The 144179-nt window shown below is 34.7% G+C and overlaps 6 protein-coding genes across 7 annotated transcripts; 2 read left to right on the top strand and 4 right to left on the bottom strand.

Moving 5' to 3' along the window:
* Window positions 1–36514: 36514 nt before the first annotated feature.
* On the top strand, window positions 36515–44746 carry LOC149943783 (innexin inx2-like). The gene is made up of 4 exons (XM_090175070.1): window positions 36515–36819; window positions 40475–40868; window positions 42383–42673; window positions 43681–44746. The coding sequence occupies exons 2-4, from the start codon at window positions 40489–40491 to the stop codon at window positions 44093–44095; spliced, it is 1086 nt and encodes a 361-aa protein (XP_090031196.1). The 5' UTR covers window positions 36515–36819; window positions 40475–40488; the 3' UTR covers window positions 44096–44746.
* Window positions 44747–52595: 7849 nt separating this feature from the next.
* On the bottom strand, window positions 52596–57052 carry LOC149943782 (uncharacterized). Its single transcript, XM_090175955.1, has 2 exons — window positions 56924–57052; window positions 52596–53090 (listed from the first exon to the last, which is right to left on the bottom strand). The coding sequence occupies exons 1-2, from the start codon at window positions 57037–57039 to the stop codon at window positions 52625–52627; spliced, it is 582 nt and encodes a 193-aa protein (XP_090032081.1). The 5' UTR covers window positions 57040–57052; the 3' UTR covers window positions 52596–52624.
* Window positions 57053–75917: 18865 nt separating this feature from the next.
* Window positions 75918–77129, top strand: LOC149943781 (uncharacterized). Its single transcript, XM_090176196.1, has 5 exons — window positions 75918–76261; window positions 76337–76477; window positions 76550–76649; window positions 76711–76760; window positions 76819–77129. Exons 1-5 carry the CDS (start codon window positions 76165–76167, stop codon window positions 77127–77129), a joined length of 699 nt encoding a protein of 232 aa, XP_090032322.1. The 5' UTR covers window positions 75918–76164.
* Window positions 77126–78158, bottom strand: LOC149943780 (uncharacterized). Its single transcript, XM_090176195.1, has 2 exons — window positions 77622–78158; window positions 77126–77542 (listed from the first exon to the last, which is right to left on the bottom strand). The coding sequence occupies exons 1-2, from the start codon at window positions 77874–77876 to the stop codon at window positions 77126–77128; spliced, it is 672 nt and encodes a 223-aa protein (XP_090032321.1). The 5' UTR covers window positions 77877–78158.
* Window positions 78159–93121: 14963 nt separating this feature from the next.
* Window positions 93122–101763, bottom strand: LOC149943779 (innexin inx2-like). Of its 2 annotated transcripts, none has more exons than XM_090174397.1 (3): window positions 101578–101763; window positions 100786–101489; window positions 93122–94490 (listed from the first exon to the last, which is right to left on the bottom strand). In XM_090174397.1, the coding sequence occupies exons 2-3, from the start codon at window positions 101454–101456 to the stop codon at window positions 94076–94078; spliced, it is 1086 nt and encodes a 361-aa protein (XP_090030523.1). In that variant the 5' UTR covers window positions 101457–101489; window positions 101578–101763; the 3' UTR covers window positions 93122–94075. The 2 variants fall into 2 exon arrangements, with proteins under 2 accessions (XP_090030523.1, XP_090030524.1); XM_090174398.1 differs by having other exon boundaries at window positions 100786–101468.
* A 9371-nt stretch (window positions 101764–111134) lies between these two features.
* Window positions 111135–116744, bottom strand: LOC149943778 (innexin inx2-like). The gene is made up of 2 exons (XM_090175192.1): window positions 115233–116744; window positions 111135–112960 (listed from the first exon to the last, which is right to left on the bottom strand). Exons 1-2 carry the CDS (start codon window positions 116153–116155, stop codon window positions 112747–112749), a joined length of 1137 nt encoding a protein of 378 aa, XP_090031318.1. The 5' UTR covers window positions 116156–116744; the 3' UTR covers window positions 111135–112746.
* Between the last annotated feature and the right edge of the window lie 27435 nt (window positions 116745–144179).

Here is a 144179-nt window from a genome sequence, read left to right as displayed (position 1 = left end):
AACAGTATTAATTTTTAATTATTTAACAATATTAATTTTTATTTATTAAACAATATTATTTTTTAATTATTTAACAATATTAATTTTTATTTATTTCAAAATATTAATTTTTATTTATTTAACAATATATTTTTTTATTTATTTAACAGTATTAATTTTTATTTATTTAACAGTATTAATTTTTATTTATTAAACAATATTAATTTTTATTTACTTAACAATATTAATTTTTATTTATTTAAAAATATTAATTTTTATTTATTTAACAATATATTTTTTTATTTATTTAACAATATTAATTTTTATTCATTTAACAATATTAATTTTTATTTTTTAAACAATATTAATTTTTATTTATTTAACAACATTAATTTTTATTTATTTAACAATATTAATTTTTATTTATTGAAAAATATTAATTTTTATTTATTTGAAAATATTAATTTTTATTTATTTAAAAATATCAATTTTTATTCATTTAACAATATTAATTTTTATTTAGTTAGCAATATTAATTTTTATTTAGTTAGCAATATTAATTTTTATTTAGTTAGCAATATTAATTTTTATTTATTTAACAATATTATTTTTTATTTATTGAAAAATATTAATTCTTATTTATTTAAAAATATCAATTTTTATTTATTGAACAATATTAATTTTTATTTATTTAACAATATTAATTTTTATTTATTTAACAATATTAATTTTTATTTATTTAAAAATATTAATTTTTATTTATTTAAAAATATTAATTTTTATTTAGTTAGCAATATTAATTTTTATTTTTTTTAAAATATTAATTTTTATTTAGTTAGCAATATTAATTTTTATTTATTTAAAAATATCAATTTTTGTTTATTGAAAAATATTAATTTTTATTTATTTGAAAATATTAATTTTTATTTATTTAAAAATATCAATTTTTATTCATTTAACAATATTAATTTTTATTTAGTTAGCAATATTAATTTTTATTTAGTTAGCAATATTAATTTTTATTTAGTTAGCAATATTAATTTTTATTTATTTAACAATATTATTTTTTATTTATTGAAAAATATTAATTCTTATTTATTTAAAAATATCAATTTTTATTTATTGAACAATATTAATTTTTATTTATTTAACAATATTAATTTTTATTTATTTAACAATATTAATTTTTATTTATTTAAAAATATCAATTTTTATTTATTTAAAAATATCAATTTTTATTTATTTAACAATATTAATTTTTATTTATTTAAAAATATTAATTTTTATTTATTTAAAAATATTAATTTTTATTTAGTTAGCAATATTAATTTTTATTTTTTTAAAAATATTAATTTTTATTTAGTTAGCAATATTAATTTTTATTTATTTAAAAATATCAATTTTTGTTTATTTAAAAATATCAATTTTTATTTATTTAACAATATTAATTTTTATTTAGTAAACAATATTAATTTTTATTTATTTAACAATATTATTTTTTTATTTATTTAACAATATTAATTTTTATTTATTTAGCCATATTAATTTTTATTCATTTAATAATATTAATTTTTATTTATTTAACAATATTAATTTTTATTTATTTAAAAATATTAATTTTTATTTATTTAAAAATATCAATTTTTATTTATTGAACAATATTAATTTTTATTTATTTAACAATATTAATTTTTATTTATTTAACAATATTAATTTTTATTTATTTAAAAATATCAATTTTTATTTATTTAAAAATATCAATTTTTATTTATTTAACAATAGTAATTTTAATTTATTTAAAAATATTAATTTTTATTTATTTAGAAATATTAATTTTTATTTATTAAACAATATTAATTTTTATTTATTTAACAATATTATTTTTTATTTATTTAACAATATTAATTTTTATTTATTTAAAAATATCAATTTTTATTTATTTAAAAATATCAATTTTTATTTCTTTAACAATATTAATTTTTATTTATTTAAAAATATTAATTTTTATTTATTTAAAAATATTAATTTTTATTTATTGAAAAATATCAATTTTTATTTATTTAAAAATATCAATTTTTATTTATTTAACAATATTAATTTTTATTTAGTAAACAATATTAATTTTTATTTATTTAACAATATTATTTTTTTATTTATTTAACAATATTAATTTTTATTTATTTAGCCATATTAATTTTTAGTCATTTAACAATATTAATTTTTATTTATTTAACAATATTAATTTTTATTTATTTAAAAATATTAATTTTTATTTATTTAAAAATATCAATTTTTATTTATTGAACAATATTAATTTTTATTTATTTAACAATATTAATTTTTATTTATTTAACAATATTAATTTTTATTTATTTAAAAATATCAATTTTTATTTATTTAAAAATATCAATTTTTATTTATTTAACAATATTAATTTTAATTTATTTAAAAATATTAATTTTTATTTATTTAGAAATATTAATTTTTATTTATTAAACAATATTAATTTTTATTTATTTAACAATATTATTTTTTATTTATTTAACAATATTAATTTTTATTTATTTAGCCATATTAATTTTTATTCATTTAACAATATTAATTTTTATTTATTTAACAATATTAATTTTTATTCATTTAACAATATTAATTTTTATTCATTCAACAATATTAATTTTTATTTATTTAGCAATATTAATTTTTATTCATTTAACAATAATAATTTTTATTCATTCAACAATATTAATTTTTATTCATTTAACAATATTAATTTTTATTTATTTAACAATATTAATTTTTATTTATTTAAAAATATTAATTTTTATTTATTTAAAAATATCAATTTTTATTTATTTAACAATATTAATTTTAATTTATTTAAAAATATTAATTTTTATTTATTTAGAAATATTAATTTTTATTTATTAAACAATATTAATTTTTATTTATTTAACAATATTATTTTTTATTTATTTAACAATATTAATTTTTATTTATTTAGCCATATTAATTTTTATTCATTTAACAATATTAATTTTTATTTATTTAACAATATTAATTTTTATTCATTTAACAATATTAATTTTTATTCATTCAACAATATTAATTTTTATTTATTTAGCAATATTAATTTTTATTCATTTAACAATAATAATTTTTATTCATTCAACAATATTAATTTTTATTCATTTAACAATATTAATTTTTATTTATTTAACAATATTAATTTTTATTTATTTAAAAATATTAATTTTTATTTATTTAAAAATATCAATTTTTATTTATTTAAAAATATTAATTTTATTTATTTAGCAATATTAATTTTTTTTTTTTTCGGTTTAAGCTTACCTGAAAACAAGCAGGTAAGCATTTATTTCAACAACAAGCCTGATTACAAAAGCTATTCCAAAAAGTTATTGCAAATCCAGGTGCATTATAATTTTGTCACCTTGCAAACAACAGATTCCCGTGTTAACAAATTCATTGAATATCAATGTTTCATCTTTCTTGAAAAATTCAAGTTCAGTGAGTACGCAAAGGTAAAGTTTGTTATTAAAATATGTTTTTAACATTTGTAATGGTTCTAAATTTTTTTCGTTCATACAAACGTGATAAGTATAATACAGGGCTTATTTACATATATTAATTAAAATTGAAGTTACTTTAAAAAATGGGATTTTGTCTGTTTTGTACAACCAATACATTTTGTTTTTGAATTTAAAATCTGGATTAAAAGTTTGTATACATTTTTCTATTTCTTGTAAAAACACTTGAGTTGTAGTACAATTAAAAAATATATGGAGTAAATCACCAGTGGAGCTTTCGCAAAGGGGGCACTCTTTACTAACACCAAATAATTTTTCAGCTAGGACAGGTGTGGTTATATTGCCCATCACAATACGCCATAACACATTATTTTCTCTAGAGAAAAAGCATGAATACCAAATAGGAGTTAAACGGTAGGTTAGGTTTTCTGTTGAATAAAAGTTTTTTTGGATTCTGTTTTTTAAATTATCAGGGCTAGGTAAGATAATTGATTTAACAAATTCTTTGGTGCACTTTTCAATAGAGACTACATTTTCATTTACTTTTAGTTCCATTTCAAAATTTACAGTACCTGTTTGTTTATCACTCTCGTTGCTCAATTTTAAATGTTCATTAATTAGTTCCACTAATTTTTTAAATTGATTGGTTAAGGACCGTTCTGTAGGGGCCCTTAAGCCTTTATTTAAGAATGGGTTTTGAAAAGTCATTTGCTCTTTATTAAAAATATCGGCGATAAATCGGTATCCCAGTGTTTTCCACTTGGGATGGTAAAATTGTAGGTCATAAAATGGATTGTAAAGAATGGGCAGTTTTAAAATTATATCGATTTCCGTTGGTTTTTTTAAACGTATAGGGCAAGTGTGCCAAAAGGTAAAGAGGTCGTAGTAGTATTTTGACAAAGTTTTCGAATTTTAGCTCTATGTTTTTCATTCCGAGTACTTCGTAACTGAAATTGTAAATGTTCGTTTGCTTAAGATAATGATTTACAAAATCAGATTCAACTGGGTGACACTTCCCGTCAAGTAGCCGTTGAAGTTTAGAGTAAGCGTAGGCTTTCCACTGGTTTGATAACGTTTGTAACCCGAATCCACCTAAAGATGGCGGGTACGTAGTGCTTTCCGAGTTAAGCCAATGTTTTTCATTTAACCAAATTAAGTTTATGCAGTTCGCGAAAACCATTTCAGATAGTTGTAAAGGCAAATGTAAAATCGGTAAAATGTAATAAAACTTAGTTAAAATAATATTGCACAGCTGAGCCCTGGACTTGTACGATAGATTTCGCGCTACATTTGACGCGTTGGTTAAAGACCCAACGACCTCTTCTCTTACCGTTTCTGCATGGTCAGCTAGAAAATCATTGTTGGTTTTGAATCGAATACCCAGAATTTTTATTTCTTCATGACTTCAAATGACATCGATGGGGTTGTCGTTCCTATTCCGCCATCCTCCGAGCCACAGACCGTTGCTTTTTTGTAAATTGAAACGCGCGTTGCTTACGGCGCTGTATCTCGAGCATTCATCGGTTAAAACTTGAAATCCTATTTCTTCGGTGATAAACGGATTTACGTCATCCGCGAACGAGATGACTGTTAAGGGACGATGGATAAAGGGTAGGTTTATAGAATATTCCGCTAGGTTTTTCCTCAGATGACATAAGAAAGGTTCTATAGAAAGATTAAAAAGGAAGCTCGAGAGCGGATCGCCCTGACGGATTCCTTTGGCCACCCGAAATTTTGCTGATAATGTGTTTTGAATTTTTATTCTAGCTTCAGCGGTAGAATATACCGCGATGACGTAATTGGTAATAATTTTTCCAAGCCCGACGTGATTTAAAATGCTGAACAGGTAGGTATGCTTGACTCGGTCGAAAGCCTTAGCTTGGTCTAGAGAAATTATGGCTAAATTTTCGCTGGAATTGAAAGAGTAATGGTTGATTGTGTCTCTTATAATATTCAAGTTGGAATGAATGCTGCGTCCAGGGACGCTCGAAGTTTGGTCGCAGAGAACAATTTTCCCAATTTTGGTACGTATTCTATTGGCGATTACTTTGCTTAAAATTTTAAAATCCGTGTTTAAAAGCGATATCGGTCTCCAATTTGCTAGAAGCTTTGGGTCGCCGTGTTTGTATATAAGAGTAATAATCGCGACGCTAAACGAACTCGGTAGATTGTGTAAATTTAAAATAGAAATAAAAACGTAAAAAAGCACATCTCCAATAAGAGACCAAAAGTGGGAGTAGAATTCATTGGTAAGACCGTCCTTCCCTGGCGACTTTTTCCTTGGAAGACTCGGAATTACTTGGTTTACTTCGAGTTTCGTTAGCGAGCTACTACATTCCTTCGTATCCTCCTCACTGAGCTTGGGAAGTATATTTAAATATTCCTGACAATCAGTAGTCTCTTCGTCAGCGAAAAAATTGGAATAGTAGTCTACTATTTCTTTAAAAAGTTCTCCCTTGCTAGACGTTTCACTTCCGTCTGCTTTTTTTATACTTGAAATACTGTTTACAGCTTTATTCATTTCCTCTCTCAATAATTCTTTAGATGGGTATTTCATCGCGACCGCGTTGTCAATCTTGATCCTGGTAATAATACCATCTACTTTTTTATTTTCTAATTCCTCGAGCTTTTTTAATAATTCAGTTTTTTCCTTTTCAGCTAAATTGGGTTCGTTTATTAATTTTTTCGAAATTTGCTTGGTCTCGTTTAATATATTTGTTCTTGAGTGGTAAGTATACTCTTTGGTAATACACTTAATTTTGTATTTTGTTTTCTCCCACCAGGTAGATGGGTCTCGCTCGAGTTGCCTAGAATCCGCCAAATTGTTATTCCAAAAACGGTTGAAGATATTGTTAAACTTAGTGTCCTTTAACAGAGAGTTGTTAAAGCACCAAGTGTCACTAATGTTTCTGTAGTCGCTGCCAGATTTTATTTTTAGTTCGAGGATTATTGGTAAATGATCAGATATATAATTGCCGAGGACCACTTCGTAGTTCACCACCAACGGCCAAAGCGTGGGAGTGACGTAGAAACGGTCTAGGCGAGCTTTTTTACTTGGATCAGACTCTCGTTGCCAAGTCATGTCTGTGGCGTCGGGGTTTAATGTCCGATACACATCCATAAACTTATACTTGTTAATTATTTGTATTAATTTGGTTTTGACTGGGAATCGCTTCTCCCCAGTATTCAACCTATCCAATTTAAAATCAACGGTGCAATTAAAATCTCCCAATAGAATTATATTTACAGCATTATTTATTTCCACCTGATCAATTATTTTCTCTAAAACTTGTAAAGCTGCGGAATTAGATTGTGGGATGTAAATATTGTAAATAAAGATTTTAAAATTTATGTTTGTATAAGTTAAAAAGGTACATTGTAGAAAGCCCTTGACGATATCTTGGGTTTCGATTCTTACATTATTTTGTAATACGTATTTATTTTGGTGTAATGCGGCGACTCCTCCCTGGTGGTTCGTGAGACCACTAAAATTGTAGGTATATTTATTTTCCAAAGCTCCAGGAGCCGGGTTGTTGAATAGCAGCGTTTCTTGCCAGAAGACTAACGTTGCGGATATCTGGATAATTATATTACATTCTTTTATAAATTTATTGGTTTTATTTAAGCCTCTGGTATTATGGCTCATTATTTTAACTCCCATTTTAAAGCTTACTTTCTTTAATTTACTTTTGGTTTTAATTTTTTTGTAAATTTTCTATTAGCGTTTTTAACCTTGTTTTTTCCGCTTGATCTTTTTCGGTGGAAAGTTTCTTTTTTATTTGGTCAAACTAATTCCTTAAAATTTGTCGTATATTTTGCTGCAAATTGTTTTGGGACTTTTTTGAATTTTACTCCTTCTAGGAATTCCTGAAATTTCTTTGGCGATAATTTACTTTGGTTAGCATTTATTGATGTTGGTTGTGTTCTTTGTTTTTTAAGCGTGTTGTCCACAAGATTTATTGTTCCTGGTGGTGTTTGGTTTTCGGGTGCTGGGCGTTTATTATTTGTTTGTGATGTCTTCGTTGGTTCTGTACTAGTAGGAGTATTTAGATTCAGTTGGTCTATTAAATTACCTTGGCCTCTATTTGGAACAGGGGTGTCTGCCCAATTTATACTGTTGTTTCCCAAATTGGTGTTTTTAGGAGTAGATGTATGGTTCTCGAGAACGGGGAAAGCTTCTGTATAATTTACATGAGACGGAGACTTAATTTTTTCCTGTGATGTGTTAATTTCTGGGTCTGTAACAGCTGCGTAGGTATTAGTTTCGGAAATCTGATTTTCTACATTTTTTGGTCTAGTTTCTTCAATCCCCCTTTCTTCTGAGTCTATTTTTTCGTTGGCTATTTTTTCATTGTCTACGGCCTTTTTTTTGTAACAATTTTCGATATTATGTCCCCGTTTATCGCAATAGGTGCAGTGTTTTGTAGTGGCTTTTTCGAAATAAATAGTATGAGATTGGCCTTGAAATTTAAAATTGGTGCTTGCTGGTAGATCTTTTTCTAATAGTAAATAGACCTGCCTTTTTAACGTAAAAAGAGGTCCTCCTAGTCTTGGTTCCTTTTCTGTGGTAGGTTGTATGTAAATGTCTGTTATGTCTGACGTAACTTTGGAAAATCTAGTTAATTGAGACTTGAGATACTCGTTGGGGATTTCGGGCATGACATTGGATATTATTATTTTTTCAGATGACTTCGTTAAACGCTCGACATTTACTTGGGTGTTATTAATTTCAAAACCCGTCATGGCTACTTGCTCAGCCATTTCGGGGGTTCTAAGATAAGCTAGGGCACGTCCTCGAGAGATACGGCCGAAGTAAATTGTATTTGACTTACCGATTACGTCATTGATAGCTATGGCGTAATCGATGGAGGATATTTCTGGTTCGGAGTTGAAGACAACTGCATGTTCACGAGTCATAGCAGGGGCCTTCGGTCTTATATATTGTTGCCTTGGCTTGTTCGGCGGGTCCTTTCCTTGGCGGACGTCACCATTCTCTTTGATGGATTGCGACATAGTCGCATCCAAGGGTTAAAATTCAATAAGAAATTGTATAGAAAGTTAAAACTTACTGTGTAGAACGAAAACTGGCACGAAAAAAGATTAAAAACCTTTATGCGGCAGATAAAAACTCGGGAAACACGGAGAGAAAAAAAGGCACGTCTTATTTTAACAATATTAATTTTAATTTATTTAAAAATATTAATTTTTATTTATTTAGAAATATTAATTTTTATTTATTAAACAATATTAATTTTTATTTATTTAACAATATTATATTTTATTTATTTAACAATATTAATTTTTATTTATTTAACAATATTAATTTTTATTCATTTAACAATATTAATTTTTATTCATTCAACAATATTAATTTTTATTTATTGAACAATATTAATTTTTATTTATTTAACAATATTAATTTTTATTCATTTAACAATATTAATTTTTATTTATTTAACAATATTAATTTTTATTTATTTAAAAATATTAATTTTTATTTATTTAAAAATATCAATTTTTATTTATTTAAAAATATTAATTTTATTTATTTAGCAATATTAATTTTTATTTATTTAAAAATATTAATTTTTATTTATTTAAAAATATTAATTTTTATTTATTTAAAAATCGACCCTTCCTCTAGATTTAAATTTCCCCTGTCTCTAATAAAGACAGCCCCCTTAAAACATCTCTTGTACTAATTTCCATCTTGACATAACACTTTGGTCTATTCCATTCAATATCATGATAATTTTTTTAATGTGCATTCCTAAACCATTGTTTTCATCTAATTATTATATAAGTATTTCATCTGGTTTTTACACAATCTACAGTTTGTGGTTTATTTTTTATTAACTTTGTTTTAAAAGTTTTTATAATTTTAGTAACTAAATTAATATTTAATTTTTTTAAATGACATGTTCTGGTTTCTCTTTTTTTATATATTATTTTTATGAGAGAATTGAAAATGTAAATAACTGGCGTGGGTAGGCTTTTGGTACATTAAACAGGTTATGATCTGGTCTTTATATTGTAGAAGAACATCCAAAAACGATAATCATGCATCTTTATCCCTTTCAAAGGTAAATTGTATATTTTTATTGATATTATTAACTGTCTTCTACCTCTAACGAATTTTTTTTATTAAAAAGATGTCATCCATGAATCTACTCCAAAATTGTATTTGTTCTTTAATATTTGTTTTCAATAAAATACTATTTTCAATATATATTTAATAACTAGATTAGTAATCGGAGTAATACGAGATGCTTACAACGTATGACCTGAAGAAAAATAAGTGTGACACTTATTGGAGGCCGTTCTAATATGACCCAAAGTAACAAATAAGTGTGACACTTATCGGAGTAATACGCGATGCTTACAACGTATGACCTGAAGTAACCAATAAGAGGGACACTCAACGTGTGACTATAAGTAACAAATAAATGTGATACTCAACGTCTGAGCAGAATTAACAAATAAGTGTGACCACAGAAGTAACAAATAAGTACAAGTGCAAATAAGTATGGCCGTGGATATATATTGGTTATGTCACTGGCGTTGCAGGTTTCTGTAAATAGCTCAAACAAGCTTAACACATCAGGGGGATTGTGTGTATTCCGACCGTCGTACGTCTTGTTATTTTTAATATTTGTTCTGGGAGTGGCACTGCGAATGTATATTTCGCAAACTTTACTCCTTGCGTGTTCTATTCAAAGAGAATACAGAGGGTTTGAAATGGTTAGGCAAAAATTGTAAATGAGTTGTAGGGGTGAGTTGAGAAGTATGCCGGTTTTTTTTCTCATTTTCCTACGATGATTTAAATTGCGCTAGAGAGCTTCAAAGTCTGGTCTACTAGCCCGTGGAAGTAGGCTGCAACAATCACAAAACCAACTGTACATTGCGGGCAGCCCATGGTCGACCTACTTCGTTCTTGTTCTGAGCGCTTCGAGATCATTTGAAACCGATTGGTCGTGATATCCACAAACTCAAATCAACGAATAGTTTTAGTAGCGCCGATGACATTAATTCCCCTTACGCTTTGTAAAAACCTTTGTTTCCCCTTCCATAAAAACTTGTCTAGGTTAACGGTAATAGTTAGTGTAGGGAGCTGTTGGCTCGATCTCGTGGCATGCAGGGCTTGCCACCACCCTCCTACGCATTGTAACCCGGCCACCTGATTTAAGGGCTTCAAAAGTCGCATGATGACTTAGGCCTAAGGTGGTGCCTTGGGTATTAGCCTAGCTAATTATTATTATTATTATTATTATTAAGATTTATTACAGTTTTCTTTAAGCTAGCTCAAACAAATGTTGATTGTAGGCATAGTAATGGGTATCGGCGTATTGCCAACAGTGGCGTCGGAACCGGGGGGCAGGGGGGGGGCGATCGGCCCCTCGACTATGAAATCCGAGAGGCAGCGCTTCATGACTTGAGTCTCCTCCAGGAACTTTCCGCCGACATAGGCCTAGAGCTGAACCCATCGAAATGCGAGCTTCTAACTTCTATGTTCGACGCGGCGGCCCCTGGGGTTAAAATCATCGCTCGTCCCGGCTTCACGCTTTTGGGTGCGCCACTCTCAGAAGAGGCCATTGCGGACAGCCTCTCAAGTAATTAATGGCTTCAAAAGTCGCTTGATGACTTAGGCCTAAGGTGGTGCCTTGGGTATTAGCCTAGCTGATTAAAAAAAGGAAGCTTTGGGAATCATGAAAAAGAACCTCCAACAAATTTCTGGTCATCACGGTTTTTTCTTGCTGAAAAATTCCATGGCAATTCCAAAGCTTTCGTACCTTCTTCGCTGCACCCCAATCTACAAATGCGAGGCTGATCTCCAGGCATTCGACAACACTCTCCGTTTGGCGCTTCAGGACGTCACTAACACGCTGATGGAAGAGGAACCATGGGCTCAGTCATCTCTCCCCGTGTCCGGAGGTGGGCTGGGAATTCGCCACGCGTCGAGGCTTGCTCTCCCAGCTTTCTTGTAATCTTTTTCCAGCGTTGAAGCTCTGGTGCGTGACCTCCTCCCCCAGTGGCATCTTTGCACGGGGCCCACGGCTCCGTCTACTGACCTTTGGCGCTACCAAAGTGCGTGGGAGAATCCTATGACCGACCAAATTATCTCGCGTTTGTCCGACCGCGCCACGTCTAACCGCAACAAGGTCCGGCTGCTGTCGGTAAAATCCAAGGAGTCCGGCGCTTGGTTAAACGCTCTTCCGTCGCCATGTCTCGGTACCCATTTGGACAACGACTCGCTTCGTATCGCCGTCGGTATTCGGCTAGGTGCACAAATATGTGTCCCACACACGTGCGAATGCGGGTATGACGTTGATTCTTACGGCACTCATGGGTTGAGCTGCAAAAAGAGCTCGCGACGGCTCTCCCGTCACAGTGCGGTAAATGACATTTTAAAACGTGCCCTTGTGTCCGCGGGCGTTTCTACCATTTCGAGCCTTCTGGTTTGTCGCGTGATGACGGAAAGCGGCCCGACGGTATGTCGCTCGTCCCTTGGTCCGGTGGGAAATCCCTCGTTTGGGATTTTACTTGTACAGACCCCTTAGCGCCATCTTATTTTGCTTCTTCTTCCACCGCCCCTCTCTGGGCAGCAACCCAGGCTGAAACGAAGAAGAATGCCAAATATACTGGGTTGGAGGGCCGTTTTATGTTCAAAGCCGTGGCTATCGAGACTCTCGGCTCTTTTGGGAAAGACGGCCGTGCCTTGGTCCTCGCGATGGGGCGAAGAATTCGCGAAGCGTCTGGCGAGCCGCGCGCAACTGAGTACCTCACCCAACGGATCTCAATTGCAGTGCAACGCGGTAACGCAGCTTCCGTTTTAAACACTTTTCGGCCGGGTGCCTCGTTAGAGGACGTTTTTTATCGTCTACCTTCATTTTTTGTCCAATTTTGTATCTTGTGATTATATAGTAAATAAAATTTGATATTTGAAATAAACCTAACAACGAAATGTCTAGTTTTGAAAGTCAAATAAATTTCTTTATTATGTAAACATATTCTCCAAACAGCTCATTTTGAATGTTTTTAAAATGATTTTGAGATGTTCAAATCTGTAACATCTGGATATCCGGAATATATCATGGAACTGTAAACTATTTATATTTCGTCATCTTGGAGATATAATGAATATCCAATGTTTTGTCCTGGAGACGTTTGCAGAATGTATTTGTGTTTGCTGGGTAATAATCCTTGTGAAGAGTTAGAAATTTTGAATTGCAAAAAAACCGCATTTTACGACGAATTATCCGCCGAACTCTCTACAAGATTGTTTGACGTCGACACACGTAACTTTCTATTATACATATAGTAGAAACTGTTGCTGATAGAAAACCAATATGAAAGTATCGTGAACTAAAAATGTGCCATCTTACGGAATACTTTAAGACAGTAATAAAAAGTGGGTTGAAGGAAACCCTTTGCTAGCGAAACCGTTTTAAGCACAGGAACACTGGAAAAGTTAATAAATGCCTAAACGTTACGATAATTAAAATCTTTTAAATAAAATAAACAAACGAAAAGTACGATACATAAAAATTTCGAAATATGTTTTAAGTGACTTAAGTTCAAATAAGGCAACATTTTACATTTTTGGATAACGTAGGATAATTGCGTGAACGCACGCACACCGCGAAGCGAGAGAAGCGAGGGAGGCCGATATGTGCATATTTCAACGTCCTTGCTCCCCCCCCCCCAGGTCGAAAAACGTACCGACGCCACTGATTGCCAAGATTAAAAAATCGGTGTGGGGTAACTTAGTAGCGCCTCTCTTCGAAGAATTTGTAGAGTGGAGTATTATTTTAGTATCGGCTGTTGCGGGTTGGGAGAGCTAATTGTCTTTGAGAAAATGTATATATATCTCCACCGGACTGAAACAGTGGGTCTATACAGGTAGGTGATGCGGTCTTGAAGTGAAGGAAATGGTCTTGAAGTTGAGGAAACGGTCTTGAAGTTAGGTGATGGTAATTGGTGATTGGTAACGTGTTAGTAGGTTAAATAATGCGTTGGAATTAGAAAATATGAAAACTGCATTTATTTACACGAAAAAATCAAAGTTTAAATTTTGGAAGGAGACCTTCTCTGGTTAGCGGGCTTAAGAGATCTGGCCAGTGTAGGACCCTGGGAACCGTCGAAAGCTTTGTTCCGCCCCCCTTTTTACACCCCAGGTAGATCCCCCTTATAACCATCCTTTGGCACGCGGCCTCCCAAAGAAGTCAAATTGCTTGAGAATTGTTTTTTTACGACTCTCGGGGATGGCGGCGATGGGACGGTGGACAATCAGACAGACTTACCCTCTCTCGCAAATTGGCGAGTTTCTTGGAAATTCGACCGTTCCCCTGTCCTACACTTTATTGGCAATGGATCATCGGTAAAGGCTCCCAAAGGTTGACAGTTTATTTCAGGAGGAAAGTTGGGAGAAATACCTTTAAAAGCTTGGAATACAATAATACAATACAATGATATAGAAAGTACACTGGTTATTTTTGGCGCGAAAACAGGTAGTTATATTTTTTAGAGTTAAGCTATACATTATTTAAGGTATAAAATGAAAATTACAAGAAGTTTAAATTTATGTTTAATATTAAATAGATTTTAACGGAAAGCGCTTTATTTGTAATACGCTTTCGCAACATCGGCTTAGAGAGCTTTGTAAATTTTTTAGTTTTTACACACGGAATTTGTCTGTATTAGTTTCACTGTTGGTAGTCGTTGTCGTACGGGGCCTAACCCTTCAACCGTTAAGGTTATAAATCTAAATGATACGACCAATTAAAGAGAATTACCTTACCTTGATAACCTAATATTTCATTTTCCGATCGGGCGCTTAGAACTTTAGTATCGGCCATATTTATGATTTTGAAATTTTTCTTCTGAACTTTTCACCCGATGGATTTATAAAAGTAAATAATGCATCGATCGATAGAAAATGCCTCCACCTTCCAGAAAGTTAGATAATTTTGGCTATTCGGGCCCAAAACTCGAGCAATGTCCATTTTTAATTTCGTTCATGGATTATTTTTGGTTTTCTTTTATTTTACATAACTTTTCAACCTATATTATAGCTAGAAAGATGAATGTAGAATTAATCGGTAAATAAAGCCAAATCATCTCTGCCAAAGCAATTTCAAAATCGGGGGCAGCGAGGGCAACTCCAGTTTTGTGATTTACCAATCTTAAATCTCTGAAGCCATTTCATTAATGTTTCCCGCGTATTGGAGATTCGAGGGTATTTTCTCTGTAGGCGGGTAGAGGGTGAAATCGAATAGCTTTAATGAGGTGTTATTTTTAGTAGACTTCTGTTTCTTTATAGGGAGGTTTATTAAAAAACTCCTCTTAGGTAATTTCGCTTAACAAGTGAATGTACAGGGTTACTGAAATATTGTTCCCATTTTAATGGACTAGGTGATTTATTAATTGTCGTCAGAAGTAAATGAACAGAGGTTATCGAAATAGCGCTCAGAATAGGAAGGCGTTAACCTTGTGCAAATGATGAGAAAATCAAGTCAAATAAAAGCTTAATGCTATCCCCGTCTTTTGACGCGATAAATTGCGCTAGAGAATTGTGGGTTTAGCTATTTCTATTTATAAAAAATGGTTTCACAAAAACAAAAACTTTCTTAGGTCTACAAGCGCGCAGAAATTCATTTAGTCAGGTGCTATTTGGGCCGAATTAAAAGTTGAGTTACTTGTTCGAAGGTGCCTCAACCATGATGAAACACTTCACCCAGATTTGAATGATCAAATGTTTCATAAGAAGTAGGTTTGAACTATATCATTTAAATTTCCCCAACTCTAAAGTAATTAACTTTTACACCGACATAAAAATCCGTAAAATAACGAAGAATATTAATGTTAATGTGAAAAGTGAATGCATTAGAAAAATACTAAATTTATATTGTTCAAATGCTAATAGTTATTTTCATTTTAACAGTTTGGAGCTATGTTAGAATAATACAATATTTACTTTTTATCAGAATATTAAACTTTATTTTGAGTTTCTTACTAGTAATATATATATATCTAAATACAACTTATTAGCTCTAAGATACACGTGAACCTGTGAATAAAAGTATATAAGCAGACGATATTTACAAAAATATAGTTATTGGAAAGATAGAAGGCGCCACAGCCGAATGATAAAGTCAGTGAAGAATTTGTACCCCGAAACCCCGATTCCTGAAGCCGTATATACAGTAGAGACGAGTCGGGCCAACTTTTTTTCTGGCCCGACCCGACCCGAAAAACGTAAAAATAAATTTTGCCCGATCCGACCCGACCCGTATAATTTTACAAAATTAAATTTTGCCCGACCCGACCCGACCCGACCCGTAAAAAATGAAAATAATTTTTGCCCGACCCGACCCGACCCGATAAATTAACAAGACGTACGACGGTCAGAATACACACAATCCTTCTAATGTGTTAAGTTTGTTTGAGCTATTCACAGCAACCTGCAACGCCGGTATCGCAACCAAAATATATCCACGGTCACATATATATACATTATAACAAAAACAGTTCTTCGAACTGAAAAAAACAGTTTAGAGCTCGTTAAATGTGCAGCCTTAAAGGGACATATATAATTTTTATTGTTGATTAATATGTCAAATTCATTTAAAGTATTAAAAAATATTCCTGTGAACAACAGAATGACGTCATTCCGCCTTTCAAATCACAGTCCACTGCTCCTCCAATTTTAACACAAAATCTTTGATCCAATTTTGCCCACAAAGGTATCCATATTTATATTTATTTTCTTCCCTACACATTTAACATAAAAAATTTAAAATTTATTATTATTTATTTATTGCAATAATCTGCAACAAAAATGAAATAATAATAAGAATAAATTTTAAAACTTTTTATGTTAAATGTGTAGGGAAGAAAATAAATATAAATATGGATACCTTTGTGGGCAAAATTGGATCAAAGATTTTGTGTTAAAATTGGAGGAGCAGTGGACTGTGATTTGAAAGGCGGAATGACGTCATTCTGTTGTTCACAGGAATATTTTTTAATACTTTAAATGAATTTGACATATTAATCAACAATAAAAATAATATATGTCCCTTTAAGGCTGCACATTTAACGAGCTCTAAACTGTTTTTTTCAGTTCGAAGAACTGTTTTTGTTATAATATATGCCCATTTATGAGACGTAGTGCTTTACAAGAATTACACCAAAATTTTATAATTTGTTAAAATATTAGTGCTTTCTAAAATTAAAAATTAAGTGTTTGTAATGTCTCTAATAAAAGTGCCCAACTAAGGCCTGCATAGAAAAATAATTTAAAACTCAAAAAATATTGTTATATTAGTTCAACAACATAAAACTTATTACCTTTGCTGCGCAAATACTCAGCCCGTCGTTTTGCCTCTTTGGCATTTCAAATTTTAAAGCTCGAAAATTATTAGTTGTCAAACTTAACAGCCGTGAAAAAATTAAACATTTAAAAATACTGATAGTTTAGTTCAACCAAAGATAATACGTATCCTGTATTCGATATCACGGTGCTTTTACATTGACTATAAGCCATGAAGCTGATACCGAATTCCAAGCGAAATTCCGAAAAGTCGGGCTTCTAAATTATGCCAGTGATAATACCCAATGCCCAAAATTTTAACCTAACTTTTATTTAAATCGATTTAGAATTACGAAATACCGTAAAGTGACAAAACTTAGGTTGAAATAAAAGCCAACTATATTATTTACCTTTTATCATCGAAGATTTGTTCGTTTTAAATCATAATATATGTTTAAACATGTTAGAATATGAAAATTAACATTTCACGCGGGCACGCGGAATTAAAGCCGCCATCAAAGTTGGCAACTTTTTTCAGACTTGCACCCGTTCCCGTTGCGCGTGCGCGCCAATCTGAAACTTAAGAGGGAAAATGGATGCCTCGAAACCGTAATTTCCTGGCTTCGAAAACTTATATTTTCTCGGCGTTATTGATTAAATTATAAATCGTGAAAAGACGGGCCTATGAAGTGAAACACGCTGATTTTAAATCCGTTTACAGAATTAAAATACGACGAGTGGTTGAGGTTAGAGCGCTACCCAAAAAAGGCCTAAAAGTATCTCAAGCTGAGTTGACGTCTTCCACGACCAAACCGGTAAATTGCCAATATACGCGCAGCAGATGTGGAAATGGGGGAAAAATATGAGCTCTAAATATACTCCGCGTGCCAATTAATTCCTTCGTCTGCGAGCCATCGTGATACTTGATCGTTGTTGTTTGTAGAGACTATGAATTTGATGAATGTTTTCATCTCTCGATCGGCTCCTGTAAAGTTGGTTCCACAGTCGCTGTAAATGTCGGCGCATTTTCCTCGTCGAGCAACAAAGCGTTTCAATGCTGCCAGAAATGCTTCGGTGGTCATGTCACTGACAAGTTCAAGATTAATTGATCTTGTGGTAAAGCAAGCGAAGACGGCAATGTATCCCTTAAACCTGAGGTGACTTCGTCCCTTCATTAGTTTAAGGGTAAATGGTCCTGCGTAGTCGACTCCACACTTCAAAAATGGCCGAGCAGGATTTACTCTCGCTGGTGGTAAATCGCCCATAAGTTGCTTTACAGTGACTGCCTGCTGTCGTACACATGAAACACATCTTCTGATATGGAAACGTATGGCATCACGAAGACCGACGATCCAATAACGTTTCTGTAAGACAGAAGTTAGTAGTTGAGCACCTCCGTGAAAATGTTTTTCGTGCTCGTGTTGTATTAGAAGTTCTGTTAATTTGCTCTGTCTCGGTAACAGTGCCGGATGCCTTTGTTCGTATGGTAAGTTGGAGTGGCAAAGTCTGCCACCAACTCTAAGAATCCCATCTTGATCGATGTACGGACGCATCGAAAGGATTTTACTTTTCCGTGGTAATTCCTTGTTTTGTTTAAGGCAAGCTATCTCTTCGTTAAAACTGTTGCTTTGGACGACCCGAATCCAATGGGATAGCGCCTTTTCGTTCTCTTCCTTCGATAAAGGTCCAGTAATCCTCAATTCTGTCGCATTTCGCGAATTGAAGACAAAACGTAGAATGTAGGCGGTGATATGAATGAGTTTTTTAAGCGCTGAAAATTTGGAAAGGAGCGTGAAATCCATTTGATGATGTGTTACTAACGAAATAATTCGTCTTTCCTCGGATAAACATTCATTTGGCTCTGAGAGTTCATGTAGTTCTTGCGTTGTTGCGGCGAAAATAAGGCACTGCGGTCCATGCCACCAGAGACCATGATTTCCCAGTTCGCTAGCGGATATTCCTCGAGAAGCGCAATCTGCAGGGTTGCTATCTCCTGAAATGTGATGCCATTGCGCTCTCGGTAGTTTCTCGTGGATTTCTGACACTCGATTGGCTACGAACGTTTTCCAACGTTGCGGTGGAGCTTTCAACCAAGCTAGGACGATTGTTGAGTCCGACCAGCAATGAACATCAGCTATATCCAATCTCAATGACTCCCTGATCAGTTGAATCAGAGAAGCCAAAAGTAATGCACCAGATAATTCCAGTCTCGGAAGTGTGATTTGTTTGAGCGGAGCGACTCTTGTTTTCGCAGCGATCAGTTGTATTTTGATTTGTCCGTTGTTATTCACCGTCTTCAGGTATACGGCAGCTGCGTACGCTTTCTCCGATGCGTCACAAAATCCATGCAGGCTAATGTCTGTAGCATTAGCTTGCGAAATGTGCCGTTGAACCGTAATGTTTTCAATTTCTGGTAAATCGGTTCGAAACGACCTCCATTTAGCTTGAAGTGGTTGGGGAAGTTGCTCATCCCAATTCAATTTTAGCTGCCACATTTCCTGTAACATCAGTTTCGCTCGAACGGTTACTGGTGCCAACAGTCCCAGAGGATCGAATATCCTTGCTGTATCCGAAAGAATTGTACGTTTAGTGATTGAACTTCTTGACGCTGGAGAAGTAACCATAAACGAGAAATTATCAGCCGAAGGAGTCCAATATAGGCCGAGAGTCTTGACTGATTCGTCGTTCTCGATGCATAGTGACTTTTGTAAATCCTTCATGTTGGCTGGTAGTGTATCCAATAATGCAGCTTCATTCGACGCCCATTTCCTTATTTCAAATCCTGCTTGAGATGTAGCTTGAATGATTTCTGACTGAAGTCTTAAAACGTTCTCAATCGTTTCGTCTCCTGTCATTAGATCGTCCATGTAGAAGTCATTTTGTAAAGCCGAAGATGCCAACGGAAGTGTCTCCTTCACGTCATGGCCGAGTTGCTTCAAGACTTCAGTTGCTAGGTATGGCGCTGATGCGGTTCCATCTGTAACCGTTAGCAAACGGTATTCGAGCAAGGGTCCGTGTGAGTTGTTTCGCCAAACAATTCTTTGAAGATCGGAGTCGTCTGGATGTACTCTAATTTGACGAAACATTTTGGCAAGGTCTGCTTTCATTACAATGCGATGTTGACGAAAGCGAATAAGGAGGTTGACCAAATCATCTTGAAGTTTTGGCCCCACTAGCAGATGATCGTTTAGGGAAACTCCAGTTGTAGATTTGGCAGAGGCGTCGAACACCACACGAACTCTCGTGGTGGTACTGTCTTCTTTGAATACCGCATGATGAGGCACGTAGTAAGATGGATTGGTTTCGATTTTTATTTCATTCGAGGGAATGAGTTCCATATGTCCAAGGGCAATGTATTCCCCCATGAACTCCTCATAGAGATTCGGGTTAACACGTAGACGTCGTTCTAAGTGAGAGAATCGACGGATTGCCATTTGTTTAGAATCTCCAAGTTTTGGTGCATCGTTTATCTTTGGTAATCGTACAGTGAATCTTCCTGTAGAGTCACGTGTATGTGATTCTTCAAAGTTCTTTTCACATTGAATTTCTGTTGGAGATAGTATTCTTCGAGGCTGGATGTCTTCTAGCTCCCAAAGATGTTTCAAATCTGCTTCCAATGTACAATGGTGGACCTTTATTTTCGAACTTCTTCCGGACATCAGCAATGGACCGGAAACTGCCCATCCGAAAAGAGTATTAAAGGCACCTGGAAGACCTTCTTTCCCCTTGCAAATGCCATCTTGTAAGCACCTAGTAAAATATCCACTTGTCCAGGGCTATGAAAAGTTGGATCAGCAAGTGTTAAGCCTTTCAAGTGTAGACAATTTCCAGGATCGAACGGACTGTTAGGTAAATAATCCGTGACCTTTTTCAGGACGATTGCCTCGACGATGACCTCCGACGTGTTAATGATATTTGACTGAATATTCACCATGACACTGCCTTGAGAGGTGTTCATTCCGGTTGCTCCAATTCCGTCAACTGAGACGTTGAAACGTGTTCGCTTCAATCGTAGTTTCCTCGTGAATTGTTCCGTGATGAAACTGGCTTGAGAACCCGAGTCCAGAAGCGCTCGGGCTGGATAAAGTTGCTCGTCAAGTCCCTTGACTTGGACCATTGCGGTTGCCAAGATAACTTGGGTTGATCCAATTATTTCACGAGATGGGCATGAAACTACACCGGAGGTTGCCTTCGTCTTCGTTAATTCCTTCTCTTGATGTAGAAGTGTGTTATGTCGTGCGTTGCATTTCCTACAATGACCAGATTTGCAGTCATTGCTTTGATGACCGGTTCGTAAGCAATTGAAACACATGGCACTCCTCTTGACCATGTTCCAACGCTCGTCCGAAGATGCATTCAGAAAATTGGTACATTTGTATACAGAGTGTGTTTCGTTGCAAAAGTGACACGTCTCGCTCAGAGCACCATGATGAGCCTTTGTACTCGGTCTCTGATGTAATGGAGGCTTCGACTTGATTGCAGTAGTTGTAGGCGGAGCTGCTGCTAAGGCTCTGGCCCGTTGTTCAAGAAATGTAACGAGATCCTCGAAAATTGGTCTTTCGGTCCCCCTCAGGGAAAGTTCCCATTGTCGGCGAGATTCTGAATCCAGTTTTTCCTTTACAAGATGAAGTAGTATGGAGTCCCAATGTTGTACTGGTTCTTTGAGAACCTTGAGCGCCCTTATGCATTCGGCGGTGGTATCGATGAGCGTTCGTAAAGCGGATGAAGATTCTTGGATGACGTTAGTTTGACTGAAGAGACGTTTTACGTGTGCATCGATGATTTCCCGGGTATTGTTGAACCGATTGTTTAAGATATCCCAAGCTTCCAGATAATTAGCGTCAGTTACCGGAATAGATTGAACTAGGAGCGCTGCTTCGTTTCGTAATGATGACTTCAAATACTGAAACTTCTGAGCTCCGGTGAGCGATTCGTTGCTGTGTACGGTGGCCGTGAAGAGATCATGAAATGGAAGCCAATCGACGTAACCACCGCTGAATGATGGAAGTTCCAGCTTAGGTAAACGTACATCACTAGCTGGTCTGACTTGTCTCACTGGAATGTTTGCTGCTCTTTCATTTGATTCAGTGACGAGTAGGATTGTCAGATCTTCGAGTCGAGCGACTAGAGGGTTGTATTCATCTTCGTGATCCGCGAAGTCGTCGTCGTCGGGATCGATATTTGCAACTACGGCATCGTGAACCTCATCCAAGTCTTTCGATAGTTTTTCCACCTTGTCTACATAAAGCTTCAAGCCAACGTCAGATAGATTCGTTGCTGTTTGACCCACCGCATTTTCAATCCTGGTGATCTGTCCCTTGATAGCTGCTCTTCTTCTCACCAGTACATCCATGATGACTTATGTTGATTCGTTTACGATCGGGATATGATCGATGGTTTAAACGGTTTCCAACGGAGAATCCACGCTAATTTTCACTGTCTCTCACGGAAAGATAGCCGATTCGATGATTAGTTGAGGAACATAATCAAGTTGACGAATGTATCCGGCTCGACGGACCAAAAAATGTCGTGAACAGCGAAATAAAAGACGCGAACTTTTCCGACATAAAAACAGGTAAACCTTTTTCCTCTTATTTCAAAACAGAACTGGCCGTTAATTTATTTTTACACGCGCAAAAAATAACACCTTTTTTAACAGCAACCAAAAACTCACTTTCACGCGCGCGTGCGCTATATAAACATTTGAAAACGAATATAGGTACCTGTACTATACAAAATTACGATGTGTACAACCGAACAAGACCCGAAAACCAGATAATTGCCGATAAGACCCGTAGAACCGCCGCAACCCATAGCGTGAAGCTTTTTTTCATTTTATTATATAGTGTAGATGTAGATATTCAATACAAAATATAACCAGAGGCATTCATTTATTTAAACAATTTTTGCGAAAGAGTTGAACCTTTTAAATTCGTTCTTCGAGGACCAAGTGTCAGTGGCGTGCTGGAAAATACACGTTCGTCACTCGTTTGTGACGCGGGAACATCTAGAATTCTTTTAGCTATATTGTTTCAAAGTACGCCGAGACACGCGACTTGCAAATAGGCCTTTCTATAAAGTAACATTGGCCTTCTTGTTTAGATGTATCGGGCGCGTCACTCGTGACGTAGAAGAGACGTTCAACTATCATAGCCAATTAGCCTTTTCAGTTTACATAGAGCCACGTAGTGGCAAATGTGAGAAGCTCATGAACTGCTGGATTTTCAATAAAGCGCTTAGCAGACGAAAATCCAGCAGTTCATGAGCTTCTCGCATTTGCCACTACGTGGCTCTATGTAAACTGAAAAGGCTAATTGACGCTAGCATAAACTCTATTTATGTCTTATTCAACTTGTTAAAAAGTTCCACGTGCGTCTTGATAATTTAGCGTAAACGGGCTCGCGCGCTTCCTAATATTTCCGTGTAGAGGGTCTCGTGCGTTTTCGCGCGAGCTCAACAAAAACCAAAATATGTGCGCGCTCTCTAAATTTAACTGCACCATGAATCTAACGTCATCACCTGACCTCTCGTATTTTATATGAAGATCTATTAAAATTCGACGAGTCGCCCTTTTTATAAAGATCTAGCTTTCAAAACTGAACTGAACTCCTACGTATCTCGTGACGAGGCGATACATTAATACAAGTTCGACTTTATAGAAAGGCTTATTCGTAATTTAACGCCGTGAAATCAAAAGTAAAACCAAAGCGAAACGTAAGAGAAGTTTAGACGAATCGGACGACTGAGACGACCTTGAAAGGATAGTCAATAGACGCTAGTCGCGCTGCTCGCAGAACTCATTACGTCTATCTCTCTCCCACCCCTCTTTCTTCCTCTATCTATCTTCGTACAACACCCGAAGGGCCGAAACATTTCACACGACCAACGCAGTACGCAGACGCGGGTAAGGGTCAGGTCGGGTCGGGCCGGGCCGGGCCTTTTAATTTAAAAATAAAAAAAACCCGGCCCGACCCGGCCCGATTGAAAATTAGCCCGGCCCGGCCCAACCCGAAATTTTCAAAAAATAAATTTGCCCGACCCGTAAATATTAAAATTTATTTCTGCCCGACCCGGCCCGAAGCGGGGTCGGGCATAAAAAGCCCGACTCAATCGGGGGCCCGACTCGTCTCTAATATACAGGGTGTTTCAGAAAAGTATGGCACAAATTTACAGCCGTATTCTTTGTGTAACAAGGAGTTAAAAATTTCCTAAAAAAACGTTTTCCGAAATTGAGCTGTATCCGAGTGATTGGCCGTTGTAAATCGGCCTCGAAACGTCGAAAAACGCTCAAATGTGCAGTTTCTATTATTCCTTGGACCGAATTGTTTCCTTTCACTTAGCATTGGCTCCTTATCTTTTTCGATAAAAAACAAAACTAGTGTCAAAAGTGCGTTTTTAAACTGAAAGAAGTAAGCTACGTGTAGAAATACAATAACAATAACTAACGACGTAAGTGACTACGCCTATTGAAAAAAGGGAATTATTTAATTTAATTTTTTTAATCTTCTAATGCCATAAGTAAGTACAAATTTAACACCTTGTGAGGCGATTTGAAACGTATCTAGCCCATTTCCGTGTGTTTTTCCCGAATGCTAGTAACCTGAATGTAGTTGGCTTGTGTAATTAATAGTCTCATTAAATAGTGACCAAGAAAAAAATGTTTTTAGTCTACTGGTTTAATCTACAAAACATGTTCTAAAAGTTTTTTGGACGTGTGCGATGCTCGAATTTGCAATAAATTGAGGGGCCTCAAAAATTATATTCGCATTTCGTGTCTCAGACCTGCTATGCTATGGCATACTTCACGAATGCAGAATATGCCGATATGCATCTTATGTGGGGACTCGCTCAGGAAAATGCAGTGGAAGCGCGGCGCTTGTATCAGGAGGACTTTTCTCAAAGACAAACCTTCAGGGCAGTTAACAAACGCTTTAGGGTCAGTCCATGTCAAATCGAGAGGTTGGGAGGCACTACCTCACTGATTTGTGCATCAAATTTTGGTGCGTAAGTAGCCTTGAAATAATGACCATTTCCAAAATTTTGGCCCTCTATCGATAAAATTGGCCATTTTATGAACAATTGAAATTTTCCCACACCAAAGGCTCCGCCGACCCAAAAATCAACATTTTTGGCCATATCTTCCAGCTAAATACCTTTAAACAATCACAAATTTGATTTCTAGGCGTATTTTGGACAAGGAATCGTATTATTGCTTCAAAAATTACCTGTAGATATTGGTTTGGAAGAAATTAAAGTTTTCGGGGGGTCTAAGAAACCCCCAAAAAACGGAAATGACGTCACCTTCGATTTTTTTCATTTTTTTACATTTTTTGGCTATTGACCCTAGAAGCATACATTTAATGTTTCAACAATGAGAAATGTTTGGTTAAAAATTTATAAGAAAAATTCTAGTTCGAATTGAATTTTTTAATCTGTTGATAATAGATATAATTTGTGAATGACCTTGAAAAAGGTGTTCAAGGTCATCAAAATTTACTTTATCGCTGGGCCATTTAAATGGTTAATGTGCCCTGAAAGTTTGAATTATATGGTACTTTTAGTTTCAGACTTATTATACCTGAAATGTATGGTCATAGACATTATTCATTTAGAGTTAATATAATTTCGAAATAAACTCTTTACATTGAACATTGTTCAGTTTATGTTAAACAGACATGGTCCAAGAAGACGCACTTAAGGGTCAATAATTCTAAAGCTAATAATGTCAAGTAAATGAAACTTTTAGGGCACGTTAACCATTTAAAAGCCTCAGCGATAAAGTAAATTCTGATGACCTTGAACACCTTTTTCAAGGTCATTCACGAATTATCTCTATTATCAACAGAATCAAAAATTCAATTCGAACTAGAATTTTTCTTATAAATTTTTAACCAAACATATCTCATTGTTGAAACATTAAATGTATGCTTCTTGGGTCAATAGCTAAAACATAAAAAAATGAAAAAAATCGAAGGTGACGTCATTTCCGTTTTTTGGGGGTTTCTTAGACCCCCCGAAAACGTTAATATCTTCCAAACCAATATCTACAGGTAATATTTGAAGCAAGAATACGATTCCTTGTCCAAAATACGCCTAGAAAACAAATTTGCGATTGTTTAAAGGTATTTAGCTGGAAGATATGGCCAAAAATGTAGATTTTTGGGTCCGCGGAGCCTTTGGTATGGGAAAATTTAAATTGTTCAGAAAATGGCCAATTTTATCGATAGAGGGCCAAAATTTTGGAAATGGTCATTATTTCAAGGCTACTTACGCACCAAAATTTGATGTACAAATCGGTGAGGTAGTGCCTCCCAACCTCTCGATTTGACATGGACTGACCCTTAAGATAAACTGGAAAAATACAACCCACGTTTCCTGCTACTGGAGGACCAAGTACTTACTATCTCCGAGGATTATCTTACGACAAGATCGAGGCAAGCTGGACCAGTACCACCCATTCCATTTACAAAAGGCTCAATCTTTAAATAAGGCCAATTATCCAAGACGAGTCAAATTGGTCAGTGATTTAAGGAGCAGAATAACGACGTTAGAAAGTAGATTAGTCCATAATTAAAAGGGATAATATAGCTAAATCGTAAACAAATTTGAAGAAATTTAAAAACTTACTAATAACTCGTACCAATAGGTCTTCGAGCAAACAAAAAACGCGAAACTCGGATCAAATAGATCTTCGAGTAATAAACTAAATTAAAAAAAAAATAGCCAGAAATTATCATCCTTCTCACAGTCCATAGATGGTTTCTTCTAACTTAACTTATCGTATATACTATTCTCCACCACTCTCCCCCCTTTTCGGCTTTCCGTTGCCATATGCAACGCGTTTTGAAATTTTTAATGTTTAGGCTTAGTTTCTCTTTTAGATTTAACAGTCGCCAGCCAGATTTCCCGCACGTTACTGATGAGTTCCAAATAGAACGAAACCGGTCTACCATTGGAATTTCTGGCTATTTTATTTATTTTTAATTTAGTTTATTACTCGAAGATCTATTTGATCCGAGTTTCGCGTTTTTTGTTTGCTCGAAGACCTATTGGTACGAGTTATTAGTAAGTTTTTAAATTTCTTCAAATTTGTTTAGGATTTAGCTATTTTATCCCTTTTAATTATGGACTAATCTACTTCTTCGCGTATTTTATCATCCTTCTCACAGTCCATAGGTGGTTTCTTCTAACTTAACTTAACGACGTTAGAACTCATTTTGATGTCGAGTTTTCTCAGAGGTGGATAGGTCGAGGCGGACCTGTTGCATGGCCGCCAGATCTCCTGTTTTGAACCCATGTGATTTCTATCTTTGAGGTCATATCAAGGATTTCGTATACAAGACTGAAGTTCGACACGATGAAGACCTACGTCAACGCATAATTGAAACCTGCGATACAATCCGAAACACGGCAGAAATCTTTGGTCGTGTTCCAGAATCTTTCCGAAGATGCATCCAAGCTTGCCTACACGCCAGTGGGGCCATTTCGTACAGCTTTTGTAAGTATAATGATCAATGTAATGTTGTAACGTCTGAGAAACCATATAAGGGGTCTAATTACGTCAAGCGTCTGCTTAAAGGAAAAGTCCAGGTTGGGTAAAACTTGGATCTATTTGAAAGATCATGTTTAAATATACTAAAAAATATCAGTCGCAAAATTGTATATTTTTTTAATGACGAGAAATTAATTTTTAAACGAGCGAAATTTACCGCCAAGCGAGCTGCCATTTTCTTTTGGCTTCCCTCCGCAGACCGCACGCGGAGCAAGCGCGCGTAGGGAACTGAGCGCTGTTAAAGCCTGTTATAGCGCGAACAGCGCGTGATTAAAGTCCTAAAACGTCACAGCGAAACAAAAAATGGCAGATCGTTTGGCGGTAAATTTCGCTCGTTTAAAAATTAATTTCTCGTCATTATAAAAAGATACAATTTTGCGACTGATATTTTTTAGTATATTTAAACATGATCTTTCAAATAGATCCAAGTTTTACTCAACCTGGACTTTTCCTTTAAGTTTCTAACTTTCTAGCTTCCACATATTTGAACTACGACGAGTAGTTCCAACCGCCGCCGTTAGGGAGCGCAACCCTAGTTTTCGGTCGTGAATTCGTAACACGCTTCGAATCTTCGAAAGGGTTCAAGAATGATTTGGGTGTGCCCCACTTGATCATTTTGCACATTTTTTGTAATTCAGTTAAATTTTTACTTATGGCATTTGAAGAAAAAAACCGAAATTCAATAAGTAACTTTCTTTCAATTGACGTGGTCACTATGAAACACCTTGTTATTGTTAATTTCTACACGTAGAGAACTTATTTCAATTAATAATGAACTTTTGGTACTAGTGATCGTTTTCTTATCTTTTTCGATAAAAAACCAAATTCTTATTGAAAAACTGTAAAATTAAACAATTGGGTCATAGGAATAATAGAAACTGCACGTTTGGAGGCCAATTTTTGGCGGTCAATTACTCGGATACGGTTCAATTTAGGAAAATCTTTCTCGGGACCTTTTTCACTCCTTGTTACCCAAAGAACACGGCTGTAAGTTTGTGCCAGACGTTTCTGAAACACCCTGTATATCTCTAGTTATACAGGGTGTTACGGATAAGAGTACCGAAACTTTCTATATGCATTATATGGGTCTCTATGAGTACAAAATGTCTAATAAACATGGGTCCTAAAGTGCTTCGTTTCAGAGATATGGGCTCAGCCTTAAATCTGGCAAACAATATTCTTCCTTGAACCAAATTGTTTTCATTAAACTTTCAATTGTTTTTTATCCATGAGGTCAGAAACTTTAATAACAAGTGGCAAAAGTTCATTAATGTACTTTTAGAAGTAAAATGAGTTTGGAGACAAATACAAGCCATTTTAATTTATTGATACGATTTTAATTATTAAATTTATGACGCTGAGTTTTTTAATAATCGTTGGTTCAAATGACAACAGTTTTTATACAAAATATTAATATTTCTTATTTCTGGCAACAAACAAATGGTTACAATTGCCATTAAAAATCATTACTTTGTCGTCCTGCCTGCCTGTCTACCTGTTCATATCTTCGTCTATCGGCAAGTCTATCTGTCTTCTGACTGCCTATCTTAACTCAGACTCTCCCAAGCGACGGAACAGACAAGGCTTTGACGTAGCGGGAGGGCTGGGTGGTCGCCCAGGGCTGCGAAAAAATAGGGATGTTTATACCGGAGGGTCACTGCACTCACAATTTTTCAGTTTCGCCCAAATGCCGCGAAAGCTCTAAGCCCGGCCCTGAGGTTCCGATATTTCATTTTGGATGTATACGACTTAACAGTATCTTGCTTCTCGTGAATTCTTTGTGAAGTATTTCTACCTCAAATAAAATTAGGTTCCCATACGTAGTTAGTTCAACTTATTTAATTTAATCCTCCGGTATATCCTTGGCGATAGCGACACTTTCTTTTGATTTGGATATATTTACTTGCTGAAGACGTACATTTGGTTGTTGGTTTTATTTATAAACTGATAAGGTTATGTTGATTCTTTCAGGGCCGGACTGGCTAATAGGGCGAACACGCAAACGATCCCTGCGCCCTAGCCTAAGCGGTATGGCATCTTAATTCTGAGTCACCAGATCATTTCGCTGTTAAGTACCCAGCCCGGCACTGTGTTCTTGGTTTGTTGTGTTGGTTTAATTTCTCGCCTAAAGAGATACTGTTGGTTCTTTCTGTCTTTGGTGTCATTTGTCTGCTGAAGAGCCTAAGAGATATGGTAGAAATGTTTTAATAAAATTGCGATGGTACCACTAGCCTGTTGCTAGTGGCCCACGAGGGGGGCGGAGTGTGCAATAACTGGCGGCTTTACCGGGGAGTCGGGGTCCGGCTCTTGTAACCCATCACGGGCGGTGGAGCGCTGGGAGATGTTAGCTCCATCCAAATGGTCCTATCTCCACCTCCGACTTCGGTCCGGTGTGGGCTGGTAACTGGGCTTCGGCCCAGGCTAACGGAGAGGGTCCAGGCAACCCGGCCGCCTCGGTGGATTGGGTAGCCTGCTGTGGGGCTGCGAGCCTCCGTATGAGGGCACGGCGGTCCTGTTTCTCGGCCTTTTGGGTTACTTGGACTGCTGTGTGCTCGCCGTTCCCCTTTAGGAGCTCTTTCCAATGGGTTTGGCTCTCTACCTTCGTAGGTAGGGTGTCGGTCGGAGTTACCAGAGCATCCGCTCTCATTCCCACTGCTGTGTGCGAAGTGGCGCGCTGGTCGGCAAATTGCTGCACCTTCTGCTGGGTTGAGCGGCTTGCATCAAGGGTGCGACCATCAGTAGGGGGGTTCTGCTACCCATGCTGGTTTTGTCACCTGTCCGGGTTCGTGGACGCTGGCGTAGGGCATTATGATGACAGACCTCCGGTGGTGTGGTTTGAATCTTACCGGTACACCGGGCTATAAATCTGATGCATGTCCAGCCATTTGCTAGTAAGAATGTAAAAAATGTTGAGAACAAACATATGTTTGCCATTGGTTTGTATATGTAATAATAATAATTATAAAACTATTAATAATAAAATGCTTCTTTATTAGAATACCTTTTAAGAAAATCTTATTTACAAAACGATCCTGTTCAATAAATTATTTAAAATAATTAGAATAATAAATTAATATTTAAAATTTCACTCTTTTTATTCAAATACGCAGTAGCCTGACGTTCGAAGAGATTGAGAGTACTAATTGATTTAAGTTCATTTGATAAGTTTATTTCACGTTCTACAGCGTTGAATCTCATACTTTTATGTAGTATTGTTAATTTTCCGGAAAAATAAATGTAGAAACATTTCCAGAACATTTTCCGGAATAGGTCTTTCAATAAACGTTACGTCCCCTTTCCATCCCGCCCGCCGTGTCAAACCGGAAATATGTTATTTAATTTCTGTTACACGGCTTCCAGATTTTATCGGGTAGTGGTACAACCAACCCTCTTTGAAACAGCCAACTTCAATCCAAGATTTCGCTTTAAACTGTAAGCCTCGGCACACGCGTTAGCGGCGTTACCGCTCTCTGTGGTCGTTCGTTAAGATATTTAACGTTGGGTAAGTTAAAATTTTAATGAAATGAAATAAATCTAATGTAAATAACTTAATAATTTCTAGTTTTCAGTTAAATAGAGAAGATATGGAGCCACTAGACGGTAATAAAACCCCAAAACCAGCAAAAGTACAGTTAATGCTCAAATCTCCAAATATATTGAAGGAAAATTCAAAATGAGAAAAACTGATCCCACTAGAACTCAACGTATTACTTTCACCTAGGAGCAACAAACACAACACCCCACACAAGGAGAACGCAACCCGTCAAAAGTCGTGGATTTTCTTGTGTACGTTTTTCATTGGCTAGACGCTTTAGCGCCTGCTGCCGTCGGAAGGGGAAAATTCGGAAATTGTCTCCCCCCCCCCCACCCGTAAAACGTTCAGCGTAAAGGCTCGTGACGCTCGTCGAATGAAATTCGTACACAACCCTTCGTTAGCGTGTTTAAAGGCTCAGCTGCGTTCTCCTTGTGTTTGTTGCTCCTAGCTTTCACAATCCGGAATGCAACAAGTGTTTCCTTTAACCAACGTAGCTTTTTTAGGAATTTTAGAATAATGAAATCCCGACTTATTATCTATAGCTATGATGCCGAATTCCAACTTAGGCCTAACGTTTACCGCGTTAAAAATATTTCCTTATTTCAGGCGCCAGGCGACCAGAAGTGACAAAGACTATACAAAAAGGATACTGTTAGTCCAGGCGCTTAATGTTAATACTCCTTGGCGAGTGCTGAACATAAATTACTTTTTAAGGGTTTTTAATGTTTTTAACTTTTTATCGACATACTACAAAACATTAATAGTGTTACATTGTTAATGAGTTTAAACTAGTCTAGAGGTTAAGTTTTACTCTTAGATTCGAAAAAATGAGGCGAAAATGCCGCATTATTTAAATTTACAAACAAAAGATCGATTTACAATTTTTAAGGGGCAAAGACGACTTTAAAGGAGTAATATTCATACGAGGTAACGTGGTGATGGCGTTATTTGTTAGTAGATGGCACTCTGATAGCAGCATGACGTCATAATTTTGATTTTCAACGATTGGTTGAAAGTTTTCAGTTTTTAGTGGAGAACGGTTTTGTAGAGATTTAAAATACCAAATTATCTTCCCTGATTGGATAGTTTAAAATCGCACACTATCCGCCATCTATGGCGGAGAGTGTTAACTACTGTTAAAATTAATTGTTAATTTAAATTACAAAAATTATATATTTTTAATAAGAATTTAAAGTTCTATAATTTAGTAATTAATTAATAACTTTTTAAAAAGTTTTTTTTTCATAAACTTTATAGTGTCGCCATCTATCTCAAACATTATTAAATAGGAAGGTACCTCGGGTGGATTTCGCCCCTTTTTGCATATTTCCCTGTAGGCAATATGTGAATGCGTCTATATATTAGACTAATCGTGGAATGAAAACTTTTTTATTTTTTTCGGAAAAATACGGAAAATTTCCCGGAAAAAAAGGCCGCAGTCATCTTCCGGAAAATTTTCCGACTTACAACACTACTTTTATGCCAAAATTTTTCATATTTTTATGGCCTCTTGTAATTGGGCTCTTATCATAAGTAACAGATCAAACTTAAGTATTCCCAGACTAATTTTTATAATGATACTCTGTTTCGCTAATGGCAGCGTAAATCATAGCCTTAGTGAAAAATGAAGCGCCTTTAAAAATAATAATAATGCTTACTTAGGCAAAATTATGATTAATTATTGAATCTGAACATAAAATTGGCTGAATTATTAACACGTCTTGCTTAAAGTTATATGCAGTATTCAAGAGACGTTTAGACATTTGTTTAGACGACGGCTAACGATTTCGCTTCCTCCAAAGGATTTTCTAGTCTTCTATAATGTTTCCTATATGAAATTTAGAAATTACGTTGAGCCTCTTAAAATTATTCATGTCTACTATTTCGATAATTCCATAATTAGATTGTCAGTAGACGACGGGTCAGAGGTTTCAAAGTTCTCGCGTCAGTGAAGTCACGGAATAGCTTAAATAAATTGATTGAATTTCAAATAGTTGTAAATCTCAAACAAATTGTAGGCCCAAAGAAATTTTAGAGTTGATCTCCCAAAAAGGATCCCAGCGTTTGCTGTTCACACTGCTTAATTTGCTGCTAATTATTTGAACCAATTCAGTGGTCAAACTAATTGACCTTTGTAAGTTGTCTAGACTGAACTGAACGCCCCTTTAGTTCTAATTTAAAAGTGATAATGAAATATTTTGAAACCATTATATATGTCTTAAGTACGATAAGTATAGAACAGGTTTTGAGGAGATTTCCTACGTCGAATTAAAATAAGATTTGTTTTAAAGCATAATTATTAAAGCTTTTTCTTTATTTGCATATTTTCGAGGTACCATAGTTTCTTTTACAAAGTTCATGTAAATTTGGAATATTTTGGCAAATCCATTATAGGTGGTGCCAAATTCGCTGAATTGGCGGGTTTTTTTTTGTTTCTGTTCCGAGAAGGAAACACCCCGAAAGTCCTTGAACTTCAACTTTTATAGATTTGGATAAAATTTGTTATCATTAACTGGAATTCTTTGGTGTCAGACTTTTTGAAACTATTTAAAAACACTTAACCCCTTAGGAAGGCCTACATGTCAAAAATGTTTCAGAATGAGAAGCAAACGTCATTAGACAGGAAATGGCTTTCAGACAAATGAGACAATACAACTTCTAAAGATCAATAAGCGAGATTCAATAACCACACCGCCATCTATCGGCTTTCAAGCCTAAGCTGGCGTCATAGGTCACCGAGGTCAGGGATGGACATAAGGATATTTTTTTAAGTAGTCAGCCTGACTATATAGTGAGCCTCCTATCTTAATTTATTTTAGTAGTCACTGACTAGTGGGGATAAAAATGGGGGTTTTGCTTCACTCGTCAGAATTAAAATAGGAGTTTATTATCACTTGAGTTACATCGAGGGGCTGATCACTCCGCGTAATCGGTGTACAGAGCCGTACCTTTGACTGTACTAATGGGATTACGTGTAATCTTTGAAGTCCCTGCCTTTGGCAGTGCTAATCTATGCGTAATCCGGTGTACAGACTTTCTAAGAGTGGTTAGCCCCTCGCGTCGGATTTCTGGATTGCTTGCCGGATTTTAAGATTTCCCGTCGGATTTCTGGAGTTCTTACCGGTTTTCGAGATTTCCCGTTGGATTTCTGGAGTTCTTACCGGTTTTCGAGATTTCCCGTTGGATTTCTGGAGTTCTTACCGGTTTTCGAGATTTCCCGTTGGATTTCTGGAGTTCTTACCGGTTTTCGAGATTTCCCGTTGGATTTCTGGAGTTCTTACCGGTTTTTGAGATTTCCCGTTGGATTTCTGGAGTTCTTACCGGATTTCGAGATTTCCCGTTGGATTTCTGGAGTTCTTACCGGTTTTCGAGATTTCCCGTTGGATTTCTGGAGTTCTTACCGGTTTTCGAGATTTCCCGTTGGATTTCTGGAGTTCTTACCGGTTTTCGAGATTTCCCGTTGGATTTCTGGAGTTCTTACCGGTTTTCGAGATTTCCCGTTGGATTTCTGGAGTTCTTACGGGATTTCTGGATTTCTTGCCGGATTTCGAGATTTTCCGTCCGATTTCTTGCTGGATATCGAGATTTTCTTTGAAGCCCCTGCCTTTGGCAGTGCTAATCTATGCGTAATCCGGTGTACAGACTTTCTAAGAGTGGTTAGCCCCTCGAGTTACATGACGTGATTTTTTTTTAATAAAATGGGATTGATGAATGATGAATTTATGATACGCCATATTCACCATTATTTATAAATATTTTGGTAAATTTTTCAGTAGTCAAAGCCCCCAACTTTCGATTAATTTTAGTAGTCAGAGCATTTATTTCAGTAGTCAAATGCCGTGACTAGTGCTTTATGTCCAACCCTGACCGAGGTCGCACTGAGGCATGACGTCCAAGTACGACTCTCTTCTGTGTTTACTCTAACTGCACATGTGTTAGATATTATCATAACTTCTGATATTATTGAAACTCGCATATTAGTTTGACCACTGAATTTGTCCAATTAATTATCAGCAGATTAAGCAGTGTGAACTGAAAACGTTGGTACACGTTTTGGTGAACAAACACGCAACGTTTTTCGGTTAAGTGACAGATTTTTGGTTGTTCATTTGGTTTGAGATATACAACTATTTGAATTTCAACCAATGAAATCAAGCTATTCCTATACGCGAGGGTCGTACATTTAAAGAAATCCCGTAAGCGTTCCAAGAAATTCGAAATCCAGCCTAGATTTCTTCTAAATCACGAAATCCGGCAAGAAATCCAGAAATCCAACGGAAAATCACGAAATCCAGCAGGCTATCTAGAAATTCAACCGGAAATCTCAAAATCCGATGGAAAATCTCGATATCCGGCAAGAAATCCGACGGAAAATCTTGAAATCCGGCAAGAAATCCAGAAATCCAACGGAAAATCACGAAATCCAGCAGGCTATCTAGAAATTCAACCGGAAATCTCAAAATCCGACGGAAAATCTCGATATCCGGCAAGAAATCCGACGGAAAATCTTGAAATCCGGCAAGAAATCAGACGGAAAATCTCGAAATCCGGCAAGAAATCGGACGGAAAATCTCGAAATCCGGCAAGAAATCGGACGGAAAATCTCGATATCCGGCAAGAAATCGGACGGAAAATCTCGATATCCAGCAAGAAATCGGACGGAAAATCTCGATATCCAGCAAGAAATCGGACGGAAAATCTCGATATCCAGCAAGAAATCGACGGAAAATCTCGAAATCCGGCAAGAAATCCAGAAATCCGACGGGAAATCTAGAAATCCCGTAAGAACTCAAGAAATCCGTCGGAAAATCTAGAAATCCGGTAAGAACTCCAGAAATCCAACGGGAAATCTCGAAAACCGGTAAGAACTCCAGAAATCAGACGGGAAATCTTAAAATCCGACCATAAATCCTGTAATCCAACGAGATATCTCGAAATCCGGACAAAAGTTAAGAAATCCGAAATCAAACAAGAAATCTTGAAATCCACCGTAAATCCCGTACACATTCCCCCCTAACCGGAAATAGTTTTCCCACGCTTCATATATTTGCAATTTATTAAAATAAAGTCATTTCCGGTCAAGCCAGTGAAATGATTTTTCCATTAACAGATCGAGTATAGTTTAAACACGAAGTTCGAACGTCTAGTAGAAACCAAAGACGGTTCGTTCTTAAGTTGTCAATTTTCCAAAGAAATTCTTACACGTCACGTCGGCATTTTTTAACGCAAAAACCAGCTCGTCGCCATCAAAAATTTCAAATATAAAAAAGTTTTGTCGACGCTCCCCAAATTGTACGATGATTATACGGCCAGCGTTTCTCGGCTCTAAAATTCGTGGTAATCCTAGTAAGTTCGTCACACAGGGGCAGCTTCGAAAGAGAGTGTAGAAACCGTAGACCATTCTCACTTTGGAAATATCGAGGGGTGTGTCGCTGTCTCTCTTTCGACCGCCAAAAAAAATCCGAGGGAAATCCAAGCGAGACGATGGGAGGGGGTAAAAGGAGAGAATTTGGACGGGGAGGGTAGCCTGGAGTTTGCCCCTGCTTTTGGTCTACGTCCTTTTGCGCGGCCCTAGACCGTAGTTTCGCGTCTTGTCTAGTTCGGTTAAGCCTAAAAGCGGGGAAGAATTTTCGGTGGGAACCACGCGTTCTGTAATGCCCCCCTGGGCAGTTGGACGCGAATGGGGAGTATTTTGGTATCGCTCAGAATCCACGGACGAGGATAGTCGAACAGGCAACGATCGAGGGAGCGTCTTTGGATGCTGAAGATACCAACTCATGTGTAGTTAGGCCTAGTGATTGCTCTAATTTCGTTCGTTTTGATCTGTCATGTCATAACGTAATTTGATTGTGCTTTCCAACATTATTTCGTTTTTATTCGTTTTGGATTTTACATAGTAAGTTGACGAATTTTTTTACAGAAATTATTATTGATTCCCGCTGAAGTTTAAATAGCTTAATTTAATACAAATAATTGTTATTTAAATTAAAATAGACCGCATTTATTTTCAAATTAAAAATTATTTTTAGACAATTGAAGTTGTAGTTTATAGTTAAATAGACTCCCCATTTTTTATATTAAAATTATTTAGCTGAAGTTTAAAATAAAATAGACGCCATTTGTTTTCAAATGAACCATTTTTTTATTAAATTTCAGCTTTAGCTTAAAATGAAATACTTATTTCTCAAAATACCAATTAAATTTTGTTACAGCTGACGATTTAAAAAAATAGGCACAATTTTTCACAAATTAGCAATTACTTGTATTAAGTGTTACCTGAAGTTTAAAATAGAACCAAACTTCTATTTCATATTTCATATATTAATCTAAACTTTTTATTGGTAAAAATTAATCTTAATTGAATTTTACACATTAAATATAATTTAGGTTAATATCTTTAAGTATCAGTCATAATTTTATAGAATTCATGCAATCCCATTGCTATAAAACAAAATTTTATATTATTATTATTATTTTATTATCTTAATTTCTATTGGTCAGTAAGTAAGTAGCTTCTATTAAGTTGTATCAAAGTTCTTGGTGTAAACATAAAAATCGACTGTAGTAAACACTGCATGTTTTACGCACTAGGGATGAAGTTAAAAAAATTTAAAGATCACACGTTATCGATTTACAAAGCTCAAGCATTCAATGAATCATTTTTTTAAAGTTGGGGTATTTCATTACTTGTAAGCAGATTTGGAAATAAACTTGGGTTGCAGCTAAACACACTAGCAGCTTACAGGGCCGCAGAAAACTGGCCCGGGCCCCGGTAAAACAGTAAGGGACCGTTTACAAATTACGTAAAGCAAAAGGAATCATCGAATTCTACGAAACAAATATAATGGATTTTCGGTGCTTCACAAGTGACGCAACACAGGCGTGGTATGCGAGCGGTAAGACAGTCTCAGATAATCTGTACACCGAGTTCGTGCATTTAGCACTGTTAAAGGTACATATTTTCAAGAGTTCGCGAGTTCCATTTAGCACTGTCAAAGGTACGGCAGTGTACACCGAGTTCGCAGAATGTCTTACCCCGGGCCCTCGGTGGTATGAGCATTACCGAATGTTACCGGGAGGAGGGTCGATCTAATGCTACGTCACACATCAAAGTTTCATACAGGAACCCTAATTATCGATTATTTTAAGCGAGGGGTCGGACATTTGCCTGTTTTGTGTACGGGATTTTGGATTTTTAAAAAATCCAGGATTTTTTATTGTGGATTTGTCATACAAAGTCTATAGGAGCAAAATTCTTGGATTTTGGATTTGTGGATCTTTTTCCAAATTTTGTACGGGATTTGGCCAAATGTCCGACCCCTCGATTTTAAGTTCCTTTCACCTAGGAGCAACAAATACATGGAGAACCCAACTAGCCTTTAAAAACGCTAACGCATTGTTGTGTACAATTTTCATTGGACGAACATTTACGCCGAAACGTTTACGGAAAGGGGGAAGACAATTTCGGAATTTTCCCCTTCCGACGGCAGTAGGCGCTAAAGCGTCTAACCAATGAAAAATGTACACAAGGAAATGCACGACTTTTGACGAGTTGCGTTCTCCTTGTGTGGGGTGCTGTGTTTGTTGCTCCTAGCTCTCACAAATTAGTACTGGGTTTTCTTATTTACGATTAGTTTTCGAGGTAAAACAAATTAATTTAATTTTGAACGAAATTCAATTATAGGGTTTATAATTGATGGGTATTTAGTATTTGTTACGTAAATTAGCTTGTGTGGTTCTTTCTAATTGCTACGCTCCGTTACGAGGGGGGCGTCGAAATAGTATTATCGCCTTATTTGTTTTGTGAACAACCCCATAGTGGTTTGTTATGGAGCAATCTCTAATATCGAAGAAGTCTTGCATGAACAACGCGTTGGAGCTTCCATTCTTTTCATCGAGGAGAATATGAGTACTCAAATATCCGTGATGTCTTGATTTTTTTTTTAAATTACTCATTACTTACCGACGCTCAAACAATTATAATATCAGAAGAAAATAGGGGAAGTACGTATCTGTAGCTTTGAGCCATAGAAGTCGTCGTGTGACCCACGAAAATGCCTTTTTACGCATAATAAACCAAACTGAAAAAGTAGTTCCACTTTTGTTTTGATTCAACTCGGCTATAAACGACGAAAGCAAATACGCCTTAGCTCAATTAGCAGAGAATGAGAAGGACATTATGTTACAATTGTTCTATTTAAGAAAAATTGATTTTTTAAACGATGTATTCATCCGCGATTTCCCGCCAAACCGTTTTGGCGCGAAAATTCGTGAAAAGTGACGCCTTTCCAAAGCTGACTAGAAGCGTACTTCCCCCTATTTTCTTCTGATAATATGTATTGAGTTATTTATTGCGCAATCAAGGCTTAGGACCGAGCCCCCTAGTGCCTAAGTACTAATAATAACGCCGATAATTTCCTAATCAATTTGGATTCGTGTCCAAGTAGGAGCTGGGCGAGAGCGTCTGTGCCGATAAAAGGTTCGATCAAAACATTAAAACAATATCATACTTCCGTATTATGTTACTTTTGATATTCCTTCAAAGCTATCGCTGTGTCTAGTAAACATTGATTTCGGGAAAATCCAAAATACCCTACCTTTGGGAGTGTTTTATGGTCTGATAACTAGTTCTCTTATAATAGCATAGCATAGCATAGCATTTTCGCTTAAAGGGCCACAATCTTTCAAATATTTGGACAGAATTCCAGGCAGTTACTGCCTTTCCGTCGCCTAGCTTCCCGTTCCTCAAAACACGGATTAAGTAGCCCCACCCTCAAGCTTCAAAAAATTCTGTGGTCCTTTAAATGAAATTAGAGTTAAGGAAATTATAAATTTCCAACATAATCATCTCGTCCATTTGGAAAATTTTTAAAATAAGCTTCCTAAAACTTAATTAAAACCAAATTGACTTTTTACAACGGAGTTTAAATTTATCACATGGCGCCAACTGATGTAGCCATACTTACTTACCACTCATGCGTCTACCCTTGGAGCTTAAAAAATGCGGATATTTAAATTGCTTGAGTGCACACCATCGACGATTTTAAAGTTTTGGTTCATTTTTAGGAGCTTCTGACGCAGTAACCGAGCGTGTCAAATATTCTAGCTCTTCGCTTTTCATTCTATAGTACATCAAAAATGTATTTATTTATGGATAGTAAAAATGACTATATTGAGACGAGTTGCTCCTAAAACAAATCAAATCGGCCCCGCGATTAAAAAATGGCGGACAATTTCGAAGGTTGGGGACTTCCACACAGTTGGAGATAAAGGTACAAAAATGAGGTATTCCATGCTATTTTTCGGAATATAGCTCGTGCACACGCCGGTAACGTTTTTCCTATAAAAATTCAACCATGATGGACCTATTATCTCTAACAATTGTAAGTAGAGATAAGTACATTCTTAACTACATATTTTAAAGCAGCTTTTTTGAAACGCTGCAGCGCTGTTATGGACATCGCGAAGATTTGTATCGTAATTTAACATCTTGTTCAATTCAATTGATGAACACGAGCCTAATCGTCTCTCTTACGTCTCACCAAAAATAGGTTGAGCGATCAAAATGGATAAAGTGTTTGGCTCCTTGAAGGGCCTCCTGAAAATTGAGACTTGCATCATCGATAACAACGTCTTTCGGCTGCACTACAAAGTGACTGTGGTGGTGTTGATCGCCTTCAGCATTCTCGTGACGAGCCGGCAATACATCGGGGACCCCATCGACTGCATCTCGAGAGATGACATCCCTGGGAATCTGCTGGATACTTTCTGTTGGATCCATTCGACCTTCTCGGTCATCGATGCCTGGGAGAAAAAAGTGGGCGAAGAGGTCCCATATCCGGGCGTCGACAAGTACGTCAAGGGCGAGAAGAGGATCTACCACGCCTACTATCAGTGGGTCTGCTTCGTCCTCTTCTTTCAAGCCATTCTATTCTACATTCCCAGGTATGTTGCGGACCTATTTACCTTACGCAGGGTTGTTGTGTGTTTCGAAAAAATCGATTTTAATTCGCGATATTTTATAATTCATCCATAGCCTTTAACTGAACTATTTCGTCCTGCCATTTTGACATAAATCTCCAAGAATTCGGCTTAGAAGGGCCAGGGATATATTAGTCCGTTATGAATGTTGAATATCGGGGCCCACAAGTTGATCATTGGCCCATGTTTTGTGATTTTTTGTGATATAAGACTTAAAATCTACACATTTTTTTTTTTAAATTAGAACCCACTTGGTTGAAAATTGTATTTTTAGTTAGTACTGATCATTTCTGAACAACATTTTCGGTTGTATTAAGTAATTTTAATTTTAAGTGAAATAGAGACTTGGCACTCCGTAGCTTTGGCCATGGCCGCCATTGTGGTCATATTTTTCACCCCACGATAAAAACTATTGAAAAAAAACTGTGACGTAGCACTGCCAAGTCCCTATTTCCGGCGAATTCGCGGGACCCCCTAAGCCGGCGTACGTGCTATTGTGATATTTGAATTTCGTACAAATTGATACAGGCGCCATCTAACTCGTTCGCGCTTCACTGCCTTATTTCAAAAAATTAATTTTCTCTAAAATTTAATTTCCATAAACGTGTTTCCGTTTGCTACCTTAAATCCAAGTTTTTTCTAATTAATTTTCTAATCGCATAATCTTGATTGTTGAAACACCGAAAAGCTTAGTGATCAGGTCCACAATGTTTTTGTTTCGTCGTCATTTTTGGCTCGAACCGTGAAATCCGAAGCCCTTTCTTTATACAAAAGAAATTTAAGCCGTTTTATTTGCGTCATCACATGGATGGAAGGTCTAAATTAAGGCCATTGGAAACCAGTTTAGATTTAGTTTCTTATTCGCATCCTAACCCTCTTAAAATATACGTGTATTTTGCCGTGGCAACGTTAAAATGAAAATAGTCAATACGGTAACTTGGCCATTCCGTATCGATTCACCTGGACATGCCACCATGGATTGCCGATCATAATAAGGGAAATTTTTAAGACAAGTTACCGATTAGATGGGTTAAGCTATTTTCGCCAATGGGAAAGCGGGTGAAAGGTCACGTTTTTCTTTACTCCTAAAAAGAATAGCAAAGGGAAATAACCTTTCGCCCACTTTCTCATTGGTGGAAATAGCATTGACCCTTAGTGCCTAGTGCCGCCATCTAATGGGTGGCTGCTCTTAAATTTACCTAATTCAATTTTCCTTACTGAAATGAAATCAACTTACCCGCTTTTCAAGTATTTTCTTGAATTTTTCCGACAATGGGGAAGATAAGGCCGTGCGTCCCTTTGAGTGGCCACTTTAAAAACATTCTGTATTTTCCGATTATCAAAAGACAACTTTACATGTGTGGTTTCTGGTAAATTCATTTTCAAAATTGCACCAAAAATTTCGTAATTTTATATAATATTAGTTCTTGTTGACCTAGGTACGTTCTTTAGCGTGTTTATTTTTATGTTCCGTCCAGGTATCTGTGGAAGATGTGGGAAGGTAAACGTATTCGAACTCTCGTGATGGATCTGAACTGTCCCATTTTGCCGGAATCTCGTAAACTGGAGTGTCGTCTGATGTTGACCAATTACTTGTCGAGCCAGTTCCATAATCACGGGATGTACGCCTTCTGCTTTTTCGTTTGCGAGATTCTGAACTTCATCAACGTCATCGGACAGATGTACCTGATGGACTCGTTCCTCGGCGGAGAGTTCAGTTCTTACGGCTCTAAAGTGCTCAGGTTCACCGAGTGGGATTGGGCTGTCAGGTAGGACTCGTTTCCTGGTTTTATTCAAAAAAGCAGGGTTCGTACGGAACCTGGATATGTCGGTGATTTCCAAATTGGGGTCAAACGTTGGATTTAAAAGTGGGGGGTAAAAGTCGGGGATAGTTTAAATAGTTAGAAGATTTAGGCCTTGTTGGCAAAATCAACGGTATCTTACCTTTGATTTTGTCTCTATATTTACTGTGGCTCTCCCCAACTTAATATTTTACCCGGGCTATGCGAACAAAAACGTTCTTTATCTTTATTTCTTCGACCGAATTCAAAGTGACTATTGTCTAGTTTTCTCAACACTAATAAAAAAGATGCTTTTAGTTTTAGCGCGGGATAACCTTTGAATAGGGAACACACCACAGCGAACGGCTGTTGAATTTTATTATATAGATAATTAAGTCGAGGGGTAGGTAGGTCACTCCGCGAACTCGGTGTACACTGTCGTACCTCTGACTGTGGTAATAAGAGTTCGTGAACTCTTAAAAATCCGTACCTTTAACAGTACTAAGTACTCGAACTCGGTGTACAAGTCATCCGAGAGTGTCTTACCCCTCGAATAAAGTTTGTGATATTTACAAACCATGTATTTTAAATTTGTTCTTTTATACCTATTAAAAGATTAAAATCACCAGGAATATTTCCAAAAAGGCCAGTGATAACCTGAATAAGTCAGGGATTAGAAATCCAAAATTTCATACGAACCTTGAAATGCTATATAGCTGCTTAATTAGACCAGAATACTAAATATCTTTCATATTTATAACTATTTTGTGATAATTAAAAACCAAATGAAGAATTTGGATGTGAAAATTAAAAACTTAGTCAGGTTTTGAGGTAATTTAGTTCCAAATTAAGATTTTATTTAGAAAATTGGTCCCTATTTGGTTGCTATTTCGAAATTTTTGGTTCCTATTTTAACTGTTTTTAACGTTAAATTTAATTAATTTCCAAATTTCTCTTTAGTTTATATCTCCTTTTAAGAAATGTTTTTTTCACAGGTTCGACCCCATGATCAAAGTGTTCCCCCGTTTGACGAAATGCACATTCCACCGATATGGTCCATCCGGAGATGTGCAACGTCACGACGCCATGTGCATCCTCCCCATCAACATCATCAACGAAAAGATTTACGTCTTCTTGTGGTTCTGGTTCATCTTATTGGCCGTTCTGTCCGGTCTGGTCCTCGTGTACCGCGGAGCCATATTCTTCTGGCCCAAAACCAGGTTGATGATCCTCAAGAGCCGCGCCCGACTCACCAACGGGGACTACTTGGAAGCCATCCTCAACCGCTCCAAAATGAGCGATTGGTTCTTGCTCGATCTGCTCTGTAAAAACATGGACCCGCTCAATTACAGAGACGTGATCGAAGACTTGGCCAAAAGGATGGACGGCAAAATGATGGATATGGCGTGATTGCTTCTCAAATAAACGATTCACGTCGTTGTCACTGGCGTGCGTACAAACTAATTCTTAAGACTAGTGTTCACTAGGGCAAAAACGACGCGACTGCAAGCATCAATGCTAAAACATAGCGTTAAAAAAATTGAATTAGGACTGGCGCGGATATTTTTGCGTCGACGCTCGCAGTCGCACCGTTGTTGCCTTAGTAAAAATCTTCACATTTTTGAACGGCGATATAAAAAAAACCATCGAAACACTTATTCGCAAATTAAAAGGTATATTTTTTCCTCTTACATGTATAATTATCGCAATAATTACATTACTTTTGTTTCAACGAATAAACAAATCCTATTTTATACTTTTAATGGTCCTTGAGATAGTTGGAATGTCAAATTTTCGATGACATTTACACAACGGGAAGAAAAAGGTGTTTTAATATGTCACGGAATATGAAACCTATAAAATAACGGTTGCATGTTTTAAATAATCAAAGAACAATTAACGGTAAACTTTGAATAACCCTTTTAATTAGTCGGTTTTTTATAAGTATGTATTCTTCTGCATATTAATCATTAGTTCTAATGGCTAGGCTCCTAAAATTACTATTATTTCTAAGTCCTTTAATTAGATTATATAAATCAATAACTTTCCTTAAATGCCATGTACTCAATTCAGTACTCCATTATCAAAAACCTTTAAATAATTATGCTTTATATTACGTTTAACATGTACCTATACCGTTATTTTATTAATTTTTATTTCGTCCGCGTTTTAGTAATTTTTCACATTTGACCAACTATTATATTCCAAAAATCTAAACTTCCTAAAATGTTAAATGTGCCAATTACCTTATGATGTTTGCTTATTTTAAATTTTAATCGCGTCGGGTTTAAACATCGCGATAAAATCGATATATTACGATTATATTTTATATTAGTTCATACGGCTATAAAAAGCCCTACATTATATCAATATTGTTTAAATTTTTCAATGTCAAAACGGTCAAGAAGTTTCAGTGATATCTTCCAAAAAAGGGCTTGTTTTAAAAACTTGCCGGGTCCAAACTCGTTTATTTAAACGATTGTTTAGTGTGCTGTAAAATGTAACTACTTCCCCATAGCCGAAATTATCGATCGATACAGGAACGAATCTACTATTTTAATACTTTTTTATATTAAAGATTACCAATAAGTCTCTCTTAGTAAAAATCTGTCATGAATGGAGCAGTGAGTATGTGTAATGGATGCGTGGTTAATAATACGCAAAGTTATTTTGATTTAACGTAATAAACTAGTTTTAATAGTTCCTTAAGAGTTAAATTTGAAAAACTATGTTTTGGACAAAGTTCGGGTGTATATTACAGGAACAGTGGCGAAGTTATAAGTTTATATCTTCAAGAAGTCCATGACCAAACTTAACAGTGCCTTCCTACATGTAATAAATCTTGTAAACATTTGTAATTTTACATATTGTATGAGCGTTGTACCTATTTTTTGGTATCTTTCTATAAAACGTTTTGTACTGACAACGAACCAACAAATTGCTCATATCAGCGATACCTCTTTCAATCGCCATTCTTTGACGAAAATTTAAGCGGAAAACCTTTAGTATGTTTAGTTTGCCATACACGCACAGCGGTATAATTCTGGGGGTGATATCGAAACCAATAAATGAATATTTACACACCTTATTTAAATGCATTCTTAAGAACATCTGTGAAAGCCTTTTGATATAGTTCCACATCTTTGATTTTAGATTTAAACTTGAGATCAGAATTAAAAATTCAAATTAAAAAAAAAGATCGGCTGACGAAGTTATAAATAAAGAGTGGTATAATTCAATTGGATATCTTACTGAATTGTTAACTAATTAAGATTATCCAATTTTTTAAATTATTAAAACTATTGTAAGCACTAGAGAAAGAAACTGGTATATATATCGTGATGGATAAGTTGATCATTTGCAAGTTACAGGCTAAGTTCGCAGAAATTTAAACCGTAATTATCCGTTTTATGTAAGTCAGCCTAAATGGTCTGTTGTAAACGCAATTTAACAAAATTTAGTACTATGTTAACTTATAAAGATTAATGGTATTTAGAAAAATTTCCGGTAATTAGGTAAAAATTGCAAATATCTTGCAAAGTCGAAAGAAAAATTTAAGTTGCTTTGTATTTTAGTCTCGGTCGTTTTATTCCTCGAAAGATTTGTTCACTCTCCGCGAGTGTCGTGAGCAATGAAATGATCTCTATTCGCTCACAATTAGATGACGATACTCAATCTAGTTTGTGAGATATGTAATCCTTTTTATGTGTAAATTTTTGATATATGTTAACATTGTTTTCCAAGAAAAAACATATCATTCGCCTGACGAAATATTTTTTGATCGAAATATTTACCCTCTTTACTTTGGTAATAAAACATTTTTTGTACTCCATGTTTTCTTTATAGCTCGTTTTCCCACGATATCAAATTCTCTGGGTGGTCTTCAGAATCAAGTTCGCAGATTGTATCTTCTGTCGAAAGCCTTTATCTCAAAATATCATATCTGATTTATTTCATTTACGGTCGTCACAAATACAAGTAGTCAAAAGGTTTCGCTAGTGATTCGCGTGATTATTCTTGAAGAATCAAGACAGCAGGGTTTATCCTTGAGATAAAACTTTTTCATAAGGTTTTACTTGGTAAATTCAAAGTGTTTTCTCATGGAAGTCGATATTACCCACAAGCTATGCTCTAAATTAAAATTAAACTATTAAGCAGTTCGAGTAAGTGAAGAGTTGGGTTTATTATAGTGTTAGACACAATCCGTAACTTTAAGACACTAAGAAACAATCTACAAGTTTAAGAAAGAAAATGAACAAAAACGAAAACAGGTTGCCACTAAAACATACGGTGTGGAGAGAGAGAGAGAGAGAGAGACAAACTTTCATGAGAGCTAAACGCAACCATATTTTAATTATAAAAGACCTGATCCGGTGTTATTGTTATTTTGGGAAGATAGTAGTCTATGGTATATTTATAGAAGGAGCTTACTTCTGGAGCATAAGTTCGTGATGTCAACACTTCAAGCAATAGGAATTTATTGAGGTGCTGTTTAAAAGAAGAGCGACCTTCAACGATTTTCAATTTTCTGCCACCAGGTTTATCATAAACTAGGGGTAGCGGCCGTTAGTTAGGTTAAAAGAAGTCGTTGCAGACGATTTTTCGATCTAGTTTCTACTCACTTTAAATCTCAGACCACTTACAATCAACGGGACTCGTAATGCCAGCGGGTAAAATTTGGGTGTGCCAGGCGTGTTCATTAACTTTTAAGGTTCCTTTTTGATTTTTGAGCTCGCGATACACTTTGTTACGTGATAAGAACCTTCAAAGATTACTCGTCATTGAAATGTAAAATAATTACCGGGTTTCTATCGGGAGAATATCTCAATAGAAGGATATAATATCGTTACAAGTCCCATTGGATGTAAGTGGTTTAAGCTTAAACATAGCTAGAACCAAAGTTCCATCTACATTAGCAAGACGATTAGCGAATAAATTAAAAATTAGCAAAAACTATGTCCTAGACATAATAAAAAAATTCTTTTCGCTACACTCTTAGAATTGAAACCCTACTAAATGCGAAATCGGTGCCGTTTGAGGCAAATAATGTATTTATTCTCAAGAAAAATAACTATGTTGAGATTGTCCGCCGAACGAAAGGGGAAAGAAGAACTTAACCGGCTTATGCTTCAATCGCATCGGGAGTCGTCAGAAGTTAAGGAATAGTTCATTACTGAACTCTTATTTAGTGCATTTTTAATTGGATTTAATGGTTAAATTCGTCTCTAATAGCAAAATATTTGATAAATAAAAACGTTTTTAAAAGATAGTTTCGACAGATAGCGTTGTGATATGCATAGGTAGTACTTTTGTTTTCTAAAAACAATCGTCTCGTCTGTTCCTAGCTACGTAAATGCGTTCCTGGTGTAGCGAATCACCGAGTTGCGAGTACGGGATATTATGATGATCGTATACGGACGATTGTGTGTCAGGGTGTTTTCCTGCTGGAGTTCGTAGACAATTTAGATTATGGAGTGAAGGTCGTTAACGACGTGTAGAAGTTGTGAGCGTAAAAGTGTCGTTAGAAACGCATCCGTTGGGTTGGTCGGAGTCCTCTTTTCAACAGTTCCCGAAATTGGGTTATATTTCACAGGGTTCATATAGACCTAGAAATATCACTGAATTAGATTTTTGACAGAAAAATCAGGGAAATTCCCATTTTTTTGGCCAAAATCGGAGAAGTTTATGATGGTTCAGAAAGCTTGCCTTAAATTACAAAAATGTCAATTGTTAAATGAGTAACCATATACCTCTTTCTGGAAAGATTTGTGGAGTTAGCAATGACATGGAGAGTTACACTAGGTAAGGGCCTCCAACATAGTGAGATAATATCTATTTTATTGAGGCTATTTTGCACCTAGAAAAATATCAGAAAAGCGTTTTGCCAATAGCTGCCAACTGTTCCAAGTCATTCGGTTCTTAATTTCAGATATCTTAATATAAGCAGTTAGACCGATCAGATATTATATCTTACTCCCACTTAGAAATTTGATCTCAAATTATATCTGATTTATTATCCAAAATTAAATAATCTGAACTGATCCGTTATAGTTCAGTCACTATAGATTCAGTTAGCTTAGCAGATAAACAGTAATGAAAATTTGGAAAATAATTCAATATGTAAAATCGATAACCGCGAACAATGTGATATTCGCTCTCTTTCTGTATGTCGGTTTAAAATGAATTCATATTATTTTCTGGTTTAAACTATCCAATTTGCATTTTGATTCATATGAACTGATCTGATAATATCTGAATGTAAAAGCGAGCGGTGAATCTGGTATCTGATTTATCATAATTACTTTTTCAGTTCAGATAACGCAACTGTTATATGAGAATCGGCTGGTTACAATTTCGATACAGTGTCTTAAAAATATTTAGTGCTTTGAATTTCCGATTAATTTAGAATTTATTTTAATTTTGGATGTAAATATTACAAAAGCAACATAATAATTTTGGCGTACCAATAGCTATCGTAAATGTACACAGAAGGCTTTGGAATTTTCAAGGTGGGTTTCTAAACAAGACGTAGACGAGTAGTGTGCAATTTGGAAGTACCATAAGCCTATAATTATTATCATAGATATGAAAACTGTCATTTGGTAACACAATTACTACAGCTGTATTTGCACTGGGCCTGCCACAGCCTTCCACAGCGCCTCGCTACAGAACCATTTTCTTCTTTCGATGACGTCACTCTACGAATCGTTGATCTCACTCGGCGAATCAATGATGTCACTCTGCGAATATCTCCCGGTAAAATATGTCCGAATGAGACATGCTTATAGAACAATAGTATGGATTGGAAATAAAGGTTTTAGTAGGTCGATACAAAAATTTAATTGTCTTTACTCATAAATCCAACTATTGGCTTGTTCTGCTGATGGTGATAATTTCTCTATGCGGTAAGCTACCGTGCAAGGGCAGCAGGGATTGGTAGTACACTTTCTACTCCTTTTCCAAATTGGAAGTAAGGGGTCCTCTGTAAGGTCAAAGCGGGGTAGTAGCCACTTCTGTAAATTCTTTACACCGAGTACGGAGTATGTGTACTCTTTTTAGTGCAGTCAAAGACACCGATCTACTCCTCGGGTCAAAGTCGTCTGCTTCAAAGTCGAGTTTGGAACTGCACTCTATTGGTGTGGTACGCGGATAGTTTAAATTTAAGTGGAAGGCGTACACTTAAATTATCCCAGAATAGGCAGAAAGTATTTTAAATCCACCGTGCTATCCTCTAAGTAACATAAAACCCATAAGTATGACACTTATAGTCTGTCACAGAGCGTTGCGTAGTTTCTGAATAGGAAACTCGATATTAACTGCTTCCTTCAGGGCAAAATTACTGCCAGGTTAAATTATTACTTTAAGAAACGAAGCTAGTGTTAATATCGGTTAATATTGGCAAATTTAATGTTTTAATTTAATATTTCATAGTATTTTTGCCATTGTAACCATTATTTTTACTTTTAACAAGATGTCACGGACATTTAAGTACACACAATCCCACTTATGTATTAACTTTATTTTAAATATTAAATTTAAATTTGAACAAATTTCCAATCATTAACTTAATAAACCCAAGAGGAATGTTATCGGAAAAGAATTATTGGAGTTACCTGGTTTTGGAAATAAGGTAGCGAAACGCTAACACGTCCATTTAAATTAATTTGTATAAAAACCAAGCGTTTCGAGTTACCTGGTTTTGGAAATAAGGTAGCGAAACGCTAACACGTCCATTTAAATTAATTTTTATAAAAACCAAGTTTTTCGAGTTACCTGGTTTTGGAAATAAGGTAGCGAAACGCGAACCTGTTATATGGCTCCTGTATCAATTGGCACGAAATTCAAATATGACAATAGTGCCTACGCGGGTGGTGGGGTACATTTAAATTGAAAATCGACCAAAAACACAAAAGTGGGCAAATGCCCCACTTCTCGGGCTCCGATCCCAAAAATTACGAAAATCCCGTCGAGGTTATAATAGTGCCTACCAAGCAATCGTGTGTACGGCAGCTGGTCAAAACAATATTTAGTGGCACAATTATTCTTAACTTCTGGGCATAACAAATATTTAGGGTCACATTTTTTTTTACGCGCCTGTTCATACATTATTTCAGGCAGGCTTTCAATGGAATGCGAATATAGTTTCAGCGCGTAAAGAATTCAGGTGTGACTCGAAATGGCTAATTAACTCACTTAAAATTAACTTTTTTCAACGCGACTGCAACCTAAGCTGGAATGGGCCTAGAAGTAACAAAACTAGTGGTTTTTGATCAAATCTTACTTACCTTCTTCCTGTCGTACGACGTGCGTAAAAAGGGCGTTAAACGTGCGTAAAACGTTGAGTGTTACACTTATTGTTACTTCTGGGCATACGCTGAAAGCTCGGCGCGAACGGCCTTGAAAAATGCGAGAGGGAAACTGGCGTTTAGAACTCAATAGACACGCGGATTTACAATGTCGGAAGTTGCGGGGTCCGTATACGCTGTCTAAAAAACCTTACTTAGAATTAAAATTAAGGAACGTAACTGCAAATCTAGGTTATATGGAAACCTTAACTATTCAAAAATGTAACTCTCATGGAAATCGAACTTAAATTAAGGAACGTTATGTAGACTTTTAGGCGAAAATATAAAACCGCGAAAATTGGGGTCCCGTAAATTAACCCGAAAACTATACTTAAATTTAATATTTACTGATATAACCGAAGTTGTAGTTCAAATGAATCCTAACCTAACCAATAATATTTTTTTAAAGTTATCGGACTTAATTTTAAATAAAATATCTACCACACAAAGCGAAACCACCAAAAATAGTAAATTGGGCATTTGCCCAACTTCTCGGGCTCCGATCCCAAAATTACGAAAATCCCGTCGAGGCTATAAAAGTGCCCATCGATTGAGACACCAATCGCCTTTGTACTACTAACGTAACGCGAGCAATCGTGTGTACGGCAGCGGCGGCGGCTACACAGTAGGTGATCGTAATACACACAAATCCCTAAGGATTGTGTGTAAAAACGATTGTCAGTTCCAAAGACACTAATAACGATTAGCAGGGAGTTGGCATTCCTTAGCCCCATTCTGATTTAGGCGGCTATTGGTGAAAAAGACTAATACTATAAAATTTAGCGATGGGATATTGTGAATTACCATACTTGGAAAAAGATCTGTTCCACCCAAGATAATTTATACCTCATACCCTAGATTCAAAATCACTGCCTTACGTTTGCATCAAAACAAGAAGGCAATGTTACTTTATAGACAGGCCTATTGGAGTAATATAACGTAACTACCTCGGAATCCTACAACAGAAGTTTATAAACCTTTTAATAGTTTTTTTATTAAAATAAGCACACGCTGTACAAGAATATTTTATATAAACAACACCACGATTGGGTAAAAAGCATAAAAAATCGCGAAAAATAAATAAATTTCCTGTGCCTACAGTGTATATCCTGGCCATTATCCGTCCATTTACCTTTGTCATTGTGGAAAATTAAGATATCTTATTTTGTTTAAACAGTCACAGTAGACATTGGTGTTTATGGCCATAACATAATTAGGAACTTTCAGGAAAAGCATTAGATATATTTTAATTTAGTTTCTATCTATAATAGCGAAAACGTTAAACACATTAATATTTTCTGTAGGGCCCGTAATCGCTAGGCTCGCCCGTCGAGCACTTCCAGGCCCAGCCACCAACTTCGTGCATGTCTCGCCACGTCCTAGTTTGTAGTATGCTTTGCGGATGAGATAATAAAAAATGTAACCCTATAACGGTTATATTTGATTTTCAAGGTACTTATAAGGTATTTTCAGACTTTAAACTTTTAAATATAAGTTATAATCCATAATACAAATAGCCAAGACATACACCTATGTAGCTTAGCTTATTTCTTTCGGCACTAGGGTAAAATAATTAGCTCCACCTTTCATAAGTCTAATCGTAAAAATCTGGAACGATTAGTTCGTCTTGCTGTACTTCGAAATCGAGTGGTTCGGATTTGATGGTCCAGGCGGATGAAAACCCTTTTTCATTTCGTTTTAATCCTTTCTCAACGTTGTCACTTTGTCGCGCCTGATGGTTGTGAACATTTCCGGGACACTCTAGGCTTTCTGAGTCCTTTTCTACTTTAACACGAATTGAAGGTTTCGTAGCAGCTGGTTTTTGCAGCAAGCCCTTCGAATTGACCTTAAGGGAACTTTGACCGTTTGAAAGACCACTTTGTTCATTAGTAGTCAGTGCAGCGATCCTTTCACTGGCAGTGACCCTTTGAGTGATGTAATTCCTTCTCGTTTTAGTGCGCAGTTCGGGGCTGAATATTGTGGGTAGATTCTTTTTCAACCCGTCGACGAAGTGGCAGCTACAGATGACCGAATAATTGGTTGGTGGTTTCTTTTCTTTTCTGTAAACGAGAAAAAAACGGTTGGCATATTTTTCCGTTTATTCCCATTCGACCGAAATCCCATTCGACCGAAAGAATTTTAAAATGTAGCCCAATTGGCGGGGTGATTTGGTATTTTATTTATAAGGTATGTACTATCGAAGATAAATGTTTAGGTTAGGTTAGGTTAGGTTACGTTAGGTTAGGTTAGAGTTGGTTAAGTTTACTGTTTCAGTTTTGGTTCAGTTACTCCATTACAAACGACTTCAGTAACTAAATTGAAAACATAGCAAAAGCCAATTTATATAGCAGCGTTCGGTCGAATGGGACACATAAAAGCGTTCGGTCGAATGGGACACATAAAACCGCACGTTTCGGCGGAATTCGGTCGAATGGGACACCTCAAAAACCGCCTTCGGTCGAATGGGACTAAAGCTATTTTTCTATTATACATGGTGTTTTTTTTGCTCGAAAAAGTGATTTTTTTTCAAAAACTATGCTCTCTAGAAAGTTGAAATCTGTACTGTAGCTTAAACGTGCCGGGGGACACTTTCTATCAAAATTGCATCTAAATCGAAAAATATTTTCACGTTTTTTGAAAATTTAAATTTTAACCGCTAGGTGCTATAAGAAAATTGTCAATGAGAATATTGTAGAGCATCACCAAAAACGTACAAATAGCGTTGGCGCGAAAAAAATAGACGTCTTTTTCACTGAATAAAATAGAACTTGAAAAATTGACAAGTTGGGCAAGCTAAAATAACTTTTTTTGAATTTCATTGGGAGAGTAGTGTAACTTTATGAAAGTCCGAAATTTGTTAATCTGGTGTTTAATAATAATAATAAGGTACCACCTTAGGCCTAGATCATTGAGCGGCGTTTAAAGCCTTTATCCAAGTTGGTCAGGTTAAATTGCGTAGGAGGGTGGTGGAAAGCCCTTCATGCCGCGCGAGCCAACAGCGCCCTACAGTAACTATTACAGTTAACCTCTACAAGTTTTTATCTTAATCATGGTTTAATTCTTAGCACTTGGTCCCCAGTGTCTAAATATGCCCAAGACGAAATATACTACAACCACCAAAGATAATAGCATACTATTTAATTCGGTTTCCAGTCCAACTTGCTAGGGTTTCAGTGCCAAAAGTGGTTAGATCAGAAAATGTGCGTTAAAACCATTTTATTTCTTATGAATTTACTACTATTGTAAATAATAGCTAGGACAAATTAACGTTAACAAAGACTCATGAGTCCCGGGAAAAAAACCACGTCATTCCGCCTTTCCTGGTGGAGGCAGCTAGGTTATCTTTCCGTGTATGTGGATAATCACTTCCGGGAACCACGAAAGCAGAGGCCATAGTTGTGGCTTTATACTTTCTGTTAACCTAAATTGATAATATTCATATTAAAGGTATGGCAGATGACGTCGCTAAGGACTATTGAATGCCACCAAAGAAAATCATTAGCTGGATGGAAGCTAATTGCGCCGCTATGGGCAGCTTGATAACCTTTGCGCTACGTCACTAACATTGACAATATGGAAAATGGATACTTCTCTAAGAAATAAGTTATTTACTTGTGCTAACATAGAGTTCAAATATATGGCGTAGTTTATATAAATATTTTTGACAATAATCTTTCGATGATATAACTGTTCTGATTTAAAAAATGGCACTTCAAATTAAGAATCTTGAACATGAAGTTTGAAATTATATTTAACATGTGTTCCATATCGTCACAGATAATAATTACTGGACTGATAACTAAAGTTTAGTGAACTTCAGATTATGTCATTAGGCCTAATTCCTGATCTTTGCTTCGTTGTCATGGTAAGCGGGGGGGGGGGTGCGGATGTTTCTCGCTAGAGGCGCTTATCATTTTGGGTATGACAATCGACTAACCGACACTTATGTAATATAATTAAAGACTTATGGTACTTTAAAGTTTTCACCGTAAGACAAATATACTCAAAAATTATTTTATTACATGTATTTAAATTGCGAGATATTATGGTACCAGAAAATATAAATTACAACACTAGAAGTGTACATAATCTAAATGTAATCAATGAGAAAATGCATAAAAGTATTGGACAAAAACATGTATCCTATCTAGGTCCTAAACTATATAATAGAACGGATATAAATATTAAAAAATGTGAATCGGTTTTAAAATTTAAAAAGTTGATAAGGCCTGGTTAATTGAATTTGGAATTTGTGAGTTATATAATTTTATGGATTTCTGATTACGACCATCTATATTCGGTTTCTTTTCTCTCCACTACTAAAATTTCAAATGTTTATATAAAAAATTTAATAATGTAAAATTGTTATTTTTTTATTCCCCGGCCACGCACGAGCAATATTGCTCATGTGACCAATGGGGAGATGCATAAAGTTTGTCTATAATTGTAATATTATATAAAGCATCAATAAAATAAAATAAAAAAAAAGTCAATATAGATCACGAATCAAAGTCAGCTCGGCTGTAATAAAGCTAAAGCGAACAAAATGCAATGCAGTTCGTTTTACCAGAAGTGTATAATATATATCTTACGAGAGAAGTATCCATCTAGACCATTAAAATGAAACATGTACCTTCGCAGGCTCACACAAATTTCATTGGGAGTGAATTTCCCGCCAAATCTCGGATGTGTATACCGCATCAAGGCCCAAAATTTACTTTAACTAAAGATTTAGAATTTAAAAATTAGGGATATTTACCTATTGATTTATCTATGAAATACACAGTTAGAAAAAAGAGTTCGATTATAAACCCCCAAGGTTCTTAAAAAAATTCCACAAATTCAAACCCTCCAAAACCCTTTAACGGAAATGTTCAAACCCACAAGGCTTCAAAATGAGCACTTTTATGATTATAAATTGAACCATTAGAAACCCATTAAAAACTTCCTGGGGTTTGCAACAAAACCCCCGTATTTATAGATTAAATTAAAATTAATTAATTAACGACTTTATAACAAACTTTGGCGATTGCAACGGGCGCGTTTCGATCCCAAGCTATCTAACACGACAGGCGGGCGTTTTACCACAGAACCACCGAAAGATGTATGATTGCAACGATGTTTGGAGAAACCATTTTGGGGAAAGTCCGTCTTCCTTTACGTTTTATGGAATTATTGTACGGCTTGATATCAAATTTTGGCGTAGATGGCGTGAGGTAGTTTAAAACGTGCAGGGTTTGAAAAGGGTTTTAAAAAGTGATAAATTATTATTTTTTTCTATAGGTTCTTAAATTGGAATCCTAAGGGTTTTCCATTGACCTATAGGGGTTTCCTTAAACCTTTAAACCCTTTTCAAACCATGCAAGTTGCTAAAACAAACCTTAAGGGTTTATATTTTACCTAAACCTTTTTTAAACCCAAAGCAAACCCTAATAAAACCCATGGAAACCCTTTTTTCTAACTGTGTAGTTTTATAAAACCATAATAGTAATTTTTCGTCTGCAACATTTTTTCAAAAATTAGCGGTATCCTGCTAGCGTTTAAACACGCTAATGCAGTGTTGTGTACAAATTTCATTGTACGAACTTTTACACTGAACGTTTGACGGGCGGGGGGGTAGACAATTTCTTTATTTTCCCCTTTCGACGGCAGCAGGCACTAAAGCGTCTAACCTATGAAAACTGTACACAAGAAAATGAACGACTTTTGATGGGTTGCGTTCTCCTTGTGTGGGGTGCTGTGTTTGTAGCTCCTAGATGCTAGGTACACGTTTCAAGAGAATAACAAATCAAATCAAATCAAATCATTAGTTTTATTCTTTGCTCAATAGCAAGATAAGTAGATCGGCGTTTTTTTCTTACTTTCGATACGGAGGATTTCGGTAGTAACTTACTTGCATAATTTAATCCACAACTTCTTTAATTCCGGATCCTTAGAAGGAAAAGCGTAGAAGCGGCAGCGCTCTCGAAGACTGGTGTGATTGCAATACGGAGCCGAACACGACGGCATGTTCACCGTTCCGACCACGTGCCTCGTCTGGTGTCCAATCTCCTTATTATCGACCGAAATCCCGTTGTATTTTGGTATACACTCGCGACTCCGTTGCCATGACTACGATTCGTTCAATATACAAAGGAACTCTGCGCACTGAAGGTTAACCTTACCTCTACCGCGCGCCGCCAAAGATTTCTGCAATTATGGCTCGTAACAATAACAGTTGGAAAATTAAACGAAATCTGCATTTCTAGATACATTCTTCTACGGAAATATTTTATCTTTAGGGCAAAATCATAAGTAACGTTACTGGGGTGCCACCGTGTCATCACTCTATAGAACGGTGATGGCCAAATTTTCAAATTTAAACATATCCATTTTGAAGGTCATGATGACCATTTTCGCAGTCAAAATCGTTTATATTTTTTATAAGAATTTTAGATACGTTTTTTGAAGGTCGAGATCACAATTTTGAAGGTTGAAATTACCAATTCGAAGTTCGTGATCACCATTTTGAAGGTCGAAACGGGTCGAAATGACCATATTGAAGTTCGAGATCACCATTTTGAAGGCCAAGATGATCGTTTTCCAGATCGAGATCACTCTGTTTATATAGTTATTTTTATTACAAGGTTTTTGAACATCTTATAGATAAACATTTTGAAGGTCGAGCTGGTCATTTTCAAGGTCGAAATCACCATTTACTAAACATCTCTAATTTGGACAACCATGCTATGAAAAGTGTGACCTTAATCAAATACACTAGTAATGAACCAGAATCATAAGGAAAAATCATCATTTAATTTCCGTCGGTCGGCAGCGCCCTACCGAGAGAATCGCGAAACATCCCCATCCGAATTCAAAGCAGTTAATTAAAAATGTTACAAGAAGAGCCAAAGATGTTGGGTCAAATTAGGCTTATTGTATTGTCCACTTCTTTCATATTTACAATATAGGACACCGTGACGCTACAAGCGCATCTGCTCGCGAAATATTTTTGGTCAAAAATACTTTGCCTCTCGTAACCCAAAGTAATATCTCAACCAAACCAGAAATTAAGAATCCTACTACTGACGGTCTTACCTTCGATGCAAGCCACTCATCCCGACAAAAGGCGCAGCAATGGGTCGACTTCGCGGACAGCTGTGAGGTAGAGAGTGGATGATATAGCACCTCTAGCTGACACCCTACGTATACGTAGGTAGAGAGCCAAGCCCTTCATAAAAGGCTTCTAAAGGGGAACGATGGCCACACAGCGACTCACGTAAAATCCTCCAAAGCGACCCGGATTCCTGGACCGTCTCAGCTAGCCTGAGCCAAGACTCAGTTTCCAGCCCCTACTTGACCGAAGTCGGAGGTGGATAGGACCATTTGACCACGGCTAACATTTCCCAGTGTGCCACCGCCCTTATGGGTTACAAGAGCAGGACCCCGATTCCCTGGTAAAGCCATCAGATATTTCAAACCGTGACCCATTAAGGGTCACCATGGCAGGACATTAGGTTATTTTTTTAGTAGTGCGCGACTCAGCTATTAGATTTTTAATTAATAATACTAATAATCAGTTTAACGCAGCCACCGAAATTAATGGCATTAAATTAGCTAGATGACTTAGTATTAAGGTGGTGCCTTTGGTATTATCCTAGCTGATTAAGGCTAATACCCAAGGCACTAGCTTGACACTAACCAGTGATCAGTGGCGCTCAAAATAGGAAATTTAAACAAGTTATAGTTGATTAAGACTTTATTTTGGCTTAATCGTAAAAATTATAATTTTTTTCGGCTGCAGTTACAAAAATAGCTATTTCTAACATTGTTGTAGTATTCAGTATAGAATAATTTACTAAAGGCCTTTTCACACGAGCCAACTTTTCAAATCAAAATGCTGAGTCAGCAAAAATGGATCAGTGATCCATTTTTTACTCGCGTACTTTTTTGGTGGATCAACTCATCGAACTTTTATTCACACGAACCAACTAGTTGACTCAACTCAAGTTGACTCATCTAGTTGGGTCAAAAAGTTGGCTCGTGTGAAAAGGCCTTTAGACTTTCTATTTTTTAAAGTAGTGAAATGGCTCTACTCACGCGGTATCTCCTGTCCTGATCCTGAACTTAACCTTACCTATCCTAACCCAACCATAATTAACCAAAACCCCGTGAGAAACCATTTGATTCGCAGAAATAGAAACCGGATGACGTAGTCCTCATCTAATGAAATTGGGAATCGTTACTACGTTTAGTCGCTTCTTCTCAGAGTGTAAATGACTTTCGAAGATAATTCAGACCATACCCGGAAGTAAGCAGTCACCGAATTAAACTTTTTGAGATAATATTTTTATCGCGCTTTTGGAAATCCACCTTTTGTATTTTAAATCAGAAATAACTGTTTTATACCGTTATCAAACTGATATTTATCCCAACTTTGATCGACTTTCTTATTATTTTCCAAGTCTTCTATTAACACATAAGTAACAAAATAACTGTAAGTATAGCATTTCCAATTATCTTACCGAACCATTATTCGATACTGACACCTTCGCAAAACACCGACTATGACCTGCAACCGAATAAAGTAGTACAATATCGTCCTTGGTAATGGTATATATCACCTCGAGCATATTTAGACACTAGGGGGCACTGTTCTGAATTAAAAATTGATTGCGCCATAAATCTGAAAATCAGTTTGGCGATAATTTTGCTAATTGTCATTTTTATCGATATAAGTTACTACAAGTATTCCCCTATCGGTGAAAATCGGTGAACAAATGGATTTGACGGACCAACAATAGACGATGGGGAAAAATTCGCCGATTTTCATCTATGCAAGGACTCTTAATTTTACCTCTCCGAGGGGACTTTTTACCTCTCCGAGGGTACTTTGTACCCTGGAGGGGTATTACAATCACCGTGTCTGTCTGTGGGTCTGTCTGTCAGGCCTGCGAACGCGTTCACATTTTCGAAGCAAAGGGTAATCACTGCGTACGCAGTTTCTTAGAATCAGGGAAAATGTTTTCCAAAAGCGCCCTCTTTTTGTCATTGGGTGTAGTATAATTGTTTAATCAGCCGGGATTCGAACCAGAGCCCTCTTGCGCGACAGGTGAGCGTTCTACCGCAGAACCACGGATACAGTTACGCTTACTGAAAATTAAAAACTCTTCCGAGGAGAGGTATATTTTGGCTTGCCAACTTGTTATAATGTTACTTATGCTACTACGAATGCTAGCTTTATTTAAAGGACTAGGTTTTCCTATCAAAAAGTATATTCCTCCACCGAAACTATACGCGGTTAATAAAATGGAAATGGTTTAGTTCTTAATATGGTAGCTGTTAAAAACTTAAAACAGCGTAACATCTGTAATTTCATCATTTGTTAACAAGTTATGTAATTTTGGAGATTATCAGTTATCATTCAAACTATTATGAATAAAGTACAGGAAACAAAGTATTTGACTAATTTGTGAATCTAATCGAGTAGAAAAATATCGAAATAAAGCTTTTATTTTAATTACTTTAGCAACGCGAATTGCAGCTGCCGTTTAGGTCATAAGAGGCCCGAAGCAACGAAAAACTACCGACTTTGTTACTGTCATTACGATATTAATAAAACCATTTTCTTTACTTCCATCCTGAATAATTGGTAAAGTGCTAAAAATATTATTTATGAAGCACAGAAAAAACGCGATAATTTTCTTCTTTTGGAAGATAAAAGCGGCGAAAATTATAAATGAATCCAAGCCCGCCGACATCCTCGAGGAAAGATCATTTAGGCTGAGGGGAACCGTTTCCCATTTCTATGGAAATATTGATCACTTCGAGCTTCAGTTTTTGTAACGGCCCTTAAGGCCTATTCACACGAGCTTTTTTGGCCAACTTTGTTCGTCAGGAATCTCTTCGACTCTGGTTCGTGAAAAGAGTTGCATTTTTGCTCACACGCTACGTAAAACGTTGTCGAGATTTCGGCCCTTAGCCGGAGAAGATAATTACTCGTAATTATCAAACAATTACGTCTTTCGCTTCAAAATATATCAACTTATATTAAAAAAGGTTTATAATATGAATATTATCATTTACATTTGTATAAACAAAAGTATGTGTACAACATTATTCTATGGAAATATTTGGAGCTTAGCCTCGGTCAGAAACCCCGTACGTTCTTCAAAAACGTGTCCATACAAAGGGGATGTGAAAATATTGTTACGAATTCACACGGAGCAACGCTGTTTGCGGCTCGTGTTCACCAACATGGTTTCGTAAAAATGTTGGCTCGTGTGAATAGGCCTTAAAATTAATCGGGTGGAGCGTAGCCCCCAAAAACGAAAGAAATTATGATTATCGCTTATGACTTACTGGGCATCATTAGGGGTCCCCGTCTGCGTTTTCTTTTCCTAAGAAAAATAATAACCTCCGAGGTCAGACCATCTTAAATTCCTGGAGTCCACCGAGCCTTGCCGCTGGAAACCTACCCTCGAGACGAGGTTCAAATATTTGGTACCAGCTAATATACCCAAAGAAATAGCGTTATGAAAAACAAGAAGTCCAATTTTGTTATGTTTCACAGTTAGACTGCTAATGTGAATGGATAATATCCACTTGAATAATTTCTTCGAAAATCTCAAAATCAGCATAAAAGTCCTGAAATTAACTAGAAAATCAGTTCTAAAATCTCAAAATCAGCATAAATACCTGGAAATAAACAAAAAAAAATATTCAAAAATCTCAAAACCAACATAAAAGTCCGGAAAACAACAAGAAAATCAGTTTTAAAATCCCAAAATAAGCATAAATACCCGGAAATCAACAAGAAAATCAGTTCTAAAATCTCAAAATAGGCATAAATATCCGGAAATCAACATGAAAATCAATTCAAAAGTTTCAAAATCAGCATAAATACCCGGGAATAAAAAGAAAACAAATTCAAAAATCTCAAAATCAACATAAAAGCCCGGAAATCAACAAGAAAATTAGTTCTAAAATCTCAAAATAAGCATAAATATCCAGAAATCAACAAAAAAAATCAATTCAAAAGTTTCCGAATCAATATAAATACCCGGAAATGAACACGAAATTCCGTTCTTAATCTCAAGAGCAACAAAATAATTCCGTTCAAAAATCATTGTTAAGTAAAGACAATTTACAATCAAGCTCGTGCATGGAGTACTACCTGTTATTTTGCATTAAAACATCAACGGTTTTCGTATTAGTTTAGAGTCGTTGCTACTAAAAAAGAGATTGAAAAATTACATTCTTCATCCTAAAAAGATAAATATTTAATAACTTAGACACAGAAATTTGGATTGCAGAAATGAATTTAGAGTTTATCAGTGAAGTAATTGAAAAGGTTTCTTTCTCAACAGGAAATCTAAAACCAAAAGTGTCCTTTACATTTTGCCGGAATTTAGTTAAATGGATTTTAAAAACGAGCAAAATGCCTCTCTCGTTTCTGACTTTCAGTGTCGTAGAAACGCGGTAAATTTACCCACCTTAAAATTGAAAAGGGAGCCAATTTGATTCGTAAGGGGCGCTAAAAGCCTGTTGAACAGCAGGGTGCCAAATTCAATATTCAGGCTGAACCACCTTGATCCAAAACGTTTCTACGCGCCTGTTGACTTTTATAATCTATAATTTGGTTTCCATAGTAATCTTTTCAATTATAGCTACGGCCCTGGCTGTGACAAAAAAAAAACACACTGCAGATTACTAACATACTATTAGACGGAATGATTTTACAACTTGTTGAATAGTAGGTTTCGTTTTTAAATTACCTGTATTACTTGAAATTTTAAATTACCTGTATTACTTGAAATTTTAAATTACCTGTATTACTTGAAATTTTAAATTACCTGTATTACTTGAAATTTTAAATTACCTGTATTACTTGAAATTTTAAATTACCTGTATTACTTGAAATTTTAAATTACCGGTATTACTTTTACATTAGATATAAACGGTATTAGTTTAAATTTGATATTAACATTGAAAGTTACTTTATACTCCTTTTAAATTTAATTTCTTGAAGAAAACCTGCTCCTAATCAAGTACTCGATAACCTGACACGTTAGAAATATTACTCGAAGTTTTTTTGTTACTCGACTCGAATAAGATAAAGTTTCCCCTTAATCAAGTACTCGATTACTCGACTCGAGTACTCGATGAAAAAAAATTGATACTCGATAACCGACTCGATTGCCTAAAACCACTAATCGCACAGCCCTAATCTTTATGCAAAAGATTTGTACCGAATTTTTTCATACTTATGAGAATATTACCTTACTTATGGTGTATGAAATATGTATTTCAAAGAGACGGGACCTCATACGTTTTAACTAAAACAATATTTCTTCTCTCGAGAACTGGGGCGGTTCCTCGGCAGTACATCGTCCCCACATGGGTGGAGGTAAGGAAAGATTCGAAGTTAAAAACGAGCCCAAGTACCACAGAGAGTGGAGCAACATCATTAGCATCATCCATTTCTTCTCCTAGACCCTCCTAGTCTGGGCTCGGAGGGACCGCAAACGCGAAGGGGGCTAGTTTCGATATCCTGGCTCTAATCTTGCAAGTTGGGGAGGACTGGGGTGCAGGAACGCCAGTTGGAAAGATATATATGGCCACGAATTTCTAAAAATAAAATAGCGTTGCGAAGAAACGCACCCCTGGCCGGGCAACATCATTAAGGGATGACCCCGAATGACCCGATGGAGGACGCCATATCTGGACAACGGGTTCTCGACGAAAACACCATATGTATGCTGGTCGTATTTACATTAGGAGCGTAATAATATAAGTTTGACACTTCCTCGAGGTTGCGCATTTTGAGATTTTGAACCTCGAAAGGGATTTCAGAAATCGGAAAACGATTTTGATATTTCAGAGTACAATTTTCGTGTAGATTTCAGGTGTTTTAGGCTGATTTCAAGATTTTTAAACTGATTTTCACCCAGATTTTGAGATTTTCAACTTGATTTCGGGATTATCTATTCCTTCCAATCACGATGGTTCTGTTATTTTGTCTGATAATTCCCAATTATCAATATAGGATTAAATGAATTTCTTAAACCATCTGCAGATAACAATTATCTGCTGGTTCCAGTGCTCTGCAAGTCTGCATAATGAGATAAAAATAAAAAATATTCCATTTCTTTAACCGAATTTATAATTTATTTTTAAACAAAACGTGTATTGTACCTTCTCGGGCTGCCGGTGATTTTTCAAAATTAGTTTTGCCAGAAAATATACTGTTGGGCCAACTTCAAATACTAATATTAGTACATAGTGAAATCGATTTACTAATTAATATACACATAGTTTGCACCTAAGGGAGGAGCCTGATATGAAAAATTAGAATGTTTGGTCTCCCTGTCTAATCCTCTCGAACCATTTTTAACATGGCAGTTAACCAATTTTAAAGTAATTTAAATCCGCAAACAGACGATTGAAACTGTTAACCCTCACGTTTTACTAGGAAATCTCCACCAGCAAAATGGCGGCAAAGAACCGTTCATTCTTGCTCAAATTACATATTTATTCTTGGTGCACATATCTATACTTGTAACTGCGTCATTAATGACGTAGGGATGCAAACTATGTATGTGCTTATGAAGTGTAATTTCTTTCCATTCCCAGTAATTTTATGATATCGAAAATAATCTTGAATTTGTAAGATTTTCCCAATTTTTTTTGTCAAAGCGAGGATTTCCAGTATTACCATGATTTCCCAGATTTCAAATGATTTCTTTTGATTCCAAATAACTTTCATATCTAAAATAATCTTTTTTCTAAGATTTTCCAAGATTGTTTTTGATTACTTATTTAATTTCAAGTATTTATTATTATTTACTACAAATTCTAAAAGATCGATAAATTAATTGTTGATATTGAAGAAATAAAAATATTTTCGAACTTTAAATTCCAATTCAATCTAACACGGTAATAACATACGCTTCTACCATTAAAAAAATTAAATCCCGTTTTAAAATAATATATAAACAAGTAAGTAATAACAATTGAAAGGAAAACGAAAATATTTCTATGTAAATCGACACGTCAATTTTTCTTTTGTTAAGTAGATTTAAAATATTGCCTCTGGTTTCGAGATGTAGCTGCGGCTAAAAATAAAATAAAAATTATCCATTAATTAGGATAGCATATTTTGGCGAATACTAATTCTAATTTTAGGTAACAAAACTCAGATCCCCGTAGTGGCCAACACGATAAATTCATAATTTACTGGATTTTAGTCTGATAATCAGACGCTTTTAGATTCATCGCCAGTTTAGCAGATGGAAATCCAGCTGTTAACGAACTTCTAACCTAGGACACCGCGTGGCTCTTTGTAAACTACAAAGGCTAACCCTTTGCACATTTGGAGCCGAACTTAAATTGAATATAACCTATAAAGCAATCTTTACCCCTTCAATTTTTCAAACTACCCTGTACAGTGGCGCCAAAGATTTCTAAAGCCAAAGGCAAGAGCGGCCAGAGCTGCAAACGTTGGTGTTCCACACCAAATACCTTAGGTTATATTCCCTTTAAAATTGTTTTTAATAGGCTTCTAAAAATTGATCTTTCAGATAAGAAGAACACGAAATACATTTGAGCTTGGAGTATTTATAGGCTCTAATTTAGACTATACAAAGAAATTCATTTTGAAGAAAAAAGGTCTGGCAGGATATTGACCGGAAACCATCCCTTCACGGGTCACAATATTATTGTACCAGTTCAGTTCCCCCAAATGGACCGGAAACACGCCAAAAGAAAAGAAACAATTTTTTTAATTACTATTTTATTTATTTGCTCAATTGAAATCAAAACTAAATAATAATACTAAATCGAATCCAAAAATAATTAAATTACGGAATTAAATCGGAATAAGAATTAATTAAAATTCAAAAATATTAGTAACTCTTCGAGAAAGCTTCGACACCTCTAAAATAAACGGTGGACTACAAACTCCATCTAGTGTCTAATTATTGAATCTGCGTGGATGAGTATTAATAAAAATGACAAATTTATTTATGACATCACAATATAACGCCATTACAGATCCACAATTACTTTAATATCGATGGCCCTCCACCGTACTTTTGTGGGCCCGCAGTTTGCTGAAAAACTTTACTGTTATTTCCATTTAATAGTCCTTTGTTTAGTATATTCGACAACTATATTTCGTTAATCGCGAATTCTACTTTAAAAAAGTTGTTTGAAATAATTCGTCAGTTTTTAATTTTGTGGCTCCCTAGTTTGTTTCAGATTCTAAGGCCAATTAAAAACAGTTGTTGTCCAAATTAAAATAATTTGTTAAGCATGGTCAAAGAAGCATAATTATCCATGAACATTTTGCCAAAGGTCTATTAGTTATTCGCCAAAAGCTTGCAAAAATTCATAACCTGCTCATAGGAGTGTCGGTCATGACAATCAGTCGTGATTATTTGTTGAAGTGTGGTATTGCGTATCGTGTTTAGAGACGTCATTGTGGCTGTTTTAAGGCAGGGCTAAGCTATGACGTATGCCATACACGCTACGACAAGGCACCGAATTGCTTCTGGTTATAAATAGAGCGAAAGTTTAGTGAATTTACGCCCAAATGTTATCGTTAATTTAAATTTTTAAGGCCCCTTTCAAATTTCTAAATCGGCCTGACCAACCCCTGACCTTGCCACTGAACGATGTGAATAGAGTAGTATCACCTCGTAGCTTTGGCTATGGCCGCCATTTTAGGCGCGTTTTTTTCTCTATAGGAAAAAGCATGGGTGACATTGCGTGATGTAGCACTGACACTACTCTATAGGTCTTAAGTTGATTTATATGTCCAACGTAACTCTATATGGTAATCCGATTGCGACCCATAAATGATCTGATCAAATATTGATTTCAAACATCAAAAATACGTTTTTCAGACAAATATAAATCCTCCAAATAATGGAGTCTTTTGGTACGCGGAAGAGATAAAGCGGTGATGAATCGCGTACATCGATAAACGGAGACAGTCTGGCAGTCATGTCGGAGGACTACTTGAATGAGCGCTACCAGACGCGTATCATCGGCAGAAAAATAAACATTTTCGTGAGCCGACAACCGGTAGCCGAAATTGGGGTAAAAATAAATACAGCGACGGGACTAGACAAACGACAGACTCTCGAAATGCGGATATGCTTCGTAAAAGACGTTGTCGTAGCGACTAAGTGTTCGGGAATTGACTAATATCCTGATAGACTCAACGACGTCATGATGACAAATAAACCCCATCTAGCGGCGGCGATATATCAAGCTAGGCCTACACATTCGCAAATAGTAAACAGAGGGACTCATTCATTTCCCTCTTTCACCGCCAGGCGGCAGCAGCGCGCTCTCTCTCCCGTTCCGGGGACCCTGCTACTAGGGATGGGCGAGCACCTCTCAATTTCGAGGGTTTTTGAGCGTCTGAGAGCGAGTTGTAACTATTCGAGTCATAAAGAGAGGTAGATTCACAAATAATTGATATTTTGATGATCATTGTAATTGAGATTTCATTATGTAGTTTGATTATATCAGCAAAGGAGAGGAGTGTCTCTTTCGGTATTAAGGTGACCGGACATAAGAAAAGAGCGCTTAGCTTAGCCAAAAAATGATAAAATGAAGATCATGCCAGTATTATTTTTAAACACTCGACCAAATGAGACGAGTGAATGATAATTAATCAGCTTAAAAACCAACTAGGTTTTCTTCTTAATAAAATTACGCTTCTAAGTTAATTTTTCTGAATTTTATACAATCTATTTCGTTACTGACAAAAGTAATATGATAAAGTTAATGAAAGTTTTCAGTATTTGTAAATAATTGAAAGTTTTCTTTGAATATCAAAATTTTAAATGCAGTACTTTCAAATTTGATTGTTTTTCCTAATTAATTTTAATTTTATCTTATTATTGCCCAAGACACAGGGTCCAATAAGTGTATTTACACTTTGTATTTCCTATGCAATTAACTGATTATGTATGTTTTATTGAGTGTCACCCTTATCTGTAATCAAATCTAAAATGATGGAATGAGCCAGCACGCACTTTCTATAGCCGATTGAGCCGCTTGAGCGAGAAAATTCGATGCTTGCTCGCAGCGTCGTAGGCGTTAGTCGAAGTTAAGGCACTCTTTCAAACGGCCGCCATGACATTATTTATTTTAAAACACCGCACGATCCCGCGAAATTATGACGTGACCACCTGCATCGGTTCTCCTAATGGCATTGCCCATGGCAACGATCACAGGTCACACTCATGAGCATGCTACGAATAGATGAGCCATTAATTTTACACGTTTGATCTGAGTTGATATGAGAGAGAGACAGTATCTGAACCGTTCTTGAGGAGAGTCTAAGATTCCAAATATATTAGGTTAACATGAGAGGTTTGTGAGCTGAGACTGTATTTGGCGAATCCGCCCATCACTGGCTACACCGATCAAGCCAGCAGGGAGAGATACGAAGTTGGTCCGGACTTTCAGGTGTCACGTGCCTTCATCGATCAACTATCCTGGCTCCCTTTTTTGACGATATGGGTCGGGATCTACAGAATTCTTTTCGTTTTGGCTTCACAATAGCGTCGAATTCGTCCGTTCCGCCAAGCAACCCCAAATGCAGAGACGCTAAATAACCCCCCAACCCCCGAATTGACCCCCTCGTTATTTCCTGGAATCCGCGAAAAACAGAAATCAGATCTGTTGGCAGCGGATGCGAGGGTGTGTTGACATCTACCCAACGCTGCCTCCTGGTACCTTCCTCTAGTTATCTGCTTTGGCTGTGGGTCCAGCCTAGCTATCTTGAAAGTGAAAATATGTTCTGGAGCGTCGATTGTGGACTTAGTGGGAACTCTGCAGGGGCTTTTACGTATTTATCCAGATCTCCCGTTTTCTATAAATGCTTTTGAATTGATTTACGGTCTTTCGAGATTTCCAAATGTGGAAATTTTTCAAAATAAGGTCAACTACGTCTTTGACCTCCAATAGGAGGGGCCCTTCTGTACACGGATTCTATGTTCCTTTTGTTAACCTCAAGGTCAGGGGTGTAAATGGTTTCGTGGCATACTTTCTTAATATGGTGAAATATTTACCATGGAAACAAACAAGATTGTCAAGATTCCAGAAGTGAAATAAGTTCTCAAGTTCTAAAAATTCTTGAAACTAGATGATTAAAGGGAGTAGGACGTATTTAGGGCCAGAAATCCCAAGTTTTTGTTAAACATGGTCGCTGAAATGTAAAACTAGTTGATTCACCAAAAAAATTATACTTTATACTCCTAAAATCCAAAAAATATGAAAAACGTTTTTACGTTTTTATGAAAGATTTTGGTTTTAAAATTTGTACGTTTTTATGAAAGATTGAATATTGAAAGTTTTCAAATGTTAAATATCATTGGCATAAATTAAATATGAGGGTTTTTAAAATTAATTAAAATTAAAAATGTGGTAACATCAAAAAACGTGATAACTATCACTTTTTTTATATCAAATAGAAGACTTCATACAAAATATTTTTTTGAAATTTGAAATTTAATAATCATTTTCTTTGTCTTTTGATTAAGATCAAAAAGTAGTATCTTTTCGTAATAAAAATGGATCGATCAATACGATACAAACCCTTGTAACCATAGATTCACTTAAATCCTAGTTAAATCAAAAATAACAAAAATTAATGTCATTTAGCCAAAATTATCATTGAACCATATTTCAAGGGTATAACGCAATCAAGGTTTAGTTCTCAGACCAGAGCCCCCTAGCGTCTAAATATGACCAACGTGAAATATACTTCTCGATGCCAGAAAACTGCCCTTAAACATTAGGAAGTGTCATACTTATTCCTATTACGTTACTTGTGAACTTAATATATTTGTATATAATATGAAGAGTGAATTCATGAGTCCCGGAAGAAAAACCACGCCCCTCGTCCTTTCCTATTGTATACGTTTCTCCATTAAGGGGGGATAAAATTAGCATTAAAACGATGTGTCACACTTAATTTTGTTATGTTACTTATTTTTAAATTAAAACACATTAAAATAGTTTAAATGTTATTACATAAGATACACATTTGTTTTGCATAATAAAAAAATGTTTAAATTTTTAATTAAATATTTCTTGTCCTTATGAAAACCCAACTCTGACATTACCCAAAACATACTTCCAATTTAAAGAAGTTTTCAAAAGAATTTTTGGAAAACCAAATGAGCTGAGGCTGGCTTTTCTGTGTGTTTGTTTTTGAATAGGTTATAAATTATCGGAAGGTAGTATGTTCGTTCGACCAGTATGGACATTTGAATAAGTCGTTTGTCAAGTAAAATATCATACATCTTTCCAGACGTCAAGCTGAGCCAATTTAAATGCACGTAGAAAATATCTTGCAATAAATAACAAGGTTTCGTCAGATTGCTAAACGAATTTATTTTCAGACCTTTGTTAATACAACGTTCTATTGAAGAAAGGAAAATAAATAAATGAATTTTGGATAAGGTGTAAATTGTCACTTTTTCCAATTGCTACGTGGTACTGGTTAAACACCATAGACATAGCGATATAAATGATCTCCGGGAAATTAAGCAAAGTATACATTTAAGAAAATTAAGACCAACTATATCTGAAAAACAAAAGTATTTTATATAATAGGGGTTTTAGTTGAAATGAAATAAATGTTGTCTTATTTTAAATTTTTTAAATTGTATAGTTGATATTTAAAATTTGTGTAGTTCTTACCGAGATTTAATTTAGATATAAAAAGGGCTTATAAGTGAGGGGCAGCTCACTCCAATGATTATTATTATTATTATTAATCATGTTTAGATTAGATTAAAACTAAATCTGTAGCTTTGGCTGTACAAAGATTAAAAATGATTAAATTAACTGAGGATGTAAAATTTAAAATTCCCACCCCGTAATTATATTTACTTATATAAAAAAAAAAACATTTTTATGGATGATATTTTTTAAAATTCACTATATGTTGTATTTCCGCCTAAACTATTTTCTAAACGTTTTTTGAAAAATCATCGAAACGCATAACAAAAATAATAATAATCGAATATTCAGTAGGTTAGCGACTTTTAATGCCATTATTTCGAGTTCTATTGGTGACTTATATAGTGTAGGGGTATACTTACCCGATAAGTTCTATTTTATACACTTCTGGTATTAATTTCTTCCAAATCTAATCAGTGCCCTAATAAACCCGGCTTATTTATTTAAAGGTTTTAATTTTATCACAAACAGAAAAAAACTTTAGAATGACACCATTTAAGTTCGGTTTCAATAAACTACAAAATATGTTATTTAAATATTAATCTCACGCGAAAGGCATAGGTGTCGACAACGTTCTCTTAAAAGAGTTTCCTTCAAAGTATCCCTTTGGGGAGAATAATCCAGTCAATTTGTGTCAATCATGATTTACTTCTTAGCGAGAAGCAGAAGGTGTCTTATTAAACATTCAACGTGAGCAATTAAACGCGTTTTAAAACGGCGATTTGCATACGAAATGCGTACCGGTTATCGGCTCGATGCTGTAAAGTTCAGTTACATTCCAATAATTATAGGATAATGGCACACTTCATTTGAATAGTCAATCTGGGGCTCACGTTTGAATTCGCATTAGCGGCGAAAACTCGAAAGAAAAGGAGCTACTTAAGAGATAAATCTTGATGACTAAAAAAACCCCACGGAAAGATTATAAAAGAGAAGTTCAATAAACTTTATTTGAGAATACGGTTTTTATAATTAAAGTTTCCAATGGGAAGTAAAAACAATTTACCAAAAGGGTTTTAAATAATGTTTAGTGTTGTATAAAGTCTAAACAGTTGGCTGCATTCAAGAAATTGTGACGCAAGAATCAAAACAATGCAAACTATTCAATAAAGGAGAAAGTTTATTTCTAGCGGCTGACGAGGCTAAAAAAATCGCCCTATAAAGGGCGCGATGGATTTCGTATTGTTCTGCACACGCCTATTACGGATAATAAAACGATTCATAGGGTGAAACCTCCCACTGACTCTATTGATAACGCCTGAGCTATACTGTGATAAAGAGACCAATTTCATAAACATCGTTTTCGTTGCCAAAGATAAAGCTGCCCATAGAATATAGAGGGACTGTATGTCGAGGGCTTTTCGCTTCGTCGCTGTCGGTTATTAAATTAATAACAAATAAGAATACATTAATAATAAATAAGAATTAAATTAATAATAAATAATAATTAAATAAATAAATAATAAATAAGAATTAGATTAATAATAAATAAGAATGATACTAATACTAAATAGGAATTAAATAAATAATAAATAAGAATTAAATTAATAATAAATAAGAATCAATTAATAATAAATAAGAATTAGATTAATAATAAATAAGAATCAATTAATAATAAATAAGAATTAAATTAATAATCAATAAGAATCCATTAATAATAAATAAGAATTAAATTAATAATAAACAAGAATCCATTAATAATAAATAAGAATTAAATTAATAATAAATAAGAATTAAATTAATAATAAATAAGAATTAAATTAATAATAAATAAGAATTATACTAATACTAAATAGGATTTAATTAAATAATAAATAAGAATTAAATTAATAATTATTAACAATTAAATTAATAATAAACAGTAATCAATAAATAATAAATAATAATTAAATTAATAATTATTAACAATTAAATTAATAGTTATTAACAATTAAATTTATAATTATTAACAATTAAATTAATAATTATTAACAATTAAATTTATAATTATTAACAATTAAATTAATAATAAATACGAATTAAACTAATACTTAATAAGAACCAATTAATAATAAATACGAATTAAACTAATACTTAATAAGAACCAATTAATAATAAATACGAATTAAACTAATACTTAATAAGAACCAATTAATAATAAATACGAATTAAACTTATACTTAATAAGAACCAATTAATAATAAATAAGAATTAAATTAATAATAAATGAAATGAAATGAAATGATATGACTTTATTTACAGTGAACTAAAACTGTACAAAATGACCAACAAGGTAGAACAAATAAGAAACATATAGACAAATTTACAATCGAACATGTTTAAGTTATTTTCATAATAGCGGTATATTTACAGTAAAATAAATCAATTTGGTTACAATAGGTATTAAATGTGTTTTGCATACGTCGAAGGGGTGAATGATTAGATTTACCGCTAAACGTGTACATATGGCGGGTTTTATAATTTGGAACAAAAAAAATTAAACAAGATAATAGGTCAGAGTGACTGGAGGTTCCATAAAAATTAAATATCTCTCTTAGCGCAGTATAATCGGATAGAATCAATGCCCAAGCCCCACAGTAAATAATCATAAATGTAAGACTCTTTCTGGAGGAAGTGAGTTTGCGCCAGTTCTTTAAACATCTTTTGACCATTTTTGACTTTGTTAAGCACATCGTCCCCAAGAAATCATGTCGTAGGTAAGCTTAGACCTGACTAGGCTTAAATAAAGAGTTTTAAATGAATTAACAGAATTCAGAGTTTTGGCCAGTCGTAGAGTTCCAAATAACAGGCGTCGGGACCAACCAACTACATTTGCCACTTGTTCCTTGAAGTAGAGACCCGAGTCTAAAATTATACCCAGGTCTTTCAATTTGGTGGGTTGTGGAACAATTTCATCATTTATCACTTAATTTTGCATGATAGGGTGGGCTTTTCTAGTAAAAGAGATGACTAGACTTTTGGTCTCATTTATTAGTAGGTTATTGCAACCCTCGTCTTGTAGCACTCTGCAGTCGTTTTTTTCAAGAATGGTATGGTAGATCTTATTATCATCAGCAAATTGCTTGATGTTACTCTTTGTGAGAACAGCCGGAAGGTCGTTGGCGTATATGGTATATAAAAGGGGGCCGAGGGAGCTACCCTGGGGCACTCCGCAAGTCGTGGGATACGAAACATCAGTTAGGCAACCATTACATTTGATAAAATTAGTTCGGTTGGTAAGATAATCCGCTACCCAATTCATAGCCTGGCCAGCAAGGCGTTTAGTGACTAGAAGACCGTGCGAAACCCCGTCAAATACTTTGGATAAATCAATGGACACGACGTCGACTTGAGAACGGCTTAAAACCCGTGGCATCACATCTTCGAGAAACGATACATGGTTAGTTTCAACTGATCTTGACTTAAGAAAACCGTGTTGTGTGTTTACGAAGTGCGGTTTGAACCAGTTGTAGATAATGAAATGGATGAGTGAGTCGAAGACTTTGGCGAAGCAACAGAGCAATTAGATATTAGGTCTATAGTTTTTAACGTGACCAGCAAAGCCAGACTTGAAAATAGGTGATACTACCACAATTTTCCATACAGACGGAAAGATACCGGTGGATAGTGATAGATTGAAAATGTGTTTTAGTAGTGGTTCGAGTAAAAACCAATTAATAATAAATAAGAATTAAATTAATGATAAATAAGAATCAATTAATAATAAATAAGAATCAATTAATAATAAATAAGAATTAAATTAATAATAAATAAGAATCAATTAATAATTAGGGATGCACCGATATATCGGTAACCGATATATCGGTAACCGATATATCGGCTATTTTTTCAAATATCGGTATCGGCCAATATCGGCTTAAGCGAGGCCGATATTAGCCGATACTTCTGGTATTAGAAAAATATTTTCAGGAAAAACTTTTAAAAAAGGCGATACTCAACTAACTAATTAATGGAAAACATCTATTGCCACAACCTTACATTTCCTTTTAAAAAGGCCAGTTGATCGCTGTTGTAGGAAATAATTATTCGCGTCCAAAACGGTCAGGAATCATAAGTGGTTTTTAGACTCCAAAAGCCATAGATCATATCATTTTTTAACAGGTGGTTACGAGAGTTAACAAAAAAGCATAATATTGTGATAGGTAACTTTGTTAATATCGGCCGATATTATCGGCCACGATTAGCCGATATATCGGCCGGCCGATATATCGGCTGTACCCATATCGGTGCATCCCTATTAATAATAAATAATAATTAAACTAATACTAAAAAAGAATTAAATTAATAATTATTAATAACTGAATTAAGAATTATTAAGAATTAAATTAATAATTAATAAGAATTTAATTTATAATAAATAAGAAAGAAGAATTAAATGAAAAATAAATAAGAAAAAGAATGATTTTAAAAATAAACAAGAAATAAGAATAAAATTATTAATAAATAAGAAATAGGAATTATATTAATATGAATATAAGAATTAATAATAATTTAATATTAAATAAAATTAAGAATAAATTTAATATTAAATAAAATTAAGAATAAATTTAATATTAAATAAAATTAAGAATTAATTTAATATTAAATAAAATAATTATTTAACTTAATATTAAATAAAATAATTATTTAATTTAATATTAAATAAAATTAAGAATTATTTTAATAATAAATAAAATTAATATTACCATTAAATAAAATTTAAGAATTAAATTAATATTAAATAGAATTTAAGAATTAAATTAATATTAAATAAAATTTAATAATTAAATTAATATTAAATAAAATTTTAGAATTAAATTAATATTAAAAAATTTTAAGAAGTAAATCAATATTAAATAAAATTTAAGAAGTAAATTAATATTAAATAAAATTTAAGAGGTAAATTAATATTAAATAAAATTTAAGAATTAAATTAATATTAAATAAAATTTAAGAATTAAATTAATATTAAATAAAAATTAAGAATTTATTAATATATTAAATTTAAAACTTTATTTAGATTTCTCGACAATTGTTCGATGACGAGATGTAGATGACGACTTAAGCGCCGGACTATAACTTGCTTTTTGCCAACCTGTTTGACGTTGAACTCGAGTGTCATTAGTCCCGTATTTAAGGCTGGGTGAAAGCATGGACTAATTATAGTACTTCGTACAGGGACGCCCCATTCCCAAAATCTACGCTGGGCGATTGTTAAATGTGCGCTCTGGCGGCGGGTTTTGAAAGCTGCGGAAGTCTAGGGTCAAAAGAGGAGAGGGGGGGGTTGCATTAGGGATAAAAAAATTGTGATCTGTCGTCTGCCGGTACTAGCCCATGCTTTTGTAATTTGTACACATTCTTTGGTTAATTTTGGTTATTTGTATGTTTTTTTGTAAATTTTAAAATATGAATTTATCTTCTTTGACGGATAAGACATTATTTAAGTCCCCTACTAAAAAAAAAGTGAAAAAACTAGGGGAAATATATGATGAATTGTCTTCTGGTAAGTGTTTACTAAGGCTTAATACCAGCCTTGTGTTATTTTTAATGTTGTTTGGGTTATATTTTATTTTTATAGATGATGATGAACTTAAAGAATGGCCAAATTTGGCAAATGAAATTAATGATTTTGAGCTATTAGAAAGGAAAAGTGATCATTCAAATATATCAAAATCGCAAAAAGCTGCACCATTTAGAGTTTTTGATGATATCTCAAATGGTAAATTCTATTTCATAAAGTCATATTAAGTTACAAATTTTTATGTCACCCAACTTTGAATAATAATTTTAGATTCTGATCTTCAAATTCATTCTCCATCTAAAACATCAGTAATTAACCCAGTTTCGGAGGAAATAAAGCAGAACTCTCGAAGTGGAACTGCAAGTGCATGGTACATCTGTTTTATATCGTTCTTATATTAAGTTATTAACTTTTATATAATTTTTAAATAGCGCAAAAAAATCAAGAAAAAAGAAATTGTTAAAACAGCAACTTTTAAAAGGTATACTGTAACATTAAAATTTAAACACCAACTTTAAATTAAATGTTATAATTTCTAGATACGCAGTTTGATGTTAACTTTAATGGTGCATGGCAAAAAGCACAAGAATCTGTCCAATCATTTTTGGTTCTAAATACAGAAAAGCGTACAGAGGAAATATTGAAATGGGTAGCTGGCATAAAAGAAGGGGACTTAATCTTTGATAAAGTGAAAATTTTATATGAACCTGTTTTTACTCAAACCCGAGAGGATTGTGTTTATGAGAAACACAAAAGCATTTTCCTTTCACGATTGAGTAATGTTTTGTCAGAAGAGCAAAATTGTGATGTAAGGCAACTACTTAACCATAACTTTATTTCTAAGGTTTAATGATCCAATGGCTTTCCTTGAACTTCATATTTCGGTATACAATCATGATCTAGCTTGATACAATAGATAACTTTGTCCGTTCCATCTTTGAATTTGCATATTATCAGTCCATTTTTAACTTCCGTAATTCCCCATTCCAGTGGAGGAGAATACGCTTTAATAATGGAAAATAGATCGACTGAGGAAACTGGTGGTTGTATGATGTTGTCTTTTTCCGTTAATACATTATTACAAGGTACTGGGGCTGTAGAATCTATATCCATATTAATAACTGGTTCAATTAGGGTCACTATCGAATTATTAACTTCTACTATTGGTGTAGTTGTATTGACAACATTAATTTCACGTTCACAGTCCCTAGATTGAGCTACTGGCTGATCTTCATGCCGCGGCTTTAATACAGAGACCAATTCCTAAAGGAAAATGAGTTGCTATAACATAAATATCCTATGCTTAAAATGTAACTATCACTTTCTATAATATATAACTTACATGACTATGCACAGGGTCAGGAAATTCCGGAGTAGGGCCTTTTCCTCCTACGAAATGCTTTGAACATAAATACGTATTTGTATTTACTCTGCTAATGGGGTAATCTTCCCTGTTCAACCAATTAATCCATTTTTGGCATTTTTGATGACTTCTCTTAGGTTTGGGAAATGGTATCCAAAACACATCCTTCATAAATTCCTTATTACTGTATCTTGAATCACTTTTGCAAGATTTGTAAACACAGAGTTTTTTCATTGTATTGAAAATAATAAGAACTAACTTAATTTGAAATAGAAAAAGTACAAGTACACCGTGCAAAATAACGAACCGTTTTGAAAATAAAATTTAAAAACCGTCTGCAAGACTGCAACTCTCACGAAATAAATTGGCGTAGATGGCGACAACATCTTCCGTTTTGTGACGTTTTGACCCTAGTAAATTTTTGGCGGGCGGGTAAAAAAAGGGGTTTGCATTTAACATGCGCCTTTCAGAGCTTTCTAAAGGAATAGCTTGGGAATGGGGCGTCCCTGTACGAAGTACTATAATTAGTCCATGGTGAAAGACTCCAAGCAGGGGTTGTTACGGAAGAGACACAAACTGCTCACCTGAGCGAAGCGAAAGTACGAAAGTAATGATGAAATCAATTGTTACGCATTTTTTGGAAGCTGCCTTTTTCGTTTTTAATCTCATTCGAGTGAGACTTGGAATGGCTGCGGCCCATCGAACCGAACCGAACCGAACCGAACCGAACCATTGAGTAGTTTTACTCTCCAACAATAATGACTTGCAAAAAATCAACATTTATTTTAAAATAATTCTTTATTAAGTAGATTGGCAATCGATTGACAAGATTGATTAATTAATGAAATCTCACCAACGTGGTTTATTTGAAAATTAATATATAGATTAAAATGAAGTTCAATTAAATTTTCAACTGTTAGGTCAGTGGAGGTCCTTATAAATAAATTTTATTTATATTTTGGAAATTAGTGTACTGAGGATTCTGGTAGCAGAAAGTTTTTGAAGCAAGGGTTAAATTACTTAAAAAAGATCCACTTGTAATAATTGATTTTCGTTTGTCTATAGCCATTCTTAAATTATTAAATTATTATTCGAAATTCCAAAGCAATAGATAATCAAATTTACGTCACTTTCCTTATCAGTCATACGAGCAAAATTTAGACCCCAAGAATAGTAATAATTTACAAATATTTATCATTTTGAAGTTGCTGGGTAAATGTACAGATTGGAAACACTTCATAGTGAGCAATTGAATATATTTGAACAAATACTCCTTATCTCACTAAAACTAACGCTCAAATGAAGCTTTTTAATATCACTGTTGGAAATGTACGTAGTGATTTCTAAAGTTAATAAACGTTGAATATAATAATATTCAGCTAGGCTAATACCCAGGGGACCTCCCTGGGACCAAGTCATCTAGCAGCTTTTATTGCCTTTAAATCGGGTAACCTGGTTACAATGCGTAGGAGGGTGGTGCCAAGCCCGTCGTGTCACGCGTGTCAACAGCTCCCTACACTTACTATTACCGTTTTTACTACAAGTTTTCAGGGAAATGGGAAATCGAAGAACTCGGGGGAAACCCCTTTAACCAGTGGGGAGATAACTTGCAAACTCTAAGAAGGAGTGGTTCCCGAGTTTTCACCCAGTGAGGCAAATTGGGATCGAACCGGGCTCCTCTTGCTGCCGGGCGAAAGTGATAACCACTCCGCGAACCCAACTAATTTAAATTATTATTATTAAAATTATTATTATTATAGATCGATATGTGAAAGTTAATTAGAAAAACCTCCCATGAAAAATTTAATTAAATTAAATTGAAAACCTCTGAATACAAGCTGATTACCATTTAAAGGATCTCATTTGAAATATAAATAAAAATCTTGTAAAAATGTGTTCAATAATATATTAACACTTACCATGGAAAATTTATTTAAATTTAATTTAATATAATTATCAACCCATAAATAGAAGTAGATTACTATTCAAACATAATGAAATTGAATATTCAAGCGTAAAAATAAATCTGGTAAAAATGTGTTCAATAATATATTAAAATTTACCAGGATAAATTTCGTTCGATTTTATTTAATATAATTAGCCGACCCTGAATAGATTACTATTCGATGGTAATGAAATATAAATATTGAAATATAACAAAACAGCAAAAATGAAATAAAACGATTTTTAAAGCCTAAAAATTATTCAAATGGATTGAAGAACTTTACGTCGATATTGTTAAAAGTTGCGTTAACGTGCAATAGATGCCGACACTTTCGCTAAGAGGAAACGAGCACGAGGAACTCCAAGAGACAGAGTCGAGGGCGTTGGAATCGTATTTACGGTATTCAAATTGCCGGAAGGCCTGATAATAAGAATTATAAGCAGATATTGTAGATGGCGCGTTTTCCTACGCGCTAGCCTGGACAATATCACTGCAATAGCGTATTGTTTGATATTTTGGTTTCAAAACCCCATAATGGCAATAAATTACAATTTAAATCCGGTTTCTCTTCGCATATTTTTACCTCCTGCTGAGGTACCCCTACATCATGTAAGGGAAACATTTTTGGGAAATCCTATATACTAAACATACGAAACTTTATTATAAGTAGCATAACAAAATAAGTACGACACTTACCTATTATCCCAAAGTTTTATTATTTATTATTGAAGGGCAAATGGTGTTTCACTTGGGAGTGTGTAATGTCTCAAAGGCAAATATAACAAATCTTAATGAGTTTAATAAAACATTGAAACTATAATTTTATTGAAACTATATTTTATTTCATAATATGCAATTAAGTTGAATAACTTAGCACAAAACTTCGATATATTTGCACATTTTTAAAATTAGGTTTAAGGAGTATTGGTGAGACCATTAGCTAAACCTATTACCTTTAATGAACTTTTGAATACGTATCACCAATATAATTAACTATGTTAAGACGTTTTTAAGCGACGCTCAACTTCCTCAAGCTCGAAAAGTAAGCTCCTTTATTTTTTTTAACTTGAATTTGACGAACCAACTCAAAACCATACATTTGAACCATTTTAAATAATTTTTTACTGAAATAAATAGATGTTTTTATTATATTTCGTTAGATTTTGACTTTTAATTATTCTAGAAAATGCATTTAAAATCGGCGTTTTAAGTCACAATTTAGCAAACGTTCTCGATATTTATAGCGCCTTATAGATTCTGATTTTATATTATTTATTACAATTTCCACACTTCTAAGCCCTTATCAACAATTAATTTTATCATATTAGAAAATTTGAACACGAATGAACTAAAAGACGATGTTTCGAATCGTGCAAGCTCTTTCTCGGCTAAACATTCGCAAGTTTTCCATAGAAACTCGCAAAAACGGCAAATATCATTCTTTTGAAACGATATAAATGTGAAAAATTACTCTTTTCTATATTTTTTTGGAATTTAAAAATCTTCATCAAGTTACGATGTTTTATAACTCAGAAAACGAACGGTATGAAAATTCTATTTTCGTCCAAAAATGCTAATATTTCTATGATATTTTAGGTAACGATGAACGATATAAAAAGCAAAGGTATAAGTGTGGCCCGCATAGCCCGCAGCGAACAGACTCTTTTCAAAAGGTGCCTATTAAATTGGAGAGTGAAAGATGAAAGCAGCGTATTGATCCGGGCCAGACGAGGCTGAGAGGAGCCGCGAATGGCGTCGGCGCTGGCCTCAAGGTGAAGGATCCTTATTCCGCTCCACATATCCTCCTCACCTGCAAAAAGCACCTCAGCCGCAGCCCAAACATACCCTCCGAGTTTCGTTCGTGATAAAGATGGGAGATTTAAGGCTGCGAGAACAACAAGATTTTCCCATTAAAAAGAAATGAGAGGGAGTTCTGTCTAGCAGATAGTTTCGTCAACGGTTACGGAATGCCTCCCTCCAGAAACCGGTTCCCTCGAAATGCCACAACCAGTCGAGAATATTAATAAGAATAAATTTTGGTCGGTCGCCACTCGCTGGCCTGGCCTATTAATGTCTTACTAGAAATTGCTAGCGTTCTTTTTTTTCGAAGCTTCGTTGAAAGATTTTTCCTCCAGCCCGAACCTCCCTGTGGCGGTTGCATTATCTTTTTCAAACGCCGCGTCTTGCCTTATTCCTCGTTCTAAACCGTCAATAAGGAACTACCACTTGTCGTGACTGTGGCTACAGAAACAAAATCCGCCTTAACAAAACCTTCTTTTAAGACAGCGAGTTTTAAGAAACATTCTACGTCTCTAGAAATGTTGGACGCTGTAACGCGGGGTAAACGTTTCTTCGTGCATACAGGGTGATTAACCTAGCTGTGGACAACGTGAATAGTGTCTTAAAAATATAATCCTAGATTTCGTTCTTATGAAATGACAGTCCGAATGATAAACAGTTTCATTTCACGACGGATGTTGCTTCTCACAAGGCAGTAATACTCTTACGAAGCCTGAATGATTGACTGTTTTTTAAAATATAAAATTAAGCCTATTTTTGGTAAAGTGGGGTACACGAAGGTGAAAAACGTGATTGTGCCTGACTAATCTAAAGGTCAAAAGTCTGTAGAATTTCGGTTCTAGCTTACTATTGATCCTTAGCATTTTCCCCTTTAGCTGGAGAGAGATAAGAGGTGTGGTTTTTCGTCGGTAAATCACAAAGTGAACGAGGTGCTGCCTTCATATTCACAGTTCCAGTTCATTAATTCTTGCTTAAACTGATAGGATTTCTAGGTTTAAGAACAACTTAAAGGCCTAGGTTTTCTCCTACCTGTCAGCCTTTAAATTTACTTTCCTTCCAAACAAATACCCTGGTGGTAGGCCAACAGCAGAACACGTTGGCCTACCACCAGGGTATTTGTTTGGAAGGAAAGTAAATTTAAAGGCTGACAGGCAGAAGAAAACCTAGGCCTTCTAAAGACAAAATAACCAAACCGTTTTAAAAAATAAAGTTCTTTCACTACAGAAAAACGATGTTTCACGTCTTTAGTGTATCTACCCTCTCATTAAGTTACTCATAATGGATTTAATATCTGTCTGTTCGGCTCCTCGAGTCATTTGATTTTTTTAAAAATCGGAGAATTTGCGCAAGTAGGTCACTAGCCATAAAAAAGAGTGAACATGCAAATGAGGCTAATTTGGGCGTGATTCCCAATTCGTGCTTAATCGCGAAAGCCGTGACGGGACCTTTAATAGCGCACCTTGATCTCTCCCTCATCAAATAATATTAAATTAAGCGTTCACTGAGCGTCGATGCCCCGCAGGTTCGCTTCAACTGACGTACTCTAACCCTTTTATCTTTGTAAGAAATACATTAATTTTCCTCGCAGTTCGTAGAATTTGCCCGGAGTTACAGCCGAGGCTAAACATTTAAAATAGGGAAAGTATACTTCAATGAAAAGAATCTTCGGGTTTATTTTGCAATCGAAGAAAAACTGGTCTTTAAAGATATGGTGTTAAATATTTTAAATGGGTCAATTTCGAAAGTCAGAGCCCTGGTGAAAATTATCTTCCCAATTTCTTGCGAAGATTCACTTTCCCTTCGTCACAGCGTCGTTTGCTTGGTCGTCTTCTCTCCCAAATAATAATAATCAGCTAGCGACGTTTAATGACTTTAAATCGGGTGGCCGGGTTACGTTGAGTAGGAGCATGGTGGCAAGCCCGTCGTGCCACCTAGGAGCAACAAACACAACACCCCACACAAGGAGAACGCAACCCGTCGAAAGTCGTGGATTTTCTCGCGTACGTTTTTCAAGCGCTAGACGCTTTAGCGCCTGCTGCCGTCGGAAGGGGAAAATTCGGAAATTGTCTTCCCCCCCGCCCGTAAAACGTTCAGCGTAAAGGCTCGTGACGCTCGTCCAATGAAATTCGTACACAACCCTTCGTTAGCGTGTTTAAAGGCTAGCTGCGTTCTCCCTGTGTTTGTTGCTCCTAGGTGCCACACGAGCCAACAGCTTCCTACACTCACTAACGCAGTTAAACAGTGGGAGAGAACTTGCAAAAACAAAGTAATTAAAAATGTATGGTAATACATTGCATAACGGTTTTATGGATTACCTCCGCCAACAAAACACTTAACAGCGCCGCAAATGTCAAAAGCCATTGTAGCGAGTGGCCAATATTGGAACCCTATGAGCGGGGCATACACTAAAGATTTGTATACCCCCGTACCTTTAAATAAAACATACCGGGGCAACAGAAATTCTAGACGGTATATTCCCTTAAATACGTCCAAAAATATCATTGTCGCCAAAATTCTACTTAATTCTCGTTAAGTCATCAAAGGCGAGACCCAAATTAGGTGGAATCCACGCCTAATAATTCCGACAGAGAAAGTGTGAAATTCAAATGACGCGCGCACCTTTACTTATCTCGCTTCGCTAATCAAGGGCATTCGTTATCGCAATTTCCCATGGGAAAATCTACGCTTTATTTCTGAAATATGTCTGTGTGTTTGTAGGTACATTTGGAAGATAATATATAAACATAATTTTAGCTTAATGGTCTCTAGTTAATATTTATTTTAACACCATTATGACTATATAGTTTTTAAAATAAATTTCTTCAATTTTACAAAAGTGGATTTTATTTAATGCTATCTTGTTTTAATTTACAAAATTTAGCCAATTGATATAGCTTTTATCATAAGTAACATAATAACAATAAGTATGACACTTCCTATTGCTTTAATGCTAATTTTCTAACCGAACCTTTTTTCGGCACTGATACTCTCTTCAAGCTGTGACTTGAACTCACGACTTACCGTTTTGGATGACTACTTTTTGATAAAAATTTAAGCACGTTCTGGAGTCGCGAGGGGCTTTGGCTTTGTTGAGAAGCCCGCGTGCGAATCACGCGTGATAAAAAAACGTGAAAAACCTTTTTAATTTTTATCATTTTAGCCTAATTTTCCGCCTATCTATCGGAAACCGGATATTTCAGCTTAGAAGAAGTCTCGATTATTTTAGACACTAGAGGGCTCTGTGCTGAGAAAACATCTTGATTGGTTGTAAATCTCGTTAATTGTCATACTTATTGTTATTATGTTACTTATGCTTTTATTAAAAGTAAATTTTCTCAAAGAGAGATAATTATCTAGGACTTTGGTTTGAACAACGTCTACTACATGATCGGTTTCAATGTCTGATTTTATTTAGATTTATTATTTTATTAAGCTTTATTGCCAAAAAGATCAAATCAGCCCGGTATCTTATGGGTTCGCTAAAACTTACGTCTTCCGCTCTTAGATGGTGGACTTCTACATTGTTGGAAATTGTAATACTATACCGGTCAAATCGTTTCTGACGTTACATAAATGTCGTACTTAGAGGTCGGCGTTCGATTAACGTTTATCCATGGATAAAATAAGTTCGGCGATATTTAAATAATATTTTTTAAATAACCAATATTTGAATCATAATTGTAAAATGTTTAAATAATCGAAAGTGGATAAGCCTATTATTTAAACAAAACAAACAATTATTTAAATAAACACCATTTTAATTCAAATAAATGCTTGGTTGCGTAAAAAACATAATTAAATAAGTTAAAATTATATTCTTTTTACCAACTTTTGTTAAATAAATCGGAAATATTGTGGATAATGAATAAACAATTCCGAGCACTAGCTAGGCCTTCATACCCAAGGATCATCTCACCATACGACATTCTGCGTAAATAAATATATTCTTGTTAATAACTAAACAAAACAGGCAACGTAAAATAGCGATCAGCATAATCCAGCGGATACTGGTAAAAATAGTAATCTGTACTACATATTGCGTCATTCACAAGACGAGCTTTGTTGGTCGGTTTGAATGAAGGGGCCACGAGAGGGGCCTGGTCTCCTCCGAGAACACCTGCTAGTTTTTGGGTTCCCGCGAAGAAAAATGTGAGGAGCAGAAGCGGAAGTGGGGTGACGTAGTCGTGGAAGGCTATAAAAACTCCTCGATCCCATTATTATTATTGTTATTATCGCGCCGACTGCAGCTGATTCAACTCTCTCTATTCACGGCAGCGATAGAGGACGTGTTTTTATCCAGGTCTATTCCCGATGTACGGATATTGTATTCGTTCTCGCCGTACGATGCCAGGAAGACTGACCCATTTGAGGGCTGTACGCCTTTTAAATATGGCCAGCCAGCTACTGGTTTATTCCCTCAAAAAAATATTCCCTGCCTGCTGGATATTCGCACGGGAATTAAATGTTTTTGCAAAGCGATACGCATATTTTTCTACGCGGATATCGAGTTATCAATGACCTTCTACGAATTTTATTGTATTTCAGATTAGATGATGAATAGGCTTTCCACCTTACAACTATGCCGTAAACAAGTACCCAAATTAAATATTTTCTATAGAGTTTCTAGGAAATCTTATATAATTCTATAGAAAATCCAAGATTTTATTTGTTTTTGATTTATCTATAATTTTTCTCTTGAGAAGATCTTGATTTTTTAAAAAGTCGATGGCGACAGAAAAATTAACATCTTTAAAAAGGAATTATGTAAATTATTCGATAGAATTTATATTCCAGATAAGATGATAAGGAGGTTTTTGCACCTTGAAACTATTGGCAATGAAATATTTCTATAGACCTTTTATAAAACTTATAGAATTCTATAGTTAATATAAGGTTTTCTTTATATTTTGATTGATCAATAATTTTTCTATAGGGAAGAATTTAATTTTTCTAAAAAATAGTCGATGGCGATAGAAAAATTAACAATATGTCTTTAGAAATTATGTAGATTTTACTGTAGAATTTATATATAAATAATTGAAAATTTATATTCCAGCTAAGATAAGCTTTGTACCTGGCAACTTATGTCTAAGCAAGTACCAAATGGAAAATATAAATATTTTTCTATAAACTCTCTATGAAACTCTATTGAAGTCTATAGAATGTTTAAGTTTTTTATATCGTATAGTGTTCTAGAAATATTAATAATCAGCTAGGCTAATATCTAAGGCACCACCATAGGCCTAAGTCATCCTTGCGACTTTTAAAGCCATTAATTCAGGTGGCCGGGTTACAATGCGTATGAGGGTGGTGGCAAGCCCTGCATGCCACGCGAACCAACAGCTCCCTACATATGGCCTTATGAAAATCATAGACATTTTAGTAGATATTTTTGAAATTGTTTGTAGAAAAAACTATTTTCTATAGAATAAAGAAAATGTGACAGTCATGCCTTTACCCATAAGCTCTTCCAATCAAGAATATTATCTGCAGACTGCAGATTTTGGTGCAAAAATTTGGTAACCCATTGTGTTATTTTCAAAATGATACGTGTTAATATTGGAGGAAGCTTCAGGTGTGACATTGATTTTAAACAATATGATTTTTTTTCTTTAACTTATCAGTCCCTTTGACCATGTCCCTGAAAACGAACTTACTTCAATCCTCAAAAAGTAGTTAACGTTTAAATTCTGTCTAAGAGGGAAACCACGATGGAATATCCAAAAATACGCCCAAAAGGTTCGAATATTTTTCGGTGAGGCCAAGCATAAATGCCACGGTGAAGGATTTAATTTTGTTTAAAATATGTGCGGTTTTTAGGCTTGTACGCGTGCATCATATATGGCATCGGATTTATGAAATGGACATTTCATAAATTTTGTTTGCCACCATTGCAAACTGACATAGAGAGATTGTATATAAAAGCCTTTTCGCTTCGCTTCGTCGTTGTCTGTACTAGGAAAATGGATCCCTCTATTAAGAACTTAATTATTATAAACTTAAGAACTTAATTAATATAAAATTAAGAACTTAATTAATATAAAACTAAGAACTTAATTCATATAAAATTAAGAACTTAATTCATATAAAATTAAGAACTTAATTCATATAAAATTAGAACTTAATTCATATAAAATTAAGAACTTCATTAATGTAAAATTAAGAATTTCATTAATATAAAATTAAGAAATTCATTAATATAAACTTAAGAACTTAATATAAAATTAAGAACTTAATTTATATAAAATTAAGAACGTTATTCATATAAATTAAGAACTTAATTCATATAAATTAAGTACTTAATTCATATAAATTAAGAACATAATTAATGTAAAATTAAGAACTTAATTAAAATTAAATTAACTAAATTTAATTAATATGTAAATATTATATCTCGACAAATGTTTGATTTCCCCGATTGTAGTTGTCGACTTAAGCGCCGAACTATATTTTGCCTTGGGCAACTTGTTAAGTCTGTACTAGCGTAACAATGAGATATTTCTTGGCGTGCGTTTTATTTCCTCTTAGAATGTTCCATCTTCTTTTTGGGACACAGTCGTTTGTCCGCTTCGCCAATCTGCAATCTGTACTGCTACCGACGACTGCTATTTAAACGGAGTCGCCTTGAAATTAACTTTACGAGAAAAATCGCACACAGCATTCAGGGACAAGACGCCTCGAGACGATTACGCTGATGGTAAATTAAATTCCAACTTAGTAGGTAATACTTCGAAAACATTATTATTATGGAACATCTAGTTCAACCTTTTCTATCAAGAAGTCGTTAACGTGTTTCCCAGCTTCGGGATATTACTAAATTAAGTATTTACAAAAGAGATTAATTCTAAGATTTATTAAGACTATTTGATGGTTCCACTTATAATGGTGGTGTTTGACAGCTGATACTAAAAGATACTACACTTTGAACTTAGCTAATAATAATACTCATAATAATCAGCTAAGCTAAACGACGAATAATTAACTTATCATTAATTTATAAAAATATATTTTATAGCAGTTATCTACTTCGTAAAAAAAAATTTAATGTTTCCTATCTACACATAAATGTTTAATTGATGTTTTTCAAAAATATGATACCGAATTTCACCAAATGTTAAACAGCCAAGAAATAGGTTTATCAATTGATAAATTGCTGAAATGTACGAACACACAGAAAATATATTCTACCAGAAGTATATGAAATGAAATCCTTTAATTAACATGAACATCAACATTAAATAATTACTTACAAGTATGTATATAATATAATTCTTGCGAGCGCACATGTACCGACGCAGGCTACGGTTGGTAGACAAGCAAGATATTTTCAACCATGATTCATTTTTACGCTTGCGAGGTTGTGCTAATTGTGCACAGTCACCAAATATTTCTCGAACCAGGGAGTTATATTTGGCATATGTGCAAACCTAGTTGATTGGTTAAAAATGTACCGAACTAATTTATCGTTTACATTTTTAAACAAACGATTGCATTCAGTGAAATAACGATATCGTTTTGATAAGAGTAAATATTACTTTCATAACATCGCTATATTTACAAATCTACTATCATCACGTAAGTTACTTTAGTTTTAAAGAAAAATAGACTTTATGACTGGTGCCTTAGAACGTGGTAACCAAAAAAAAAGGTTGAACATAAGGGTTAGGCCACTTTGCTAGGAATTTTTAGAAGAGTCTTCTGAGTATTTCTTGCGTGGAAATTCTCTACTTCTTGGTCGAGGACCGACTTACTGGAATTCTGTGAAGTAAAATTCTATTCCTAACGTTTCGACGAGGGACATCTTGGGAAGGTCTGCAATTCGAGAAATAATCGACGTTGGAGGATTCGCGTGGATTCGCTTGGCGCACTGAATCACTGACCGTGAAACTATCATTTCACTGATGTAGTTTAAGCCTAATAATAACGCTGAGCTCTGCGGAACAATATTCACCAGCATGCAATATGAAATTAGGGAGATTGTACTCTTAGATATATTTTGAGGCAGTTCTCGCTTTTTTGGAACCTTCAAATAGTGATGGGATCTCATGATGCAATAGGCTTAGGAGTTTGCAACGTTTATTTCACAGCTTTATAACAGCCCCACTGTTTAGTTACTTTAGTAGTCAGGTATAAATCGTACGGAAACAACGAATTTATACCTTATAAATTTAAATTGTGTGAAATTATTAGGAAAAATGTGAAAATAATTAAATTGTGTGAAGTTATTATGAAAAATGTGAAAAATAATTAAATTGTGTGAAGTTATTATGAAAAATGTGAAAAATAATTAAATTGTGTGAAGTTATTATGAAAAATGTGAAAAATAATTAAATTGTGTGAAGTTATTAGGAAAATAGTAAAAAACAAATTGTGTGAAATTATTAGGAAAATAGTAAAAAACAAATTAAATTGTGTGAAGTTATTAGGAAAATAGTTAAGCAAATTTAAAATGTGTGAAGCAGGAATCCATACCTCTACTTGGAATGCTTATCCTGTTAAGTTAAGCATTCCAAGTAGAGGTATGGATTATCTGCTAAGTTTTTAGGAAAATAATGAAAAAAAATGGAAAACGAAGAAGAAATAGTAAACAAATAACGGTATGCTAATTTTCGAAGATACATTATAGTTTAAATAACCAATTATTTGCATTTATCATTGTATATTATCGTTCAAAATAATTTAAAAATATAATTAGTGTCAAAGGCTTAGATTTAGCCGTGATCTTAAGAATTCTTTATAGGGTGACATCTTTTACGGAATACTTACGGGGATAAAAATTCGGGTCCGTGGGGTGCAGAAACTGTCTATTGGTACATTAACAACGAAAGAGTCTTCGCTAATGTAAGATAAAAAACATTAGCTAAACCAAGCTCAATTGGCAGTTAACTACGTCGCGTGGTACTATACGAGAATTTAGGTTAATGGCATTACCAGACGTTACGCATACAGAAATAGAAGAGGCCTCTAATTTTTTCGGAACTAATACGCGGCGAAAAAAAGACAGCTTCCTGGTAAATATAGACGCAGTTCGAACAGACACGTGCTGTTCGCTATTGTCGCAAACAGATGAGGGTGATTATGTGGTGGCGGAGTGGTTAGCATTTTCGCCTCGCAGCAAGAAGAGTCGGGTACGATCCCAACTTGTGACAATGGGTGAAAACTCGGAACTATTCCTTCGGCGTAGTTCTTCTAACACTAGTTAGAGGAGTTTCACCTTTCCATGTAGAACTTGCTGAGGTTAACTGTTATAGTAAGTGTAGTAGGGCCTCCACTCAAATCTTCAATTTTTTTATAGGAAAAATAGGATTATATATTTATGAAAATATAGTACTTTATAGGACTATTATTACAAAATTATAGGATTTTATAGGAATATATATGCTATTTAATTGACTAACTTTAAGTATTTAAAAACTAAATCTATATTTAGATAAATAAATCTTTGATTTTCACGTAAAAAATAGAAACTATTCATTTTATCACAAAAATATACTAGTTGCTAACCATGTTAACAATATAACAAAAGTATATACTAGAATGACTTGGTATATCCTATAGCTAAATCTAGCGATTTAACTGGGATTTGAAATGGGCAAAATATCAAAATTATAGAATTTTATAGGGCTTTTGGGGGATTTTGCCAAAAATATAGGATGTGATCGGACATTTTTAAAATAACAGGATTTTATAGGAATTATAGGACCTCTGGGGGCCCTGGTGTAGGGAGCTGTTTACTCGCGGGATATGAAGGACTTGCCACCACCCTCCTACGCAGTTTAACCTGGCATTGAAAGTCACTAAATGACTTAGGCCTAGGGTAGTGCCTAGTTAAAAAATAAACCTTTCTATAGCTTCCTTTGGACCACTATAGATAATTTACTTGGCTCTAGCACTCTTTTATTTAACATAGAATACATCAGAGATTTAAAGATAACTTATGCGGCTCTATAGTTAGAATATATATATATATATATATATATATATATATATATTCTGAAGAATACTCTAGACCTCTAGACTATACCTTCCAATTTCTTTCCGACGAATAGTTTAGAACTTTATAGTCTACATTAACATGTATCAAGCGGAATGGTTTTCATTGTATCCTATAGTTGTCCAAAAAAAGATTTTAACCTCTGTAGATTTCATGGACCTTCATAGTTTTTAGCATTATATTTAAGAATTTCTAAAGGAACATCATTTTAGATGTTTATATAGTAACATGTTTTTCTAGAGAGTACTTAAATAATATATATTAAGAAAAATTACTCATACTAAAAGGCATATATTATTATTTTATCTTTAAAAACCACTAAGAAAATAATTTCGCAGTATTCTATATTTCCGAAAGTGAAAATTTTTTAAATTAATTTTCTAAGAATATTCGTTAAATAAAAAGTGAACTAAATAAAAATTTCCAAAAAGGATTTATTTGAATATTTCTTCTCTTCACAAAAGAATGAACTTCTATACAAGTACAAAATATTAACCTTGAAAACTATATTCGAGAACAAATAATAGAAATAGAACAAAACTTGTTGGTGAATTAGACACTTGACGGGTCGATCGCCTTTCTTAATAAGTAATGTAATTATCTGGCAATGCACCGTACAATAACAACGTGGGAGGGCCGAAGACTAATATTACCATTTTATAATGAGTATGTATACTGTTTCGTTACAAAAATAAACTACGAGAGATTCGAAGGCACTTTCTGTTGACGTTGCAGATCATTTTATAAACCGGTACAACGCGAATTATTCAGACTTCGCTGCTCTTAGTCGAAAATAGCCAAATGGCGTTTGCTCGTTGAAAATAACCCTGTATGGGATGATCGAATTCCAACTTCGTCCCCAAAAGATAACTATTACAGCAGCTTACGCAGTAACTGCGGTACATTTTACAGACAACGTGAGATCTTTAAGACAACATTAACGGTTCTAAGAAGAAACTAATATCTTTTGGGTTGCAAAGGTCGAAGACGTCTTCCCCGTAATATCAAAGTTAATTTGACTATATTCGGGGACAGATTATAACGCTATTGCTCAACAGAACTGAATGGGGTCGTTTTGAGACATTTTCATTAATTCCTCTAATTCAGTTGAGATATGAATTTTAAATGGGATGAGATATATTCTTTTATAAATTGTCCCTTTTAAAAAAAATGGAATTTGGCACGATATTAGAGTTATGTAAATGCCGTCACAAGATTTGTGAAAAATATAATGTTTAGGAATATCGTTTGTATTCAACGTAGGAATACAATGTAAAAAAGTGGTCCATTTTCATCGTTCACATCGCGCACCGACCAATAACTATTATGCAGTGATGGAGTCTTTCCCCTTACAAAAATTGTCAACGGAAATTCAATAGAATATTAAAATTAATCCAATAGAAATTTTACCAAAATGTCTTTAAAATCTATAGCAATTTAGATCCTTTATGTAACATATATAGATTTAAGAGTACTACATAGAATACCATATATAGAATACTACATATAGAATATAGAGTACTACATAGAATTTTGTAAAATATAAATTTTTGTAAGGGTTACCACAATACAAACCCTTTTACCACTGCTTTGAAAATTATTCGTGCACATTTAAAAAAAATGTCTTTACAAGACTTATCATTTGTAAAAAAACAATTGTGGGTAAAAAATATTACAATTTACGACCGTTAAAGTAATATATAATGTAGCTTCTAAAATATAAATGAATAAGGCCTAGGCTACATTGTCAAAGAATTTTTTTAATATTCTCTAGAAATATTTGTACTGGGTAAATTTGGACCCACATTCACAATATTGCTTACTAAGCGAAGGCACTTTGTTACGCGTAAAATGTTTTAGAAAAATAGCAACTGACTTTTTCAATCAGTCGTTCTCTCAATTACGAAAATAACCCTCCAGGGATAAAGATGGAAAATATGTTTAGCACCTAAGCAGGTTGCTTTTAGTGGCCTTCATTTTATGTCAGTTCGATAACCCTCACTTCAGGTTTTTTAAAGACCAAACCGCTCTTTAAAAAATTGTCTCTTTTAAGAGACATTTCACAGTCATACACTGATTAATTAGGGTATCCACGATACGTGAATGCCTAAACATCGAGAAAAATCAAGGGAATTAATTTTTTAAGTATAATTATCATTACGCGAAGAGCTTCCTAAGAGCAAAAACATAGTGACACCCATCCTGATAAAAGCGTAAGATTAAAATTTGCGTCTCTAATTAATACAGACGTAATAAGACGACATTTCCTGTCGTCAACTTTAAAAAAATATATCAGAATGGGAATATGTTTTAGAACGATATATAAGTTAAGCCTTGGTATTGTGGATCGTTGGATAAGTCCAGTTTTTGATTAAAGCAATTTAAATAAAGAGTTACAATTTTTAGTTATTGTTACCAATACGATACGCGCGTCCTTTGGATTTTTGAATAACCCCATTTCGAACTAGGATGGACACATCGTACCTTCCAAAAAAAAACCTAGGGGGCGTTCGGTAAAACTTAGCAAATATTTCAGTTCGAAATTGGCGCTATAAAAATAAACGAGATATTTAAAAAAAAATTAAATACAAAATACAATTAAATTTTTGGACGGGCCTAAACTATGGGGTGATAAAAAGGGGATCGTGTTTAACTATTTTAGGTAGTTTAAAATGGGCAGTTTATCGTGGTTGGTTAAGCGTTGTCTATCTTATTCGTTTCCAGACGACGAGCTAGCTCGGCGATGAGGTCCCGGAAGTTCATAGGGTCGAGGTTCTTGGACAGGAAACTGAGCAACATCCAGTCTCCGAGCTTGCATCGGTCGACGACCACTTCCAGGAAATCCTGATTGGTCAGTCTGGCCCGAGAGTGCAAAATGACCAAACGCATTCGGGGCAGCGCGATGACCAGCGCGCGGTACACCAGCACGAGACCGGACAGAACAGCCAAGATGACGAACCAGAACCACAAGAAGACGTAGATCTTTTCGTTGATGATGTTGATGGGGAGGATGCACATTGAGTCGTGAGTCTGCACGTCTCCGGATGGACCATATCGGTGGAAAGTACACTTCGTCAAACGGGGGAAGACTCGGATCATGGGATCGTATCTGGAAATAAATCGAAAACCCTCTTAGATACACGTCACAATGGTAACCATTTAAGAAGTAGTCCAATTAAAGTTTGCGTGACCAGTTTGAAGCGTGTCAGTATTTTAAGCCTACACAGGGTTGCCACAGTGTTTTCATAATCAAATTCCCTTACTTTTCCATGTTTTCCCTGACCATCTAAGGAGATTTTCCCAGACTTATTTTGTGCTAAGATTTTGTATTTTTTAACCTATATTTTAGTAAAAGTTTCCTATTTGCAACTGACATAAAATTCCCTGACATTTCCCCGATTTTTAGACTAATTTTTAAAATTCCCTGACTTCTCCCTTATTTCTATACCCATATTCAAATTCCCCGACTTTTCCAGGAATTCCAGGTTTTCCAGGTACCGTGGCAACCCTGCCTACAGTTCATCCCACGGTATCAAGATAGAAAATCCTCTTAGATACACGTCACAATGGTAACCATTTAAGAAGTAGTCCTACCAGTTTGAAGCGTGTCAGTATTTTAAGCCTACAGTTCATCTCACGGTAACAAAATTATAGAATTGGGGTAATTTCCTTCCCCCTTCTGCTATCCACCAATTGATTACAGTAAAAATTTGCCTATCGGCGCTTCAATTAAAACTTCTCTCTCAGTAGTTCGCAGTAAAGTTGGTTCATTGAACCAAATATTTTTAGTTGTTCAATTGAGAGATAGGGCTGGCTAGTGAAAGGCAATTTTACAATCCATACGCCAGTCAAACCACTTTAACTACAATAGTTTTTACGGCTAGTTCAACTTGGAAAATTTTGTTTAGAATTCGCGACCGAGTTTAGGTGGTGCTCCGAGATCTAGTTTTAGAAGGCCACCCAAATATGTCGTAGGGATAGCTTCCACGCTTTATTGAAAATCAACCCTTATTTCTGGCACCTCTTAGGCCCATAAACAGTAGCTTGTTCGTCCCGGCTGTGTATTAATACTTCCTAGTAAATTACGGATTCGGTTTTATCGCGGTCTATCGGAAAATCCTTCAGCGAAAAGTTGGGTTACTCCCCTCCACGAAAAACATTTTCTACGCCCCTGTCCAAACACAATCAACACATTTATATTAAAACTCGCGCAACTACCCATTCCGTGGAAATAAGAATTGTACACGGGATATTACCTTTAAAACATTTTCCCACATCCGTTATTATAAAGAAATTCCAATTTTATATAAACAGCCGCCTTAACTAGTTTAAAAAAGCGAATAAATTTCCTGTTAAAAAATTAGCTACAAAGTTTCGGCAATAACTGTGGAAGATAAGCGTAAATAGTTCTTGAAAGGCTTTTTCAAACACTTCGCTGTATAGCGGGGAACAATTAAACGGGTGGTTTCGAAACAGAACGAAATAACTAAATAGAAAACCGGTTAATTCGCCCACAAATGGAGGTGCGAGACCAAAAACCAAATAGATGTTACTGTTATATTTCACTCAATGTATTTATAGGGTTCTCAAAAATAAACCAGAAACACTTAACGGTATCTCTTGGTTTCGCGCCTGATAAGAACTGATTACTTAAAGGACTACAAAAGTGTTTGGAATTTAATTTAATTAAGTAATGCATTTGTGTAAATGTACTAACAACGTAGGTCCTCCAGCATTGTCAATTCAGAGAAAACTCGATTCAGTGCAATTAGGATTAATTTCATATAATTGATCAATTTTAAAGAAAAACCATAAGACCTTAAAAATCTTGTAAAAAATAAAAATCCGATTTATATCAACTATTATTTTATTTTAGAAAATAAAGAAAAATCTCAACTGTTTGTTATTTCATTAGTAAGTAGTATAAAACGGATTGTTTAACAGCATTTTTAAAACTTAAATGAAAACCTTATCAGGAATGAAAGTTCGGTACTGATTTTCCGTTGTAAATTACACATTTGTTATTAAGCAAGCATTAAGGGATAATAGAAAGGTTGTTCGACTTGAAAAATCAGCTTTAAACTTTAACCTTCAATACAAACCGTAAGTATAGGCCAATATCATGGTTACTTGGGAAATGAATGAAATAAAAGCCATGTCAAGAATTCAGATGGGCTGTAATCGATGTAGATTTATAATCGATTTAAATAACTATATATTTAAATGAAGAAACAAAAAATCTTACAATTAAAATACAAGGTATAACTGAAAACTAAGATATTAAAAAGTACTGAAATTTCATTATGATTCTATAATTTTAAATTATTAATTATATCGAAAGTCAATAGAATTCCAATTTTTTTAAATTTTACATAAAAAACCGATTTGATTTATTTAAAAAATGTGAAAGTACCAAATCTAACTAGCCTCTATTTTTAAGGTAAGTTATAATAATAAAACTTTTAACTACGCGAAAATGTAAAATAATGACTAACAACTTAAGATTAACGCATTGGTCCAATGTTTGTTAGTCTTAAGGTTTTTTAAATAATTTAAGAACGCGTGTATTCCTCGTACTAGGGCTGGATATGTTACATTTCAAGTTAACTGAAAGTGTGTGTGATCTGCTTAAAATCACAGCGGGACACGTCAGAGTGTCGGGTTTTTTGAAAGAGGATATTACAGGCATCTCTAACCAGGAGCGCATACAACGTTTCTTCCGTACAAGGTCGTAGGCATTCAGCCAACTTGACTAGTAAATCTGAGAGAAGGAAAACGCATATTTGACGAGCTATAATGCAGTCATTTGCCGGCGTCATAAGACTCGCATCTACATTTAAAAACACGTTGCTCAACGTAAAAAGCAACGTTACACAAATATCATATATTCCGAATACTGGGCATACCAAATGCTTTTAAATAATGGCAAATAACGGTATCTTGACGAACTAATGGCAAATAACGGTATCTCGACGAACTAATGGCCAATAACGGTATCTCGACGAACTAATGGCCAATAACGGTATCTCGACCAATTAATGGCCAATAACGATATTTCGGTAAATATCGTAGCTACGGCTTACTGAAATGGGAAAGTTACATAAACAAAACTATTGCTATTGCTATTTCTAAAATAAATCGTTCAATAAAAATTTTTACTATTAAAAGTATGAATTTATAATTGATAAAAGACTGCGTCCCCAGCGCGATTGAAAACATTTACAACCTAATATTTATTTACAGTAAATAACTTATTTGTTAATAAATGTTTTGAACCAACTACAATAAGTAGCAATCTTACCGATGATAAATATACCATATAAAAATTTTCAATTGCTTTTAATTATGCCATTAATGAAACTTTTAACTACCAGTGGAAAAATACATTTTCATATTTTAAATTTAATTTACAAAGATACTAGATATCACTGTTAGAGATTAAATGCTAATGACTTTCAGGGGTCATTCACAAATTAAATAACTGAATTCCTTTTTAACACTCCTATAAATCGTAACAAACACTGAACCACCTAATCAGAATAGCATCACAAACCTCCAAATTATAAAACTACATTAAATTTATTTATTAGTTAACTTCAAATATATTTATTTATTGTTTAGCATCCAGAAAACTGATCGTGCTATTTTAAATGGTATTACAAAAAAAACTAATTTGAAGTATTTATTAATTTAGTTTCTGGTATAAAATTATGATTGGGTACTAATACTTCAGCGCGACGTAATTTGTGAACAGTAAGCCTGTTGTAGCCAGTATTCTAGTGTTGTAAGTCGGAAAATTTCCCGCTCGGAAAATATTAAAAACGTTTTCATTCCATGATTTGTCTAATATATTGTTTGCAAATTTAAATAAAGCGGCATTTTCACCTCATTTTTTCTAATCTAAAAGTAAAACTAAACCTATAGACTAGTTTAAACTGGTTGAAATGTAACACTAATAATGTTTTGTAGTATGTTTACTGATATTAGTCATTTTAAATCGATAAAAAGTTTAAAACATTAAAAACCCTTGAAAAGTAATTTATGTTTAAATTTTTTATTTTTCCGATTTGCGGAAAATTTTCCGCAATTCGGAAAATTTTCTGGAAATTTTTCCGCATTTTATTTTTCCGGAAATTTAACAACCCTACAGTATTCTAAGTCTAACTTGCACTCGATAAATCTTCCAATTCGTTGTTATCGTCAGATTTATGGGTGACATCGGTTTGATAACTACCCATCTCAATTGACCTCTTACATTGGGCCATGATAAAATCAGTGGCGTGTTTACTGTTAACTGATATTTTTACGATTGTCAATGCAAAATTTGCCAATATTAAAACATCTGAATTTATCATTTAACATTGAGCAATCTTCTTGGAAATTCTTTAAAATGTATCCTTGGAAGATTAAACGGTTTAATTTGAAGCCCAAAATGATTCAATAAACATTTCGCGTCTACGCAGATAAAATGGCCTATAATTTTCGTTGACGCATAAAGATATTTGGAACTTCCCTGACCAACGGTTAATTAGGGTATTTTTCTAGCATTCCTACAGAAATACTAGATGTTCCATTATCTTTAAGTCAGGGTTGCCAAAAAATATTGAAATTCAAATTCCCTGACCATTTTAAGAGATTTTCCCAGACTTTTGTAGGTCAAAATTTTTATTTCATATTTTACTTCTATCAGAAGTAAATAAATTTAAATGGACACATTTCAGTAAAAAGGTTATTGCAATGTTGAAAAAATTAGCTGAACTTTCAAGGAAATAAATGATAATCATAGAATTTGTCATAGATGTAGAATAAAATTACCTTCAAAAAGTGCCAAGATAAAATATAACTCCCTAACTTTTCCCTGAATTTTTACTAATTCTTAAAAATCCCCTACATTTCCCTGATTATTTAGGCCATTTTTTAAATTCCCTGCTTTTTCCCTGGCGTGTGACAACACTGGCAGTGAGAAATTACTAAAATTAGATTTAAAAAATGTGTACCTGGCCAGTTAAAATTAAACCCTCTTAGATTGTTCCTACAAGTCCCCATACTTTTTAGGCTTATTTTGTAACTGGAACTTTACCCCGGACTATTGCAATAGTCCAGGAAAATCCAACGTGTTTCAAACGTTTTTTTAAAAGCTCTTATATAATGTTGTTTAGTAACGCGAAAATAGGATAGAATTTAGAAAATATGAAGTATAAATTGGTACAAAACCAATATTTATTAAAAGATTAAAGAATGAAGCGCAGATCATCAGGTTACCGGAAGTGTTCAATTTCCTGGTACGGGGTTAACCTTCATTAAGCGTTGAATCCCTTTAACTAATGACAGTTTCCCATACCAGAAGAAAAAGTTCGCTCTACGCCACTTTATAGTTGGGGTACTGCATTACTCCCATAATGTGAACGTTAAGATCTAGACCCATCCCAAAAACATTTCAATTAGATCTAGTTAATTTCATTTGATGATTTAAAATTACATTATTTCAAAAAAAATGTTAGAAAATTAACGAAATAGTCTAAGCTTTATAAATTTAAAGCAACCCTAATAACATTCAATTAATTAAATTAAATTAATATTAGATAATTGCCAAATGCCGATAGAAGCTAAGTATAAATTTATTTCGAATAAGATTTTGCTTAAAGATTAATAAATTAGAAAAGTGTAAAAAATCTTTTATCTATTTATTTTTAAATAAAAAATAGAGCCCCGTTAACGATTATAAAATCAGACGCAACGAAGGCAGCTTCTGATCATTATCCCACCCACCTGCTAGACCCTAACGTGATAAGGGAATTTCTTGCAACACTTATAACAGAGGTGAAACCTGCGCTAAAGGGAACATTCAGAGTAGTAGCACTGGCCACGTGACACGACGTCACCCATGCTTTTCTGTACAGATGGAAACCTCTGACCCAAATGGCTAACATTTCTAAGGCTACGGATAGGTACTATCCCCCCCGCCCCAACAAGGCGGGCAGCACCTAACGCTAATGGAGGGGTAATATCTTCCCCCAATTTGGCGGACAAGCCTAATACTAATGGAAGAGTACTAATTTGCCCCCAAAATGGCGACCATGGCTAAACCTACGTAGGGGTGTATTACTATTTGTCCAACAAAAGGGTAGCCATAGCAAAAATAACAGAGCGGTACAACAGAGCCCCAAAATGGACGAAATTCCCTTGTTTTATGAGGTTTACTTTTTGCCCCCCAAATTGCGGCTATGGCGACGGATACGGTTTTCCCCAAAACTGCCGTTCTCCCAACTGATTTTTGCGCGATTATAACCTCCGATTTAGACTACATTTACAGCCTAGTCTTATCGATGCTATTTTTCGGAAACGGTCAAAACTGGACACACTTTTAGGCTTATGATTTATTGATAAGAAAAAACGCATTTTACCTGATGGTCCAATCCCATTCCGTGAAAGAGAGCACCTGCGAGCCGTAGTTGGTGAAATGACCACCCAAGAATCTATCCATAAGGAACATCTGACCGACGACGTTCACGAAATTCATCATCTCTGCGATGACGTAAATGACGAAGTAGACATTGTGGTTGTTGAGATTGGAGGCAAAATACTCGACCAGGAGCCTTCGATTTCCCGTTTTCTGTTCTTCCGGGATGATGGGACTGTTCAGGCCCAAGATCAAGTGCTTGACGCGACCGGATTCGAAGGCTTTCCAGAAGTATCGTGGCATGTAAAAGAGGATGGCCTGGAGGAAGAGTACGAAACAAACCCACTGATAGTAAGCGTGGTAAGTCCTTCTTTCGCCTTTCTTGTACTGGTCTATTCCGGGATACGGCACTTCTTCTCCCACTTTCTTATGCCAGGCTTCTTCGACGGAGAAAGTAGTGTGGATCCAACAAAACGTGTCCAGTAAGTTTGCCGGTATGTCATCTCTCGAAATGCAATCGATGGGATCACCGATGTACTGCCTACCCGTCACCAACAAGCTAAACGCGATTAACAAGACGACCGTTAACTTGTAATGCAAGCGAAAGACATTGTTGTCTATGATAGTGCTGTCCGCTTTAAAAAAGCCCTTGAGCGACCCGAATAGTTGATCCATCACTACCGGTCACTTCGTTAAAGAAACAACAGTCTTAAATTTAAAAAATGCAAGCCGATATTTTTGTCGGCTGAGCCGTTAATAGACTTTAAAATAAAAATAACCGCGAGGTTACTCTTACCAAGTGTTAAAAATCTTCGTCTTCGAAACAACAGCGGCTAACTTTTCCCAAACAAGGGACGCCGGTTTTCAAGTGGAAGTTTTCTTCGAATTCGAAAGAGCGACTGCGGCGTGTCGGATTCAGGCTCGCAACTCGTCAAACTGCAGGGGCAAGTGAACGCCGCTCTGGGTTCGAGAGAAAATAGGGAGGCTGACGATCTACGCGGGCAAAACCTAAAAATTCGACCCCCCTTCGACTCTCGTCCACAAAAAAAAAATAACTCGTTTCGCTTCGTACGTTGCGGGGGGCACTTGCTAAAGAACACTTTATCGAGAGGCAAATGGCCAACCACTCGCTATTGGAAAGTATAAAAAACAGTTGGGACTTTAGTATCGTACCACTATTCGAGCTACCGCGTCCCCTAGTTAGGTTTGGAAGCACCGCTTCCCCCGCCATTTCGCTACCTTCCCCCCAATTCAAACAGAGATGAGCCCAGGAAAAAATGGGGAATACGAACTAACGCCCCTGCAGATGGAAATCTACACGAATAGGATTTTTAAAACTATGGCCGCGCGAGATAATTTATTCCAGAGTTGGCTTAAATTCCCCAACCCGCGGTTACTTCGCTTTTCCGTTAAGCTGGTTCCAGGGCCGCGACCAGTAAATTGTTCTACACGCCAACAAGCCCGGATTGTGTTTTTTGGAGTGTTTCGAAAGTTAAGCGCAATCAAGAGGTCAACGGTACGACGCACCCTCTCGCGGCCAGAACACACCACTTGCTCAAGATTTCGCCTTAAAAAGCACCGACACGAAAGGGAGCCCCCCCGTGAAATTTCTCCGAATTAGAAAGAAATTTATTTTTTTCAGAGCCAGCCAAAATCGCGTTTAATTAAATAGCCAACGTACTAGCGAGAATGAAGGAAAATATCTTGGCTGTTGCAACACGTAGAGCTTATTTCATCCCACAAACACTTGACTGTGGCATTTCGAATCAACAGAAATCAACAGTAATTCCGATTGTTTGTGGATCATTAACTATCCCGAGCCCTAGTTTTTTTTTAATAAAGTTCGCCGGTTTGTAGCGTTGTTTAATTTATAACGGCCCTTTGAGTTAACTTCATTTTGCAATGGCCAACTTCAAATTGTAGTGACAGGGTTTACCATAAGTGTACAAGATTGTTACAGAAGTGTGACACTTCCTATTCTTCACATGCAAAAGTTTTACTTAGAGCTATTCACAAGGCAGACTGCATTACGGGCTTCGTCGCACACGTAGCCTTTGATAGCGCCTCGCTAGGGGGATATTTTCTTATTGTGATGACGTCACTCCGTTACTAGCTCTCTTTAAAATATTCCCCAAAGTGACCAACTTATGGAACAATATTACAGACTTATGGTTTTACTAAAAGTGTTTTCCATTTGATCGACTGAGATTTGTAGATCTCGCCCCAATCGACTAGAGTAAAACCGCAAATTGTACATTACCTTAACATATTTCCGTGCTTTGTTGTTTTTCGTCTGCTAGTAATTTAAATTTCGAGTCTTGGTCTGCCATTTTGCCAAAAAATCTAAAAGGAACACGCAAAAATGTGCTCCGATCTCGATATCGATCCGTTGATCTGTCCAAATGGGCAGGTCGATTTGGGGCGATCTCGGGGTACCCGAGAACTGGAAATAGAACACGTGAAACTTTATCGGAGCAGATCCGAGCACGCAAATACAACATAAAAAAAATGTTGATCAGAACGATCTAGAGCGCTCGAGAGTAGTCAAATGGAAAAAGCTACAGCCTTGTGCTCCCCATAAAGAAATATTTAACCCATGGACCAAATATCGAAGAGTTATTGGTCCCGCTCAAATAAGTACGCTTTACTACCAGGGAAATAGGGAATTATTATTATTTATATTTCCCTCAAGCGACGGTTTTTTGAAGCCTTTAAGTGGATAATGGTAAAGCCTACGTTTTTAACAGAGTTATCGTGCATTTTTCGTTATAATTTGACTTGGAAAATGTATGGTAACCCGGTTTTCTAGTCGTTGGAAAACAGGGCTGCCAGCCATTTTCAAGGTGATACAAATAGAATAGAAACAAATGGATGGAAACCATGTTAAAATTCGCAAAAGACAGCTATTGCTACGCCCTTTTTCGGTTGCCGTCAAAAACTAGTTTTTAACTAGATTAGTAGCTTATTAACAGGTGCAATTAGCCTTTTCAGATTATATAGAGCCACGTAGCGGCCAACGCGATAAGCTAATAAATTTAGAAATTTTTGTCTGCTAAGCAGAAGATTTGTGTTTTCTAAATAACAAACCGTTGGCTTAGCAGATGAAAATCCAGAAATTCATGGAGTACTCGCGTTGGCCGCTTCGTGGCTCTATGGAAACTGAAAAGGCTAATTCGGAGTATTATAGAGCTATGATCGATGAAATGTCAACATATGTATTTTATTACAATTTTTCACTGTTTTGTGTGTTCCTCCATGGTAAAAATTTTAATGACAGTGTCGCAAATTTATCATTTTTAGTACTTATTAAGATTTAAACATTTTTATGAAAATAAATAGTTAAAAATCAATAATTGACTAATATGTTTAAATATTATAATAATATGTAAGCAGTGTTATCATTAAACTATCTATTTTTAACTCATGTGAAAATGCAAGTCTCGAAGTTGAAAGTCCACAAATTTTAAAAGTTTGATGCTGTAGAACCAATTAACGGTTGTAAATTTAATACTAGAATCAAGATATCACGTATACATTCTAGACGTAATATGTTAGCTGAATAATTTGACAGTTTATTTATTGTTAATTGTAAAAACTATAAATATACAACAATTTTCCTAATATTGTCAATAAGTAAATATATTTTGAAATGCCGCCAATATTAATTCTTTAACTTCGAATACTTCTTAATGCTTTAATATTGTGCTCAAGTACATTCATATTTCGAGGTCTCCGTCCAAATATAATTTTTGCACAGTGATAAATAGTTGGCATACTTACAATTGTTAGTTTATGAAAATGTAAATGTATACGGATTAAATATAAATTCCATAGCAATCAAATATCATTATCAGTTAAAGCGCGAGTGTTATAAATTTCCCATTATGATAAGTCTCTCAATTGCTTATACTGATGCTTTGGTTTGGGGCATTTTGATACAGGGGCGTAGGAACCGGCCCCCTGCCCCTCCCTATAGAATTTTGCTGGGAGGGGCAACTAATGTTATTGCCCCCTCCAACCTTTGGTCAGTTTAAATCTTCAAAAGGCTCAAATTATCATTTTAAAAGCATATACAGTTTATAGAACCTCAACTGTGTTTAAATTTTAGTATTTTCCTGCAAGTACACATGCATTCGGAGAAGCTACACTCCATTAAAAATTAAAAACCATTCTCCAGACCCCTTTTCGTTTATCTTTGCCCCCTCCAACTTCTAGAACGATCCTACGCCCCTGTTTTGATATGGAGCCCTGTAATTATTTAATTTTAGTACTTTGCTGAAATGCATAGGTTTATTCAAATTTGGATTCGAAAGTTTGTAATTAGTTTAGATTTACCGGATTTTTCATCTGTTAAGCTGACGATTTGAGATTTATCAACTCTTTAGCAGTTGAAAACCCATAAATTTATGAAAGTCTTCTACGTTGGCCGCTACTGGGCTCCATTAAAGGCTAACTGATTTATGAGTGTTTTTGAAGTAGTAGGTCAATAGAGATATTCAGCGACCCATTTCTAGGCGTAAACGCGAACGTCGACGTGGGGTAAATATTTTGTTCAGAAAAAATTGTTTAAAAATTTCACGTTTAGCGAAGTGAAATACGGCGCCATCTATGTTTCAAATATGATACTGATAAGGCCAGGTTGCCCCATGCACCAACAACATCTTTCTAACTTTGAAAAATATGATGTGAAGGCCATGATGCCATATACACCCAATAAAACTTCATTTGGAAAAACAAAGTGACACACAACATTTTGGTTTTCTGTGCGACCAAACTAGTTTAAAAGTTTCATTTGGCGTTTACTTTTTCAAATGCCAGATTCCTGTGTTCCCGAAGCCAAATAAATTTATCAGATCTGGCGTAGACGTTTCCATCAAAGTCATATATAGAGTTTGTGCTACCGCAACTGGACTTCCAACGGGTTTTCTTTTTACTGCGAAAAGAGTTGTCAAAGTTCTGGCAGCAATGTTCGACATTAGACTTCTACTTATCGTATCGGATATGCAGTCCAAATTGTTTAGTGCTTCTGATGTTTTACACGGTCACCGAAATGTTCCCTACACATCAGACTTGGAATTAGCGGGAGTCTTGGGGCCAATGGCTATTAATAAAAATCAGTGGGATCTTAAAATAAATCATTCGAACGGGGGTTGCGGGCCACCGGGGTTCTCAATTTTATTAAAAAATATTTATGAAACATTTGACGGAAATTTCTGGAACATATTAATTTGTACGCCGTTTTTGAAACTCTGTTTTCCTACCCTATACGAGAGCGGGATCTAGCGTTACAAATGATTATGTGTGATATTATGATGTACTTGCTTGTTTTAAAGTTAATAAATTTTATGTAAGTAACGTAACCAATTTTTTTTCCTATTTTCCCTACCTAATTTTAAATTTTTCCCCTAATCCCCCCCCCCCCCGCTTGGGCCAGTGGCTCTCAATAAAATAAACTAAAAAATATCACTATTTCCAAGTCTGCTACACATACACTTATAACAAAGGCCTAGCTTTTATATCGATATAGTTTCTGTTAAAAAGACTAGGTAACGAAAAAGCCAAAAGGTTAATTTAAGGTAATAGTTTAAATTAACTGGTGTTTATTAAATAAAGCATAATTAGTTTATACTAAACTAAAGACATAGACCTCTGACCTGTAGAGCAGGTTGTCAAATTGCCAGAAGTGTTCCTTTTTCTGGTTCATGGCTAATTTTTGCTTATATCTTTATCTCGTTCGTTTTGAAATCTGAACCGACCAAACATTTGGCGGGGGCAATTAGGTTATTTGTCCCTCTCTATAGAACATTTGAGTGGGCCAATGACCCCACCCCACCCTGGTTACTAGTTTACTACGTAAGTAATCACCAAACTTCTAGCATTACATATTAGTCTTTGGGATGGATGTCTGAAACAGGAAGTAGAAATGTTTCCTTTGAAGTTTTTTCCTTTGAAAAGAACATAAGTCATTAGCACGGAATCTCACAAAGACCTTGGATTAATTAAAACAGGGACGTTTCGGCAGGGCAGCCTAGCAAAATATGAGTTCCGGGCTCCAAGAGAGCCGTTTCTTCAGGATATAGCTATACTTTTTCGGAGAGAACCCCGGGAAAAGTGTACCTCGTTTGTTAAAACCCGGGTCCCTAGGCTCCACGGGCCCCGGTCATTTGTACCGGCTTCTCCCTCTCTTGTCGGGCCTGCTTTTCGGATACCCTAAAACGTAAATCTGAGGGTTTGGACACTCGTAAAAATCCCGTACACTCTGTAGAAAAAAAGTTAGGAATTTTAAAATCTAATTGAATATACCGATATCTGTGCGAAAATTAGTTCAAAAATATCTAAATCATCCTATAAAACCAGACATCAACTCGAAAATTGTGCTCTGAAATCTAAAAATCAGTTTCCGATTTCTGAAAACTCTAACCCCTTCATGTACGAAAATGGAAAATAAATTACTTTTTAAATTTGATTTAATTTGAATTTTTGAAATCCCTTTGAGATTCAAAATCCCTTACGCAAAAGTGGCCAATGCGTAATTTACTCTGCGCATGTGCGAACTGCGAAGGTATCACAATAAAGGGCCATGTTGGCGTCTACTGTTTTTTTAAATATGGCCGCTCTTTGTAATACCTTCGCACTTGCGCAGTCGCCAGTGCCGTTTTAAGGCCTTATTAGGCCTAAGAACTTGGTATGCTCTATTTCGAAGGATATATTTTTTATTTGATTTATCATATTCATGATCCTTAATTTGTAGGCCCCTTCAAACCTTCGTAGGCCCTAGCAGTCGCTGTTATTTCATAGTCAGTAGGTTATTTAAAAAATACACCGAATCGGTGAGTTTTGCCTTTGTCTAAACAAATAATTATCCCTGGATTGTTTAAAGAAGGTTCAGTGCTGAAGTTTACAATTGAGAACTTTGTAACCGCGTAATTTCCCGGGATTCGGGTAAAAAACGAAATTCGATTCCCTTTTTGGAATATTATTAATAACCTTTTATATTATATTAAACAGTTATGGAAAAACAATAACTTTATTGTTGAAAATGCAGACTTCAATTAGGCCCATGGCTTTCTCTAACCCATCACGAATTACAAATATTTATAATAAAAATACGTTTTTCTCGAAAATAGACTAAAATCGTAGAATAAAAAATATCTTACAAAGTTACTAAATTAATTAAAATATTTGTATTGGGGTGTAGAAGAACCACAATTTTCTAAACTTTCGACTCGAAGGTCTTCGTCAGAGTAACCTATTATTTTCTTTCAACAACCCCTTCTAATCTTACAGAGGAGTAACAATTGAAAAGACCCCACCATCTAAAGTACGTCACAAATTACGCAAACCTAACTCCGGAATCAGAATAGCACCATAAACCCTAAATTTATAAAAATTTATTTTAAAATTGAGCCAATTTATTTATTCGTTTTCCTCAAGAAAACTAATCATACCAGAAGTTATCGGATAGTAATAGCACTAATATAAGAAGCTTTTTCCCTCTGCGCTCCCTCTTTCTCGGCGTTTACGCCCCACCCCTTTGCGATGTATGTAAAATTTTGATTGGCGCTCCCCGGTTGAAAGGGGGAAAGACGAAAAGAGGGGATGACAATCGCAACGAAGAAGCGTTCCCCGCCGAGACCTCGAGTAAGCCGGGTGGGGAAAAGCAAACACATAGGAGCCCTCTCGCCAGAGATAGTATGGGGGATGACACTGCTCCCGTCCGCGTGAGGGAAAATTTAAACCTACCCGATAACTTCAACTCATTAACTTCTGATCATACTATAATAAATGATTATAAGTATTGAACTGCTAGTGTACCCCAAAATAATTGATAAATTTAAATTCCCAGTATAGAATTATGACGTAACGTATGGACGGCTCCTCCCCGTTTAACATTTAGTAACGCATATAGAAACCACACGCTACAGAACTATAGAGAATGGAGATCTGTTAAAGAACTACTGCATTGAAGAGATGGAAATTAGTTCTTAGTCATATGTTTTTGATATTCAATAAACTATCTTTTACCGTCTTCTGCATTCTAGTATTAAACGAAAACTCATCGTGTAATGTGTAACGTTTCATCACATAATTAAAAAATAAACAATAAATACACACAAAACAATCAATAAATGCACGCAAAATGCCAATTAATGCACCCAAAATAGCCAAGTATTGCACAAAAACCAACTAATTAATGCACGCAAAATAACTAATGTATGGACGCAAAATAACCAATGACTGCACACAAAATAACCAATGAATGCACCCAAAATAGCCAAGTATTGCACAAAAAACAACTAATTAATGCACGCAAAATAAATAATGTATGTACGCAAAATAACCAATGAATGCACCCAAAATAGCCAAGTATTGCACAAAAAACAACGAATTAATGCACGCAAAATACCGATTGACCAACGAAAAATAACCGATTGACACACAAAAAAAGAAATTAATATACGTGAAATAATTCCTAAATTCACGGAAACTAATCGCTAAATACACACAAAAAATAACTCCTGAATACACGCAAAATCGCTGATTAATACGGTATAATTGAAATAAAAAACACGGTTATTGTTTTCAAACTTAATGCTATTTGAACTTAATAGGCACTTTTTTAATCTAAATCAACGCGTAATTTAACACTTAAAAGCTACGTGGTGAAAAACGTGCTAACTGGTGACATAATCATCGTTTACCAAACGTGTTACGTATAAGTTTTAGAAACCTCGATAAAACACGTAATATGTACGTGATTGTGCTACCTGGGTATATCCACCTTTATTAATGATTAATTCTAGTAATAAAATCTTGGTAACTTCGTCGTCCCAGTAAGCCACAAAACGAGACTCTTGATTGGCTTAAAGCGATTCCGTAAGATCAAGAAAGGCACCAGCCATCCTAGACCTATATGACCATCTTGTTCTATTAGTGTTTCTGACCAAAACGGTTTTTGACCCTACCACCTACCTGTTTTCAAAACTATGACCTCACAATGTCCTGCCTTTGAGCCGTACTAATTCTGATTGACAAAATCGGACAGACTTGGTTTCTATGACTTATAAGCACGAACAAAAGCTAATATCTAGTTTAGTATTGCCATCGGAAATGAAAATCCCTTTAGGAAATTGAGGAATTGGTAATTAAGGGTATTGTTTAATTAGTGCCCATTAAACATTTTTACTTGGAGTGGAACGTCACCCTATACACCCATAATAGAGGTTATTTCCGATCTGAACAAAACGATTGTAGACCCTTGGAACGAAATCCCATTCGTCCGAATGTACCATTCAACCAAATCCCAATCGACCAAAAACCGCGTTTTGCGCGGTTTTCATTCAATATAACGTTAGTGATACATTTTTATATATCGTAGGGTACGTGACGATAGTATATCTAATTTGGACAAAACTATGTCTTAAATATTTATTATTTCGTACCGATGTATATTTTTAGACCTTTTTCCCTTGAAATTCGATATTTTCCGGGTTTATTTTTTCAAAATAACCTTGATAAGACCCGACGAGAAATAGTTGCCTACCATATCTATCCTAACCCAACCCAATCTAACCTAACCTAACCTAACCCAACCCAACCTGAACTAACCTACCCGAAGTGAAAACGAACCAGATTTAAATTTCCCGTTCAACCGAATCCCGCTATGTTGGGCTATAAACGAAAATACGTTTCGGTTCAATGGGATTCGATCGAACGGGATTCGGTCCAATAGTATACAACCGAACAAAACTACAATTTCTCCTGCTCTAAAGAAAAGAACATGAGCTTCGTCCATTGGTTCTACGGTGAAAACCTAAGGGTTATAAACTTCGTTGACATCTAAAGATATGGTTGTGAAGTGCGCATATACGCCACCAGCGAATTGGGCGCTGCGTGTTATTTCTACGTAACGATGACGATAAATTTCCTTTGGCATGAGATCAAATAATAACAATTTATTGAATGGCAGCATAAATTTGACTATTCTGAAGCTACTTATTTTGAAATACATGATACCGATTTTTAAATACTAATTATACTAATACTATGACAATTGCACTTAGCGTACCAATTTTGGTAATTTAGGGTTTAAACTGCCTAGGAGAGTAGTAAAGATATTTCTCCGAAGAATAAATTAGCATGTTACTTTTTTTAAACTTTGAGTATACAGTTCATAAATTTCGAGATCCTTGTTTAGTTTGTAAAATGGCGACTACTTTACAATTATCTCTTCATGAGTTTCTAAAAATCTCCGCTTGGTATCACTAGGAATAAGGCCTATAGGGGCATTCCCGCGAGGCGTGAGTTTCTAAGCACACTTCACCATTTAGTTTTACATGGTAAACAAAACTATTTTATTTTCTATAATGTTTATTGAATAACTACAATAAAGCAAATACATTATCAGGAATCAAATGAATTGTAAAATGTGAAAGTCCTATACTAATGTGATGGATTAACGTATTCGTTTTACGCTCATTCACATTGTGTGAAGTACACTCTGGAAGCGCTCTGGGAGCGTTGAAAAAAAATTGCATTACACATTAAGAAAGGATGGAGTTGGTTTTTCTTAGTGTCTAAGTACGTATTGTTTGACAATGTTTACGACTCTAGCTGGACGTTAGCCGCTTAAGTATTCTCTTCTTGGTTCACACTGTTGCAAGCGATATGCGAAAAGGCGGCGACAGCGTCACGAATTAGTTTTTTCAGTGAACATAAAGCCACCTAGTGGCCAACGAAAGACGTTTCGCTTAGCTGAAGAATTTTTCTAAGCGGTGTTTAAACAGGACACGCCGTTGCAATTGGTGGGCCCCTAGACTACCGCCTAGCCTGCCTTACGCGGGACTGATCACAAGGTGGCGCTTTGCTCGGTGAAATTTGGTAGATTATATTTTCTTTAAACGCTTCCTTCATTTTTCTAATTTTTTTGTCAAAAATAAAAATATATAAATTTCTATTTCAAAAATACTTCTCTAGCCCTAATTCCACCTTGTATGAATTTTATGATAAGAGGCTCAAAATAATGCGAAGGGTCTGAAATTTGCCTCCTTTGCAAAAGGCATTTTATTATGGATTTATAATAGCAAGTCTATAGGAGGGAAATTCTAGGATCTTGGATTTGCTGATTTTTACAGAAATTTGTACTTGATTTTCTCAAATGACCGATCCGTCAAATTCCTCGTTTTCGCCCTGCAGATGGCACATTATATTTAATACTGCTTTCAATTCCATGTCATCGCCACAAAATGGATGTTGATGTTAAAGTATATTTGGGGCACCATTTTGTTTTGGATTTGGCAACGAAATTCTATATTAAAATATTCTACAGAAAACTGGTTTTCTTTTATTTAAATTGAAGGTAATTATATTTAAAAACTTGTATCAGGATATTTTTATGGAGAGGTCGGCGCACTCCCGGTTTTTGTGCAACTCGTTCGTCAGTTTCCTACTCGGGAAAAAATTTACTCGCGCCATCTACCCCAATCTACATTTAAGATATTACATAAAACAAATTATTGTATGATACGACTATCCTAATTTTGTTTTACTAATTATTTGTTATTGTATTATCTTACTTCAACAGAAGTTATATAATTCATAAAAATTTTACGTTTCAATAGATGGTGGATCGTAGTGTACAACCTTTATTCAATCTACAACAATTTACTCGCTAATAATCATATTAGTTCCCAACGGTCGTTAGATGTCACGACGAGTCATTGATCTCCCCCCCTCTACGTGCCCCTTGTACTCTCACCAGGAGCAGACTACGCTTGCAGACTACGGGTTGCATTTCGTTATACGGCAGAGATGCGAGTGGGCTGACCTCTCCATAAGCGGTTGCTGCGTGTACTTTTGAAGCACTACTCATACACTTTATCAATGATAAAATTAGTTAGTTTAGACAAAATCGTTTGATATGACTATTTCAGTGGTTCCGCGCCACTCTTAAGCAAAGTAGTACTTATGGGTTTTTCGATTTCAAAAGAGTAGCGTCGTTGCTTTCATCACTGCCCCTTCTGGCGGTGAATGGCTCGATATCGTTGGCCAACTCTTTCATTAATTCACGGTAGTTTATAGGATCGATGTTTTTGCTCAGGAGACTCATAATCATGAAATCTCCGAAAGAGCAGTTATCCAGAACAGTTTCAATGTCGTTGGCGTCTGTTTGTCTGCACCTAAATTCCGGAGAAAAATAAATTATTTAGCGGAACTGAAACCAGAACATTATTGCATGCTAAAATAGACAACCAAAATAAAAACATGTTCCAGGATATGAATAACCATGGACACTGTATCTCTAACCGGACGGGAAAAGCTGTAGCTTCCACCATACAAAATCACCTGCCGCCGCCGCCGTCTCTCTGTAAAGGGGGGGAGGTTCAAGAATTTTGAAAGTTTCGGGCTGTCAAGGCCATATAATTCGTCGTGATCAACAAAACGTTCCATTCCGAATGACCTTGACGGCCCTGCGAATCGAGTATGGCCGACTATATTTCAGCTAATACAAAGTAGGACGCAAACGGACAGTGAGGGGTATCTCTTTTAGGCTGCTTTTCCCGTCCGGTTAGAGATAGTGTCCATGGAATAACTAAACTCTAATTTTTAGTTAATAGACAGGTTACGTCACCCCTACGGAAACTTGTAGGTGAGTAGACGTAGCTTTATTAGGTACAATGTACACTTCTACAAATTCGGCTTATACGTTTTCGAGAGGTGACTGTTTTTTGACCAAAGGATTCAATTAGTTTTTTCAATGGATTGTACATAAGAAGTTCTTGAACTGCTGGATTTTCGTCTAAGTAGACGGTTTCCTTGCAGGGTTTATACTTCGTTGCAGCATTGCCAGACGTACAATAATAGGCCTTTCCATAAATTCGCCGCCCAACTTGTTCTTGAAATTGCGCAGTCAAACCTATGGACGAATTCATTCGCTCTCTTTAGTGGGAGAGCTGGGGAAGCATTGTAAAATTGAGAAAAAAAACTGTAAACATTAAAGCCACGTTAATTAATAGAAAGGCCTTTTATGGTACACGGCGATAATTACGCGCCTATTTTTTGGCAGTACGTTAATTAAGCTTTTCGCTTTACGTATAGCAACGTAGTGGCCGATGCGAGAAGCTGATCGATTTTCTACAGCACCTTCATGTTTTAAAATAATAAATAGTCCAGCAGTTCCTGTTTCGTTAGTCACTAGGAGTAATACAATATTTTTCTAATTAATCGGAAATGGAGTTATAACTTTAGCTTTTAATATTATTTTGGTTTTAGTCAAGATTATTTTCAATGGGACCAACTTGATTTAAACGCTAATAATTTTTTTATTTATCTTAAATATTTACTTCGGTCAAGTTTACACCAATATTACGGCCAAATTCAAATTTATTACTATAATTTAATTTTCAGGATTTGGCAGCGCTGTTGCGAAGTAGAAAATTTATCACCTTATGCATGTATGAACCGAGTTATCGAAGAGTAAGCAAAATCCAAATAGACTCGGAAACCAAAAACTTAACCATATTTAAACAATATTCACTATTTTTGTCCAAATTCAATGAGTTAAAAGTAAAATAAATACATTTTTATAGAAGAAGTTAAATTTTTCCGTACTTTCACTATTTTTTGTAACGTACTACGGCCAGATGGCGTTAGTATCTGCTTTCCAAAACTGCCTTACACGGCCCAAAGGCTGAGTCAGCTCTCCTCTTTTGTCCTCCATGCCTTGATATTTCATAACATGAAGACGACGCCATATTTCTACCGAGTTTATGTGACACGTTGTTTAATATTTATAGTGTTTAAATGAAAATACTGAATATTACAATTTCCCAATTCAACAGGTCGGGAGGAGAGTTCTATTAAGTTATTTTGTTTATAGCAGCGTTGTAAATTGAACAAAGCTTAAGCCTTGCATAATTTAAATTTACGCGAATTCGGTACAAGGAGATACATTAACCGTATAAACCGAGATGTACGAAATCGAAATTTCGTTAGATTTCGTGTTTAGACATTACCCTCTAGTATTGTTCAAACACTTTTCTTGTACTCGTCTACCCTGGTTTAGCAAAATGTCTGAAATTGGTTAATCTTACGTATTAATCGTAGCCGTTTAAACTGAAAGCACCCTTAAACGACGTAAGAGGGTGTTTCTTACGTGCACCTACAGCCGGTGATGTCGTTAAACTTCTAGAGTGCTATGCTTAAACGGGGTATAACCTTACCTGCTAAAGATAAACTATTTTAACAAAGAGGAGCACAGAATTATTTGACTGAATTAGAGATAGCTTGTCTTTTTACGTCACGTGACTCAAACTAATTTTCCGGCTTGGCGATAACACGTGATTCCGTAGCCCTCCTCTAAAAATTCCAACGAGTCCGTGGCCGTTTAATCTCTCTACTGTTTAAAAAAATACGGAAAACGACAATAAGGAAATTTTTTGAAATACGAACTTTGCTTTTAAGAAGTTCATCCTAATACGTGGAATCAGAATCAGAGCGGCCCGGTAAAGAAGGGTGATTCCAGAGAGGACAGCTAAAATGACGAACCAGAACCAGAGAAAGACGTAGAGTTTCTCGTTGAGAATGTTGATGGGCAGGATGCACATGGCGTCGTGTCTCGTAACATCGCCGGAAGGTCCGTACCGATGAAAAGTACATTTAGTCAATCTAGGGAACACCCTGATCATTGGATCGTCCCTGACCTTCCAGTCGTACTCGGTGAAAGACAAGACTTTGGAGCCGTACTTGGTAAATTCTCCTCCCAAGAACTTATCCATGAGGAACATTTGACCGACCACGTTGACGAAATTCATAACTTCGGTCACAACGAACAAGTAGAAGTAGACGCCGTGCGAGTTATTCAGATTGTTTTGGAAGTAAGTGACCAACAACCCCGTTTCCTTCATCTTGTCATCTTCTTTCATGATGGGGTTTTTTAAGTGTTGCATCAAGTTCTTCAGTTTTCCACCCTCGACCGCCTTCCATATGTAATGAGGAACGTAGAAAAGTAAGGCTTGCACGGCCAGCACCCAACACACCCACTGGTAATAAGCGTGGTACACCTTCTTACCACCGCTTTTAGAAGGACCAATTCCCGGATAAGGCACCTCTTCGCCGACTTCCTTATCCCAAGCGTCGTCCATCGAATACGTCGTGTGCACCCAACAGTAAGTGTCCAGTAACTTGTTGGGAATATCATCTCTGGTGATGCAGTCTATCGGGTCTCCCAAATACTGACGCGAAATGACCAGAAGCGAGAAGACAATTAATATGGAGAATGTTCCCCGGTAATGCATTCGAAACACCAAATTGTCCGTAATGGGTTTTTCAGCTTTCCGCTGGAAAAATGCTTTTACGCTTCCCAAAACATCCATGTTCTCAGTTTTCGTATACTACTTATTGTTTTCACTTTTTTTTTCAATATTAAAAGTTTATCGTCGGTATTTGAGAAAATATACCTTGTAATGTTTTATGTACTAGAGACGAACTTATCACGCATCGTCCCGTATCGTTCTTCGCTTTGTGGGGACGAATAAGTTCTTAGATACGGAATTACCCTTATCTTCCTAATCCCGGAATTATTCAATTAGCCAATAACATGAAAGTTGATATCTACCTGTCGAAATTTCACGTAGATGGCGCCAAGAGAGACTGATTGATCAACTTGAAGTATATTGTAATTATAAGTATTATCATAAGTGGATCATTCTCGCTAAGTATACATATTCCGGGTCTCGGTCGGGTATCTCTAGTCTGGGTTTCGTGACGTCAGAGCTTGTTTAGAGAGCAGACTCAAAGATAAAATTTTGGAAAATATTTTGGTGGATGCGCCACCGAGTGGTCAAGAAGGCAACTAAAGGGGCGTTTATTGAACAAAACTCTACCCTTGCCAATGGATCTGAAACTGACCGTGAACAAATATGGTATAGGTTTTTTGGGGGGAAAAATTCGAGGATCCAACCCCCAAAATTGCTCTCTCTCTCTCTCTCTCTCTCTCTCTCTCTCTCTCTCGGGCCCTCGAGACTCGTTTCAGACGTGAAAGACAGTGAAACGTACCATAAGAGATGTAAGAAACGTTAGATTCGGCAGTATAAATTCAGAGTGAAGTTGAGGTGATACACAGTATAGGGCGGTTGTAAAGGGCTGCCAGGCCGACCCCGACAAAGACTCAAGTCATAGGTAGCATAGCGTTTTGTCTACTTAGAGAGAATGATCCACTTATGGTATTATATGTATACTTGGGGAGAAGGACCATCTTGAATCGATCGGCGGCCATCGTGGGGGAAAGGGGGGAAGGAAGAACGTCACCGGGGGGGGGACGCTTCAATCTCGACGGAAAAGGCCAGTTTTAGGGAACCATTGAGATGCCGGAGCTAAAATCTTCTCGAGATATATTCATTATCGCTTAGTGTAAACTAGGAGCAACAAACACAAGGAGAACGCAGTTAGCCTTTAAACACGGTAATGCAGTGTTATGTACAAATTTCATTGGACGAACCTTTACGCTGAACGTTTTACGGAAAGGGGGAGGACAATATCCGAATTTTCCCCTTTCGACGGCAGCAGGCGCTAAAGCGTCTAACCAATGAAAATTGTACACTAGAAAATGCACGACTTTTGACGGGTTGCGTTCTCCTTGTTTGGGGTGCTGTGTTTGTTGCCCCTAGGTGTAAATACCTACGTTCTTGTTCAGACTAAGTACTGTTGTAATTTGAAGAGGACTAATTCATAGTTTTAGAAAATTATGGTTCGAGATGGTCACGCGATTTCTTGTAGCGAAATCGGATCTAAATACAACGTTTTACAATTTATTTTACAGTACTCACAGGAGTGTTTCATAGCTATCACTGGCGGGTGGCGAGTGAAAAACCTGCTTCGCAAATGTAAAATATTCTTCATTTTGAAAATTACTCACCTCACCCAAGGATAAATTGTTTACATATTTACTCTTACTTTTGAACTCAATCGTTCAAACATTAATTCGGGACAACTTTTACAATAAACGCCTAGGAAAGCTTTTCCTAAAATATGAACCTTTTTGGTATCGCGCGTCATGAGCAAACAAACAAGAAAAGATTGGGAGTCTACTTGTAATTTTCTAATTAACTTAAAACTCTTCCGATGAGTTTCTTAGGGTTGTATCGTCTATTACTAATTAATTAAATTGCCGATGACAATATGAAATTAAACAGTATTAAAGTGAAAAACAAATGAGTACCACAATGACAAAACCAGAAATCTCAAAACTTATGAGAGTTACTGAAAGTACCCTTAGATAAGGCTGATAATATTTATTTGGTCAGATAAGATTAAGTGGTGAGAGTGAACATGTTTTCTCTGCTATGGTATGATACAAGGGTATAAAAACTTCAGAAGCAAATTCTAGATATTCCTTAGCTGAAATGGGTACCAGTAGGTTATGTTAACTTATAATATCGCATGGGGCTACGAGGAAAGTGGTGCATTTTCCAGGGTTCAAAAAGAACAAAAACGATGTTTTTTATTGTTTTAAACAAGATTCATTGTTTTTAACTGTTTTTAAATCAAACAATAAAAAACACATAATAAACAATAAAAAACTATGTTTAAAACACGTTTTAAACTATTCATTATGCTTATGAATCGGACTCACGAGTAAACCCATTTAAAGAAATATTACGTATCATTAAACGTATTATCATAAGTATCATAATTACCCTAAGTGTGTCAATAAGACGAATTTTTCAATGATACCTTGTTTATCGAAAGTGACGTAAACGACGTCATTTTTTCCAGTGATGAAATTTACATTTGCGAAGCGGCGTCTGCGGTGCGAGCATAAAAAAATACCATATAGGGTACTTGAACAGAATTCGCGAGTCCTACATTTCTTTGGTCTGTTTAGAACAAGCTCTAATTGAAGATTTTCTGTGGGAAAGGCTCCTATTGGCACACTTAGGGTAATTATGCCACTTATGGTATTATAAATAAACTCACAGGGCGAAGAACCAAAGAGTACACGCTTATTTAAACGAGCCAAGAATTTCGCCAAGCGTTGTTGACCAACCATTGACGGCCTTAGGGTTTTCGATGCCCGATGCAAATACTACCTAACCTGTAGTAGGGTTTTTAATATAGCTATCATCCTGGAATTTTCGGTCGCATAGTACTAAGAAAAGGGAAAATAGCTAGTTATCAACACATTGTTTTTAGTTTTGGTTTATTGAAATGTGCACGTCTGCAGTCATAAATCATCACAAATAAACAATGTTATAAAAAATAAGAACTTAGATACCTCCATAATCTTAAAACTTCCATCACATCATAAAATTTCTAAAAAATCGACCCAAATCCCTTAATTTTTATCTAGGAGTGCCACCTAGTCGGTTTTAAACCGATCTGTCCAGACCGGCCGTGTTTCTTGTACCGGCACAGCCCGACTAAACAGCAACCCTACTTTTATCTCGTGCATAGGTAGGGTCCCAAATAGATGTGTATTGGCAGCTATATACATTCTATTTAAACAAAAAGACAAAATTCAATGCGTTCGTAGGATTTTTGCACTGGTAGGAAATTTGTGAAATCATATCAAGCCCTTTCAGTCGCTCTTTTCAGAGAATCTTAAATTCCAACTACCCGTTATCAATACAATTTACCTTTCTTAGAGCCTTGGAATGGTTTTTTCTACCTTTTCCCTCATATTGAATAACCAAAATCTTACAAAAAAAAATTAAAATTTACCTTATAAAAAACATGTTTAAAACGGATAGTTTAAAACGTTTAAAACAAATTGGTGTTTGTTTAAAATATTTGTTTTAACCGTGTTTTAAACACTTGTTTTAAACATTTTGTTTTAAACTTGTCAATACTGGTATTTTCCCATTTAGCTGTGTAAAAAATAGGTACAGATATTATGTGTTTATATAAAATGCGGGAGGTCATGTGACAATGTTTTGGCTACGTCACTTACAATTGTTAGTTGTAGCGCTTGAAGGTAGTATAGGATACTGAAACCCAGGTGCAAAACTCGCGTTGAAGTAAAGCACTTAAATAACTGGCGCCCTGGACGCAGATAAAAACATTTCATACTTCTAATCTTCATTGTTTTAATTTATAATAGTTCTTTTTATAAAGTAACGTGGCTCAGTCTCTTACTTTTACAAGTCAACGAGCGCGCGCTACAATCGCGATGAGTTTAAGTTTTTCTAGCGCACGTGCGAATCGAACTTGCTACTGTTATACTTATAAAATTGTGTCTTGTTAAGAGCAACATTTTAACAAGTTGGGCAAGACCACTTTTTATTTTATAAAATCAACTATTGTTTATTTTATTATTTATAACGTATTCGAGTAATAACCGTTTTTGATTGAGAGTAAAAAGGAGTGAAATTCTTCCCTACATTCCATTAGATTAAATACTGATTGAAGTTTATTCAATCCTGAATTTTCCCGATCACGCTTAGAGGCTAAACGTAAATGATGGAACGAAATGCGGAAATAAGACAAGTCATTCGCTCACGTCACAACGCGGCTACTTTTTATTGTTGTTTGCTCTTTGACATTTAGTCGGATTAAGTTTCACTAATTATTATTACTCCACTGGAGTTCTTTTCCGTATTTCAGTTTGTTCATATGTTGCTGCCTTAAAAGTGTTCCATTGTTCTATGCCATACGATAAACGTTTTATACGCCATAACCGCGAATAATGGATAGATTAAATTCAAGAACAAAACGTATCTTTAGAATGGGGAAGACGGTGATGAACTTCTTTGAAATGCGATATTTCTAAGATATGGGGGGCGTAAATTTTACGCTCTTTTAAAAATAAATTTTACCGCTCAATTTCGTTCAAAATGGCAAAATCTGTTCATATTGCCCTGGGCGAGAAATTACTAAAAATTAAAAAGTTTCATAGTAAATAATTTACTTTTACGAAAACATTTAAACATTAATAGAAATATTTTGAAACAAAGCCAACATTTAGGGGTATATGAACTTGGTTTCATTTCAAGAACAACTATTTTGATATGGAGAGTAAATCTCGATCTTGCTTCGGATAGAGACCTCTAGTGGCGGGTTTTGAATCTTCGAGCGGTGGATAAATTTATCGGTGACGGTTTTGGTTTTGGCCTTCTCGTTGAACTTTGAAAATTAACTTAATTTAAATTAAGAAAATATGGTTAATAAAGTCAAATAAATAACCTAACAACGTGTGGGATGAGGTTTTCTAGAATTTGCACCTCGTTGTCTAGGCAGCGCTGCAGCGGCAAGGTTTTAAATTTCAAGAGTCAAGACCCACCAAAAATGTGGCATTGCAAAGAGTGCAAACGGTTATAACAAATTTAAGATTATCTTACTTTTTTTAGCTTCTTTAAAGAAGTTTAATTTCCAGAATTTAAGACAAAAAGAAAGATGAGATCACATGTTTCATTCATTTAAATGATTTTAATATAAATTGTTTTGTCCCAATGGAAAATGTTAAGCCTAACTTTATGAAAACCCATCGTTAAGTCTAGATCAGAAAGCCATTTTCTATTAATCAATAGCAAGCTAGAAACCAAAAGTTCGTTATTTTAGTGACTTTTCTATTGATATGTTTTATAAATTAGTAAATATCTCAACGCTATTTAATTTATTCATTTTGTTCATTTCTACACTTGAACCAAACTTGTTAATTATTTTAACTGACCCAGTGGTAATTTACTACTTTATTTTCTGATTTATAATAGCATGATTAGTTTTGAACATTTAAAACAGTATTTAATCACTTAATTTTGAATTAAATTTAATTAATTTGGGTATTATTATAGCATTGATACTTCTCTTAATAGATATTTTACAAACTTCTGATTTTAAACGCTTGTTTTAAATATTTGCCAAAGGGATAACCTACAAACCTTACTTAGTGACATAATCTCGAAAACAGTTTTTTTTAATAAGATTCCGGTTTTTCTAGGACAGTGAAAATAAAACTCCAAAAGACAGATAACAATCGAATTTAATAGTTTTCGTGGAAATATCGCCGTTTGATAGAACACAACTCGATAACGCGTTTCTACGTGTAAACACCATCGATTTATTTTTACTTCATTTTCGCCAGCCTCCGATGGATTGAAGTCGAATATGTATGTCACCGAGAACGGCTTGAAAAGAGAAACTATTTGAAAGACGACCTCAATCTGTCCGCGGCGATTCGAGTTCTTCGTAACACCACCCTTTACGCGGGTGACGCAACTTTGAAAGACACACAACCACATTATATTGGCCTAAATTGAAATAAGTCGAATTAAAAAAGATAAATGTCAATATTGAAGGCGTGGGCGCCGAGTGACGAAACGCATTACGACCAACTTACACTCTTCGCGGCGTTTTAATTGCCAGATAAATAGCAAAAATTATATTCGATTAAAGGGTAGTTCAGATATACCGCGAAAATTTTCCCTAAATCAATTGTAAACGCGGAAGAAAATGTCACGAAAATGAAATATATTTGGCATGTGGCCAGTTTCGTTCGACCCAAACACCCGGCATTCGTTTTGTAAAAGAAAAATGGGTTAATCACTGAAAATGAAAGAAGCGCGAACAATAGAAAATTACAATATCTCTGCAAGTGGCGTTTGTTAAAGTTTATTTCGTTTTATATTATATAATATTATCGCTAAGCTAAATGTTTTAATAAAGGTTCGTGACTCTATTGTTTTGGGCGAGTTCAAAGAAGGATTCAAACTGAATTATGCTTTTCAGTTTCTCATTTTGGCCGCTACGAGGCTCTATGTAAACAGAAAATGAAAATTAGTGCAACAAACAAATCGATATAAATCGGTTACGAGTTACTGTAGCCCGATTATAAACTTTGCTTACAGGGAAAGCAACATCTAGAGCAAAGCCATTAGATGTTCGATTTTAATTATTTTATATTCAGGGTGTTAACTAAAAACAATACAGGGCCAATAACTCGAAATGGTTTTTGGCTAGGAATTTGAAATTTTCAGAACACGTACAGGTGGTCGCTTGACAATGGAAATTTCCATGACCTTGAACCATGTTTTCAAGGTCAATCAAAATTTATCTCGAGAACCATTAGAAATTGTAACCCGGCCACCTGAACTAATGGCTTTAGGCCTAGGGGGTTTGGGTGTTAACCTAGCTGCTTATTATTATTATTATACAAAGTTGATTTCAATTAGGAACAGTGGCGTAGACAAGGGGGGGGTTCCGTGTCCAAACCCCCCCTTGGGTCTACCTTTGACTGTACTAAATTTCCACCCCTTCTTGACCCCCTCTTAACATGTTTCACATACTTAGACCCCCCCTTGACGAATTTCTCGCTACGCCACTGATTAGGAACGTAACCCCTATCACATTTAAAGACCGAATAGCTTTGGGCCCACCTAATTTGACCAATAACAAATCGAAGGATTTTAGATAAAAACCGGTTGTGCGTGATGAAAATAACGTACAAGAGACCAGGTTGAAGGGCTAATAACTCGAAAAGTACCCATGCTAGAGTATCAAAATTTGCTAGACACACTCATCTGGTAGGGGGTCTTTAAAATTTTCAAGGTCATTAAAAGTGCATCTCGAAAACCAATGGATTTTGAGAAATGTTTCCAATTGGTAAGGTTTTCATCATAGTGTTTTGGATCGGGTTAAAGTCATTTAGACTAAAAATTTCAATTCACCCCTTTTCACAATAAAATCAAATAATTTCTGGTTAGACTTCGAGTATTCAAAAAAAAAATCCTTTAAAACGGTCTTCACCCTGAGATGTATCGGTATTTTATCTTTTGACGTCAAAAATGACACAAATTTCATTTATCACATTATCAGGGTAAACTAGAGCCTAGATCGTGTTATTACGTCACTGATAAAATTTCCATAAGTTTCTGACATATTTTATTTTGTTTCGCCCATAACCTTTCAACTGACGTACTGCCCACACAAGCTCGAAAGAAGAAATCACCTTGTCAATTTACTTAGAAAAATTAATTGTTTTCGATACGAAATTATAAACTTACGATGTAGATTGTAGATACACAATTCCGTTTTTTTAAAGGGATCGATCACTCACAACAGGGGTAACATAAAATCCAGACTGGCAGTGTGCTTCAAAACCAGTTTTTTTGTGACCCCTATGCCTTCCCCTGTTGTGAGTGAGGGATCCCTTTAAAGGGGAACGGTCAAGCTTTAACCAGTTAGATAGCCCTATAGCCCATTAAAAACTAAAATTTACGGCGAAAACCGCATAAAAAAATATTGAGTGGTTAATTTTTAATAAAATAAAGAAATTTCGGGAAATCGAAAAGCACGCATCCGCCGCGACACCTGGTGAGAAGTCGGTGAGACGGAAAAACAAAGTAAAAGCGCGCGCTGCTGAAGACGCAAAAAATATGTTTTGCACGCGCGGCGCGTTCCAGTTATAAGAGACCTAAGCCCAAATTGCGCGATTTTAAAAGTTAGGATAGTTCGCAAATCGCTCATACGGGGCTAGGGGCGCTGGCGGCAGCCCCTAAGATGGCGGCGAAAATTCAAACCCAAACACTCGGCGTTATTTTTAGTTTCAACTTTTTGGGTAAAAAGCTATTTTTTCAAAACAAAAAGGTACGTGTTAGTATATTGAACGTCTTGTTAATCTTTTGATACGGAAATTAGGCCATATTTGGAAAAGCTTGGCCGTTCCCTTTTAAGATGGACGGAAAAAAGTTATTTTCCTACCAAAATTAACACGCAGTTTTTGTAAGAACTACGTAAATTTCGAGGTCGTTGTTAAAACAAAATGTATTATCTGTTCACCCGCTTAAATTTGATCAATACGTGTTGATATATACAACTTTTTTGCCCTATATGTGAGCTGTCCAACGAAATTTACAGGGAAATTCTCCACCACGTTATTGATAAATGGATTTGTAGTTCGCCTGTCTAACGCGTTTACTCAAAGACGAATACAAGCGAACCAAAATGGGGTTTGTATTTCACGGTTCCTTTAGGGAGTACTTCCAAATGGAAATCATCCGCTTTGATGGAAGTTGTAAAAGCAGGTGTACAGGGGTTGAAGCGTCTTTGAGGGTCATCCACTGAGAGAAGGCGAGTTCAAATTGAGTACACCGCGTTTATCTCTTTCGCAACTAAGGTTTGGTAAATCTCTATTGTAAATATGTCGGACCCAATGAATAACTTCCTCTCAATATTCTTAAAATATGATAGCGGATGTTATCGTGCTCTAATTTCTGTTGCCAGTTATAGTTTTCTAGGCTGCTCTACAATCGCTTATCTACTGTAGTGTATACAGGGTGTTTCAAAAGGTTATGCAAAAAATTTAAGGAGTTGTAGGGGGTCAGTTGAGAAGTATGCCTGTTTTTCCCCATTTTCCTACGATGAGTTAAAAGAGCGCCAGAGAGCTTCAAAGAGTGGCCTACTAGCCCCTGGGAGTAGGCTGCAACAAGCGCAAAACCAAGAACAGGGAAACGCGAACATTAAGGTTTGGGTTCATGTGAACAAATCGAGGTAACCAGCGTAAAAAAGTGAACTTAAACCGTATTTAAAGTCCCTGCTTAATGTCAAGCCTATATTATTAGGTTTGACTCTAGTATGGCTTATTTACTAGCCAGGTTAAGCTACCCTCTTCAAAACGTGAACGGGGAAATTTGTTGTTTCCTAACACGTTTTAATCGCGTAGCTTATCCTGCTTATTTTGGTTACCGACCAACCGAACATATTTCGTTCAGTGATCCCGAACGTGGCTAAAAGAGAGAGGACTGTATCGAATCTTCGATTAATTACAATTTTCCATCAGTCGCTATGGGCCTCCACCCTTAATAGTACCCCTTCTAATAACTGTGGCATTGATCCCGATTAATTTGTTCCCTCATTTGAGCCTCATTTTTTAGACAGGCGAGAAAACGTTCTCGATGTTCAGAAAGATTAGAACAACTGAGATTGAGAGAGTGAAATTATATCCGCATTCCAGTTGCCAAAAACCAATAATCCCAGCCACTGAAAATAACGGATTTTTTTTTAAACATTTCTAGAGGTATTGACCAAAACGTATTGAGGTAATGATGCACGTAATAATCGTGCCGTTTAAAAATCTCTGAGCATGGCTTAATATCGAAATTCAAATTGAAACAGTACCGATAACTGCACGGGACATGTTTCAATACATATTGTATTGGCACATTAATTTATAATATACACCAACTATTTGGCTATTTTATAAGTAATGAAAGAAATTAAATCATACGAAATCGTGATAAAATGGATTAAATCAGATGAAATAATGATTAAATCAGAGGAAATAATGGTTAAATCATATGAAATCGTGATAAAATGGACTAAATCAGATGAAATAATGATTAAATCAGAGGAAATAATGGTTAAATCATATGAAATCGTGATAAAATGGATTACATCAGATGAAATAATTATTAAATTATAAGAAATAATGGTTAAATCATATGAAATGGTGATAAAATGGATTAAATCGAGAATTCCATGGATTAAATTGAGATTGCAATGATTAAATCGCGATTCAATGGATTAAATCGAGGTTGCAATGATTTAATCTTGATTAAAATGATTAAATCGTTATCGCAATAATAAAATCATGATTTCAATGATTAAATCGTGATTGCAATGATAAAATCATGATTTCAATGATTAAATCGATATTAAAGCATGATTAAGGGGTTTAAATCTAGATTTAAATGATTAAATCATGACTCTTTCACGAGGAAATGGATTAAATTTTGATTGAAATGATTAAATAGAGATTGAAATGATTAAATCATGATTTCAATGAAAAAATCAAGATTTCAATGAAAAAATCATGATTTCAATGAAAAAATCATGATTTCAATGATAAAATCAAGATATCAATGATAAAATCATGATTTCAATGAAACAATCATGATTTCAATGAAAAAATCATGATTTCAATGGTTAAATCATGATTTCAATGAAAAAATCATGATTTCAATCATTAAATCGTGATTTCAATTATTAAATCATGCTTTCAATGATGAAATCGAGATTTCAATGATTAAATCGAGATTGTAATAATTAAATCGAGATTCAAATGATTAAATTGAGTTTTAAATGATGAAGTCATGATTAAGTGGATTAAATCGAATTTGAAATGATGAAGTCATGACAAAGTGGATTAAATCGAGATTTCCGTGATTAAATCATGATTAAGTGGATTCAATCTAGATTTCAATGATTAAATCATGAGTAAAGGGATGAAATTGTGATTTAAATGATTAAATCATGAGTAAATTGATTAAAATTATATTTAAATGTTTCAATCTAGATTTCAATGATTAAATCATGAGTAAATGGATGAAATTGTGATTTAAATGATTAAATCATGAGTAAATTGATTAAAATTATATTTAAATGATTCAATCTAGACTTCAATGATTAAATCATGAGAAAATAGATTAAATTGTGACTGAAATGTTTAAATAGAGAGCAAAATAATTAAATAGAGAGGAAAATAATTAAATAGAGATGAAAATAATTAAATAGAGATGAAAATGATGAAATCATGAGTAAATGGATTAAATCATGAGTAAATGGATTAAATCATGAGTAAATGGATTACATCATGAGTAAATGGATTAAATCATGAGTAAATTGATTAAATCATGAGTAAATGGATTAAATCATGAATAAATGGATTAAATCATGAGTAAATGGATTAAAATCATGAGTAAATGGATTAAATCATGAGTAAATGGATTAAATCATGAGTAAATGGATTAAATCATGAGTAAATGGATTAAATCATGAGTAAATGGATTAAATCATGAGTAAATGGATTAAATCATGAGTAAATGGATTAAATCATGAGTAAATGGATTAAATCATGAGTAAATGGATTAAATCATGAGTAAATGGATTAAATTGTGATTGAAATGATTAATTCGAGATTGAACTGATTGAACAGATTTAATTGCAATAAACAATAAATCCAGATTGAAATCTTTAAACCTTTAATCATGGATATTATGACACTCTAAAACATAATAACTTCGCCCTCGGTTAAATCGAATTTTTCCGTTACTAATTATTCGTATTATCTCGAAAAATAATACACCGCTCGTTCGAGATTTAATATTTTTCTATAGTTGAAGGGGAGATAAAGAAAACGGAGTGATGATTTGTTGTAGCATTGCGCATGTAAAATAGATCTTTCATATTTTGATTTTAAAATCAGAATCGTAATACAAGAAGTTGGTAAAACCGGACATAATCTGACATAAGTCTCATTAATTTCCGTCGTTTTTATTTTCGTTTGAAGTTCATAAACACGCGGTTAGAGCACATGGAACTATTTACGGTTTTATAACATAACGATGGTTAAATAAGCTCTCTTTTGCGTATATGAATTGAAAATTGTATCCTACCTGTCAAAGTACTTTAAAACCAAAGTCAGATTTCACCTGAATACTTCAAACATTATTTTATAAATATGGATCGAACAGCTTTGCAGATTATAGCAAAAGTAACATTTAAAGAATTAATAACAGAAGTAAACAATATATACGATAGAAGTATCCATCTAAGCTATAAAATGCAAAGATTCGCGTAAGCAAGCACCGGATCACGGCTCAAACTGCACCGCTAATATTACTTCAAAACGTAATTATTTACCTGATTAAAACCAGATTTTATTAAGTGTTTGATTGGCGACTTGCACAGAGATACTGGTTAAATCAAAGGACAACGATATTTCAAAAGTGCACAAGAAAATTTTATTAAAAATTTATTTAAAACATTATTAAAAATAAATTTTTAAAAACATTTTCTTGTGCACTTTTGAAATTTCGTTGTGCTTTGATTTAACCAGAACCAGATTTTACTTTGTAATAGTTTTAGTAAGTTACCACTATACGTTGTATTTCGCCCCACACTGTTGTCTTATACATTTTTGGTATTACCCACATGCCTATCCTTAACTAATTCGCATACCCAGTAGCGTCAGAAAATCAGTTTACAAAATTTTAAAATACTGGTTATTCGCATTAAAAACCACACACCCTGTATTTCAAGTATTTTTTTCAAGGTGATAATTCATTTTCAGTGTCAATTAGCATAGTAATTAAAAATTGTTCATGTTAACAAAGACACCTATACCGCTACTGTGTAAATGAACTTTTCGAAATGTTAAGGGCACCTTCCAAAGTTCAAAAGCGTAGCCTTGTTTTGGTCGCCAAACAAACGAAGTCTTTCAAGTGAAAACGGTCTCGGCAAATGTTGGCGACTTTACAAGAAACATTCGTTCATGAAAAATAAACCGTTGCGTAATTCTTCTTATTACGAACTACAAGATCGTCAAGAAAACTCTTTCAGTTTTTTAGGCTTATTCACACGAGTCAACATTTTTGAACAGCTTTCTTGGACTGCATATTTTTCGACTTAAGTTCGAGAAAACACTTTCGCCCGTAAGTTCCACGCAAAATAGCTGAGTAAAGAAAATGACTCGTAACTCTTGAAGGGGTTTAAAATTGTTTTTATCGTGAGTTGCGCCAGTTCCTCATTGGTTCTGATAAATCTGGTGGGAAAATGTGAAATTAGATGATACAGCGTAATTATGTATATATATATATATATATATATATCTATTGCCTTTAAACAAATACCGAAACTACTAGAAAAATATGTCGATTTACGTTAGTAAAAACGGGAACGACTAATAATTTCATTATTAACTGTAAAGCTGGTTTCACACTCGACGGAAAATATGCCGGAAAGACGATAATAAACGTCGAGCTGAAAATTGATTCCCATTCGATATACCGCTAACGTTCAACTTTACGCTGCTAATTTTCCGTCGAGTGGGAAACCAGCTTTAGATTGAAATATTTGAGGGTAAGCCTTGGCTATGCAATCCTGCAGCCATACAAAAAAGTCGCCAAGTAAAGGTTTAAGGGTCCCCAAAACGTTGTGGACATTCACAAGGAGAAACTTAGAACTTGAGCAACAAAGCCAATGGGTGCCCAACAAATTGTGGACAGCAGTCACAAGGAGCAACTGAGACATTCGCAGCGGCAACTCGTTGTTAGCCAACAACGTTTTGACAACGTTATGGCTCGTGCGAATGGGCCTTATAGTTAGCAATCTAACATAAGCTTCTTTTGGGATTTTATAGATAAAAGTAATTTACAGTTTCGCCTACAGTTAACGCCCGCGAAAAAGCTCTAAATAAGATCGTATGTATTTGAAGTTTCGCTTAATGATTGCGTTGGTCCAACGAAGTGCCTTTAAACGTTGTAGCCAACGGAAACCTAGAATGAAAGGATAATCTCTGTTTCTGTCGCGTCGCATTCTCGACGATTCCGGTGTTGAAGATCCTTTAAAGGGGGAAAAATAGTTCTTGGAATCATTATACTTACTTCCACAAAATATGAAGTGGCGATGTCTGGAGACAATTTCCACTTTAGTCTGGTAATGGTTCTTTATGAATAGTCATTACAAATTAGCCGCCACGGTTTTCCATATCGTATACATGTATATTTCTTTATTTTAGGTACCTAAATGTCGTCTTATAACTGTAAAAGAACAAAGAAATAATATTTCATTTAGTCACATACACCGGAAAATGTACTCCAACAAATTGAAGAAAGTATTCGCGTTTTGAAAAAGGTCTGCTAAATGTCACAGAGACCAGTCATCCACGTCAAGTTGAAATGTCTTGGCTCTGGCTACTATAAGTACAATTTGTCTAAATGTCTCATATATATTTTAAAAAATTAGTAAATTTAGTTCCTTGGTTTTGGCCACCAAACAATTAGTTTAATTAGAGAGGATGCTAATTACCTTTACCCTATCTAGTTTTAGTTCCAATAGAACACTGGTTGGCTCAATTAAAATTTCAATATAGTTTAACGACCTTTTTTCGACGCTACATTTTGGCGATTTTACTAGTTTATGTGATTTTGTGGAACCAAAAATGGGTAACATTTAAGAACACACCCTCGACATCTGTAAAGCGAATTCTCCCATGAGGTCACCCCTACCTTCCCGTTGGTACCAAAACACCGGCTTCCGACGTTGACAGTCCACCTCAGCCTTCTTTAACTGGTTTGAGGTCATTCGTCCTAAACTAGCATTAACCCTGACATTTTACATGTATTTCAGTAACTAATCAACGAAAATAAACTAAAATTCTAAAACAATTTTTGATTTATAAGTAGAAAAATTGTTTCTTTTTGTGTAAACGTGAAAAAAAAATTTCCCAAAGTAAAAATGTCAGCCAGAGATTCTAGCAGTATATTGGTTTTGACTTTTTTTGGGCTCATCAGTACTGTGTAGCAACTCAAGCTCGTAAAGCCGCTTCATCAGTCGTACTAATAAACAATACACAACGAACTTGCCCTACATAATAAAAAATGTTTGACTGACATTGTGAGTGTTAGGATTCCAGAATGTCTTCACAACTCTTTATGGACACCAAACTATCTTAATATATGCGTTGTTGTAATTGAATTTATTTAATCTTACGCAAGCTAAGTGAGCAAATACCAATCTATAGAAAAGCTGATTCAAGAGTACTTAAATAGTTTTATCATTATGAAAATAAGATAGCCACTCCCTTTCCGTACCACGTGATAGCTTATCCAACCAGTCATATTCTGTCATTTTCCCAGCCTAGCTTCCGGAGCTAGAACTCTTGGTATATTTATCAGGCATCTTTGACGTTGTAACCCTTTGTAAGGGACAGTTAAATATCAATCTTAACCCTGCTCTTTACGCCGATAATTTTCAATTTATCTTTGACATTTCTCTGTCCTAAAAACCGCGTCCGGGAAATGACAATTAAGATAAAACTAGTTAAGATATAAATATATAACGAATATTGTAACGAATATTTTCAAGTGATTTTTATCACTTTATAGTCGAGTGTTCGTAAATTCAGTTTTAAATGACCTTAATTTTTCTTAAGTTAAAGGGAGGATGTTCCCCGCACACAAGAGCGTAAAAGGACTTAAGATTCGTTGTTACTACGCGCTAACATTTTCAAAAACACCACTTATATCTTATCTAAAAAACCGCTAACGGTCAAATTCTCAATGCATTGTCTAACGACGCTTAGCGAATACAGCCATAAGTAACGTAATAAATGAGTATGACACTAATTTTTGTTATACGTAATATATTTAGCCAATGACAATATAAATCAATAAATGTCGAAGGACTGTGAAATCTCCGTGAGCTGTTACTGGTCTTTGGAAGTAATTGAGTAATAGCTCTATTTGAAGGATCAGCCCAGGCTTATTGACAAATAAAACTCTTCCAACAGTAAAAATAACGTGTTCTTTGTAAAGATAATGATTATCATGATCCTTATAAACTTCACAGTTTCTGAAGGTAATTATTTTCGAATTGTGTCAACAAAGTGAATAAAGTGAAGGTGGGGTGGCGGAGTGGTTAGCACTCTCGCCTCGCAGCAAGAGGAGCCGGGTTCGATCCCAGCTAGTGGCACTGGGTGAAAATCCGGAACCACTCCTTCTGCGAAGAGTTTGTAAGTTATCTCCCCACTGGTTGATGACGCAATCACTCCACGACAGACAATCACTAGCCAAATCGTTCAGTGTTATACTTATGGATATTATGTTGTTTATGGTATAACGTTGTTAGTAAGTGATTTTTATCTCCACTGCAAAAGAAAATGCATCCCGACATAGCGCATGGTTTTATTTGTTTTGAGGCCTCATATATTAAATTTTCTCGATCTTGCTAATAATCTGAGCCAGTAGGGCGCTGTAGTTGAGGGCAATGAACTAATAGGCGTCTATTAGTTTCTTATCTTTATTTGGGTGGACGTGGCAGAAATAGATATTGCAGTGATTTGAACATTCTTCGAAAGAAATACTTTAGCTTCTCCGCTCGGCCTATCTGTAATCGGTCAGCTAACCTCACGAAAGACCGCTCCGCTTTTTAGGCACATCAATCATTTCTGTATCAAGCCTAAAGAAACAAAAATCTTCCAGACAAACTGAGACAATCCATATTTTGCGTAAATGGTATTCTCCAAACGTGACGTACAGGAACATTAAGTCCTTTAAATGGACACTGCCAATCGAGAAATTTGATGAACATTTAGAAAAAAATAAATTTATCCATTTCTTAAAATCAATAAAAATCAAGAAAAATTTTTAAAAATAAAATAAAAAATAATCATAAGTAACGATAAATATTTAATTATATCTTAAAAACAAAATCATTGAGAATCAAAAGAAAACTTTAGGAATCTGGGAAATCTTCGGTGATCAGTAAAACATACTTAAAATCATCTCTTCGATCAAAAAAATCGGGAAATCTTGAAAATCTAAGATTATTTTCGAAATCATAAAATTACTGTGAATCGAAAGAAATCTTTGGGGAAATATGGTTTATCACAAATTAAATCATTTCGCGATGTAAAGTTTGTAAAGTGCACACGCTACTTTTAATATTAACGAATTAATTAATTATTAATTAATTTATTAACTATTAATTAATAATTCATTAATTATTTCATCGCTATCTCATAAATTTTTAATTAAATTATTGTTATTTCATAATTTATTTATTAATTCATTGTCATTTCATATATTATTCATTAATTCATTGTTATTTCATATAATATTAATTAATTAATTGTTATTTCATATATTATTAATTAATTCATTGTTATATCATATATTATTAACTAATTCATTGTTATTTCGTATATTATTAATTAATTCATTGTTATTTCATATATTATTAATTAATTCATTGTTAATCAATTAATGAATTATTAATTCATTCATTGTTAATAAATTAATAAATTATTAATTCATTCATTGTTAATAAATTAATAAATTATTAATTCATTCATTGTTAATAAATTAATAAATTATTAATTCATTCATTGTCAATAAATTAATAAATTATTAATTCATTCATTGTTAATAAATTAATAAATTATTAAGTAATTCAACTAGTCGTTCAATACTTATTTATTTATTCAATATGAATTATTAATATATATAATACATTAATTATTAATTAATAAGTAAGGAGAACATTTCTCCTGTTTCCATTTTATAAATACGTCTCTCGTGAGTGATATATTTATGACGTAAACTTCTAACTTTACTCAGCTATTTCATAAGTCGTGCTAGCCATTGGCTCAATTCCGGTCCAAGAAATTAACAACGCTCCCATCAGAATTATCATAATTCATTGTAATCTCATGTTTACTCCCAATAAGTCTTTTTCACCTTGTATTTTCATCCATTCAATGCTAAAACCACATCAGAAACGTCTGAATGTTTTCGTATGAAGGGCTCAACGGTTTTTCTCTGCTTCGAGATAAACTCCAGGATGTCCCAACGATATTTCATTTGCCTTCGTAACGTACGCTTTAGAAAACATACAACGTATTTGTCACTTTTCCGATACGCCACAGGAGGCGCCGCCTTCCTCTCCCGTTCCTAGAATCCCCGTCGTCGCACCCATCGCGGCTGCTCGATCAGTGCCGCCTTAGAATGAGAACGCTTCTAAGTTCCGATAAAGCGATACAACGAAACAAGAAACCAAAGGCAAAATATCGTCCGGCGCTACATTTATTCATCCGAACATGACGAGAAAAGCACAGTAACAAGATTAATTACATATGAATTTGATTATTTTTTATTTCATGTTAATTTCATCCATATGTTACATTGATCCATATTTTAATTTAATGTTAATTTCATCCATATGTTACATTGATCCATATTTTAATTTCATGTTAATTTCATCCATATGTTGCATTGATCCATATTTTAATTTCATGTTAATTTCATCCATATGTTGCATTGATCCATATTTTAATTTCATGTTAATTTCATCCATATTTTAATTTCATGTTAATTTCATCCATATTTTAATTTCATGTTAATTTCATCCATATTTTAATTTCATGTTAATTTCATCCATATGTTACATTGGTCCATATTTTAATTTCATGTTAATTTCATCCATATTTTAATTTCATGTTAATTTCATCCATATTTTAATTTCATGTTAATTTCATCCATGTGTTACATTGATCCATATTTTAATTTCGTTAATTTCATCCATATTTTAATTTAATGTTAATTTCATCTATATTTTAATTTAATATTAATTTCATCCATATTTTAATTTCATGTTAATTTCATCCATATTTTAATTTCATGTTAATTTCATCCATATTTTAATTTCAATTTCAATTATTTTTATTAATATTATCAGGTTTTTTAACATTGTTTTTCGGGCTAAGTCACTATTGACTTGTAAGCCCGATTTGTCATGTTAATTTAATCCATATTTTAATTTCATGTTAATTTAATCCATATTTTAATTTCATGTTATTTTGATCCATATTTTAATTTCATGTTAATTGGATTATCAAATTTAAATTCATGTTAATTTGATTCTCAACTTTAAATTCATGTTAATTTGATTCTCAACTTTAAATTCATGTTAATTTGATTCTCAACTTTAAATTCATGTTAATTTGAATCTTCATTTTAATTCCAATTACTTTGGTTGTTAATTTTAATTCCAATTACTTTGATTGTTAATTTTAATTTTATTCAATTAAATTCTTAACTTAAATTTTATTCTATTAAATTCTTAACTTAAATTTATTATTAATAAAATTCTTAATTTAAATTTAACATTAATAAAATTCTTAATTTAAATTCATTATTAATTAAATTCTTATTTCAATATAATTTTAATTAAATTCTTATATTTCAATTTAATTTTAATTAATTTCTTAATTTCAATTTAATTTTAATTAATTTCTTAATTTCAATTTAATTTTAATTAGATTCTTAATATCAATTAATTTCTTAATTTCAATGTATATTAATTTAATTCTAAATATTATTGCAATATTAATTTAAATCTTAATATTAATGTAATATTATTTTAATTCTTAATTTTAATGTAATATTTATTTATTTCTCAATTTTAATGTAATATTAATTTATTTCCTAATTTTAATGTTATATTTATTTAAAACTTAATTTTAATTTTAATGTTATATTTATTTAAAACTTAATTTTAATTTTAATGTTATATTTATTTAAAACTTAATTTTAATTTTAATGTTATATTTATTTAAAACTTAATTTTAATTTTAATGTTATATTTATTTAAAACTTAATTTTAATTTTAATGTTATATTTATTTAAAACTTAATTTTAATTTTAATGTTATATTTATTTAAAACTTAATTTTAATTTTAATGTTATATTTATTTAAAACTTAATTTTAATTTAAGTATTAATATTATTCTAAAATGACGCCTTACGCTCAACCTCCAGATAATTTCTAGAACAGACAGCGACGAAGCGAAAAAACCCCTCTTTATCCCTGTTTTCATGGGCAATGGTGGCAACCCAAACGAAGTTTATGAAATTGATCCCTTTCTGAGAGTATAATTCGGTTGGCGTGTACTAAAAACGGCCGCCAAACAAAAGTGTATAGCGTTCGCTGCAATGATACGTTTCCTGCGTTTATAGCTGGATTTTGGGGGAGCTGAGTTGGTGAACAAACAACAAGATGAATAGCTTCGGCCCTCCCCACGCGCCGCCTTTATAATGTAGGTGTTGGCCCATTTAGGTGAAACTTCCTTTGTGTAATGGAGCCCTAGTGGCTCGTTTCCGAAATATTATCCTTTTTAGAAGCAAAAAATATAAATAATTAAACGAAATGTTAAGATATTTTAAATGAAGTACTTACGGACAAGGACGTATATAAGGGGGGGGGGGGGTAGGGGACTCGATTCCTTTCTTACAAAATCTCGTTCTGAAAAAATTGTTTAAATTTATTTACGTCTAGCGAAGTGAAATACGGCGCCATCTATGTTTCAAATAGGATACTGATAAGGCCACGTTGCCACATGCACCAACAACATCTTACCAACTTTGAATAAAAAGTGACACACAACATTTTGTTTGCTGCACGACCTAACTAGTTAAAAAAAATGGTCTTTGTTGTAAGTTTTACTCGTACGCGTCGTCTGGTTTTTCAAATGCTGAATAGACGCTAGCATAAACTCTATTTATGTCTTATTCAACTTGTTAAAAAGTTCCACGCGCGTCTTGATATTTTAGCGTAAACGGGTTCGAGCGATTTCGCGCGTGCTCCCTGAAATATAAAAAAACGCACGAGCCTTTTACGCTAAAATATTAAAGAGCGTGTGGAACATTTTAACAAGTTGAACAAGACATGAATAATTTATGCTAGCGCCTATTCCTGTGTTCGCGACGTTCCCAACATCAGATAAATTTCTCGGATCTGGTGTTGACGTTCGCGTTCACGCCTAGAAATGGGTTGCTGAAACTCTCTAATAAGATAAGTATTCTCTAGGCCATAAATTAAATCAAGAGACAAAATAGTGTGATTACAGGGCCAAGTAATTATTTATCAATTAAATTAAATTTAAATAATAAATTGCTGTAATTAATAAATTGCAATAAATAATAAGTTGAAATAAAGAATAAATTGCAATAAATAATCAATAAATAATTTAAATATTAAATAGTAAATAATAAATACACAAGTAAATAGTTATTAACTAATTTAAATCATGTTCTTCTTTATTTCTTTATTTGCTTAACAAAAGGTCTGAGACCCATCACGTCAAGACATCGAGAAATGAAATATGTACAAACAATAGATAGAATTATATACATACATCGAAAATAGAGAAGTAATAAAGAGAAATTTGTTAAGATAAAGGAATAGTTTACAAATAAGTAATTAATTATTAACTAATTTAAATAATAAATAGTTAACAAATAATACATAAGCAATTAATTATTATAAATAATAAATGGTAAACAAATAATAAATATTAAGCAATTATTTAATTTAAATAATAGATATTAAGCAATTATTTAATTTAAATAATAGATATTAAACAAATTATACATAATTAATTCATTTAAATAACAAATAGTAAATAAATAAAAGACAAAAACTAAGTAATTAATTTAAATAATAAATTCAATTCAATTCAATTCAATTCGAGTTTATTACCTGCATATAAACATGTTTACAAAAACACTTTTCAGATATATACAGGGTGGTCATATTATTTTACTTTAAAGGTTTATATTAATAAAAGAAATTGTCGACTTTTATAAATACTAAATAAATAATAAACCAAAACTAAGTAATTAATTTAAATAATAGATTTGGATACATCCGAATGCCGGAAAACAGGATCGTATGTCCGAAAACGTATTTCATTTGCCCGAAACATTTATAACAACTTTTGTTGGTGATTTAGTCGTTCAATTTATGTTAACTTTACTGGTGTATTTAATTTGTTCGAATAATCGTTTGTCCGTTTTTTAGAACATTAGGAATTGTTTTTTTTTTAATATTGTTAATATAAGAAAATAGTAACATTACCGTGAACCTAACCTAACCTCAAATATCCACAACATTCAACGCAATTCCCACTTACTTTATCGGCCAAAGGAAAAATGGACATAATAGGATAAAATGATTAGACATTATAATACTTATATCCGTTTATTATTGAAATATTTTACATTTCATTTTATTTGGAATTTAACCAAAAAAAACAGCAATAAGTAATACTAATTTAGCGACAGAATTCAGACAAGTGATGCTACCGATTCGGACGAATGAAACAAACAAGTTGTCCAATTCGAACAATTGAAACATTTGTTATGTCGGACGAATGAAATTGGAACAAATGTACCTACCCCAAATAATAAATACTAAATAAGTAATAGACAAAAACTTAGTAATTAATTAATTTAAATAATAAATAGTAAATAAATATTAGACAAAAACTAAGTAATTAATTAATTTAAATAATAAATAGTAAATAAATATTAGACAAAAACTAAGTAATTAATTAATTTAAATAATAAATAGTAAATAAATATTAGACAAAAACTAAGTAATTAATTAATTTAAATAATAAATAGTAAATAAATATTAGACAAAAACTAAGTAATTAATTAATTTAAATAATAAATAGTAAATAAATATTAGACAAAAACTAAGTAATTAATTAATTTAAATAATAAATAGTAAATAAATATTAGACAAAAACTAAGTAATTAATTAATTTAAATAATAAATAGTAAATAAATATTAGACAAAAACTAAGTAATTAATTAATTTAAATAATAAATAGTAAATAAATATTAGACAAAAACTAAGTAATTAATTAATTTAAATAATAAATAGTTAATAAATATTAGACAAAAACTAAGTAATTAATTAATTTAAATAATAAATAGTAAATAAATATTAGACAAAAACTAAGTAATTAATTAATTTAAATAATAAATAACAAAAAATAATACATATTTAATTAATTTAAATAATAAATAGAAAACAAATAATACATAATTAATTAATTTAAATAATAAATAGTAAGCAAATAATACATATTTAATTAATTTAAATAATAAATAGCAAACACATAATATATATTTATTTAATTTAAATAATAAATAGTAAACAAATAATATATATCATATTAAATTAATTTAAATAATAAATAGTAAACCAATAATACATTTAATTAATTTAAATAATAAAAAGTAAACCAATAATACATTTAATTAATTTAAATAATAAATAGTAAACCAATAATACATTTAATTAATTTAAATAATAAATAGTAAATAAAAATTAGACAAAAACTAAGTAATTAATTAATTTAAAGAATAAATAGTAAACAAATAATACATATTTAATTAATTTAAATAATAAATAGTAAACAAATAATATATTAAATTAATTTAAATAATAAATAGTAAACAAATAATATATATTAAATTAATTTAAATAATAAATAGTAAATAAGTAATAAATAAATCAATTAATTAATTTATTCATAATTTTTTTCCTACGTTTAGAAAATCCCTATAATCCTTATTTGTTTCTTTCGAAAAATCTTTTGAAAAATCCAAATTAGTGTAAAAAATTAGAAATAATGTAAAGGGAAACGAATACTTCACTCGTAGAAGATAAATTATTCACTTTTGTTATTTATTATTTTATACAAAAAATGTCAGTTAATTTATCCCGTTTTCACATCATTTTTTCAAGGTGGTCTGGCACCGCCGCTTTCGATAATTCCCCATTTAAGGAGCGGCAACTTCATGTCTTTATTTATAAATATTAATGGTGTCTGTAATTCTCTTATTTGATTTCAGAAAATAGCGTAGGGCGTCCCTTATAAATATTTATTATACAATCTCACGGGTTGAGATATTTTTGCCTTTTCGGTGACGTTGCCACTTTAGCATTAACAGTGCTTCTGAAAAAAAAACAGGAAGTCTTTTCTCTGTGGAAGAATAAACAGGGTGACGTCACGAGGAACGAAATTGGAGAAACTGAATTTGATACAGCTATTAACCGAATATGCATAAATTAATTGAAATTTAATTTATGTTTATAATTAATAGCGAAAATTTATTTATTTTTACTTGACTATACTGACAAGGAGAGTACCGGAGGTGTTTATTGCCGATTTTGTTCAAAGTCGGACGTAATGTAGACCCATATGAGATATGAAATTTCCCAAAAGGAAACGTTGCATTACCCATTCGATTTGCCGTGGCAAACGAAAATATTTTTGATCACTTAAAACCAAAAATCTCCATTTAATAAAGCGTGGGATTTTGAAAATCACGAAATGGGTAATTTGGACCACATTTAGGTAAATTTCATCAAGTTTCGGAAAATTTTAACATTTTTGGGTTACACCTCGGGTACTCTCATTGTGAGATTCTCCCAATAGTCCACCAGTAGGCTACTCCCCTTAAATGGCAATCAAATCGACATTATTTTTTATATCCTCTTTTAATATTTGTGAAAAATTGTTCGATACATTTTCAGTTTACTGCTTATGAAATCGAGTCATCTCAGTTTACAAAATTTAACGAGTGTGACGCCCCCTTGTGCGTCTCAAGAAATATAAACGTATCAAAAACAGACGCTTTTGTTCAAATTAATTTACCATACCACCGACTAAAGTTTTGGGTACTTAACATCTGTTTAATTAATTAACATAAAAGTAACTTATTAAAAAAATTAAACCTTAGAAGACCTAAGACTAAATGTAGCAACGGTTTACAATTTTCATTGGTCAAATTCGTCTAACTAGTCAAAGTAATTTTTCATATAAGAGACCAAAAATATGGCCTGAGTATAATAGTAACCTAATTTAATAGGCTAAATTAGTTAACCTAACTTTATTTAACTTAAACTAATTTCATCTAAGCTTTTTAACCTAACCTAGTTTCATCTATACTTTATAACCTAACGTAATTTAATCTAACCTTATTTAAGTTAGCCTAATATAACCGAACATTGGAAAAACATATGCCTTCGCGGCGAGGAGAAAACTAACAATGATACGACGATTTTGCCTAACATGATTTTACTTAGCCTAATTTAAACTAACCCTTTCATATCAATATCATAGACTACGGAAAAGATACAGATGGCCTAATTATAGTAACAATGTTTTAAATATTTCTTATTTTATTTTTTCTTGTTATTTTTTATCAGCTGACAGCAACTCTTACCTTTTAAATCCCATTGAAAAAGCCGCTTTGAAATCATGTTTTCCTTAAACATAGATATTACTATTGAATTGTATCGCTATTCGGTTATTTTCCAATGATTTATTCGAGAACGGGACTCACTGAAATAGATTTGAATGGATATCCTAAATTCTCTGACCCAAATATTCATAAAAAAGCTATTTATTTGGTGGATTACACTTTTTTTCTGCCGCACAATAAAGCATCAGCATAATATTAAATTATGTATCGTCAGGTTTTCGTACGAATATTTATATCAAAACTGGTTACACGAGTGATCCAAGGTGTGCTGTCATTTAAAAGGCAACCATTTCTACAATCAAAGTACTTTTTCTAAACAAACTATATAATCAATAAGGTATTTATTTATTTATATTTAGGAAAATGACTCTGTTGAGACGGTTTAGGGGGTATCTTGATCTAGTTTCCCCCTAGAATAAGAAGCCGCGCACTGATTTTACGGAATAGGTCTTTCTAGAAAAGAAGCAACGGTTGTTGCACTCACGACGTCAGTGGCGGACTGGCCATAGAGTGAACCTGCCCGACGGCAGGTGGCCCCCACGGACCGTTCATGAAGTGGGCCCCTCAAACATGATAGTTGTTAAAACTGGGGCCCCTTGTCTTCTGGCAGCCCAAAATATAAGACCCAGTCCGCCACTGGTTGCACTTGGTTTTACGTAGCTCATTCAACCCGCAAAGCAATCTTTATGGAAGACCCCTTCAATTTTTCAAATTTCCCTGTACAGCGGCGCCAAAAATTTCTAAAGCCGAAGGCAAGAGCGCTCGGAGCTGCAAACGTTGGTGTTCCTCACCAAATACCTGAGGTTATATTCCTTTTAAAAACAGGATGCCTCGTCAAATTTACTCTTACAGTGCTTTTTGTTGTAAAACGTCATCGATACGTCAATATCAATACAATAAGGCCAATTTTAAACAGACGATTTGTTATTTATAAAACACAAAAGCGTCTATCTAGCAGACGAAAATTCTGCAATTTTTTGAGGTTTTAGCTTTAAGCTATATTAACCGAAAGGTTAATTACCAAGGTACATCGTACTTCCCCCTCCAGAAACCCCTTCTCTGCTCCAAGGTACATCGTACTTCCCCCTCCAGAAACCCCTTCTCTGCTCCAAGGTACATCGTACTTCCCCCTCCAGAAACCCCTTCTCTGCTCCAAGGTACATCGTACTTCCCCCTCGAGAAACCCCTTCTCTGCTCCAAGGTACATCGTACTTCCCCCTCCAGAAACCCCTTCTCTGCTCCAAGGTACATCGTACTCCCCCCTCCAGAAACCCCTTCTCTGCTCCAAGGTACATCGTACTCCCCCCTCCAGAAACCCCTTCTCTGCTCCAAGGTACATCGTACTTCCCCCTCCAGAAACCCCTTCTCTGCTCCAAGGTACATCGTACTTCCCGCTCCAGAAACCCCTTCTCTGCTCCAAGGTACATCGTACTTCCCCCTCCAGAAACCCCTTCTCTGCTCCAAGGTACATCGTACTTCCCCCTCCAGAAACCCCTTCTCTGCTTCAAGGTACATCGTACTTCCCCCTCCAGAAACCCCTTCTCTGCTCCAAGGTACATCGTACTTCCCCCTCCAGAAACCCCTTCTCTGCTCCAAGGTACATCGTACTTCCCGCTCCAGAAACCCCTTCTCTGCTCCAAGGTACATCGTACTTCCCCCTCCAGAAACCCCTTCTCTGCTCCAAGGTACATCGTACTTCCCCCTCCAGAAACCCCTTCTCTGCTCCAAGGTACATCGTACTTCCCCCTCCAGAAACCCCTTATCTGCTCCAAGGTACATCGTACTTCCCCCTCCAGAAACCCCTTCTCTGCTCCAAGGTACATCGTACTTCCCCCTCCAGAAACCCCTTCTCTGCTCCAAGGTACATCGTACTTCCCGCTCCAGAAACCCCTTCTCTGCTCCAAGGTACATCGTACTTCCCCCTCCAGAAACCCCTTCTCTGCCCCAAGGTACATCGTACTTCCCCCTCCAGAAACCCCTTCTCTGCTCCAAGGTACATCGTACTTCCCCCTCCAGAAACCACTTCTCTGCTCCAAGGTACATCGTACTTCCCCCTCCAGAAACCCCTTCTCTGCTCCAAGGTACATCGTACTTCCCGCTCCAGAAACCCCTTATCTGCTCCAAGGTACATCGTACTTCCCCCTCCAGAAACCCCTTCTCTGCTCCAAGGTACATCGTACTTCCCCCTCCAGAAACCCCTTCTCTGCTCCAAGGTACATCGTACTTCCCCCTCGAGAAACCCCTTCTCTGCTCCAAGGTACATCGTACTTCCCCCTCCAGAAACCCCTTCTCTGCTCCAAGGTACATCGTACTTCCCGCTCCAGAAACCCCTTCTCTGCTCCAAGGTACATCGTACTTCCCCCTCCAGAAACCCCTTCTCTGCCCCAAGGTACATCGTACTTCCCCCTCCAGAAACCCCTTCTCTGCTCCAAGGTACATCGTACTTCCCCCTCCAGAAACCACTTCTCTGCTCCAAGGTACATCGTACTTCCCCCTCCAGAAACCCCTTCTCTGCTCCAAGGTACATCGTACTTCCCGCTCCAGAAACCCCTTATCTGCTCCAAGGTACATCGTACTTCCCCCTCCAGAAACCCCTTCTCTGCTCCAAGGTACATCGTACTTCCCCCTCCAGAAACCCCTTCTCTGCTCCAAGGTACATCGTACTTACCCCTCCAGAAACCCCTTCTCTGCTCCAAGGTACATCGTACTTCCCCCTCCAGAAACCCCTTCTCTGCTCCAAGGTACATCGTACTTCTTCCTCCAGAAACCCCTTCTCTGCTCCAAG

Source organism: Leiobunum rupestre, chromosome 5 (genome assembly GCF_980474605.1).
Source record: "Leiobunum rupestre chromosome 5, qqLeiRupe1.1.hap1, whole genome shotgun sequence".
Classification (NCBI taxonomy): Eukaryota; Metazoa; Arthropoda; class Arachnida; order Opiliones; family Sclerosomatidae; genus Leiobunum; species Leiobunum rupestre.
The sequence above is the reverse complement of the archived record's forward strand: the minus strand, read 5'-3'. Positions and strand labels throughout refer to the sequence as shown.

Excerpts from the sequence above, each read along its gene's own strand:
- LOC149943783 (XM_090175070.1), top strand. The coding sequence starts at position 40,489 with ATGGATAAAGTGTTTGGCTCCTTGAAGGGCCTCCTGAAAATTGAGACT. Across the intron at positions 40,869-42,382 it reads ATTCTATTCTACATTCCCAG|GTATCTGTGGAAGATGTGGG; the intron begins GTATGTTGCGGA and ends TGTTCCGTCCAG. Across the intron at positions 42,674-43,680 it reads GAGTGGGATTGGGCTGTCAG|GTTCGACCCCATGATCAAAG; the intron begins GTAGGACTCGTT and ends TTTTTTTCACAG.
- LOC149943782 (XM_090175955.1), bottom strand. The coding sequence starts at position 57,039 with ATGCCGTCGTGTTCGGCTCCGTATTGCAATCACACCAGTCTTCGAGAG. Across the intron at positions 53,091-56,923 it reads TTGTGGATTAAATTATGCAA|AAAAGAAAAGAAACCACCAA; the intron begins GTAAGTTACTAC and ends TCTCGTTTACAG.
- LOC149943781 (XM_090176196.1), top strand. The coding sequence starts at position 76,165 with ATGAATTTATCTTCTTTGACGGATAAGACATTATTTAAGTCCCCTACT. Across the intron at positions 76,478-76,549 it reads TTTTGATGATATCTCAAATG|ATTCTGATCTTCAAATTCAT; the intron begins GTAAATTCTATT and ends TAATAATTTTAG. Across the intron at positions 76,650-76,710 it reads AGTGGAACTGCAAGTGCATG|CGCAAAAAAATCAAGAAAAA; the intron begins GTACATCTGTTT and ends ATTTTTAAATAG.
- LOC149943780 (XM_090176195.1), bottom strand. The coding sequence starts at position 77,876 with ATGAAAAAACTCTGTGTTTACAAATCTTGCAAAAGTGATTCAAGATAC. Across the intron at positions 77,543-77,621 it reads CTGACCCTGTGCATAGTCAT|GAATTGGTCTCTGTATTAAA; the intron begins GTAAGTTATATA and ends ATTTTCCTTTAG.
- LOC149943779 (XM_090174397.1), bottom strand. The coding sequence starts at position 101,456 with ATGGATCAACTATTCGGGTCGCTCAAGGGCTTTTTTAAAGCGGACAGC. Across the intron at positions 94,491-100,785 it reads GAATGGGATTGGACCATCAG|ATACGATCCCATGATCCGAG; the intron begins GTAAAATGCGTT and ends ATTTATTTCCAG.
- LOC149943778 (XM_090175192.1), bottom strand. The coding sequence starts at position 116,155 with ATGGATGTTTTGGGAAGCGTAAAAGCATTTTTCCAGCGGAAAGCTGAA. Across the intron at positions 112,961-115,232 it reads ATGAACTTCTTAAAAGCAAA|GTGCAGACAAACAGACGCCA; the intron begins GTTCGTATTTCA and ends TCCGGAATTTAG.